At 42.3% G+C, this 144,179-nt stretch overlaps 1 protein-coding gene and 1 long non-coding RNA gene across 2 annotated transcripts; one reads left to right on the forward strand and one right to left on the reverse strand.

Annotated features, from left to right (window-relative positions):
• Nucleotides 1-12,330: 12,330 nt before the first annotated feature.
• On the reverse strand, nt 12,331-46,325 carry RPIA (ribose 5-phosphate isomerase A). Its single transcript, XM_049856818.1, has 9 exons — nt 46,008-46,325; nt 41,132-41,192; nt 39,777-39,832; nt 28,154-28,213; nt 24,844-24,908; nt 20,671-20,739; nt 19,761-19,902; nt 17,612-17,711; nt 12,331-13,203 (listed from the first exon to the last, which is right to left on the reverse strand). Exons 1-9 carry the CDS (start codon nt 46,290-46,292, stop codon nt 13,106-13,108), a joined length of 936 nt encoding a protein of 311 aa, XP_049712775.1. The 5' UTR covers nt 46,293-46,325; the 3' UTR covers nt 12,331-13,105.
• Nucleotides 46,326-46,505: 180 nt separating this feature from the next.
• Nucleotides 46,506-59,332, forward strand: LOC126060846 (uncharacterized). The gene is made up of 3 exons (XR_007513659.1): nt 46,506-46,879; nt 57,216-57,927; nt 58,259-59,332. It is a non-coding gene; the product is annotated as an uncharacterized LOC126060846 (long non-coding RNA).
• Nucleotides 59,333-144,179: the final 84,847 nt, after the last annotated feature.

The following is a 144,179-nucleotide window of genomic DNA, read 5'->3' on the forward strand; positions in this document are numbered from 1 at the left end:
GGGTTTATTTAAATGCCCTTTATTATGTTGAGGATTTTCCCTTCTATTCCTAGTTGGCTGAGATTTTTTTTATCATGAATGGGTGTTGGACTTTGTCAAATGCCTTTTCTGCATCAGTTGATAAGATTGTGTGGTTCTTGTCTTTTGTTTTATTTAGATGATGGATTACATTGATTGTTTTTCTAAAGTTAAACCATCCCTGCATAACTGGTATGAATTCCACTTTGTCATGGTGATTTTTTTTTTTTTTTTGATATGCTGTTGAATTCTATTGGCTAGAATTTGGTTGAGGATTTTTGTAAGTTCAAGAGGGATATTGGTCTGTAATTTTCTTTTTTTGTGGTATCTTTACCTGGTTTTGGTATCAGGGTTATGCTGGCTTCATAGAATGAGTTTGGGAATATTCCATCCTCTTCTATGCTCTGAAATACCTTTAGTAGTAGTGGTGTTAACTCTTCTCTGAACATTTGGTAGAATTCTCCAGTGAAGCTGTCAGGGTCAGGGCTTTTTTGTTGTTGTTGTTGGGAGTTTTTTAATTACCTTTCAATCTTTTGTTTTGTTATGGTTTTATTTAGTTGTTCTACCTCTGTGTTAGTTTAAGTAAGTAGTGAGTTTCTAGAAATTTGTCCATTTCTTCTAGGTTTTCAAATTGTTAGAGTACAATTTATCATAGTATTCTGTTATGATTCTTTTAATTTCGGTTGGGTCTGTTGTGATATCACGCATCTTATTTTTTATTCAGGTTATTTACTTTGTCTCCTGTTTTCCTTTTGTCAGTTTAGCCAATGGTTTATCAAATTTGTTGATCTTTTCAGAGAACCAGCTTTTGTTCTTGTTAACTCTTTCAATTGTTTTTCTGTTCTCTAATTCCTTTCAATCTGCTCTAATTTTTATTACTTGCTTTCTTCTGGTGCCTGAGGACTTCTTTTGTTGCTCTCTATTGGTTTGAGCTGTAGGGATAATTTTTTGATTTTGTCCCTTTCTTTTTCTTGGATGTGTGCATTTATTGCTATAAATTGTCCTCTGAACCCTGCTTTTGCTGTGTCCCAAAGGTTCTGGTAGGAAGTGTTTTCATTCTCATTTGATTCTATGAATTTCTTTATTCCATCCTTAATTTCTTCTATATCTCTTGCTTTTTCTCTTATCCATTTCTACTTTTATGGCTTAATGGTCACAAAAGATCCTTTGTAATATTTCGATGTTCTGAATTCTGTTAAGGGTTGCTATATGGCCTAATATGTGGTCTATGCTGGAGAGTGTTCCATGTGCACTGGAAAAGTATACTTGGCTGCTGTTGGGTGGAGTGTGCTGTATGTCTATGAGGTCACGTTGGTTGATTGTGGCATTTAGAACTTCTGTGTCTTCATTGAGCTTCTTTCTGGATGTTCTTTCCGGATGTTCTTTCCCTCGCCGAAAGTGGCGTGTTGAAGTCTCCTACTATTATTGTGGAGCTGTCTATCCCTTTTCAATGCTGTTACAGTTTGTTTCATATATTTTGGAGCCCTGTCTTTGGGTGCATAAATATTTATTATGGTTATATCCTCCTGGCATATTGGCCCTTTAATCATTATATAGTATCCTTCCTTATCCTTTGTGATGGATTATACTTTAAAGTATATTTTGTCAGAAATTAATATTGCCATACCTGCTTTTTTTTTATTGTTGTTTGCTTGATTTATTTTTTCCATCCTTTGAGTTTTTGTCTGTGTCTTTAAGTCTAAGGTGTCTCTTATAGGCAGAATATAGATGGATCGAGTTTTTTAATCCATTCTGCCACTCTCTGTCTCTTTATTGGTGCATTTAGTCCATTTACATTCATGTAATTATTGATAGGTTGAGTTTAGCGCTGTCGCTTTGATGTCTTTTTTTGTGTGGTGTTGAGAATTTCTTTGTTCCACTTAATTTTCTGTGCTAGTTTTTCTTTATATATTTTCATTTTTTTCACCGTTGTTGCTCTTGTATTTGCTGATTGTTTGTTTTTCTTGTTTTTTATTTTGATGTGCAGGATTGTTAGTTTCCTTTGTATTTACCTTAATATTTACCCCTATTTCTCCAAGTTTAAGCCAATCTCTTATTTCTTTATATTGCCTTGACTTCCTCTCCATATGAAAGATCTATGGCTACATTTTTTAGGCGCTCTTTTTTGTTTTAATGTTGTCTTCTTTTGCATAATGACATCTCCGTTTCCTTGTTTTGAGCATTTTAGCTTTGATTTATTTTTGTTATTTCCCTATCAGGGTTGATATCTAGTTGCTCTGTCCCATGTTCTAGTCTTGGGTTGTTATCAGATGTTATTGATCTTCTAACCGGGGGACTCCCTTCAGTATTTCTTGTAATTTTGGTTTGGTTTTTACAAATTCCCTGAGACTTCTGTTTATCTGGAAATGTCCTAAGTTCTCTTCATGTCTGAGACACAGTTTTGCTGGATATATAATTCTTGGCTGGCAATTTTTTTCCTTCAAGGCTTTATATATGTCATCCCATTGCCTTCTTGCCTGCATGGTTTCTGCTGAGCAGCCCGAACTTAGTCTTATTGACTGTGCTTTGTAGGTGACTTTTCATTTGTCCCTAGCTGCTCTTAAAATTCTCTTTATCTTTGGTTTTGCCAAGTTTGATTATGTCTTGGTGACTTTCTTTTGGGATCTACCTTGTGTGGGGTTCAATGAGCATCTTAGATAGACATCTCATCTTTCACTATACCAGGAAGTTTTCTGCCAGCAAATCTTCAACAACTCTCTGTATTTTCTGTTATCCTCCCCTGTTTTGGTAAGCAAATTTTTAGGGTTTCTTCATTTTTTTTTTACATTCCTTTAACTGATTTTTCCTCAAGTATGTTGGTGTCAAGTGCTTTATCTTCAATTTCACTAATTCTCACTTCCATCTCCTCAATTCTACTCCTATGACTTTCTATTGAGTTGTCTAATTCTGAAATTTTATTGTTAATCTTCTTGATTTCAGTTTGCTGTCTCTGTAGGAATTCTTGCAGCCTAGTAAATTCCTTATTATGCTCTTCTCTAATCTTCTCAAGTTCTTCTAATGCTTTGCCTGTGTGCTGCTTGGCTTGTTCTGCATTTTGCCTGATCTCCTTCCTGATCTCTTGAAGAGTTCCGTATATTAATCTTTTGTATTCTACCTCTGGTAGTTCCAGGAATATATCTTATTCAGGAAGATTCCTTGATTCTTTGTTTGGGAGCTTGTTGAAGCAGTCATGGTCTACTTCTTTATGTGAGTTGATATCAATTGCTGTCTTCAAGCTATCTATAAGTTATTGTATTAATTTATTTTATGTTTGCTTACTGTGTCCTATCTTCTTGTTTTGTTTTCATATGCTTGAGTGAGCTAGTTTGATTATTGGTGCCTTTGAGGCTCTAACTTCCTGTCACCAGAGGTGTTACTAGGTATATGAGCCCAGGACTCCATTTACTTTTCATGTATGGATTCAGCTCAGGTGTCCAGGTAGTCAGTAACCAAGTGTGTGGTGTAGGCTCTCACCTACAATCTTAGATGAGCAAGGGTGATTGGTGTAGGCACAGGTATCTGGCCGCAGTAAAGGGTCATGCGCTGATCAAGGCAGGCAGATGACAACCACTCCTGAGTGTCTGTGAGGAAAGCATCTCCCTGTTCCCTAGAGCGCCTAGGTGGATGGGTTTTGCAGCCAGACTATGGGCACCCAATGCTGCTGGCTGTAAGGACTGGGAGGCTCCATTTATCCTTGGACCCCTGTCATAGGTGGCTAGGTGGCATAGATGGAACCACCAGTCCTCAGGCCCCTGATGTGAGTAGGTGAGGAGCCTGCTTAATAGGCAGAGTGGTATCAAATGTCAGGAACCTGCCTCTCCACCATACAGCTGAAACAGTTGAAATTAGACTTCACGTGTATACCCTGTTGTACTGTGCTAATGAGGCCCTACACTGTTGAAATGGGCCCACACAGGTCTATGCAGGGGTGAAAGGCATTAAAAGCCCGTGGACCCCCTATGCCTGTGCCTAGGCAAAGGAGCTGTTTCTGCCTTGAGTTCCCAGCTTAGGGGAGCCAGCAGACTATTTTTTCCCTGTTTCTTAATTTGTTCCTTCTCCAAGGCCAGCAAAATGGCTCAGGATGTGTGACACAGGTCCTACTTCCAGCCCAGGGAAAGTGTCTATCACTGAAGCTGACTCAGGACGAGTGCAGACCAGTAAGGAGTCAAGTAAATGGGGGAGAGTTTTCTCTCAAAAGCATGTTTTTTGCTCCAGGTGGTAGATTAGACACAAGTACTTATCTTTTGCCAATTGTGTGCCACTTTTCACTGATTCTGGAGGTGTGAGTGGACTCTCTGCTGCTTGGTCTCTCCTGATGTGAAAAATGCCTCCTGAATGCCACTGCTTACCTCACCATGCTCACGCCAGTGGATCCGGCCTCCGGGGTGCCAGTTCCAGGCAGATCAGGTCTGGCAACTCCTCACTGCTTCTGAATCATCTCTCCCTGCCCCGCCGCTCAGTCCAATTCCTCAACTTTGCGTTTGATATGCGGGCTCCTAGATTGTCATATATAATCAATTCGCTTGTTTTCTCAGGTCTTTGTTTTAATAGGGACCACAGGAAGCATCTGACTGCTCTGCCATCTTAGCCCTGCCTCCTGTGTGTGATATTAATATTGTTTGATAATTTCCTCATTCTGTTGGATCACTTTTCTTTGAAATAGGCATAAATATGGATCTCTTCCAGTCAGTTGGAAGAAGCAGGCAGCTGTCTTCCAAATTTCTTGGCATAGATGAGTGAGCACCTCCAGCACTGCATCTGTTGAAACATCTCAATTGGTATTCCATCAGTTCCTAGAACCTTGTTTTTTGCCAATGTCTTCAGTGCAGCTTGGACTTCTTCCTTCAGTACCATCATTCTTGATCATATGCTACCTCCTGAAATGATTGAATGCCCACCAATTCTTTTTGGTACAGGGACTCTGTGTATTCCTCCCATCTTCTTTTGATGCTTCCTATGTTGTTCATTATTTTGTCCATAGAATCCTTCGATGTTGCAACTCGAGGCTTGAATTTTTTCTTCAGTTGTTTCAGCTTGAAAAATGCCAAATGTGTTCTTCCCTTTTGGTTTTCTAACTTCAGGTCTTTGCACATGTCATTATAATACTTTACTTTGTCTTCTCAACCCACCCTTTGAAATCTTCTGTTCGGCTCTTTTATTTCATCATTTCTTCCATTCGTTTTAGCTATGCAATGTTCAAGAACAAGTTTCAGACTCTCTTCTGATATCCATTTTGGTCTTTCTTTCTTTCCTATCTTTTTAACGACCTTTTGCTTTCTTCATGTATGATGTCCTTGATCTCATTTCACAACTCGTCTGGTCTTCGGTCATTCGTGTTCAATGCATCAAATCTCTAAATTCAGGTGAGATATACTCAAGATCATAATTTGGCTCTCATAGTCTTGTTCTAATTTTCTTCAGGTTCAACTTGAACTTGCCTATGAGAAATTTATGGTCTGTTCCACAGTTGGCCCCTGGCCTTGTTCTGACTGATGATGTTGAGCTTTTCGATCATCTCTTTCCACAGATGTAGTCAATTTGATTCCTGTGTATTCTGTCTGGTCAGGTACATATGTATAGTCGCCATTTTTGTTGTTGAAAAAAGGTATTTGCAATGAAGAAGTCAGTGGTCTTGCAAAATTCTATCATGCGATCTGGCGTCATTTCTATACCAAGGCCATAGTTTCCTACTACCAATCCTTCTTTGTTTCCAACTTTCGAATTCCAATTGTCAGTAATTATCAATGCATCTTGACCGAATATTCAATCAATTTCAGACTGCAGAATTTGGTAAAAATCTTCAATTTCTTCATTTTTGGCCTTAGGGGTTGGCATGTAAATTTGAATAATGGTCATATTAGTTGATCTTCTTTGTGTGCATATGGAAATTATCTTATCACTGACAGCATTGTACTTCAGGATAAACCTTGAAGTATTCCTTTTGATGATGAATGCAACACTTTTCCTCTTCAATTTGTCCTTCCCAGCAGAGACCATAAGATTTTCTGATGCAAAATGGCCAAAACCAGCCCATATCAAGCTCATTAATGACTAGTATATAGATGTTTGTGTTCCACTTCATTTTTGACAATTCCCAGCTTTCCTAGATTCATACTTCATACATTTCACATTCCTATTATTAATAGATGTTTCTTCTCATGTTGAGCCATGCCACATGAGCAAATGAGGTCCCAAAAGCTTCAAGCCATCCACATCCTTAAGGTCAACTCTACTTTGAGGAGGCAGCTCTTCCCCAGTCATATTTTGAGTGACTTCTGAGCTGAGAAGGCTCATCTTCCAGCACTATATCAGACAATGTTCCACTGCTATTCATAAAGTTTTCATTGGCTAATTTTTTTCAAAAGTAGGTCACTAGGTCCTTCTTCCTAGTCTTAGTCTGGAAGCTCAGCTGAAACCTGTCCACCATGGGTGACCCTGCTCTTATTTGAATACTGGTGGCATAGCTTCCAGTATCACAGCAACGTGCAGGCCACCATGGTATGACAAACTGGCAGATATTTTGGGGCTAAAAACCTAGAACAACAAAGGAAAGAGAATGTAAAATACTGATTACATGTTGGAATGGTAATAATTTTTGATATTTTGGGTTAAATAAAATTACTTTTATTAAAATTAATCTCACATTTCTTTTTACCTTTTTTAAGTGGCTACTGGAACATTTAAAATTATGTATGTGGCTCCTGTTTCTATTGGGCAGTACTGTTCTTGACCACATCCCTGCTGCCCTGTGTGCCAATGCCCTTCCTATTGAATTCTGTTGTCATATTTTTTACTCCTATGTATATTTTGCCCTGCAGAACATATTATTTTGTTTTATACAACTGACTGCTATTGTTGCTGTGTGCCATCAAGTCCATTTTGACTCATAGCAATCCCATGTGACAGAGTCATAGCTATAATCTTTATGGAAGCAGATCACCAGGTCTTTTTCCTACAGAGCTGCTGGGTGGGTTCAAACCACCAATTTTTCAGTTAACAGCTCACCACTCAATCATTTGCAGCACCAGGGCTCCTTATACAACTGATCGATATTTATATTTATTCCTATACTTCACTTCCTTTCTTACCACAACTCTGTATTAGCCATCCACTGCTGTGAAAAAATTGCTCCAAAATTCAGTTACTTAAAACTATAAACATTTATGCTCTCATACTGTTTATGTGAGTCAGGAATTTGGGAATGGCTTAGCTGATTGGTTCTGGCTCAAGATTTCTCATGAGGTTGCTATCAAGATGTCCTCCAGAGCTGCTGTCATCTGAAGGGTGAACTGGAAGATTTCAAGGTGACCCACTTGTATGTTGGCAAGTTAAAGTTGGCCATTGGCAAGGGACCTCAGATTGTCACCATGTGAACCTGTCCATAGGGTTGCTTGAATGTTCTCATAACATGGCATTTCCCTTCCCTTAAATTATCCAAGGGAAAGTAGGCAGAAATCACAAAGTATTTAATGACCTAGCCACAGAAGTCACACACTATTATTTCCTCAATATTGTATTGGTTATATAGGATACCAAAATCAAACCTGTTGCCATCGAGTCGCTTCATAGCGATCCTATAGGACAGAGTAGAACTGCCCCATAGGGTTTCCAAGGAATAGCTGGTGGATTCAAACTGCCAGCCTTTTGGTTAGCAGCCATAGCTCTTAACCACTGCACCTCCAGGTTCCATAATAAAATAAGGATGAGCACAACTTTCCTGGTTTGAAACTCAGGTTGGGATACCCCTGAACCTGAACCTGCTTCAACATGTAGTTTTCTCTTTGTCACCAGGGAGACATTGAGAAAATTTACCTCCACTGGCTTGAGGCTGATAGAACTGTAGCCAGCCAGGCCTTCAGTTCCCTGAGATGGAGCTTCATCCTCTCCCACCTCAGAGCTGATCCAACATAACACAATGAGGTTTCAACACTGACTTTTATTCATCAGTCTGCATAATGCATTCATTGTCCACAATGGACGGGGGTTTCCTTTCCAGGGAAGACTTTTCCGTCTCTCTCTGAACTCTGTCTCCACCCCACTACCCATGTTAAACACCACACTTTCATACCTTTGATGTTTACTTGCTAAGGCCAACTTGGGCACGTTTGATTCTAGGCTATATCAGAGTGTTTTGCTGCCCTGTGACACACCCAGTTACTAAAAAAGTAAAGGCACTGAACCTGTGTCAAAAACATCATTTGATTACTGGGTTAGTGGAGAGTGAAGGCTGATGCAATCCTAAAATCGGCTGCATCAGCTGCTAGGTGACAGGAAGTGAGCAAATCAAACATGAGAAGAAAGTCACAAGAAGCAACTGTCATGGTACCAGTGAAGTCTGTGAGAGCTGGAACCACATCGCAGAGCCACAGATATGTGGTCTGATTCCCTTTCTCCAGTGTCAGCAAGTGCTCAATATCTGCTGATTGAACGGAGGGAAAAAGTTGATTATAAAACCTTCAAGTCCTCCTGATCCTGGGGTCAGCCATATCCTGAGAAAGAAAACCAGCCCATGACAGCTGGGAGCTGGCCTGGCTCTATCAATTAGGCCTCGAAGTTCTCCATGTTGAAGGTAATTTCACAGAACATCTGCATCAGACAAGGCCACTCTGCGATCATGATGGATCAAGGCAAAAATAAGACCACTCATAAATCAAGTCTGATCATAGATACACAGGAACATTGTCCAAGCCACAAAAAGGACCAAGTATTACACTATCCTGGCTACTGCCTGCTGCTCTTTACCAAGGGAGCTATAGGCTCATTCCATTCTTCTTCCTTCTAGGTGAGAATTATTAAGATACCAAATCATAGAATGAGCCTGCTTCCTGACAGCATCCAATCCACAGCAATGCCCCACTTCCTTGAACCCTCCCCAAAGCACCAAATAAGTCCAAATTCTCTAAGACTTAACACCCTCTGATGGAAACACCCCAAAGCTTCCCATGGTAAAATTTTCCTCATGGTCTTTGGCTAAGAGGAATTAACAATTCTTAGCCATCGACACCCCTTCCCAGGCTAGCGATGGCTATGGTTGCCGCTGTACCTGTATCATAGGGAGAAGAGAAACAAGCACAGGAGAGAGGGAGGAGAAAATTCAACAGTTGTCAAGGTTCATTACAGTGACAGATAAAGGTGATTTCTACACACATCCTTGGTGCAAGGTCAATCTTCCCAGGACCTACTCTAGGTCATGTGCAATGCTCTACTCCTTTCTCCCACTAAAGAAAGCTCACTGGAATACAGAAACTGATTGACCTTGAACCTATAAAAAAAATATGAACCTATACATACACATAAAGTAAACCACTCAAACTTCTGTAATAAACTTAATAATTACTTGTAGGTCGAGTTACAACTAATCAGCACAACAATTAAGGAACACCAACTATTAAGAGCCCAGCTCTATAACCAGCTTCAAGCAGGAGCAAGGTCTGGAAACAGAGAAGCCTGGCCTGCTTTTCCAGTGTGTGACCTGAGCAGGTTACTCAAACTGAGACTGCTTCTCACAGTGCATAAGAAAACTAATGCCATAAAGTTATTGCAAAATGTCACGAATTGAATTGTGCCCCCCCCCCCAAAATGTGTCAACTTGGCTAGGTCATGATTCCCTTATATGATTGTATGATTGTCTACCGTTTTATCCTCTGACATCATTTCCCTGTGTTGTAAATTCCATCAGTATGATGGAATAAAATGGATTAGTGGCAGTTATACTGATGAGGTCTATAAGATTAAATAGTGTCTTAAGCCAATCTCTTTTGAGATATAAAAGAGAGAAGTGAGCAGAGAGACATGGGAACCTCATACCACCAAGAAAGCAGTGCTGGGAGCAGAGCGCATCCTTTGGACCTGATGTTCCTTCTGGGGAGCTCCCAGACCAAGGACCTTCCTCCAGAGCTGACAGAGAGATAAAGCCTTCCCCTGGAGCTGGTGCCCTGAATTCGGGCTTCTAGCCTACTGGACTACGAGAAAATAAACTTCTGTTTGTTAAAGCCATTCACTTGTGGTATTTGTTATAGCAGCACTAGATGACTAAGACACAACAGAGGAAAGCCCCAGAACAACGCCAAGCATGCAGTAAGTGTTCAAGAAGTGATAGTGTCCTCCTTTCTCATCCTCACCACCTTCATATAAAGGTTGGAAACAAAACAGCACTTTAAAGCAAAGCCCCCCTCCTCAAGTTAGTTACCCACTTGAAAAGATTCGCCTCTACCCACTGTTATTTTCCTATAAAAAGTCACAACGTAGCACCCCTGGCACTTCTTATGGCCTACCTAAGAGTACCCTCCCAGAGACTGCAAAAGTAGGGGTTCCAGGCTGGCTTGGGCACTAACCGGCTTTGAGACTGTGACCAAGTAACTTGTCCTATTCAGGCTGTTTCCCCACCATAAGCTGGTACATTTAAAGTGCTTTCATAGAGTCAAAGCCAGAGAGATGACTTGTAGGCAGCTGGCACCAGTCACCTGATGACCACTGTCCCCATCTCATCACTCCCCCTTCCCCCTACATTCATTCACAGTCTTGCAACATTCGCGCACCTTGCCCCTCCGTGATGCCATTTCTCTGTCAGCGTGCCTGCCTCGCTCACCAGGCTGGAAGCATCTGGAGACAGGAGGTAGCTTATCATCTGTGTCCCATTCTCTCCCTCCCCTAATACCCAGCAGGGATCGGCACATGACGGGAGCTCAGAAAAATTTGATGAAGAGGATCAAAACTTTGAGAAGCTCTAGCTGAAACCAAAATGGAACCAATTTTATTCACATCCAAGTGATTCTCTCCTCCGTTGCCTTCCAGAAGCGTGGCAGTCGATCTCGGTTATAACCCTTTCCCAAACACCAAACTTGCAGTTTGCCTGTGTCCCTCAGCTTTATCCCATGTACCTGCAAACTATTTTCCATTCAACTTATTTCCAAGCAAGACCACATTTAATAACAACTTTACTTAAGAATCTAATCATAATTGGCCCCCAGGGCAAACTTCTGCATGTGTGCCTAAAAAAGAGGTGTTTTGTTTTCTACAAGTTATGAGAAGAAAAACCTCACGTAAACACTGAGAAGCTGCAGTTCCCCCGGTGCGAACGCCTGTGAAACCCGCTGAAAATTTACATGTAGACCATGCAGGTGTGTTTCAGAAGCTCCGTTTGTTGTTTACCTTTATCCCTAAATTTAATACACATCGAATTAAATCCACTTCAACCATAGCATTAAAAACACATGCCACGAGAGCTTTAAAGGGCATTTAAAAAACTAATTGTACCAAGTTTTGTTAGCTAACATCTAGTGGCCATTTTGTGCACAAAGCCTCTTGAATGCTCTGTGCTGATTAACTTTTATTCTGCAACATGATTTGGCGGGACTTGAGATGCCAAAATCCTGGCAGCTATAATCCAAGCTTCAGAACCGAGAGCAAGAGAGAAATGACCATTCAAGTAACATGCCAAGTTAGCATGGGGAGAAGGGGGCTCCCACCATAGACACCTTTAACCACAGGACAGAGTCCTTCGAGTCCTGACTCCAGTTATTACTGAGCTGATCATGGCCTTTCTTTTCCCTGTCTACAAGGCTGTTTTCTGGGCACTTCATCGCTTACTGGAGCCCTGGTGGCACAGTGGTTAAGAGCTTAGCTACTAACCAAAAGATTGACAGTTGAAATCTACCAGCTACTCCTTGGAAATTCTACGGGGTAGTTCTACTTTGTCCTATAGGGTCACTATGAGTCGGAGTCAACTCCACAGCAATCAGTTTGGTTTTTTTGGCCACTGCTTATTAGGCAAATTGCCTGAAGGTATACAGAGATGTAAAAATTCAGGTTACCCATTTTATTGCTTATCAGTTTCCAGGACGAGAGATGGCCTGACTAATACTAACCTGGGGATACTCTGTGACCTTGTTCAACTGTTATCCTCCATTACCAAATTAATACCTTGAAAAAAAGGTCTCTAGAAAAAAAATACTTCCTTAGGAAATCAAGCTCTCCCAAAGATAAAGAAAAAAAATTAACTATTCTGGCTCAAGATTTCTTGAGCGAATTCCATCCCTTATAAAAGGTCCTGGAAACCCTGCTGGCGTAGTGGTTAAGTGCCATGGCTGCTCACCAAAAGCTCGGCAGTTCGAATCTGCCAGGCGTTCCTTGGAAACTCTACAGGGCAGTTCTACTTTGTCCTATAGGGTCACTATGACTTGGAATCAACTCGACGGCAGTGGGTTTTTTTGGTTATAAAAGGTCATACACAAAGTAGGTGAGCAAAATTATCTGCATTTTACTGCAAAACTACAGCAAATCTTATAATGAAGACAGAGTCAAAATGGCACCACCATACTGTTTTATTTCAACCTTCAAACAATACAAAGAGGTGATAATGTCTGATGCCAAACCACGCAAATAATAAGGAACAGAAAAAATATACACAACAAAAGAAAATTATTTTTTAAAAAGTACTTCACATTTCACAGAAGTGCTCTGGTGGTGTTGGCAGTTAGCTCTGGTGACTGCTTCCAGCAGCAGGGGCCTGACGAAGCCCCACCTGACCTTGGCAGACGCACAGCCACCTTTCCCTGCAGTTTACACTCCATGTCACCACACACCGCACTGCAGACTTCTGTAAACCTGATCTTAAGGTATAAATGAGTATTACACAGAATCACAACAAAAACCGAACACAACAGAGCAGCAGAACAGTAAACAAACTCCGAGTTTCCAGTAAGGCATCAGGAAATCACTGGTGGTTGGGCCCTTCATCTGTCCAGCTTAGAGCAAAGATTTTTAATTCTCACCAAACCCAATTCAGAAGCTTAACCAGCAGTCCCCCTTTCTCTTTTTTTGGTAAATGTTTCATACAAAACATGAAATCAAGTGCTACTTTATTAAAAAAAAAAAAAACCAGTGTTTTTAATAGTAAAAATATATATGTTTATATTTCTCTTTTTAAAAAGACATTAATAACAATACTTCAGAAGACTGGGTTTGGGCCCCACCCCCCGCCAGTGGTCCACCTGGCATAGTACATTAAGGCAAAGGCTCCTGGGGAGGCAGGTCCACCTCAGCGGTGCGTGGGGATGCAAGGTGAACACAGTCTGCTCCTGCAGGATCAGCGGAAAGGCTTCTCCCTCATGCTCACCGAGCCATCCTGCATACCGAAGTAGACCCTCTCGGCCATGTTGATGAACAAGCCTGTGTCCACCACGCCTGCAGGACAAAGGACAGAAAGAAGCCGTTAAGTTTCAGCTCCCCAGGATCCCAGGATCAACGGAAGCAACTACTACAAGTGGCAGTGGACAAATGACAAATCTAAAGTCTTCCCCCCAACATCGCAATGAAGAGAGATTCTGATTCTCTACTACTTCTGGCAACCTTCTTCTTCCCCTCCATTTTGGTTTGGTTTTCTTTCTGTACCCAAACATGCCACAGGCCTCAGGGCCTTTTCTGATGCTGTTCCTTTTCCCTGGACTGGTCATTTCAAACACTGAAGAGCCTGGCTCTTTCTCCACCTTTCAGCTATCAGATGACAAGCCATCTTCTCTGAGAGACCCGTCAAAACTAAGTGGTCCCCGGACCCTGCCAGTTGTTTTCAATCATATAACCAGCCTTGGAAGATTTCTTCCGAATGGGTGAAGATATCTGTAATACATATACTAGACAAAGGACTCAGAACAAAATACATAAATTCTTCCTCAGGTCAGTAAGAAAAAAGACAGACAACCCAATAGAAAAATGGCAAAAGGCTTGAACAGGTATTTTACAGAAGAGGCCATCCAAAATAGCCAATAAACATTTTATAGGTGCTCAAATTCATCAGTGGATAGGGAATGCAAATTAAAACAAGGTAACATCACAAACCCACCAGAATGAGTGTGATGAAATACGGCTAGGATGCAGAGACATACCCATACACAGGTGGGAGTATAACCACTTTAGACAACGTTTGTTCATATCTTCTAAAAGTAAATATATTCATATCTAATGGCCCAGCAGTTCTACTCCTAGGCATATATGCGACCGTTGGGCATACATATGGTCGTAAACAGACAACTACATGTACAATAACACTCACAGTAGCGTTTTTCCTGTAGCGAAAAACTGAAGACACCCAGATGATCATCAAGAGTAGAATGGAGATACGTATTTTTCACACACATGCGTATGATGGAATACTAGTCACCAATGAGAATTAACTGTTACTACACACAACCTCTACTGAAAACATTTACATACTCATGCATACACTACAATGAAATAACTCCGCTCAGCTCTCAGAGGGAAGTCTGAGGGTGTATGGCGGACAAGTACTCAGTGTGCAGGGAAACCGGTACCTACACAAGTTGCTGCTGGTTAAAGGGTAAACTGGTGCGATCTATGGAGGGCAATTTAGCACCGCCCAGCAAAATTACAGATACACTTATCCTCTGATCCAGCAACTCCCTTTTAGGATAGGACTGGAGATGCAGGGATCTGGTTAAACTATGTTACAGCCGTAAAATGGAATACTATGCAGTTATTTAAAAAGAAAAAAAAATGAGTACACTCATAACACGATTACATATTGCACATCACCATGTAATAACTTCCAAAATGGGCAAAAGCAAGAAGCAGACACATATACAGAATGCTGCCACTTGTGTAAAAACGGGGGAAGGGTGGAGGCTGGGGAGCTTTGATTTGTGTGTTTATGAACGTCACCTGAAGGAGAACACAATTTTGGTAACACTGCCTCCATAGCCAAAGGCTGGGCAGTGGGGTGAAGCTTCACTCTTTTGCAGTTTTGAACTACATAAATTCAAAAGGATAAATAAAATCAAAACTTCTAAAGTAGGTAGGTAGATAGGTAGGGAAGCGGGTAGGCAGGAAAGGGCAGTGATTTCTCTACTGGGGACGAAAAGGCAGGGAACAAAGCCTCTGAAACATATAAAGGTCCCTGCACCAAGCTGTGCCAACATGACCGGAGCCTCCCAGAGGTGAGCAAAGGGGCCGCCCAAGACCCAGCTTTTTCAAAAACTCTAACCAAGGTGGCACCTTCCACCTGATCCAAGAGAAGTCAAACCAGCTTCAGAAAAGGCTTTAAAGAAACAGCAGATGAATGGGCAGCAGTCTGAGGTCTGATCTTGCAGCACCCTCCCCTCAGGTTCCTGAGATGCAGGAGTGACTGACCTCCCTGCCCTCACCCTCCACCGCCACCAAACACGGCGGAAAGGGCAGAGGATGCCAAATGTGAACATGAGGAAGGAACCCCAGTAGCTCTGGCCCTTCTATAAAGAGCTGCTCTGTATTCTGGGTGTGACCAGTGAGACAGCCAAGCGAGTGGGCAGCCACGCAGTTCAGCTGTATCTCTGTGCATCCTCCCAGGTGCCAGTGGATACACTGGGAACAGGGCAGAGAGGCAGGGGTAGGGAAACTCGCCCTGCTTCTCCTCCCTTGGTCTTGGTCCAGCCACGAGTCTCATGGACCAAATCAGGAAAAGAACGAGAAAAGAGAGAACCAACCACTCTGATGATCCTAATGGACCATTATTTAATAGGCAGCCTTTCTTTTTTCATTCTCCTCACTTTATGTTTCTAATAAAAACCTGAACTTCTCTAAGATGTAACTTCTACTTACTTAAGTGGAGAGTTAAGTATGGGCAAAATTACTCACCAAAGACATCTCAGCGTCTTAGTAAGCAAATGAAGGTCTGGGAAGGAGGAACAGCGCCACCTAGTGGGCACTACAAGAAACCCATTTACAGGGGAACAGCAGGGACACTGGTGAGCCTTAGGGGCAAATGCTCCAATTTAACAACAGTGACCTCTGTATCTTCCTTCTCTTCCTCCTGCTTTCTTGGTTCTTTAGTTCTTCCATTAAGAAGATAAACACTAAGTGAGAGAAGGATAATTGAACTAATCTTTTTTTACTTAACACACCGTCAATAGAAGACTGGTAAAATAGCAGACCGAAGCATGGTTGGAAGAATTAGCTCTTTACATACATTCACACAAATTTAATCCCCAACTAGCATGGGTAACTTTAAAAAACTTAGAAGCTAGTATATATTTAATCAATAGTGAAGACGGTATCCTTTCTTCCTAGAGATTTATTCATTCAACAAACATTTCCTCAGGTGCTGGGCACTATTTTAACTCATTTAACTCTTCCCAGCAACCCTACCAGGTTAGCCCTTTTTACAGAGAAGTAAACTGAGGCACAGAGTTAGCAACCCTGCAGTTCACGACCTGCTCAAAGGTCACAGAGCTAGAGCGTGGCTGGGTAAGACCCTTTCCCAGGCAGTCTGCTCCAGAATATACTCTTAGCCATTGCACTCTGCTAAGCTAACCTTGTCTGCCTCAGTGGTGACACAGTGGTTAAGAGCTCGGCTGCTAACCAAAAGGTCGGCAGTTCAAATCCACCAGCCACTCCTTGGAAACTCTATGGGGCAGTTCTCCTCTGTCCTATAGTGTCGCTATGAGTCGGAATCGACTTGACAGCAACGGGTTTGGTTTTTTGGATTTTGCCTCACTAGCCAGTTATGCCCCAAGAATTTTTCATCACGTGGAATATTCCCAGTTAGACAGTCTCTCAATACCATAAGAGAGTGCTACCTCCTTTCAAATCTGTCTCCTTTCAGTCCCCTCAAACAAGCTCCCGATACCTCCTCCTAATTGTCTCTGCACCACCCATCCAGCCTTCACCTCAGCTCCTACGCCCTATTCCATCATCCTCTGGCACAAGATGTATTAGAGGCTCTCTAGGCTCAGAAAATTCAAGTCACACAATCCCTCCTGGGCCTGGCACTCGAGGAAGTGAGAATTAAAAATCAGGGTCTGGAAGCAGACAGCATAGGACACCCACTTGGGTGACGGCACTCATGAGCTGTGGACCTTGGGCAAACTGCTTAACCTTCCTCAGCCTGTTTCCTCTTCTATCTTATAAAAGTGGAATCAAATGAGACATTTTTAACACTCAGCACAGAGCCTAGATTATGCTATGCTAAGGCATAGGTGAGAAGCCACCTCTTCTCCGTGAAACGACTCCAAACTCCCCAAAACAACCAACCTTTGTGTACTCTAGACTCTCGGTATTTCCCTAGCAGAATTTACCACATCCTATTTAGTTTTTTTTTTTTTTATTTAGTTTGCAGGCATGGCTCCTACACAGCCACACTCTGCTTTCCCTAGATTTACATCAGTTCCTTGAGAACAGATCCCATGTTCTATAGATCACAGAATCCCCTATAACACATGGTACAGCACCTTGCCTGCGGCATGTGTCCAGTGAGTGCACGTGGACTGAATTATTTGTTCCCACCAGAAATGGTGGGCTTATTTTGAAGCAAGTCCCCTGCCTGTCCATCATCTCCAAGCCTATCCCAAAGAAAATGGCTATGAAATGCAACCCAACAAAGCTGGCAGGTAAGCAACAACTATTTCTCAGTGCAGGGAGGCAACGGTCAAAGGCAAAAACTTCAAGCATCATTAGGTTAGAAATCACAAACATGGTATAAAAGAAGCACTTCTTACCAACCAAGTCTTACAAAGTCCATGTCCGTTGGGCCTTCTGCGGCCAGAAGCGGAGAGTGATTAGGAAGGGCCTGGGTGTCTCTGCCCAGTGAATGCCACTCACATACCTGGGATCATTTTGATAGCTGTGTTCACTTCACTCCATTTGTGCACCTGGTCAAACTTCCAGTCCAGGATAAAATTCCCATTATCCGTCACCACAGGACCCTAGAATAGATTTTCCATGTTGACCAACAATGTGATTACAGGCAGGCAGAGAGAGACAGGAAAGAGGAGATGACAAGCAAAAACAAATATCCTTACAAGTAACCCAGCTTCAACCGGCACTTGGTCTTGTGCTTTTTACAGGGCAGAGCCATGAAACAATAATGAGCAGACGCTCTGGAGTCAGAAAGATCTGAATTTGAGTCTTGAGGCCACAGAACTGTGGATCTCAGAAGAGGCATCAACCTCTGCGAGCCTCAGGTTCCTCAAAGGCAAAAGGGGTAATGATACCTACTTCCTACGGTAGCTGCAAAGGTGAAATGAAATTGCATGTGTAAGCTCTGCCACAGTGAGTTCTCACTGTAAGGGCTCAACAAGTCTTAGCTACTACAGGAGTCCCCCCTTACCCACAGGGGACACATTCCAAGACCCCTTGTGGATGCCTGAAACAGCAGATGGTACCAAACCCTATATATACTATGTTCTGTTCTATACATACATGCCTATGATAACGCTTAACTTATAAATTAGGTACAGTAAGAGATTAGCAACAACAACTAATGATAAAATAGAACAATTACAACAATATACTGTAACATGTGTATGTGGTCCCGAGGCGGGACAACAAGAGTTTCATCACGCTACTCATTTAGCATTTTTGGACCATGATTGACCATGGGTAACGAAAACTGCAGATAAGTGGCCAGCGGCAGCAGGGGGAGGTTTCCGTATGATGCTTTGAGTTGTTAGAGACTCAACAGCACTCAACAACATTACAGTGAAAAACTACAGCCACAGAACAGATGCCCAACACTGCACAACAGTCTCACATCTTCAGACAAAGTATCTTCATCGTGTGAAATAAGCCAGTGCTACTGTCCCCATCACAACATCCCCTTGACCAGGCCATGCCATCAAAAAGACAGGGAGCAGGAGGGTTCCTGGGGTCAATCAGGGAGGGGTAGTTTAGTTAATCCAGAATTCTACAACAGCTCGGGACAAACTGTCCACCCTGTGGAAAAGCAGGCTGAGAATTTAGGAACAAGTGCTGATGGCTCAGGAGGGAGGATGGGAGCTCTAGGAAGGAGGCGTACTGGGGCTCTTACTGGACCGCCCCCAGCTATGAGAGAACCTCAGTCAAGGACGGGAGCTCAGTTAAGACCTCTATGAAGGAAGGGTACTGCCCCAGCTATTAGGGAACCTCAATCAAGGATGGGAGCTCAGTTATGACCCCTATGAAGGAAGGATACCGGGGTCCTTACTGGACTGCCCCCAGCTATGAGGGAACCTCAGTCATCTCCTCCCCACCTTTCAGCCGCAAACTGAGCACAAGAGTCAGAGCTCTGTACAACCACTATGACTGGGACTGCCTTTTAAAAGTCACAAAAAAAACTGGGAAGAAAACGCCAAAATACAAATGCATCAGGGCAGAATCATAGCTAATCTATTTTCTGTATCTTTCAAAATACTTATACGGTTATCTCTATTACAGTTAGTTTTGGGATTATTACTTTTGCTTATTTGTTTATTTGATATAAGAAAAAATTCTGTACAGCCAACTCTAGAAGTTGAAGAGAAACATCAAGGACTAAGAACGTGGAGTGTATTCCTGGGGAGGGGCTCACATCTCCCATAAAATCTTACCTCTTTTCACATTTAACCACAGAATGAGTGAAAAATTACACTACATCCTGGAACCTAAAAAAATGTTCTGCCCTGGAGGCTTCCCAGAGCCTGTGTTTAGTGCTATAAACAAGGGCAGTCCAGGCCACCTGGAGGTCTGAGGTTTGAAGGTCAGATCACCCTGGGGTTTCTGAGGGACAGAAAGAATGTCTCTCCTGTCTGTAAAGGGGATATGCACTGTATTAAATATGGTCTTACCCATGTGAGTGAATACAGAAACTAAAAAGCCAGCTCTCTAAAACAAATTAACCAATTTAAAAAATTAAAAAACCAACCTTCTGGTCTAGGCTCAGTGGACCTAACGGGAGCAAAAAGGAGGACACCACGCTGAGAACGAGATGCCCTCCAGAAACCTCCCTGGCCACTTACTGCCTTGTTGATGGCCATTCGTAGTTCCACCACACCCCCAAACTTCTGGGTCACGGCTCGGCTCACGGGGACGTAGGCCATCGGGATGACCTCAATGGGGATTCCCTTATGCCACTGATCCCCAAGGTTCTTTGAATCCTTCCTGAAAAGAACAAGTCAAAAAGCACAGTGAAAAAAGATATACTTAATGGGACAGATAAACATCAAGTTGAAGAATGCAGTTAATTATATGGTGGGAGGGGACAGGGAGTAATCAGGGACAAATATACAAGGAAGGTGTTGGCTGTTATACTACTTAAGACAAGATATCTGAAGTAAACATTACAAAAATACTAAAATGTAACATGGCTGGCTTGTGGGTATGCAGGTATCTGTTATGTTATTTTCAGCCATTCGACAGCTATAACATTTCATAATAAATAAATACATACACTTATGTATGTTTTTTAATTAACATGCTCAACACAAGTGTCATCTACCAGATGCCTGGTCAAAGAGTGCCCACAAGACAAGTCCATGTGGCAAACCCTGACCTCAGAGGAAGCCAGGCTAAGTCACTGCTCCTGAGTTCGGCTTGCCCTGCTTTTTCTCAGGATCCCTGTGAGGATCAAACAAGTGACATGAAGGCATGCTGCTAACAGGAGCAGCAGCTGTCTCCATCCCCTTCTAAAGTGCATATGAAAGAGTTGAGGTTCCAGAGTGATGTGATCAATTAGCAATATCTACCTTCAGCATAAAAGCAGTACGTAAATCATCCTAGACGCTGCCCCAAGTCCAGCCACCAGTCCTCAAGATCTCAAAAAGTCAGGTAGTTCCTCCATTTCTTTATTTCCTCCTCTCTAAAATGGGGATGGGGCCTGGGGCCCAGTCTATCTCCTCTGTAGGCAGTTCAGAACACCGGACGCCGTACCTGAAATCGGCGATCACGATGAAGCAGCTGGCGTAGCCAGCCACAATCTTCTCCTGGGTCAAGCAGCCTCTGAGAATGGGAAGAAGCAAATGAACACAGGATTAAGAAAAAAACTCAATTTGGAAACTAAGGTCAGATACAGGAGATCCAAATCAGCTCAATTCTGGCACTTAAAGAGAAATTTAACTTTTTACATTTAAAGGGATATCCCCAGCCCCATCATGCTGCTTCTATTAAATGGACTACAGCAAGGTTGGCCTGTACCCAGGAGACCTAGAAACTGGACAACGGTTCCCAGTCAGGCCAGCCATAAACCCATCCGTGACACATCCAAGAGGAAGCCCTGTGTGTAGGGAGCGGTCATCTGGACATGGCAAGAATGGAAGCGTCTATCACTTGGGGAGTCAAGAGAAGTTTGTCCTATCAGCTATCTGATAGTCAAGGTGATGAGGTGGAGCGTGCTGGACCCTGAGTCAGGAGATCCGGGCCCAGGCCTAACCCTGCTACTTACTGGCTGAGTTATTTAACAACTGCCATCTGGAAGATTAATAATAAATATGAAAATATCCTATAAACAATAAAGGGACTGGAAAAAAAAAATTCAAGTCACTCAGAGGTCTGCTTGATTATAAGAACCAACAGGACTTCACCTTTTCAATTCACCAATCCCCCCAAATCCAGCAATTAAGAAACACTCAACAGAGGTGAAGCCAAGATGGCAGACTAGTCAGATGCACTAAGCCATCCTGCTGCAACAAAGACCTGAAAAACCAAGTAAAGCAAATATCGCCGTCAATCCTGGAACCCTGAACCTTAAATGAAGAGATGAAGTATTAGATTGGAATTCACTAAGGAAAAGAAGAAACTGATAGAAAACAGGGAAGGAACAGAGATATGGAGTGGGGGTTCCTGACCAAACGGCATGACTCAGTGTTGCCATTTTGGAAAAAAGTCAACAACCCCACATGCAGAAAGGCACCTCCAGGGAATTCCCAAGAGGAGATAGAGGTAGGGTGCAGACATACCCAGGGCTAGTTAACACCACGTTTGCTGGCTGCAACTCAAGGAGAAGCCCAGACTCTCTCACCCCATAAACACAGGAGCATGCTCCTGCAGCCCCCACCCCTCTGGTGAACAACAGCTGTAACCGTCCCATCCCGGCAACCTGACTGCCGGGAACCAGAGTACCAACCCACCCTACTGCCCTCCTTCATCTAGCCCCTTCTGCCACTGCCTTCCACCCCTCTCCCACCCTCTCTTCCGCACGGCAATTCCGACCCGAATAACAACAGCATTCTTAAACAAGATGGAAAAACTCATTATTAACTTTATATGAAAGGAAAGAGGCCCCAAGACGTAAAGCACTACTGAAGAAAGAGAACAAAGTAGGAGGCCTTGCATTACCTGACCTCAGACTCCACAGCTATAGCAGCCAAAACAGCCTGGTACTGGTACAGCAACAGATACACTGACCAATGGAACAGAATCGAGAACCCTGACATAAATCTATCCACGTAAGGTCACCTGATCTTTGACGAAGGCCCAAAGTCCATAAAATGGGGAAAAGACAGTCTTTTTAAAAAATGGTGCTGGCAAAACTGGATGTCCATCTGTAAAAAAATCAGTCAGGACCCATACCTGACATCACACACAAAAAACTAACTCAAAATGGATCAAAGACCTAAATATAAAACCAAAAACTATAAACATCATGGAAGAAAGAATAGGGTCAACACTAGAGGCCCTAACACACAGTATAAACAGCATACAAACCATAATTAACAATACAGAAGCACCAGAAGATAAGTTAGATAAATGGGATCTTTTAAAAATTAAATACTTACACTCATCAAAAGACTTCATCAAAGGAGTAAAAAGACAACCTACAGACTGGAAAAAAATTCCTGGCTGTGACATATTCGACAAAGATCTAATTTCTAAAATCTACAGGAAAATCCAACACCTCTACAACAAAAAGACAAATGAGCCAATTAAAATATGGGCAAAGGATATGAATAGACACTTCATCAAAGAAGGCATTCAGGCCGCTAACAGATACAGGGGAAATGCTCGCTATCATTAGCCATTAGAAAAATGCAAATCAAAACTACAATGAGATACCATCTCACCTAACATTACTGGCACAAATCACAAAAACAGAAAATAAACATTGTGGAGGTTGCTGGGATACTGGAACTCTTACACATTGCTGGTGGGAATGCAAAATGGTACCATCATTCTGGAAAACGACATGGCACTTCCTTAAAAGGCTAGACATAGAAATACCACATGATCCAGCAATCTTACTCCTAGGAACACATCGTAGAGAAATAAGAGCCGTCACACGAACAGACACATGCACACCCATATTCACTGCAGCATTAGTCACAATAGCAAAAAGATGGAAACAACCTAAAGGCCTATCAACAGATGAATGGGTAAACAAACTATGGTACATACACGCAATGGAATACTACACAATGATGAAGAATAATCTGTGAAACCCCTCACAGCATGGATGAATCTGGAGGGCATTATGCTGTGTAATAAGTCAACCACAAAAGGACAAATACTGTATGAGACCACTATTATAAAAACAGATGAAAATGTTTCCACACAGAAAGGAACCATCTTCAGTGGTTAAGAGGGAGGGGAGAGGTGGGGGAGGAAAAAACACTAACTAGGTAGTGGATAAGTGGTAACTTTGGTGAAAGGTAAGACAGCACACAATATTGGGGAAGTCAGCACAACTTGCTTAGGGAAAGTCATAGCTTCAGAGATACATCCAAACGCCCTGACAGATCAAGCTACTGGGCTGAGGGCTGGGGAACGTGGTCTCAGGGGATATCTAGCTTGATTGGCATAACATAGCCTATAAAGAAAATGTTTTATATCCAACTGTGGTGAATAGCAACTGGGGTCTTAAAATCCTCTGACCTGTGGTGAATAGCAACTGGGGTCTTAAAATCCTCTAACCTGTGGTGAGTAGCAACTGGGGTCTTAAAATCCTCTGACCGGCCATCTAAGACGTATCTACTGGTTCCAATACAGCTGGAGCAAAGGAGAATAAAGAAGACCAAAGACACAAGGAAAAGATTAGTCCAAAGGACTAATGGAGCACAACTATCACACCCTCCACCAGACTGAGGCCAGAACAAATAGATGGTGCCTGGTTACCACCACCAGCTGCTCTGGTAGGGATCACAATAAAGGGCCCCAGACAGAGCGAAAGAAAAACGTAGAACAAAATTCAAATTCACACACACACACCAAAAAAGACCAGGCTTGATGGTCTGACAGAGACTGAAGAAACTCCAAGAGTATAGCCCCTGGATACCCTTTTAATTCAGTAATGAAGTCATTCCTGAGGTTCACCCTTCAGCTAAAGGTTAGACAGGTCTACAGGGCCAACGATAACACACGAGGCACGTGCTTCATAGTTCCATCGTGTATAAGGGACTAGTGGGCATACCAGCCCACAAGCAAAGATGAGAAGTCAGGGACAGGAAAACTGGACAAATGGAACCACGGAACTTGGGGTGAAGGGGAGAGTTTGAGACATTGCAGGGTTGGCAACCAATGCCACAAAACAATTTGTGTATTAACTGTTTATTGAGAAACTAATCTGCTCTGTAAACTCTCACCTAAATCACAATAAATGTTTTCCATATGAATAAACGTTTACCATATGAATAAATAAATGCATTCCTAACTGCATGCAGCTTTAAAGCAACGACCACACACTAGTGCCCACAGATCTAATCCAGCCCAGTGATATGTCTGGTTTAGTCTGTACAGTTCTTAAAGTGTGAATCAGCTGGAGCAGAACAGTGACTTTCCCTCACACAGGTGGCATGTTCCACTTTAGCACAGTCTCCCCCACTTCCTGGGTGACACCTTGCCTGCTTCACTGACTGAGACTGAAGTACAAGTAAATAGAAGACTGTGGAGATAGACAAAGAACCCATTAAGAGCTCCAGGCTTCTAGTCACCAGGTCACTGCTAACGACCAGAAGTGCCACCCTGGCTCTAAGGCCAGATGCTAACAATGTTCTAGTAGAAGACAAGCTCACAAACAACATCACAGTAATGTGTTTATTCTATACTCCAGTTTTCTTTCCTAAGGATTGACTGGCAGACATCCTTTAGCAAGAAAGTCCTCACAACACTCACCCACCACCCTTGATAAGATTGAGGTCAGCATCTACTTCATCAGCACCATCGATGGCAAGGTCAATCTGTGTTGGGGGGAAGGAAAGACAGAAAAGTCACTAAGGGCCTCTCGAGGGGAGGCTCTGTGCTAAGCTTTGACATGCAGTAACTCAAGAGATCCTCAAGAGCCTTACTAGTTAGTAGGTAGGTATGGTTATCCTGTTTAACTGATCGGGAAACTGAGGCTCCAAGAGGTTAAGCAGCTCCACTAGGGAGCCAGGAAAGCAAGGGCAGGACCTGGGATTCAGAGCTAGCAGCAGCTCTACCCACAACACTGCACTCCCTTATCTCACTGACGTCCACTATAGGGAAGCTGGAATTATGTCGCGTATGCATTCTCAACGTGGGTGATATCATCTCCGACGGGCACAAAAAGTGGGTCTCGGAGGAGTAAAAAAAACTTCGATATTTCAATGATTTCTGGCCACAAGTACATAAATAGACACACAGTATGTCTGTGATAACAGAATTTCATGGGGGAGGGGGACCACTTAAAAAAAAAACAAAACAATGGCTGCGAAACACTGATTCGGGAGTCTCTGAACGAACGTGGTCAAAAACATAGCTAACTTAAAGTGGACCCAACCCTAGCAAAAAGATATGTAAAGAAGTTGACACACATTTGAGGTGATCCTGAGCTGGAAATCACCTGAGCCATCCCCAGTATGATCCCACCAAAACACCTGTCTGGCCTCCCCCACTCCCTGTTGGAAAGCTCCACTGCCAGCCCAAAAGCGATCCCAGGGGAAACGGGTTCATTTATCTTAAAGTCAAGGAAGTTATGTACTTCTCATCACTCCCGGTACTCTGCACGGGTGGGCGAAGCAGGAGCCACAAGCACAGTTTTTTAAAACAGCATAAAAAACCTCCGTGCAAATTCCCGTCTAAGCTGCAGTTACTCAGAAGCTGCTGAGTGGCTGGAGTGGCACAGGTATGAAATCTACAAGTTTTCACAGCGACAACCTTGTTTCCATCCTTCCCTGGATTCTGCGCTTTGTGTGAAGTCACAGCCCTCTTTGCTCCTCCCCCTCCTGCACGAAGCCCAGGGCCAGGATGAGCTGTGGCAACTCTCCAGGGCCTGGAAGGCAAGGGGCACCTTTTCCGTCTGGGCTTCAGGCCAAACCATTCTCCTAACAGTCACTGAACAACTGATTCAACCTACAGCCGGCTCTGTCTTTCCAGGTGGCTCTGTCTCTCCAGGTTTCCTAGAAACCCTTTCTTAGCCATAGCAACATGGTTAACTCTTTCCTGGCTCAAATCCAGACCCTCTAGCCTGGTTTTCCAGCTGCCATACTGAGCCCCCACTTCCAATCCAACCTTGCACCCCCCTGAACCTGCGCACCAATGAATCCCACCCCAGTCTGTCCTTATCGCCCCCGGCAGTCTGGGCTCTGTCCACAAATGCCCACCTGCCTGCCTGGAACCGCTCCAATAACTCCCATCCGCCTCCCCCCCGGCATGTTCTCCCCTGGCCTTCAGAGCTCAGCTTAAACTTTACTTCTTCCTTCTAACTACTAACAGTCCAGAATGGGATGTTCAGATCCAGCTCTGCCACTTACAAACAGCGTGGCCTCAGGCAAATGTGCCTTTTTCAAATCTGTAAAACAGAATAATAATGGCACCCACCTGAAGATTGCTGGAGATTCAATAGGTTAATACAGGTACCGTGCTTAGCACAGACCTGGTGCACAGGAAAGGCTCAGTAAATGTTGGCTATGACCATGAGAGACACTGCTCACCCTCATCAACTTCATCGCCTCTGGACTGCCCATGTGTTTAACAGCTTTTACCACAAACTTAATTTTAGTTTTTCAAATATCTCTGGCTACCTCTTCAATTTCTTATTTCCACTTAGTGGGAAGCTCCATGGGCCAGCTCTCAGGAAACCCTGGGTGCAGCCTTAATCTCGTCCAGTTCCCTTCACTGTGCTCATACTGGGTGCTCGGGGCATGTACTGGGACTAGGCACCTCTCCCTCTGTGACCTCAGCCACAGTTAGTACTCAGGGCCCAAGGGAAGTGCTAGTATGACTCAAGGACCTTTTACCTAGACCAAGTGAGACACCTAATATGCAAGTGACAGCCATAAAAAGAGTCAGTTCAGCCAGTAGGAGAAATGAAGTCTTGATACATGCTACAATATGGATGGAGCTTGAAGACATTATGTGAGTAAAATACGTTAATCACAAAAGGACAAATATTGTATGACCTCACTTATATAAAAAGACAAGAAAAGGCAAAGTACAAAGACCAAAGTTTATCAGTGGTTGCCAAGGGCAGGAGGGAGGGGGAAAGGGAGGATTACTGGTGAGGGAAAAATCACATTAAGGGTAGGGTTACACAGCTGATTATTTCATTTGCTGTCAATAAGTTGTACACCTGTAAGAAGCTGAATCAGGAAAAGCTGTATGATGGATATATTTACAACGACAAAAGAAAAAAAAAAAAAAGCAACTGGTGAGGCTGCTTATGTACTACCAAAATCCTCATGGTGGTATCTGGTTTGGAGGTTTAGGATCATGGTTTCATGGGACACCCCAGTAACTGAGCTAATAATGTGCTTAGTGCTTCTATTCTTCCTCCTAGTTCGTTGCATAGTGCCTGGGGTCTTAAAAGCTTGCAAGCTGCCATCGATGGCATAACAACTGGTTTCTATTCACCTGGAGCAACAGAGGAAGGGGGAGAGTCAGGAATTGGAGGAGGATACGAAAATGTGACTAACTGCCTCCATGAACAACTGCCTCCTTTGCTATGAGACCAGAAGAACTAGATGGTGCCCGGCTACCATTACTGAACATTTTGATCAAAGATTCCATAGAAGAATCCTGATCAAAAGGGGGAAGATGCAGAATAGAATATTAAAATCTCATGGACTCTAGACTTTCTGGAGCCATGGAGGTTGGATGAACCCCTGAAACTACTGTCCTGAGATAATCTTTAAACCTTAAGCCAAAAATATCCCCTGAAATCATCTTAAAACTATAGTTTAGCTTAACTAGTAAAAAAAGGTCTGCCTTGAACATCATGCTCTTTTAAGATCTATATGGGATCAAATGGACAACAGCAACTTAAAAGATTAGATAGGAACCTTAGAGGGGAGTGAGTTGATATTGATGGAGGATCAACTCAGAAAAGGAGGGTAAGAAAGGTTGCACAACTCGAAGAATGTAATCAGTGTGACTAAACTGCACATGTAGAAACTGCTTAATCGGTGTACGTTTTGCTGTATATATTCTCAAGAGCCAGAAGGACACAGCAGCCTAACTCTCTTACCTCTGGGTGTCGGTCCAGGTCACTAAGGGTTAAGCCATATTGCAAGATGAGCTGACGGGCCTGCAGGGGACACAAAAGAAAGCACCCATAATCACTTACTCTGAGCACATGCTGAGAACAATCAGAATTCTTTGGGGTTTATGTTTCAAGAACTGAGTCCTGAGTCGGGCTCCCTCCCAAATCTGGCCCACCAAAACGTAGGAGAGCGAGCCCCATGAATGCCAACTGCTAATGAAGCCTGGGAGCTGCAAGGAGGCAAACACCACATGGTGAAGGCTCCGTTTCAATGCTAAGAGCTCCTCCTCAGTGACCTCCTACTCAAGTCAGTGCCATGGGCCTCTAGAGTGGTAATACAAGTATTAAAAAAAAAAAGAGTACAAAATTCACAAAAGATTAGCAAAGCTTTTTTAAAACTCCAATGATATGAGAAAAGGCTGAGGAAAATCTCTATACATTGATATGAAGTGATTTCCAGATTATACTGTTAAGTAAAAATTCACAAAGAATATATACAGTCAAAAAAAAGACGGAGGCTGGACTTCCGGAATGGCAAAGTGAGGAATTCAGCAAATCTTCTCCCAAAAAGGCAATGATAAAACTGAACAAAAGTTCTGAGCAAGGTTAGGGCGGAAGAGAGTGCCAGACCAGGATGCTTGTGAAAAAAGTCAGCCCCACTTACTTTACAGACACATCTCGAAGTTAACCTTTTAAACAGGCTGACAAACCATTACAGGGCCCCAGGCGGGAGTCTTAGCTAGAATAAAGGCACCATGAACTTTCACGTTTGACCAGCCAAGTCAAATTGGTGAGGTTTGGTGTTCATGTCATTGCTTATGATGTGCAGGAGAGTCCAGAGATGAAAAGTATGACCCTTGGCAAGTTTTCTCGTCTGTATAACAGTGCAGAAGGGTGAAATGACAGATGCCAACCTCCTAATCCCAAAGCCGAGAACTCTAGGAATAAAACACAAGGACCCTGAAATTTACAATGTATGGGCCTTACTTGGATCCTGACTCAAACAAATCGGAAAAAATATTTTTAAAAGATAATACGATAGGATAAATGTGAACACTGGGTATTTGATGCTGTTAAGGAATAGCGTTCATTTCTTTAGTACTGTTACGACGTTTAAATTGTTGCCGGTGCCTCTATGCCTTTAATTGAATAAGGTTCTTGCCTCTCACTGGTCAAGAATGAACAGGTAAGGCACGGAAAATTTTCCACATGAGCAAAGCTTTATTAAAAGGGCTTGCAAGCTGAAACGAGGACAGCCTAAGCAGAGGACAGCCCAGGCAATGCTTACCCGTCTCCCAGAACAAAGGATTTGCACGGGTTTTTAAAGGTTTTTGAGCAGGAAAAGATCTACGCTTACTCATGGGCACAGGCGGGGTTTTCCAGGAAGCGGCCTGTGCAGGCGGGGATTTGTTCACTACAGTGCATGCGCAGCAGCTTTCTAAGATTGCTTTAAGACAGCTCCTGTCCCAGAGGCTCCTGGGATTCGTAGCAGGACATATTATGGGATGTCGCACCTGCGCAGTCCCTCCCGTGGTGCCGGTTCAATTCCTGTCTCGAGTCACCTTGCGGATATCTACACATGCTCCAGGGACCAGATCTGGCTAGTCCTTCTGAAAAGAACATCTTACAACAGAGAACACTGTTTGTTCTTATCACACATTCCAGGATGGGGGTTTTGTATTAGCCAAACACATAGGATTGTAAGTAAGTCGCAAGTTGCCAGGCTCCCTGCCTATTTCTTTCCTATCTCAAAACGATTTCCTATTTTTCAGAGAAACACAATGAAATACATACAATGAAATGAAATTATGCCTGGGATTTGTTTCAAAATAACAAACGTGGAAGGAAACAGGGAACAGATGAAACAAGATCAGCCATGAATCGGTAACTGATGAAGATGGGTGATGGATACATGGAAGTTCATTATACTGTTCTTTATCCTCTTCTGAATTTGAAATTTCCTAATAAAATGCTAAAACAAAATGGTGACAAAAAAACATGTTCAAATTAAAAATAATGACATTAAAGATTTTGATTCTTACTTAAGAAAAATATATAATGAAATGGAGAAACAATAAAAATGGTATTACTGGAATACTTTTCAGAGCCTAGATTGCTCAGAAGTAGTACTAGAGAAGCCATCCTCTACCTCCGGATGCTGAGGAAGGCATGGTAGCAGCCTCCAGGATGGCCCCTAGTGACCCCTACCCTCCTGGTCTTTGCAACCTTGTGCAACCCCCTCACTCGGGCTGGCTGTGCGACCAGACACCTCTGAGATGCAAATGTGGCATCGGCCTGGTGAGGGGAGAGAGACAGTCCTGCTGCGTGCATGACCAATCTCTGGGAAAGACCAGCAGCCAAGTCCTTAGGCCACTGAGACAGCCTGGGAAAAGGTCCATGTGGTGACTGAGTGAGGCTCTTACCCACCAGCCTGTGCAGAGCTGAGGCCTGCAAACAGCCACATGAGTGGGTTTGGAAGTAGATCCTTCAACCACAGCTGTCTTGGATGACTGCGGCCTTGGCCAACAGCTTAACTGCAACCTCATGGGAGGCCCAAAGCGGAACCACCCAGCTAAATTTCTCCAGATTCCTGGCCTCCAGAAACTACGTGAGCTAATATGCGTGTTGTTTTAAGCTGCTAACTTTTGGGATAATCTGTTCTATAGAAACAGATATCTATACAGAAAGTGTTATATAAATTCATATAGTTTCGTGTGATATCGTATGATGGTGAATAAAACTTTGAAATGCACTACAATTTCCTATTAACTTTGTACCTGTTAGGAACAATACTGAACTGTGTACACACTTATGTAAAAACTGGAAGTCAAGAAACTGTTCTAACGTGACTTCTATGAAAAATCCTGTGCAAATATATCCTTTTAGGTTAAGATAACGTTTATTAAGTTCAGGACTGCTTGCGCCACTTGGTGGTAGGTATTACTGTTTTACAAAGATGTCCTATTAGCCCATTTACACTGTAATCAAAGTGAGAGAACAGATTTTATATTCTCCAGTAATCCTCTACCCCCGTACAAACCAAACCTGTTGCCATCAAGTCAATTCCAACTCATAGTGATCCCATGTACTACAGAGTAAATGGTTCCATTGGGTTTGTTGGCTGTGGTCATTTACAGCAGAGTGCCAGGCCTTTCTTCCGTGATGCCACTGGGTGGGTTTGAGCCACCAACCTTTAGGTTAGCAGAGGAGCGCTTCGCGCCACCCAGGGACACCCCTCTGCAGTTATCATCATATTGAGCCAACAGCTGGGTAAATAATCAATCCTGAGTTAGATCTGGAAGGAGCCCCAGCACAGACTGGTTACAAGGAAGGAACGGATGCCCAGGGAATTTGCAGGGAGGAATTAACAGCAAGGACCAGAAGCACAGTCTTCTGCTTTCCTGTCCTGTCTAAGGACCAGGGAAAGAACTAGAAGAAAAGGAAGAGAGAGGAAATGGTAGAAGAAAAAGAAAACGGGGGTGGCCTTTGCTTATAAATGGAATTAAATCACCTTAAATAATAATGCTATTAATAATAACGATTGTAAAAACACTTCTTTGAGATCTTGGCATTCCCTCCCCCACCTGAAATGCCCTGCCTCCTCCTGAGCTCTGGAGCCTGGTGCCCACCTCAAATGCCATCCTCTCCAGGAAGCCTTCCCCACCCCCCAGGACAAGAAGGCGGCTCTCCTTCTAAAAGGTACATTAGCTCACCTTCTCCTCTACCAAGCACTTCTAAAACAAAGAAAGAAATATGCACATAAATGCAGCATTAATTCACTCAATGAACACTTACAGAATATTTACTAAGAGCCATGCACCACGCTGGACACTAACATGTTGCCTCGAGTCAATTCTGACTCATAGCAACCCTAGAGGACAGAAGAGAACTGCCCCAACCCAAGTCTGTAGTCTTTACAGAAGCCAACTGCCACATCTTTCTCCCACAGAGCGGCTGATGGGTTCGAATGCCAACCTTTCAGTTGGCAGCTGAGCACTTAACCACTGGGCCACCAGGGCTCCTTTGTTGGACACTACAGACAGTGATACACACACTTCCCATGCACAAAAAATCTCTATCCCTATAAAAATATACATACCTTAAGTAAACACCCAACCACTCGTCCGTCAGTTTGTTAAACTGTGCTCATGTGGAGCCTGTACACAGACTAAGAGGTAGTTGTTCAAACAGAACAAGGGGATACTGCAGTTTAAAGTCAGGAATGGTGTGCATCAGGGCTGTATTCTTTCACCATATTTATTCAATCTGTATGTTGAGCAAACGAACTGAGAAGCTGGGCTATATGAAGAAAAACGGGGCATCAGAATTCGAGGAAGACTCATTAACAACCTCCATATTCAGACAACACAGCCTTGCTTGCTGAAAGCGAAGAGGGCTTAAAGCACTTACTGATGAATATCAGTAGAGATCACCTTAACATAAAGAAGACAAAAATTGTCACAACTGGACCAATAAGCAACATCATGATAAGCTGAGAAAAGACTGAAGTTGTCAAGGATTTCCTTTTACTTGGATCCACAATTAACACCCATGGAAGCACCAGTCAAGAAATCAAAGGACGTGTTGCACTGGGCAAATCTGCTGCAAAGGACTTCTTTAAAGTGTTAAAAATCTAAGACGTCACCTTGAGGACTAAGGTAAGCCTGACCCAAGCCATTGTGTTTTCAATCACCTCATATGCATGAGAGTTAACCAATGCCTTTGAATTATGATGCTGGCGAAGAATATTGAATATACCACAGACTGCCAGAAGAACACACAAATCTGTCTTGGAAGAAGTACATTCACAATGCTTCTTAGAAGCAAGAATGGCAAGACTTCATCTCACATATTTTGGACATGTTATCAGTAGGGGCCAGTCTCTGGAGAAGGACATCATGCTTGGTAAAGCAGAGGTCAGTGAAAAAGAGGAAGACCCTCAAAGAGATGGACTGACAAAGGAGCTGCAACAATGGGCTCGAGCATGACGATTCTGAGGTTGGTGCAGGACCGGGCAGTGTTTTGTTCTGTTGTACACAGGGCCGCTATGAGTTGGAACCAACTCGACAGCACCTAACAACAACAAATGAACACTATGTCTGACTAAACTTTGTCTTCCCACCACCACCACCAGCTGCCTGTTCCAGTGCCTAGCCTAGAGCCTGGCACTGAGAGAGGCCTGGAAGGTAAGAGTTGTGTTCTGCAGCTGGGGGGCCTGCTGTGACACGCTCCTGCCACACTCCTCATTTCTACAAGCTCCGGGACCCTCCCATCTCCCCAGACAGACAATATGCAATGACACAAGGACAGGGTCTGTACATCCCCATCCACAATGTGGGGGTGCTCAGTAAGTCGCCACTGTGAGGATGGACAACCAAACATTGGACCCCCTCAAGATCCCACTCAGTGGTGGAATAATTTGGAAAAGGATAACGAGAATGGCTGTGTAATTTGAAGAATATAATCAATGTCCCTGAATTACAAATGCAAAAGTTTTTTAATTGGCCTATGTTTTGTTGTGTATATGTTTACCCGCCCCCCCCCCACACACACTAAAATCCCACTGGGGTGGGTCCCTTTAACCTGTTCCCATCAACAATTCCCAACTGTCCCATCCCCCTCCTTTGACCGGACTCCCCCACTCCACACCTCCTCACCCAGCACACCAGGGCTCTCCTCTCCACTGGCTTCTGTCTGTCTAAATGCTTCCCGTAATTATCATTTATAACTTGTATGAAAATACACAAAAACAAACATTTATTAAGCACTGAGCAGGTTCAGAAGTCTGTGCTGAGACCTGAGGGGATTCTGCCCTAGACCTTGAGTAGTTGAAGTTTTAGCAGGAGAGAAGACGAGGTTCTAAGCCAAGATCACTCTTCCATTTTCCAGGCAAATCTCAACGTTGCCTCCTTCATGCCTTCTTTACTATCTCCAATAAGAATCGATTACTTGTTTTTTATACCATATAATTAGGACTCACCCCATACTCCCTAACAATGGCCCTAGTCCCTACTTCCAGATGCTCCAGAGGGACTGGTGACCAGAGATAAGGTCTGGACTTTCTCACACGGCCCATGAAGGAGACATATCCATGAATGGCTTGTGCCTCATTTGCCCTCCCTGGGGCCCCTCACTGGCTGGGTCAGCACCAACCCAGCCCCAGGTGCCCGACCCTGACTAAACTCAGTACCTGCTGGACACCAGACCCCCAGATCTCAAGCTAAGAGGCTTCCTGAGGGTGTGAATCAAACCACCTCCCTGTCTCCTCCAGTCAGAGCACTTAAAAAGGCGGGGAACAGGGCAACTGATTAGCTTGTGCTTCTGAAAAGACAGGAAGCAATGCCTCCTCACAGCAACCTCTCAACCCAAGCCCATTGCCACTGAGTCGATTCTGACTCACAGCAACCTTACAGGGCAGAGTAGAACTGCCCCACAGGGTTCCCAAGGAGCGCCTGGTGGACTCGAACTGCCAACCTTTATGGTTAGCAGCCCTAGCTCTTAACCACTACACCACCGGAATTTCCTGCTGGCGCCCCCAAATGTCTCTTGTAATTAGGGATGGTGGCATGTGGCCAATGCTTCCATTTGTCATAAATTTCCCAATAAAACTTGAAAACTCTTCGCATTTTCCCTCTGACCACCTAACTGAGGTGGGACTAAAGGCCAGAGTGAACAATGAACACTGTGTTTGGCTTACATCAGGTCTGGCTTTCTTTCTTTTTTTTTTTTTTTTCTTTTCCTCTTCCAAAGGCCTTTATCTACAAAGAGAAATCTACAAAAAAAAAAAAAATTAAATTAAATCCAATAAGTATATTTTAAAAGTAGGACAATTGCTGTATGTTTTCAACAACAAAAATAAATTATTAAAAGAAAAAAGCAGGGTAAGAAATATTTTGATTTCCTTTTCATCATTTCAGCAGATTGCCTTCTGACTAAACCTGACACAAGACTTTGGGTCTGAAGGTTAAAAAACAAACAAACAAACAAACAATAACCCCGAATAAGTGAATCTTAAAAAGCCCTGTGAACTTGCAGTGACTCCTCCACCTAATTAACTGGAACTGGCCAGCATTTCTAATTTGGGTACACTGTTATCAGTTACCACCATAAAAACATAGGTGGGTTAGGAAAATGCCCTCTTAAAAACAAAGAATCAAACTTCAGTTAAAGATCACAATTTGAACACCTGTATTTAGCTCAGCTGTCTCCCAAAACTTCTCTAAAACTTTCTTCTTAGTCTTTCTTAAGAATTTCTTTTCTTAAAGGTATAAATCTTACAGCGAACAGACGAGGACAAAACAGCAGCAACTTCTAACAGCTGGATGCTGGTTGGCAGTTGGTGAATGGCAGAACTAAGAAAGCCAAAGCCTAACCCAGAACTGAAGAAAGCTGAGAAGCAACCAAACCCAAACCACAGAACCTCCCCCAAAGACGCAGGAAATCAGCGGCCCCGTGAGCTTCTGGAAGCAGATGTGACAACGGGAGTGAAAAAGGGAAGGTCAGTTGAAAGGCTATTTAAAAACTGTTACACCTCCAGTCTTCTCCCCTGCTCCCAGAGGAGCAGCTTTACTCTCTGAAGAAGGGAAAACCCGTCTCTGGACTGGGTTGCCAGGCACAGCTGAGGACATGGTTACTGTACCTGTGAGCTACAGTTGCAGAGCATCTAACCCAAAACTCAGTGGCTTAAAACTGCAAATATTTATTATTTCTGATGATTCCATGGGCTGACTGGGAAGTCCTCTGGGCTAGCTGGTCTGGGATGGCCTCACTCACAAGGCTGGAACGGCTCTCCGTGGGGACTCTCAGCCTCTGGGAGACCAGTGCAGGATGCCCCACATGGTGCCGAACGGTTCCCAGCAGCAAGGGGGCCAAGCCCCAGTGCACAAGCCATTTTCAAGCCTCTGCTTGAATGACTCACTGGAAAAAAAACAAGTCAAATGGCCAAGCCCAGATTCAAGAAGACACTGCAAACTGTTGTGGACGTTTTTCCCAACTACGACAAACATATTAGTGAAAAATAAGAGAGTTCAGTGCAAATTTCCATCCAGTACATTGATTGGCACCTTCAAGCCTTCTTCACCCACTTGGCTCCCAGGACATGGGTAGACATGTACGCTTATACCAAAAAGGAGCTCGGCCATCATCTCTGAGAAATCTGACTAGCCAGAGGACAGACAAAGGAGCTGATACCAGTTCACCAAGGTAATGGCTTAGCAGACAAGCCTCGAGTGAAGAGCACCCTTTTCCTGAGAAGCTTCAATTAGCGTCTTAGCAGACCGCTCTTCAAAAGAACACAGCTCAGGAGTGCCAGAATACAAAAAGCATAAATATAACAAAGTAAGATAAAAACAGGTCAACAATATTTTAACTGTGTTGGCTGTTACATGTACTGTATGTGTTTGTCAAAACTCACAACTACACACTAAAAAGGGTAAATTTTTACTCTATGTAAATTATACCTCCAAAAAGCAAAGAAAAGCAACTTTGAGGAAACAAAGCCCACAGAGTCTTTAAAAAAAAACTATCATTAATATTTTCAGGAAGACAAAAGAAAAATTTTTTAATCTTAAACCTATAAAACAAGAATGAGATTCTACTTTAAAAAAGAAAAAAAAGTTCTTAGAAATTAAACAAAAGGGTTAGAAAAAGAAAAAGCTTAAGCTCTATCAGAAAGCACAGTGTAAGGACAAAGTAGGCTGGTCCACAAACACACACCAAAGGCAGACCTAGAATGAGAGACCTGAGAAAGTAGGGGAGAAAAGCAAAGAAATAATAATTTTTTAAAAATCCCCCAAATTGAAGAGTGTTGTGGTGGATTACATTCGTGCGTGGCATTTCTAAGCATGGTCTTGTAACTCCCACCAGGGTGATGGGTCGGGACTGTGTGATAGGGTAATTGTGGCCTACCAAGGGGATTGATCAGCTTTGCCTTCAAACAGAGCCAATTCCAGAGCAGAGAGAAGGACTCTACCACCACTGGGGAAGAACAGCCAGGAGCAGAGAGCTGTAGGGAGAAAGCTGAGTGCCTCTGGGGAGAGGCCTAGGGCCAGGAAGAGGCAGGCCTGCAAGCACCGCTGGGAAGAAGCTGTCCTGATGAGAGAACTGTATCCCAAGTGTTCCTGAGCCTGAATTGTACCTGTTATTTCCCTAATAAACTCCATAACCCTCAGTATGGTCTGTGAGTTCTAGGTGGCCACTACAGTGAATTATCAAACTCAGCAGAGAAGTAGAGAGTGCTGTATGAGGGATGGTTGGAGTCAGAATTAGTAAAGGTGGCAGAGAGGAGGCTTATCCAGCTCTGCCTCATGGCAATCAGCCTTGCACTGTTATCTTGGTTCTCCTTCCCCCTTCTGGGGTTAGAGCAGGTCAGACACTGCCCCTAAGCCATTTTTACAAGTATGAATTCACAGAATGAAATACCCTAGCAAGCGCCCAGCACGATGAATGAATCAATGAAAACAAACCCACACCAAGATATATCATGGTGAAATTTTGGAACATTGGAGACAAAAAATATATAACACTATAAAGATTCAGAGAATAAAAAATAGGTTTCTTACAAAGGATCAAGAACCAAAATGGCATCAAGCTCAACAGAAAAACTGAAAATCAGAAGACAGCAGAGAAGTGCCTTCAAAATTCCAAAGAAATTATTTAACACAGAATTCCCTACCAAGCCAAATGACTACAAAGGAGGGTAGAATGAAGACATTTTCAGACATACAAAGTGTCGACAAATTTCCATCCCATGCACTTGGGAAACTACCTAGAGAACGTGTTTCACCAAAACAAGGAAGGAAACAAAACAAAAGGGTAACTGATGGGCGGAGCTGAGGGTCATGGAGGAACAGGATAAAGAAACAGGGTGATTCAAAACATCAGAGGAGGATACTTCTGGCCTGGGAAGGGAGACCTCATGACAACAGCTGAGTGCAGCAGCCTACACCACTGCCAATCTCAGTGCTCCACAGAGATTCCTCCAAGAAGGTGGAACTGATGGGATAGAACACCACTGTGTCTGAGAGAACTGAGACTTCTCCAACTGGCTAAAAGTGTGGGGTTGAATCAGTAAGAAGTATACACCAAGCAAATGAAAAAACGAGGCAACAGATACTTAACTTTGGGGGAAAACAAAATACCGGACAGGTAAGCGAGAATAACCATAATACACTGACGTGGTTCACCTGTAATCTGCCATCATGGTTCTGCAAACACTGAGTAATGGCCTATCAAAATGTAACTATACTGTGAGAGCAAGGAGGTAAAGGGTAACCACATGCTCACCTTCCACAGTTCAGGGTGAGAAATACTACCTGAAGTTGAAAAAACAAACGGCAAGAAAACCACATAGTTCCGAGACATTGGAGCAAATATCCAATCAACTAGGAGAGTTAAAAGTATGTCCCTCTTAAGAGCAAGAAATAGTAGTGGGGAAAGTGCTTTAATTTTTTTTTTAAAAAGAACTGAATTGTTTGATTCTTTAATCCATGTGTATGTATACCTTTGATTCAAAATAAAAACCAGTACCAAAAAATTTATTAAGAAGTAAAATACTAGATGATCAAATCACTTGGACAAACTGGACACTTAGCTTTCCAAAAAGCCAAGAAAGCCCACCACAAGCCACTCTGACTTAGGACAGCAGGATTTCCAATGCAAAATCACAGATTTTCTACTGCGTGCAGCAGGAATTACCGTATTGTCTTCAGCCCCCCGGATGTTCACCTACCCCACTCAAGGTCCCCCAGAGACTTAACACCAAATAAGCTCTGTGAGCACACACTATTCTAACTCCCTGTCTACCTGGAGTCCCCGCCCCCATGCCCTAGTCAGAGGTTGGGCCATACGCCTGGCTTAGAAGGAAACTCATGGCCCCTTAACCCATTTCTTTCACCAGAGTTGGCTGCAAGCTGCCAGCCCTCTGCTCCTCCAGCCTCCACAACAGCAGGGTTTCCTAAGGCCTGACCTGGCTCTCCAAAAGGGAGTCCACAAAGTCCTAGAAGCAGGACGGTCTACAAGTCCAACCTGCTTTCCCAGTTCAGGTCACCTTGATTAGTCTGATGCAAGACTGGATTATACAAGCCCCTCCCAGAATGGCCATACTTGGGAAGGGGGGACAACTCTAACTGCGCTGAGCACCTCTTTTTCCTTCCATTTCCCTGAGTCTCCTCTTTCCTCATCTTTCCCTATATTTAACTGGCTCCACTGCTTTCCCCCACCAGCCTCTACTACTTTACGGTGAAAGAGCATTAGACATGGCATCGAAATACTGTATTCGCATTACTGACAGATCACTGAATTCCTTTCGGCCTCAGTTTTTTCACCTCTAAATGGGGATAATATTCCTTGAGGATAGAAACCATGTGGTCATGTCTACATAGTCCATGGTACCTAATACAAGACACACTAAAAAAACTTCTCTGAGTGAATCAATGAATCTGAAACCAGATCTCCAAGGAGCAATCCTCAATCAGTAAACTCCTCTCCCGCCTCTGGCTCGTTCACCTGCAATCCTGGTGCACAAGCCTAAGCCACACATCCTCGTCTTCAGGGAACCAGGAGGCTAAGCAGCAGATGTCACAAGTGCAGAAAAGAAAGCGGGACATACCTGGAAGGAGGTGGGAATACAGACGAGGTTCAAATTCTCTTGCTTCACTCTTTCAGCTGTGGAGACAAAAGCCACGTTGCTGGTTTTCCACTCTCCTCACTTTACTTTTCTGATCACGTGTAAGGTTTATTTGATACCAACAGTCAGAAAAAGGTATCTCTCCCACTGACAGGTAGCTGCCTTTCATCTGTGTCCCATCCTGGTGAAAAGCTGGTGACCATACTTCCCTCACATCACAAAAAGCCTAAGGAGGTGAAGATTCATCACAGGAAAAGCGGAGTGTTTGCTACCATCATGTGCCTGGCTACAGCCGCAGAACTCTGCACATATGAACTCATTCAATCCTAACCACCCAAAAGGCTAGTTATGACTACTGTCCCCATTTTACAAACGAGGAAACTGAGGCAGAGAAGTGAATTAACTTGCTAGTCACACGGCTGTTAAGGGCAGAGCTAGAATAATCCCAGGCAGTCTAGCTCCACAGTCTTAGCTACTACCTTATTTTGCCTTTTCTAGGGAATAACTAGAACTTTACTTTTGCATTTTGTGAAAAACAATAAACCATCTGTAAGCCCCCTGAAAGTGTTCAAGAGGGGATTTATTTACTCATTTTGGATTTGTACTTTTCAAGGAAGCTTTATTAAAACAACTTAAGGAAAAAACCATCTTATCATGCCAGCATCAGGTCTACACCACAAGGACAAAGTGTTCCTGGACTTTGCCTCCCAGGACCTGCCCTTTGGCATCTAGAAACTGAGATTAGCATTCAGACAAGCCTCTCCTCTGGGCTTTGTTCTTACCAACAGGAGTAGGGCAGTAAGACCTGTTGAGCAGCCACAGGGGTGGTAATTCCTAAGCACTGAGACACCCTAATTGGAATGAAGGTAGCATCTGCTAGAACCAGCCACCAGTCACAGGAGCCTCACCTCACCTCCACTCCAAGGTCACCGACAGGCCAACGCCCACTCTGACCTCAATCTGTTTGCCTAAGATTGCCTGAAAAACCCACAGGCTCTGAAGGGCCTGGCCCAGGACCCAACACAGAACAGACACATGACACCCCGATGATTAATTCTGTTGAGACCTCACCTATGTCAGCTCCTCCCCTCCAGCTACACAGAGTCCACAAAGCCAAGGGCATCCCGCAAAGCAGGTTAAAGAGGCCCAGGGATTCCTCTCTTCAGAGAAGAGCAGATACACTCAGCTGACCTCATGGCAGGCAGGCAGCCCCTTTCCCACTCTGCACTGCAGAGCCAAGCTGGCCAGGTGCCGGCCCTGTGCCCCACTTCCTCCCCCTCCTCCACCTCCCAGCCCCCATCATCCCACAGTGTCCAGCAGACAGAGCAAGAACATACCTATTCGCTGCACTGCATGGACAATTGTAGAACCACTTCCAATTCCCAGCACTTGGTTATTCTGCCAAAGAGGAGGAAAAACAAAATGTATTAATGTCATATTAACACTCCCTCTTCAGCTCACTTCCTAGAGTTATAAAATTATTCTACGAACTGTAATTCATGAACACAGGACAAGGTAGGTATGTGCTCAACTTACTGGAACGTAACTCTGAACCTCAACACCGTACATTATCCTAGTACCCAGTGAGCAATTTAGCAGCAGAGTCCTCCCCCTTCACCTCTAACACTAACACTGCCAATGCCACCACTTCTCACATTCCAACCAAGAAAACAACTGATTTAACCACTCACAGCACACGCCTCACAGACATGGGGTGCCTCACAGACATGGGGTGCATATGAATGCTGAAAGATTCGTGGCCAACCCCAGGCAGCACTCAGAAAGGAAAAGCCTGAGGAAAAGGCAATAGAACCTGGGTGCGCCCTAACAGCAGAAACCTGGGGTTTCCTGCTCCAGTGCCTTTTCCAAAAGCTTAGCCTCTAGAAGACAGGAGACTGACCACATGTACCTTCAAGGTGGTAGCACCACAGGGAACCTCAGGGACACATCAGGCCTGATATCTAGAGCTCTCTCAAAGGGAGCAGGGAAGAAGGGAGGTCCGATGTCACCTCAAAATAGTGAAGCACAGCAGTATCTGTCCAGCTGACACCAAGGGGTCTTGGCTTTCCCAGAGAATATTGAAAGAGGACAAAGGCTTAGTTAGGAACAAGAGAAACGGCCTTTATCTGCAACAGGAAGGATTAGTAATAGGTGGAGAGAGCACCTCCTGAGTACAGAAGACAAGAAGTGGGTGTCACAACACCGAGCCTGCCATCAACTGACCAGGGGCATGGCATGGGCCCTGCTGAAGTCAGTTAGACCACAAACAGCAAGCTAAGGTTGGTATTAACTAGCAATCTAACAATCAGGAATAAGCAGAGCTTGGGCGAGGTCAGGGTTCCATCTACCACCGATGTCCTCAGGAAGGCATTATTTAGGCAAACCCAAAAGGCAAGAGTTCCAATCTACCAAGGAGAAAGGACTCCAAGTAAAAGGTGCATCACAACACAAAAACATTCAAAATGCCTGAATATCTGAAGGGCAAAAATCTTTAAGTAACTGAGAAAATGTCTTGACTTATATAAATGCCTAGACTTAACCTGAACTTCACACCTAACCCGAAGCTGCAAGCTCCAGCTATACAGCAATCAACCGTCAGGCTCCTCACTGCCATGCCCAGCAATACACACATCTCACCAACAGACTCCCAGCAGGCAGGTGGCACACAGATGAACTTGGATGAGTCATACAAGCTCCTGTGCACAGCTCCTCTCTTGGCTGTGGAAGGAGGCCAGCAATTATAGGGGCTTGCTAGGCCCAAGCTCTTCAGCCATGTGTTCCTTCTACCTTGAACTCAAATGACTGGCCATGCAATCAGTGCCCTAGCCAAAGCCAACCAGAAGTGACCAAATGCTGCCTGTGAGGTGGCCCAACAGCTGAAAGCTGTCAAGCAGGCCCTGCTGGAGGAGCAAGCCCCTTCTGATGGGCAGTACTAAACCTGTCATGTGTACATCTGAACTCGCCTTGTCCACGGCAGTAACCTTGGAGATACTGCTGCTGACCAAATGAAACTACTGCCAACCAACTGAGCCAGTCAAAGAACAAAACCTAGGCTCCATCCTGGCTAGCTACACAGACGATTCAGCTGAGAACCCTCCAAAGGCCCATCCACCCAGATGTGGAAGTGATTAGCACACTGAAACACCAATCGACTAGGGAACCAGAAATCCTACATCCTAGAGGTTCTAAGCGATAACCCCAAGACCTCCATATTTGTGTCCACACTCTGTGCCAATTCAACAAACATTTATGGCGCAAGCCCTACTATGGTCAATACTGAATGAAGATAAGGTAACTATCCTCCAAAAGATCACCCTTTAGGGACATAAGAGAGACAAACACACAGATGACTAGAACATAAGAGGTATATAAAGTGCTACAAAACTGCAGAGGAGAAACCATCCTCCTCTTAGGAGGCTAAGGAAAAGTGAAAGGAGGAGATAGCCTTTGAAGCAAGCCCTGAAGGACACATCTGAATTTAACAGGTAAAGACAAAAGACAAGATTAGACATTCTAGCTGATGATAGTGACATTAAACAGACAATACATGCCAATCATCTGTTTCAATTCTCTGGTATGTGGGGGAGAAGACAAAGAAGGAAACAAGACTGTGAGCTCAAGGACAAGAACCAGGGTTATCAACTTCCACCTGGCTCAGTATCTGGCACACAGCAGATGCTCCAGAGTGTTACATGAAGGCTACTTGGGGCCATTGTGACACAGATGACAGCTTCAGAAGAAAACACATCACTTGGGAGGGCGTCACTCAGGAAGTTGGCAGAGGGGACAAGATAAGAGCAACTGCAGTTCTCTGGCCATGGCAGAGCCCAAACTGGGACAGTTGGCTGGTGTCTTAGTTTGCTAGTGCTGTTTTAACAGAAACACCACAAGTGGGTGTGTTTAATGAACAGAAATTTATTTTCTCACAGTTCAGGAGGCTAAAACTATGAATTCAGGGCACCAGCTCTAGGGGAAAGCTCCTCTCTCTCTGTGTCAGCTCTGGGAGAAAATCCTAGCCTCAGATTCCTTGAAGATCCCCATAAAAAACAAAAACCAAAAACCAAACCCACTGCCATTGAGTCGATTCCGACTCATAGTGACCCTACAGGACAGAGTAGAACTACGCAATAGACTTTCCAAGGAGCGCCTGGCAGATCTGAACTACCGGCCTCTTGGTTAGCAGCCTCAGCACTTAACCACTACACCACCAGGGTTTCCAAAGATCCCCACAGGGCATCTGTTTCCCATTTGTGCTAACTTGTCTCCAAGCCTAATCTGTTCTTTTTCCATCTTAGAAGTCGTTAAGTTTAAAACACACCCAGACTGATATGATCTCGATAATATAACAAAGGAAGCCCCACTGCCAAATGGAATTACACAATTCAGTCCACAACAGCTGGCCAAAGGGAAGAAGCAACTCTAAAAACATTCCAAAGGCGTAACTAACAGGGCTTGGCACATAACCTACTTCAATAAACTCAGACACGTGATTAAACAATTGCAAGATGCAAAGTACTACAGAAAAAGGTGGCCTTCGATAAAGCAGAGGATAATCCCTGGAAGAAGCAGCTAAACCTTGACAATTAGGCACAAGGCTGCCTCAATAAATGTGCGGCCTTGAATCAGTTATCTTGTCTGCAAATTACCCAGGACCTGACTCTCCGCCTCCTCCCTTTAGCCACATTTCTGGCTATCCCACTGCCTGACATCAATGGGCGCTCAATAAATACTCAAAAAACGAATGAAACGAATAAATCAATGTTAAAGAGCAGAAATACATAATTCAAATAGTGTTGGCATCTCAGGAAAAAATTTTGACAAGGTAAGTGGGTATAACTGAGGCTGAGGTGAGGTGCCCTCTGGGTGGCCTGGTAACCTCACAGACTGATGTGGCTGGAATCCAGGGTTTAGAGTCTATACCCTGAGATGAGGGTGTGCAGGTTTTTATTTAACTGAATATATAACAATCAGACAAAGATCTGGCAGGCATATGCTACCAAGTGTTAATGTAAATAGGTTATTGGAACAATTTCAGTTCGGAGCTTTTATATTTCTATAGATTTCATTTATCTGTCTACTGTCCACTGTATCCAGGTACTCAGAGCAGAGGCACTGAATCCCAAACACAGGGCTGATTACAAATCTTACGTTATTACCTCTGTGTGTTCCCAGACAGGGTCTAAAAGACTAACTAGATGTGCATCACACTACACCAGAAGTGGGTGGCAAAAAAGAGTGGAAACGCACTGAAACGGGGGTCACTCAGCTGGGTCCTGGAACCCTCCACTCAACAGACACAAAGCCACAGGTTATCACACCAGCTCCACCCACTTAATCAGGCTATTGTGAAGCTCAAACGACATCATTTATGCAAAATAACTTTATAAAGTATATCATTAACAAATGTAAAAAATGATGATTAGCGGAGAAAAGGAATCTGATACCACTTTCCAAGAAGCAGAAAAAGGAGACAAAAAGCCAACAAGGCCAAGGAAACTCCACTGCAGGGCAGAAATATCCCATTTGGCTTCCGTCGAGATACTATAATTAAAATAATTAACTTGATTGGTTACAGGAAATCCACTCAGGTTAAAAGACTCCTCCACTAAAAGCTCCACACCCGCCCCTTAAATAAACAAGTGAGGCCATGACCTCGCCAAGTAACAGCTAAACATCCACACCCACATCTTAAGGAGCAGCATCCTCCGGACCTAGAGTCCACTCCTCTTCGGTTCTGTCTCCCATTCTCTCTGGCGAGTACACTCAGGAACAGGCGCGCGACAAACTAAGAACCTCCCTGGAGAGAAACTTCAAAGCATTCTGCAAACGAACTTTGCGCTGTGAAAACCAGACAGACCCCTCGGGAGCCCCAGAACTCGACCACTTCCCATTTGTTCATAAGGCTGCCACAGGGAAAGTCCTTTCCAGCCCAGGCCTGAAACAGAAACCACTAGGCTCCACTTTGCAAACTTATCGACCCATCATGGAATCTTGACAAAGCTCAACTTTTGGGGGGGCTCGCCCCCACCCGACACATCTAGAAAGCCTTTAAGGAGCGAGAAAAGAAGGGGGTCTAACCACGGACACCGCGCGCCCCCCTTCCCGCTCACACAGCCCCCACCCGCCAGGAACCAGGCGCGCCGGCAGTGTCCAGAGGGCGCAACACGAGCCCATTAGGCCACCGGCAGGCGCCCCATGCCCGGAGCTGCTCACCCTCACGTGGTTCTCCACGGCCGCGCGGCCCGCCAGTTTCTTGGCCTCCTCGGCCTTGGACATCGCGGAGGGGGCCGGGAAGACGCGGCTGGCACCCCCGCCACTGGTGCTTGCGCTGCCGGTGCGGCTGTAGGACCCAGACTGCGCGCACCCGGGAGGCTGCACGTGGGAACCCGGGGCGGCCCAACTGTTGCCGCCTCCACCGGAGGCCGCGCCCCCGGCCCGCCCGGGGAGCGGGGCCAGGACCCGCCCGTAGAGGGTGCTGAAGGGCCCGGGGCGCTGCATCCTGCCGCCGCGCTCCAGCCTCCACCACGGTCCCGCCCCCGGGCCGCCCGGAAGTCTGGTCGCTTACGCACATAGCGTCCGCCCGCTGCTGCGCGGGTCTCTCTGGGAAATGTAGTTCCATGGCTCCGGCGGTCCGAAGCCGCGCCCCAGCTTGGACTACCTGCCCCACAATGCTTCGCGACTGGCGGTGCAAATCTTCGGCGACAACCTCGCGCGTCAGCAAGTGCGGCGCGAGTAGCCTGCAACCGAGTTCGAAAACGTCTGTATACCTTGGGGAGGTGGATGAATCCCAGGGGTTTTTCTGTCAGCCCACATATCCTAGAAAGAGGTATTGGTCCCGGCCCTGTTGTTTTTCCCAGCAGTAAAAGAACCTGGCGGTGGACCAGACCTCAGGGTGGTGGCTCTTTTGGAGACGTCACGACAAGTACGCGACGGTACCCCCCCCCCGCAAAAAAAGACAAATCCAGTGTCGTCGAATCCTTTCGACTCACAGTGACCCCATAGAGTTTCCCAGGCTGTAAATCTCTAGGGAAGCAAGACTGTCATATCTTTCTTCTCCGGAGCCGCTAGTGGCTTGGTACTTGGGGGTAAGTAGACTCACTTTCCATGGAAACTTACTTCAGAGCTCCCGTGCGCTGAAGTCCATCCTTAGACTCCGGGACCACAAATTTTAAACCCCATACCTTAGACGTTGTTCCCCACTTGGTGATGTTGGATGGCGTGCTTTGTCCAGATCGAGCCTGGCCCCACATATAGCGGTCCCTGCATTTCTTGATGATTAACAAGGGCTTTCACTGAACTTAGGAGCTCTGGTGGCGCAGTGGTTAAGCACTGGACTGTTTACCTAAAGATTGGTTTCCCTGCAGGAGAAACATGTGCCAGTCTTGGCAGTTCTACTCTGCCCTATAGGGTCGCTTTGAGTAAGAACTGAATACACGGCATTGGGTTTCACTGAACTTAACAGCTTTCTCTCTTATTTTCTCCCTTTTGGGTTTCTGGCTGTAGAAAATAATAGGGTCCCAATTTTACAGACAAAAATAATGCCACAGCCGTACCGAGACCAGTTGGAAGTTCTTAAAATTACTTGGCCTTTGTGCTTCTCCAAACTGGTTGACTCCCGCTAAGACAAGGCTAGTCATAGAGCCATTTTTCTTAGCCTCAAGACAGCCCCTCTCCCAGCCCAATTCCTAGAGTTCTTTCTTTTCCTCCTCATAACGTCTTTAAAGAGACACAGCCACTGGCTAACTGGAATGGGCTGAAACAGTTCCTGCCCTCCATCCTGGCATTCCAGATGACCTTTAGCTCATTAACTGCCTCATGCACGGTCATTCTCACCCATGGGTGGAAAGCTGACATGCTAATGACATGCAGGAATTGAACCTGTAACTTAAAAATGCTTACTCATTCTAAAAGGCTCAGCGCCTGCGCCTGCACCTACATATATAAACCAGCCTCAACAAGCTGCCTTCGAGGCAGTCTTGGATGGCACGTAGCTCTGTCTCCTCTTTTGCCCAAGCGATGAAGTTGCCTTTCGTTCTCCTCAAGTCGGTCTGTTTTTTTGGCCCTGGAGGGAGTTGGCGCCAAGCAGTACCCAGCGTTCTCGGCAGTAACCGTCAGGCCATTCCCTTCAAACTCACTCCACCTCCCACCTCTCTTGCAAGGTCCCCAACATGGGCTGCTGTTAAAGCCATCATCACCTGGATTCTCTTTACTGCGCTGCAGCCCCCTGAGGCTATTAGTTTCTGGACCCCCACCTTGGTATGCAAGAGGACAAGTTACTTGAGGGGATAGTTGAATCCTAGGTTTTAGGAACATTCAGAAATTAGCACAAGGTTCTAGCTAAGATGTAGGATGTGGTATCTGGACTCCACTATTTTTGGTCTCTGCACAGTTGAAGGTCACCCTAACCAAACCTGAAACCTTTTGCACATCACTATGGGAGCACTCTTTTTCTGTTCAGATTCCCTAGACCCTCAGCACCCACTACTAAAAGGTTAATGTATCAAGTGTTAGTGGCCAACGTCTGCTTTACTCCTCCAGCCCCAAGGGCTTTGCACTTAAATGCTGTGCCTGTACCCTCTCCTCCCATCTTTCTATTGCTATCTTCTTGTTGTTCAGACTCAGCTGAAATGCCATTTCCTCAGAAATCTTCCTGACTACCCCATCTCATTTACAGATCTTACTCACTAAGCCTGTGTCACTTAAAAAAAAAAACCAACCCCATTGCTGTCCGGTGGATTCCAACTCTGTCACTTTACCCATTCTTTATTTCCACTATAGAACTTTCCTTGATTTCTTTACTTGCTTGTGTACTTGTTTATCATCTGTCCCCCTCTCTAGAAAACATTTCTAGTTCAGTGAGTAGTGACGAAGGTCTTAAAAGCTTGTGAGCAACTGTTTGGTATCTACCTGGAGCAACTAGGCATCTGAGAAGGAAGTGGACTGCAGGTCCTCTGTCATGCGACCAAAAGAAATGGATGGTGCCTAGTTATCATAACTGAACATTTTGATCAAGGACTCAATAGTTGGATCTTGATCAAAAAGAGGAAAAATGTGAAACAATTTCACACTCTTATTGGAAACCAGACTCACTGGGTGCATTGAGACTGGAAGAACCCCTGAATCTATTGCCTGGAAACAGCTTACACCTTGAACCAAAACTATTCTACAAAGTCATCTTTAAACAGTAATTTAGTTCATTTAATAAAGAATATTTGCCTTGAGCATTGTTCTCTTTTAAAGAAATACCTATATGAGATTCATGGGCAGCAGTAACTCTCAGACACAGACAAGAACTTTAAGAGGCAGAGAGCCTAAGTTAACAGTGGTGAGACAATATGGACAGACATTGTGACAATGTGAAGTATGTAACCATTGTCAATGAACTATACATGTAAAAATTGAATGGGTGTATGTTTTATCGTGTATATTTTCAGAAATTTTTTTTTTAAAAAGTCTCTCTGAGAAGAGGGACTTTGCTTTTTCCCTACAGCATTCTTCATTCCTAGAACAGTGTCCAACATGTAGGTGATCCTCAATGAATCCCGAGGCATGATTGAATAATGAATAGATTTCATGCCTTTAAACCCACAGTCTGCCTTCAGCCATACAGAATTTCAGTCTCTGCACACACACTCTTGCCTTCATGGCTTTGCACACACTGTACTGTACCCTTCTAACTCCTAGACGTTCAGTACTCCACACAATAACTTCTTACTCTGCAAATTTGAACCCCTCTCCTAGTTGGGTTGGCTGCCATTCAGAACCTTGTACCCCCTTCTATTATAATCCATCTTGATCTATTTAATTGACTGTCTTATTCAAAAGACTATAAGCCCCTTGATGGTAGAGACTATCTTCCCCATAAAATGCACATACCTAGCTTAATACTTTGGGTGTGATCAGTGATCTACAAAGATCTACCTGCCCGTGCCTCTTGTTCTTTCTTGTCTCATTTCTCTCCATCCCGTGTTCATTTTCCCATCTTTGCCCCCTTTTAATCCTTCTACTCCTTAGGTCTGCCGGTGATGCCCAGTGTCTCTGAAGGCCATTCTGAAATCCCATTGTTGACTTCGGGGGCTGACAAATACTGATACTTAGAAAAATATGAGTGCTTGGCTTTGGGAGCTAATGAATGCTGATTCTTAGAAAAATATAAGTGCCTTGTTTCTAGAATGCTTCATTTTCATATTTATTGGTAACAGTGTTAGGCACCGTGCTAAATACTTTGCAGATATTATCACATTTAATCTTAACAAAGAAGTGGGTACTCATCCCATTGTACAGATGAGGCACAAGAAGTCCTGACCTACCCAAGCTCTTGCTGCTGAAAGGCAAGTGAAGCTGGAATGCAAACTATCAGTGACTTGAGGACCAAACTTTGATCTAAGAGAATCACTTAGATGGAGATTTATTAATTGCTCCGACCCCAGTTAAGCCCTAAACTTGGCACAACCCACACAAGTAGTGCCTTTTCTCTTTAAAGGCACAATAATAGCAATGAATAGGTTACTGATCTTGCAAAATTCTATCATGCTATCTCCAGCGTGGTTTCTATTATCAAGGCCATGTTTTCCAACTACTGTTCCTTCTTTGTTTCTAACTTTAGCATTCAAATCACCAATATTTATCAATGCATCTTGATTACATGTTTAATCAATTTTAGACTGCAGATATTGATTAAAATCTTCAATTTTTTCATCTTTTGCCTTAGTGGTTGCTGCATAAATTTGCGTGATAGTCATATTAACTGGTTTTCCTTATAGACGTATGGATATCATCCCATCGCTGACAGTGTTATACTTCAGATCTTGACATGTTCTCTTTGACAATAAATGCAACACCATTCCTCTTCAAGATGTCATTCCCTGCATAGTATACCATATGAGTGTAAGATTCTAAATGGTCAATACCAGCCCGTTGCAGCTCACTAATGCCTAGGATATCAATGTTTATGCATTCCATTTTATTTTTGACAACTTCCTGAATTTCCTAGATTCATACTTTGTACATTCCATGCACTAATTATTAATGGATATTTGCAGCTGTTTCTTCTCGTTTTGAGTCATGCCATATCAGAAAATGAAGGTCCCAAAAGCATGACTCCATCCACATCATTAAAGTGAACACAACTTTGAGGAGGCAGGTCTTCTCCAATCATATTTTGAGTGCCTTCCAACCTGAGGGGCTCATCTTCTGGCACTGTGTTAGACAATGTTCCGCTGCTATTCACAGGGTCTTCACTAGCTAATTTTTTTCAGAAGTAGACTGCCAGGTCCTTCTTCCTAGACTGTCTCAGTGTGTAAGCTCAGCTGAAACCTGGGTGACCCTGCTGGTATTTGAAACACCAGTGGCATAGCATCCAGCATCACAGCAACATGTATGCCACCACGGTATGACAAACTGATAGACACGTGGGTGAATATACATGTGAACCTTTCCAGATAGAATACACAGGAATCAAATCGACTACATCTGTGGAAAGAGATGAGGGAAGAATTCAATATCACCAGTCAGAACAAAGCCAAGGGCCGACTGGAGAACAGACCATCAATTGCTCATATGCAAGTTTGAAGTTAAAGCTAAGGAAAATTAAAACAAGTCCACAAGAACCAAAAGACAACCTTGAGTATATCCCACCTGAATTTAGAGACCATTTCAAGAACAGATTTGACACATTGAACACCAATGACTGAAGACCAGACCAGCTGTGGAACGACATCAAGGACATCGTACATGAAGAAAGCAAGAGGTCATTAAAAAAACATGAAAGAAAGAAAAGACCAAAATGGATGTCAGAAGAGACACTGAAACTTGCTCTTGAACGTAGAGTAGCTAAAGCGAACAGAAGAAATGATGAAGTAAAAGAGCTGAACAGAAGATTTCAAAGGCTGGCTTGAAAAGACAAAGGCAAGTATTATAATGAAATGTGCAAAGACCTGGAGTTAGAAAACAAAAAGGGAAGAACATGCTAGGCATTTCTCAAGCTAAAAGAACCAAAGAAAACATTCAAGCCTCAAATTGCTATGTTGAAGGATTCTACAGGGAAAATATTAATGCAGGAAGCATCGAAAGAAGATGGAAGGAATACAGCGTCACTGTACCAAAAACATTCCTCCATTTCAAGAGGTAGCATGTGATCAGGAACCAAGAGTACTGAAGGAAGAAGTCCAAAAACTGCACTGAAGGGAATGACAGAAAACAAGGCTGGGGGAATTGATGGAATACCAATTGAAACGTTTCAACAAACAGAGGTAGCACTGGAGATGGTCAATCGTCTATGCCAAGGAATTTGGAAGAGAGCTACCTGGCCAATTGACTGGAAGAGATCCATATTTGTGCCCATTCCAAAGAAAGGTGATTCAACAAAATGTGGAAATTATTCAACAATATCATTAATATCACATGCGAGTTAAAATTTTGCTGAAGGTCATTCAAAAGCAATTGCAGCAGTACATAGACAGGGAACTGCCAGAAATTCAAGCTGGATTCAGAAGCGACATAGAATGAGGGATATTATTGCTGATGTCAGGTGGATCTTGGCTGAAAGCAGAGAATATCAAAAATGTGTTTATCTGTGTTCTATTGACTATGTAAAGACATTTGACTGTGTGGATCACAACAAATTATGGATTACACTGCAAAGGATGGAAATTCCAGAACACTATTTTGCTCGTGAGGAACCTGTACGTAGACCAAGAGGCAGTTGTTCGAACAGAACAAGGGGATACTGTGGGGTTTAAAGTTAGGAAAGGTGTGCGTCAGGGTTGTATCCTTTCACCATACTTATTCAATCTGTATGCTGAGCAAATAATAATCCAAGAAGCTGGACTATATGAAGAAGAATGCAAAATCAGGATTGGGGGAAGACTCATTAACAACCTGCCTTTTGCAGATGACACAACCTTGCTGGCAGGAAGTGAAGAGGACTTCAAGCACTTACTGATGAAGAAAAAAATCCTCACAACTGGGCCAACATGATAAACGGAGAAAAGATTGGAGTTGTCAAGAATGTCATTTTTCTTGGATCTACAATCAACATCCATGGAAGCAGCAGTCAAGAAATCAAATGTCATATTGCATTGGGCAGATCTGCTGCAAAAGACTTCTTTAAAGTGTTAAAAAGTAAAAATGTCACCTTGAGAACTAAGGCATGCCTGACCCAACCCATGGTATTTTCAGTCACCTCATATGCATGCCAAAGCTGGACAATGAATAAGGAAGACTGGAGAAAAATTGATGCCTTTGAATTATGATGTTGACGAAGAATATAGAATATATTGCACGCTGCCAGAGTGAGCAAATCTGTCTTGGAAGAAGTACAGCCAGAATGCTCCTTAAAAGCAAGGTTGGTGAGACTTCGTCTCATATAGTTTGGACATGTTATCAAGAGAGAGCAGTCCCTGGAGAAGGACATCACGCTTGGTAAAGTAAAGGGTCAGCAAAAGAGAGGAAGACCCTCAATGAGATGGATTGACACAGTGGCTGCAACAATGGGCTCAAGCATAACAATGATTGTGAGGATGGCACAGGACCAGGCAGTGTTTCTTTCTGTTGTACACAGGGTCGCTATGAGTCAGAACCAACTGGACAGCATCTAAGAACAACAACAAATAGTAATGAACCATAAAGAAAATGATTAACAAGGGGAAAAAAAGGAAACATATAAATGAAGGGAAATGCACATTTTTGGATACTAGACGAAGAATCTCAACAAGGACGAAATCAATTTGCTTTATAATATCTAAAATGAGTTGGAGTCAACCTGAGGCAACAGGTTTGGTTTGAAGAAGCCTAAGGAGCCCTAGTAGCACAACAGTTAAGAGCTCATTGGTAACCAAAATGTCAGCAGTTCGAATCCACCAGCTGCTCCTTGGAAACCCTATGGAGCAGTTCTACTTTGTCCTGTAGAGTTGCTATGAGTCTAAATCAGCTTGACGGTAACAGGTTTTGGTTTTTTGTTTTGAAAAGCTCAATCTTGATTACTCGCACTGGAAAGAACAACATGGGGTCCTGGTGCTGTTGGAAACGTTTTCAGGGCCAAAATAAAGGCTCCTGGGGGGCAGAGCTACCATCCTACGCTATTTCTGGTGGTAATCAGAAGGGCTTGGGCCTTCAAGTTTCCCCTTCCCTAATCCATAACTCCGGTGTGATCTGGTCTGAGAGAAAATGAAGGCAATAAGGTACCACATCACTTTCCTTGTGGATATGATAGGCTTCCCCAGGGAGAGATACACAGCCACCATTGTATGGCTGCCGAGGCTTCAGTGAAGTGAAAAAACTTGATGAAAGATGCTGGTCCTGTCCCACCAGTGCATACAGCAAATTCAGTCAACAGAGCAGGTGCTAGCTGCAGCTTCCTCAGGAACCCAGACATCTCCCAGAATGCTCCACACGAGCCATCTCAAAGACATTCAACTTTATTCCACAACTTATGTTCACTTATTTGAAATAAGTTTGATGGGCACATGATAACAGAATAAAACAGCAGAAAAAGGTATTTAGTGAAAAGTAAATTGCCCTAGATAAGCTGGAGGCACTATGTGCCATAAATTAAGAAGATGGTTTTAAAAACAGTATGTTGCCTTCCTCCTCCTGTCAGATTGTCTCACAGTTCGCCCCAGAGCTAGCCAATGTCGTCGGTCTCTCGTGTATGTATATGTGCATGTGTGTGTGTACCCTTTATGCGCACTGTTTTGAACCTTACTTTTTCACTTAATGACATAAGATAGACTTATTTTAAAGTTAGACTGAGCTGCATTCAAACCCTGGCTCCACCACTTAGTTTGTAACACTGGACAGGTCACTTGTCAGATAGTCACACCTATCTAGTGGAGTGAGGGAAGGATAGTGAGTAATGTACTGTTACTGTCTGACACACAGCAGCGCCATTAAGCTCATGTTCACATGTACTGAGGATGTGCCATGTGCAAGACTCGGAACATAAATACTCTTAGTTAATCCCCACAACACTATGAGATAGGAATTTTATTCTGTTTTTAAAGACCCAATTGCAAAACCCATTTTCTTTTCTGTCTGCCATCCTCTCACCAGCCTTGCATTCTCGCTAGATTCTCACTGTGCCTACTGTGACAGGGACGTGCAGCTAAGTGTGTATTAGTGAAAGGCTGTTCTCTTTGTCAAGTGGTCCTTAATCACGGTTGCATAACAGTGGAACACCTAGACGCCCTCTCAAAAATTCTGCCACTCAGGGCTCCAGGTTTCATCCCCAAAGATTCTGATTCAGTTGTTCTGGGGTGTTTAAAAACATTTGTAAGTTTTTAAAGACTATCCAGAGATTTTAATATGCAACCAGAGTTCAGAAGTACGATGCTAGAGTAACCCTCTTATTCTGCAAATGAGGAAACAGATCTAGAGAAGTTACTTGAGTTCCCCAAGTCCTAAACAGCAGCCAGAGCAGAAGAATAGAACCCAATTTCCTGGCTCCTTAGTCAGAGGTCTTCCCAATGTAGATGCCTGTCCTTAGCTTCTGTATCAAATCAGAAACCTCACCCCACCTCCTGGGAGAAGATGTGAGGAGGAAAGCCTGTAGTACTGTGGCACAGAACAAATTGCTTAAACTCATTCCCTATGCCTCTCCCTCCTCCCCCTCCCCTGCTTTTCCACTTCCCTTTTCTCTCCCTTCTCCCTCTCTTTCTTTTCAAAGGGTGTCCATTTTGAAGGGGATTCCCAAGTAAGACAGTGCAGCACTACAAAGCAGATACAGGGATGAATTTGAGGATGGCGCCAGAGACTGGAATGATGCTGGCTCAAATACACCTCAGGCAAGAGCTTGGATGACCGTACTTCTATTTAGAAACAGGAACTCTAGCTAAATTCCCCCTCCACTCTCATACCCTTAGAACCTTCCTTTGGAGCCTCAACTTGTGGCCTGTGTTGCCTAATCCCCTGTCTTTGTAGATGGCTGGTTTATTGCCTACTCATAATTTTGACAAACAGAGAAAACCTTAGAATAAGATGGGACCTTAATATTGTTGGTGATCAAAACGAGCCATCACGTTTCTGTGCACTTAACATTGGAAGGCATCATAGTGCAGCGTTGTTACTGCTCTTGTCTTTCACTAGTCAAGAATGAGCAGGTAAGGCATGTGGAATTTTCCACATGAGCAAAGCTTTATTGAAGAGGTTTGGAAGCAGAGACAAGGAGGGCCTAAGCAATACTTACCCTGTCTCACAGAACAAAGGACTTGCCTGGGTTTTTAAAAGTTCTTGCGTGGGAAAAGATTCGTGTTTATTCTTAAGCATAGATGGGGATATGTTACCTATGGTGCACGTGCAGCAGCTTTCCAAGATGGCTCCTGTCCCGGAGGCCTCTGGGATTCATACCAGAACTTATTATGGGGTGTCACACCTGTGCAGTCTCACTCCCTGGGTTCGATTCCCTGTTTGTGACTGCAGCCCCTCACTGCCCTTGGTGGAAGGTCACATAGCTGTCACAGGTGGTTGTTCTGCACATGTCCCTGGGGCTGGTTTTCTCCAGCTGCTTCTGAAAGAAAACCCTAGTGGCATAGTGGTTAAATGCTACAGCTGCTAACCAAAGGGTCCACAGTTCAAATCCACCAGGCACTCCTTGGAACCTCTATGGGGCAGTTCTACTTTGTCCTATAGGGTCACTATGAGTCAGAATCGACTCAATGGCACTGGGTTTGGTTTTTGTTTTGGCTTCTGAAAGACAACTTTAAAGAAGTTTGTGGGCTTTTTTTGATACCCCGCCCCATCGTTATGGGGGAATGGCTTTGTTTCTGCACCCTGGCCCATTTCTTGTTACTTTGCAGATTTGGGGGGCCCTCCATTCCCTGTCTTAGTCTGTTTAACAAAACCAAGCAGGGCTAAACACCAGTTCCTTTTAGTTCGAACCCCTGCTGGAATTTGCTTTTCTAACAAGTCCCCAGGCGATGCTAATGCTGTTGGTTAGGGACCAATTTTTACAACTGTTAATAGAGCTGTGGCTCTCAAAATTTATTACACATAAGAATCACCTGGGAATCTTATTAAACTGTAGATTCTGAATGCAAACTCTCAGCAGGGGTTTGAACCGGAACAAAGCCCTGAAACCAAGTCTTCCTGCTAGTTAAGTCCACAGGGCCCTGAAGAAAATGTATACCATAGGACCTTTTTCTGGTAACAAAACCATTCCTTGCATAAGAATCAAGCTGCCTTTTGAAATCTTTACAGCAATGGTTGACAACTGGGACTGATTTTGTACCCCAGGAGACGACGGGTGTCAGAAATTGGATTGTGTCCCCCCTAAAATGTGTAATAACTTGGTTAGGCCATGATTCCCAGTATTTTGTGATTGTAATTTTGTTCAAGAGGATTAGAGTGGGATTGTAACACCCTTACTAGGTCACATCCCTGATCCAATATAAAGGGAGTTTCCCTGTACCACCTTTTATCTCTAAGAGATGAAAGGAAAGCAAGCAGAGAGATGGGGACCACATACCACCAAGAAAGCAGCACCAGGAGCACAGCGCGTCCTTTGGACACGGAGTTCCTGCACTTGAGAAGCTCCTTGACCAGGGGAAGATTGAGGCCAAGGACCTTCCTCCAGAGCCAACAGAGAGAGAATGCCTTCCCCTGGATCTGACGCCTTGAATTTGGACTTGTAACCTATTAGACTGTGAGAAAATAAATTTCTCTTTGTTAAAGCCATCCACTTGTGGTATTTCTGTTATAGCAGCACTAGATGACTAACACAGAATTTGGTACCGAGAGAGTGGGGTACTGCTCTAACAGATACCTAAAATGTGGAAGCGGTTTTGAAACTGAAAGGATAGAGTTGCGACAGCAGCAGAGGACCAGTGCAGCAGAGAACCTGCAGTGGCAGAGAAGCACCAACGGCAGAGAACCAGCAGCAGCAGAACCGGGAGACCAGCGCCAGACAGCGATGGAGCCCACCCACGGAGTGAAAGAGCTGAGTGCCTGTACGCAGGAGGCTTCGTGGCGGAGTGGGGTGCCTCCAGGCACTTATCGGTGGCGCTACAAATTTTGGAACACTTGCCCCAGCAGGAGAGATGCAGGCAGGTAGCCTGAGGAGCCAAGAGGCCAAGAAACCAGGAAGCAGAAGCTGAAGAGAAGAACAACACAAGAAGCCAAGCTGCCTCAGTCTCAAGAGGTATGGCCATAACCTCAGGGGTTTCAAAGGGTGGAGACTTGGCCTCTGGTGTTTCTAAGGGTGGAGTTACCACTCAGATGGACCAGGAGAATGATATGTCTAAAGCCGAGGGAGCACAGTTGCTGTCCCAGTGGGCCTGGAAGGTGGAGCTGAAGCCCAGGGCTGAGGGGTGTCGGCTCAGAGTCCAGAGAGTGTGGCTAATACCTAGAGTCTAGAGGGCAGGGCCATTGTGTAAACTGAGAGAACAGAGGATTATTTTCAAAGCCTTGAGGGCTAATGTAATGTGTTCTGCTGACTTGCTTGGTGCCTGTTATGCCTTCTTTCCCTCCAGTTTCTCCCATTTGTAATGGAAATGTCTAGCTTGTGCCTGTTCTGCCATTGTACCTTTGGAAGCAGATAAACTTGTATTCCAGATTTCACAGATGAAGAAGAATTTTTGGATTTTGGACTTGGAGTTAAGACTTTTGCTATGATATGATGGGATGAATATGTTGTACATGTTGCAAGAATGTGATTTTTGGGGGGCCAAAGGGTGGAATGTCATGGATTGGATTGTGTCCCCCTCAAAATGTGTATATTAAGCTGATTTAAGTCATGATTCCCTGTATTCTGTGGTTGTCCTCCATTTTGTGATTGTAATTTTGTTAAAGAGGATTAGGGTTGGATTGTAACACCCTTACCAGGTTACATCCCCGATCCAATGTAAAGGGCGTTTCCCTGGGACATGGCCTTCACCACCTTTTATCTCTCAAGACATAAAAGGAAAGGGAAGCAAGCAGAGAGTTGGGAACCTCATACCACCAAGAAAGCAGTACCAGGAGAAAAGTGCATCCTTTCGACATGGGGTCCCCGCGCCTGAGAAGTGCCTTGACCAGGGGAAGATTGAGGACAAGGACCTTCCTCCAGAGCCAACAGAGAGAGAAAACCTTCCCCTGGAACCGACACCCTGAATTTGGACTTGTAACCTACTAGACTGTGAGAAAATAAATTTCTCTTTGTTAAACTTGTGGTATTTCTCTTGTAGCAGTACTAGATGACTAAGACAATGGAGTACACAGTAACATCCAGTAGGTAGAGGCCAGGGATGTTGCTAAACATCCACAGGGTATCCAACACATACAAATGTCGATAGTGACCAAATGTCAACGGTGCCGAGGTTGAGAAACCTCCCCTTAGAGAATCCTCAGGTGGAAGATGATGGGGGGCTCATCTACCCCATACAGCTTGTTTCACCTGCTTCATCTATACCCAGAACCCCATGGGATCAGTCTCCTCTAAACCTATGTTGTCACCAAGGAACATTTCCCTCCACCCACTCCTGTTAGTCTCTCTTCCCCACAGCACCCCCAGGAGCTTAGCTCTTCTCTTTGGTCAAGAATGTCACTCAGTCCCATCCATTTTTTCTCTGGATAGAACCGAAAGATGCTTCAGATCCATGTGGTAGGGGAAGAAGAGGATGAAGGAAACCAACCTGTCCCAGTCTGGCCCCAGGGAGCAGTCCTTTCCCCACTGTCAAACTGACACCTCTGGCCCTGGCACCTGCGCTATTACCCCCAGGAGCCTCTGTCTCAGCTCAGCTTGCATGGCATCAGTGAAAGGATGGACTTGTGTCCCACCCCACAAAGGCAAGGGAGGAAGAAAATAACCTGTCCTGCTACTTCAGTATGTAAATGACTTCTCCAGAGGCCCCAGAGGGGCACTTTCTAAGACTGGACCATACGTTTTAGCAGTGGACCTTCACACGACTGTCTCCCTTGCCTCACCCTGGTCTCTGCCCCCTCAGAGGTCTTCTATGATGGATTAATATAGTACCACTGCCCCAATCCTCAATAGCCCAAACCTCCCTCATCCCTTCTCATCACCCTACTGTACTCTTACTTCACCTTGGAAAGTGAGCTTTTTCTTGACTTATTGCCTGTACCCCCTCCTAGAATATAAGCACAGCAGTTACAGTTCCGGGGTCAAGTTTTCTCCTTCCACGTGGGAGACCTAGCTTCGATTTCCAGGCAGTGCACCTCAAACACAGCCACCATGTGTCTGTCGTTGGAGGCTTGTGTGTTGCTATGATGCTGAACAGATTTCAGAGGAACTTCCAGACTAAAATGAGGTAGGGAGAGAGGCCTGGGGATCTACATCCAAAAATCAGCCAATGAAAACCGTAAGGGTCACAATGGTTTGATCCCGTTGTGCACGAGATCACACGCGTCAGGGGCTGACTCTGCGCAGCTAACAACACAGTCTTAAACAGAAACCTTGCTTCTGCTGTTCATTGCTGGATCCCAGCACCTAGCAGTTATTTGCAGAAGGAGTGACTACTGAGCACTAGTCCTTGGCTTATCCTTCCCCTCATCCTCCCTCCCGCTTTCATCCCATTTTACCTCAGGCGTGGTATAGAGTAGCCTTCCTCCACATTAACCCACAAACAGTTTAAGTGCTTAAGAATAATTTTACCAAGAACTGTGATACAACAGTGGGCCAAGATTAACACCATCCAAACATCTCTCCTGCATCTCTAAAGCTACTTCCTATGTAGGAGGCCTGCTGTGGGCTCCATTGGGTGCTCTGTACAGGGTTCCTGAAGTTTTTTACAGCAACTGTACCTTGCTGGTTTCCCTGACACCAGGCCCTGTCAGAGCTTAGGGGGGCAGGGCTCCTGGGGAGGCTGCTAAGCCTGGGGTGCTGAGCACAGAGGGGCAGCGTTCAAGCAGGAGGGGAGCAGACCCGTGGTTGTACAATGAGAAAATACTGCTGGAACATCCAGAAGGTAGAATAGTGAATTTTTATGGGACCTGACAAAACCCCTGTGAGCTGCAGCATACCTTGCGATTCTTTTCTGATTGTTCTCTCATGACGTTGTGAAGGTTTAAGATTAATCTATGTTTTCTCTCTAAAGATGAAGAACAAGTGATAGGATCTGAGAATCCAGGAGTCAGGAGACGGTGACATAAGAAGACCAAACTTCAATGATGCCGGAAGGGACCCTAAAAATACCTTGAAAAAATCATCACGTCTAGCAGGCGGTTTGCAAGACCACCTCAAAGGGAATTAAAAATTCTCCAGATTCCTCTGACTTAGCCTTTCTTTCGCTATAAAACTCTCCAGCTGGCCCTTTTAGGGCAGACAGAATTTGGGAGGAACCTATCCGCTTTGCAGCAGGCGGCTCGAATCCGCGATTTGCAGTAACAGTTGTTCTCCTCACTAGAAAGCAGGACAAATCGTGGACACCGTTTAGATAGAGTGGGCTGACCTAAAGTAACATCGATGGGAAACAGACGATGCCGGACATGCATTATTATTGCAGGGAAAATAAAAGCTAAACAAGATGCTAGCTTCCTCAGGGTGTTTTTTAACTGGTTTAGAAAGCCCAGGCTCTCTCAGCCTTCAGTTTTGATATCTGCCTCTCCACCACTATGCAGATTTTTTTCATGATCAATGAATGATAAACAACATTACTAAAGACAAGTCTAAGGGTTCAATGCTATTTCCCCTTTGAGTCTATTTTTGACTCTCAGAAAATATAAGGAAGGATAAACAAGAGGGGCTGAGGAACTTTGTATTAACCATTTCATCATATCAGTAGAGTACTCTTTAGTAAGAAAGGACACAGAACCTGGTGAGGTACTTTAGTTTTGGTGGTGAAAGGGGCAATATAGATTAAACTGTGTCTCCCCAAAATATGTGTGGAATGCTAACACCTATACCTGCGGATGTAACCTCTTTGGAAATAGGGTTTCTTTGCTGTATTAATTGGATAATACCTGAGTAGGTTGTTCTAAATCTAAGCACAAGTAATACACCCACCGTCAGTGTAGGGGACCCCAAATTTGCTGACACCCTACAAAATTTGACACAAATTTCTTTCTATCATTAAGGCAACCATTCCTTTTCAAGAAATTTCTTCCTTTTTATTTCCAGGGAGAATAAATGTCTGTCTCCCTTTTTCTTCTCAGCCTACTCAACACAAGCAGAAGGTTTTCATTTAGATGCCTCATATATTCAACTGAGACTAGAAGGACCCCAGTGGTCATGGTGCCCAGACCTTCTGTTAGCCCAAGACAGGAACCATTTCCAAAGCCAACTCTGCAGACGGGTTGGACAGGACAATGGGATAGTAAATGCTTCTGGTGAAGAATGAGCTTCTTGGATCAACTAGACACATGAGACTATGTTGGCATCTCCTGTCTGGAGGGGAGATGAGAGGGCAGAGGGGGCCAGAAGCTGGCCAAATGGACCTGAAAATAGTGGAGGGAAGGAGCGTGCTATCTCATTAGGGGGAGAGCAATTAGGAGTAGATAGCAAGGTGTGTATAAATTTTTGTATGAGAGACTGACTTGATTTGTAAACTTTCACTTAAAGCAGAATAAAAATTAAAAAAAAAAAAAAGGCCTAAGAAACCACCTGGACTTGCCAGCCAGCCAGAGATTTGAAACTCCAACTGAAGCAGTGTTTCAGCAATTTGAAACAAGCTGCTTCAAAGCCAGCCACTGACACCAAAGCCGCAGCTCAAGGTCACACAGGAACTGCTGAAAATGTATCAACTCTGGTTCTTAACTGTTGGTATTTCAATAGTCTTGATTATTTTTGTTTACTTGTAGAATTATTATATTTTTTGCTCTAGTAATCATTGAATATCTTTAGCCTAGAAGTTCAACCTTTTTATTTCTTACACCAATTATTAAAGTAGTTTAATACCTATAAACTGTTTAAAATAGTTTTTGTTATCTACTTGTATTCATTTCTTGGTGAATTACTAGAAAAGAAAATGTGTTTTATGCTCAAGTTCCTTTTTACTATATTGTTTATTTAACCTTTTTATTACAGAGTTTATAATAAGTTTTCTTTTTTTGTTATAACCATCACAGATGCTTGGAAAGAAATTGGTTTTTTCAGGTTAGCTCAATCAGTTTTCAGCACCAACACTGTAACAAAATGTTGGCTATGTCTCTCTGTCCCACAGTCCACACAGGACAAAACTGATTCTCTTGCTATGCCAGTTTTAGCTTATAAGCTCACAGCTAACTTTACTATCAATTATAAAAAAACATTTAAACAAGCCATCTGTGTTAAACTGTGGCTGCCTCCAGAATTGTCAACTTATCCATCAACCCCCTGTTTCAGCGTTTCCCATGTATGGACAGGATGTCCTACTCTGATCACAAGATGTGAAGTTTTGGTTAATAGTGCTGGATACTATCCCTTAATTATCGATGGCTGTATTGAATTTAATCCAAATCACTCTGTTTGTACTCACCTCCGGGAACCCCTAAATTTTGGAGAATTGCCCATCTGTGATGACCTACTAACTGCAATCTGGCTTAAAAGAGCCAATCAGTCCATTGCATTTCCTAATATCCAAACCGGAAAAAGCATGTTATGTGCCCCATCTGGATATGTCTTTTTATGTGGAGAATCACCTTATACAACAAAAAAGTCCAAGAATTCATCTTATACTGGCTGGTGTTTGATAGACCAATGTACTTTAGGAATTCATAGGAGTTCCCATGAGTATCCATTCACACAGTGACAGCTTAGTATGGAACAGTGATTCAGAATTACTATCTAGACAAAAGAGAGACCTCATCCTTTCAGGAAATCCCATAGCTGATTACTCAGGATGGCGATGGTCTTTCTTAGGTGCTACTATACTTTGGTTTGAAATTGTACAATTAAAATGTTCATTCGTAATCTGTCTTCCTCTATGGCCCAAATTGCTGATAGTGTTACTGATAGAATGGCTGCACAACGAAAATCTTTAGAGTCTTTGGTAAAGGTAGTATTGGACGGTGAAATTGCTTCAAACTGTATTTTACCCCAGCAAGGAGGGGTTTGTGCTATCTCCAATAGTTCTTGCTGTTCGTGGATAAATACCTCTGGAGAAGTAGAACAAACCAGATAAACCCATTGCTGTTGAGTTGATTCCAACTCATAGCAACTCTATACGACATAGTAGAACTGCCCCATAGGGTTTCCAAGGAGTAGCTACTGGATTTGGACTGCCAGCCTTTTGGTTAGCAACCGAGCTCTTAACCACTGCTGCACCAGAGCTACAGTGAAGTAGAGTAAGACATTTCTAAAAAAACACCAAAAGTCCTCTTGGTTGCATAGTATTCCACCACCCTCCCCCCACCCCCGAGACAGCCTCTTCCTTCCTTGACATTTTTAGCTGGTTGCCCCAAAACACCAGATATGGGATACACTCCTTTCTATTAATCTGTCTTTTTCTTCTAATCAATGTAATTATTATCATAAAAAAATTATTCTAGGACTTGTTAAATGTATAATGCATTGTGTTTCTCATTTCCACAGCCAGTCTTCAAGGCATGTGACAAATTACGTATTTAGGAGAAGCTGATTTTTCTAAGGAAGGTGAAGTTTAGCTCTGAAGTCAAAATCTGTTTAGAATGCTGGTTATTCCTTTTAATGTAGTAGCCCTGTTTCCTATGTTCTCCCTACTTAGAATCTGTCCACCCTGAAGATAAAACCCAAAGCTATAGCAAGGCGAAGTCAGATACTACCCAGCTACTAAAAAACCAAATGGTGTCTAGTTGCTAAGGAACAGAATCCAAAACCTAAGAATACAATAAGGAGAAAAGACTTTTACATCTGGATTTAGGAGAGAAATATGGTGAGATCCTATTCCCTGCAGAAAGCAGATGTTACCAGATTAGGGTCTGTGCCCTGAAGCAGTCGAGCCAATGAAATATACTCCAAGTCAGAAAGAGTGAGAGCGTTTATTAAGGAGTTGTATACATCACCGGGGACCCGGCAGCAACACAGCCTGTCTATATGGAGTCCCAAAGAGCAATTTTAAATTAGAGCTTATATGGAATTTTACAAGGGTTTGAAGTGTCTTTGTAGTCTGCAGATGGCATGGCTGGAGGAATTATTCATTACAAGATAGTGACAAAAGACTCTTTATCAGACTAAAGACACATATTGGACACCTGGGTTCTGATTTCCCTGTGGGAGGTTGTAAGTCACAGGAAAAAAAACAAAATTATTTGCATCAGATTAAACAACAAAGTCATTAAAATAAGGTCAAAACTAAGTCATTAAAGGTATGCAGAGGAAGGAGAAAAACTTATAGGTTCATTATGGCGTTAGTTATGTCAAGCTCTCAGTCACCCATTTTGAAAAAGGAGAAAGGGTGCTAGGGAGTATTGTGTGACACAGACACCTGGAAACAGCAGCTTAAAACTCACACGGAACAATCATTTCCAGAGATTCCAAGGCCTTGCAGAAGACGGGTAAATTCTTCGTGGATGATCTGCCGCCCCCTAGTGGTGGCTTGATCAAAAGAGGGATATGTGTGAGGAACTAACGATTTTTAGGTGCTGTAGGTCTAACTGGGGAGATTTCAGAACTAAAATTAAGCACTCCATTCAGAAATTAAACTGAAGGTTTTGCTTCCACACTCCTGATAACCATTAGGCTTCTGTTAAAATTTGCTATTTGAAAAACAAAGCTCAGCCGTGCTTGTTATGTTGAGAATTCCCACAACTGGCCTTAGAAAAAGCTTTGATGAGTTCTTAAAATAAATTAGAGCCTATAGATAAACATGTTGTTTTAACTACCTTAAGAAGTTTCCCAGCAAATGCCTAGGCATTATCTCTTTTCTCTCAGCTAAATAAGCAGAGTTTATTTATACTTTCCTAACTAAGGGTCAGTTCTGTATCCAAAGATTCCAATTAAGTTGGCCCACTAACTTTCATATCAAAATTGTTCATACTTTTCATTCTAGAAATAATGCCTTCGTTAAAATGTATGAAGTATGAGATATTTGTGTTAGACCAGAAAGTGCCATAAAGAAAGTTGCATGGTTAACTGCCACCCTTGTAAATTTCACCTCCTCTCCCGCCATTATTTTGATGTAAAACTGTTATCTGTACTCACTCTACTCGTTAAATATGTCTTTGTTTTGCCTGAAGGCAGAGCATATTATTAAGCCAAGCTGAAGGCATGGTCTCCTGCAGTTCATTCCTTCAATACATTTTGTTTGCTTAAGTATCATATTAGAGTGTTGATCCAGTGACTTACCGAGGACATATTAAGAGTAAGTACTGTTTTTGTGAATAGTTTTTCAGAGTGGCTGTGTAGAACATGGTCCTTTCTGGAGGCTCTAGGTCAAAGTTTGACTTGGTGTGGCTGAGACTCATCACAGAGGACTTAAGGTGGGAGGCAAGGGTAGGGTGGAGGGAGGGGAAAGAGGCTGGAGAAAATCAAGCTGCTAATTACAGCAGTTTTTGTGTTTCTTTTTGTGGGCTGGGGGAGAGGGCAAGTCCGTGGCTACTTCAATGTTAAATATGATTCCCAAGATATTTGTATTGGGTACAAGGACCATAGCTATTCCTTTAGACGTGCAACTGTGTAAGGAAATTGCTGCTTAAATGAGAAGTTTCTTCAGTGGAAGGAGGACTGTCATGGATTGAACTGTGTCCCCAAAAATAATCTGTACCAATTTGGCTGGACAATGATCCCCAGTAGTGTGTGATTGTCCACCATTTTGTCATCTGATGTGACTTTCCTGCGTGTTGTAAATCCTACCTCTTTGGTGTTAGTGAGGTGGGATGCATGGCAGTTATGTTAATGAGGCAGCACTCAATCCACAAGATTGGATTGTGTCTTGAGCCAATCTCTTTTGGGATATAAAAGAAGTGAGCAGAGAGACAAGAGAACCTCATATCAGCAAGAAAGCAGTGCTGGGAGCAGAACTCGTCCTTTGGGCCCAGGGTTCCTTCACAAAGAAGCTCCTAATGAGTTTACCCATCTAGAAGCTGGGTCAACAGGAACCACACCCTATCAACATGAGATAAGGTTGAAACGACCCATGAATTACTATCACCTTCTTAGTGTTTTTCTAGTCCCTTCCCCCTTTACAGGCTCCTGCATGCGCAGAAGAACAAAATGTGAACCTCTGTTTAACCTTCCTTAGTCCTCCGAAGATGGCGATGTAGTGCCAAAGATCAATGTGTTTGTGCTATATCCCATAATAAGTGATGCCAAGGGCTGCCGAGAGGACTCCATCTTGAATATCGGCAGGCTCCATCTTGGATTCCAGATGCACACATGATCTAATTAACAGGCACTTGCATTCTGAGAAGTACCTGCTCTTTGAAAGAAGCCCACTAAATATTCATTACTATATTGTCTCCACGGAACCCATATAAGCCCTAGCCTTGCTTCCCTTTTTGAGTCAGCCTTTTGGAGAGGCTTAGTTCCCCACTGACTCCTTTTGCTTGACTCAAGCAAAATAAAGCTTCCTGAAGGTAAAGTTTGTCTTTTGAGTGTATTCTTAGTAGGGAAAAGACAAGGACCCTGTGCGTCAGATTGGTGATTGGTAACACTAGTCCAGGGTAGGATTAATGAGAAGGACCTTTCTCCACAGCTGACAGAGAGAAAGCCTTCCCCTGGAGCTGACACCCAGAATTTGGACTTCTAGCCTACTTTACTGTGAGGAAATAAATTTCTCTTTGTTAAAGCCATCCGCTTGTGGTATTTCTGTTATAGCAGCACTAGGTGACTAAGACAAGGACCAAAACAGTTGTTCTGGGATTTAGTTGTGTTTTCTAAAGTTTGTGGGGTTGGGGTTAGTGCTGTAATATTCATGTGGGCCTGTACCTATACCTCTAGTTCAATGGTTCTCAATCAGGGGATATCTTGCCTCCAGGGGATATTTGGCAATTTCTGGGTCCCCAGGTGGTACAAACAGCTAAGCAGTTCAAAATCATTCAGGCACATCAGAAGAAAGGCCTGGCAGTCTACTTCTCAAAGATCACAGCCATTAAAAACCCTATGGAGCACAGTTCTACTCTGACACACATGGGGTCAACATGATTTGGAGTCTACCCAATGGCAACTTTTTTTTTTTTTTTGGCATTTTTTGGTTGTCACAACTGGAAGTAGGGGTGTGGGTAGGGGGTGCTACTGGCATCTAGTGGGTGGAGGCCAGGGATGCAGCAGCCCCTCCATAATAAGGAATTAGTTAATTGACTCAAAATGTCAATAGGCTGAGTTTGAGGAATCCTATGCTGGTTCTCTGTCACTTAGATTGGGTGCATGGGAGCCTTGAAGTGGCCGTTGTCGAGGAAATCTGTGCTACACTGCTTTGTCTGGACTCTCAAGGCCACCAACCGTATGAAAACGATTTTACAAATCTGTAAATTATAGATAACCAACAGCAATGCAAAACAATTCTTGTCTATGTTGTCGTGTTGTTGTTGTTAGTTGCTGTCAGTTCTGACTCTTGGTGACCCTATGTGTGCAGAGTAGAACTGTTCCACAGAGTTTTCGAGGCTGTGACCTTTCAGAAGCAGTTAACCAGGCCTCTCTTCTGAAGTGCCTCTGGGTGGGTTCAAACTGCCATCCGACCCAAAAACCCACTGCCTTCAAGTCGATTCCGACTCATAGTGACCATAAAGATAGGCAAAATCTGTCCTGTCTGGTAGAAGTTCAGTAGACTTGCCTGCCTCACTGTGGAAGAAACTTGTTTTCCCTCCATTTGAACATTTATTTCAACATTCCTTTGCTCCATATAAATTAGTGCTTTTTTTTTTTTTTGACTTATCCTTTAAACCTGAGGTAACACCTTACCAGCTTCCTCATTAGTACGTTAAATAAAATCTTTAAAGTATTAATTTTTATACCTGTGTTAGAGTCATAGTTTACCTTTATTTGAAATTATCTTTTAACAGCACCATCCAGCTTTCAGGAGCTGAGGGAACTGAGCCATTTCCATTGGAAAACACCCTTGCCATGGCCACTGAGGTAGGAACCTGGACTTCAATGTGAGCTTCAAAATGGCAGGGTTGTGTCTGTGTGGGCCGTTGCTGTATTCCTGGTGCCAAGAGCAGCGCTCAGCAGTAAAAACTTTTTCCCAGTCTGTAGGTAATCTTTTTACCCTTTTGATGAAGCCTTTGGGTGAGCATAGGTGTTTGATTTTCAGGAGCTCCCAGTTACCTAGTTTCTCTTCTGCATTGTTGGTGATGTTTCGAATACTGTTTATGCCATGTATTAGGGATCCTAACATTGCCCCTATTTTTTCTTCCATGATCTTTATTGCTTTAGATTTTATATTTAGGTCTTTGATCCATTTTGAGTTCGTTTCTGTGCATGGTGTGAGGTATGGGTCTTGTTTCTTTTTTTTTTGCTGATGGATACCCAGTTATGCCAGCACCATTTGTTAAAAAGACTGTCTTTTCCCTCATTGAACTGACTTTGGGCCTTTGTCAAATATCAACTGCTCATATGTGGATGGATTTATGTCTGGATTCTCAATTCTGTTCCATTGGTCTATGTATCTGTTGTTGTACCAGTACCAGATTGTTTTGACTACTGTGGCAGTATAATAGGTTCTAAAATCAGGTAGAGTAAGGCCTCCCACTTTGTTCTTCTTTTTCAGTAATTCTTTACTTATATGGGGCCTCTTCCCATTCCATATGAAGTTGGTATTTGTCTCTCCAACTCATTAAAAAATGTTGTTGGAATTTGGATCAAAATCGCTTTTTATCTATAGATGGCTTTTGGTAGAATAGACATTTTTACAATGCTGAGTCTTCCTATCCATGAGCAAGGCATGTTTTTCCACTTATGTAGGTCTCTTCTGGTTTCTTGCCGTAGTGTCTTGTAGTTCTCTTTGTATAGGCCTTTTACATCTCTGGTAAGATTTATTCCTAAGCACCTTATCTTTTGGGGAGCTACTGTAAGTGGTATTGATTTGGTGATTTCGTCTTTGATGTTCTTTTTTGTTGGTATAGAGGAATCTAATTTCTGTATGTTTATCTTGTATCCTGATACTCTGCTGAACTCTTCTATTAGTTTCAATAGTTTTCTTGAGGATTCTTTAGGGTTTTCTGTGTATAAGATCATGTCACCAGCAAATAGAGATGATTTTACTTCTTCCTTGCCAGTCTGGATGCCCTTTATTTTTTTATCTAGCCTAATATCTCTGGCCAGGACCTCCAGCACAATGTTGAATAAGAGCGGTGATAAAGGGCATCCTTGTCTGGTCCCCGATCTCAAGGGGAGTGCTTTCAGACTCTCTCCATTTAGGATGATTTTGGCTATTGGCTTTGTATAAATGCCCTTTATTATGCTGAGGGATTTTCCTTCTATTCCTATTTTGCTGAGCGTTTTTATCACGAATGGGTGTTGAACTTTGTCAAATGCCTTTTCTGCATCCATTGATAAAATCATGTGATTCTTGTCTTTTGTTTTATTTATGTGGTGGATTACATTCCTTGTTTTTCTAATGTTGAACCATCCCTGCATACCTGGTATGAATCCCACTTGGCCATGGTGAATTATTATTTTTTTTTTTTGATATGTTGTTGAATTCTATTGGCTAGAATTTTGTTGAGAATTTTGCATCTAAGTTCATGAGGGATATAGGTCTTTAATTTTCTTTTTTTGTGGTGTCTTTTTTTTTACCTGGTTTTTGTATCAGGGATATGCTGGCTAATTGTCCTTTAGATAAAGGTTTACAGAACAAACTAGCTTCTCATTAAATAGTTAGTACACACATTGTTTTGTGACATTGGCTACCAACCCCACAGCATGTCAATACTCTTCCTTCAAACTTGGGTTCCCTATTATCAGTTTTTCTGTCTCTCTTGCCTTCTAGTCCTTGCCGCTGGGCTGGTGTGACCCTTTAGTCTCATTTTGTTTTATGGGTCTGTCTAATCTTTGTCTGAAGGGTGAACCTCAGGAGTGACTTCATTACTGAGCTAAAAGTGTGCCTGGGGGCCATACTCTCAGGGTTTCTCCAGCCTCTGTCAGGCCAGTAAGTCTGGTCTTTTGTGAATAAGAATTTTGTTCTATATTTTCCTCCAACTCTGTCTGGAACCCTCTATTGTGATCCCTGTCAGAGCTGTTGGTGGTGATGGCTGGGCACCATCTAGTTGTGCTGGATTCAGTATGGTGGAGGCTGTGGTAGATGTGATCTGTTAGTCCTTTGGACTAATCTTTCCCTTGTGTCTTTGGTTTTCTTCATTCTCCTTTGCTCCTGGCAGGGTTGAGGCCAGTGGAGTATCTTAGATGGCTTCTCACAAGCTTCTAAGACCCCAGACACCACTCACCAAAGTAGAATGTAGAACATTTTCTTTGTAAACGATGTCATGTCAATTGTGCTAGATGTTTCTTGAGACCATGGTCCCTACAGCTCTCAGCCCAGTAATTCGGTACCTCAGGGAGTTTGGATGTGTCTATGGAGATTCCATGACCTCGTTTTGGGATTTAACTCTGATAAATGAATTTAAGGGTTGATTTCTTCTAGTTTAGTTGCACAAGGATTAGTTAGAAGGATAAGATAGGGTCCCCTCCAAAGACGTTCTAATAAGTCTCTCAGCTGATATCTTTTCCAATAAACATAATCTCCTGGTTTAATAATAATTAATGAAGGAGAGTCAGGTTTCTGCTTCTCAAATGCCTCTTTAACTTGCAAAAGATATTTCTTAGGGTAGCACATTAAAGATTGAAAATATTTTAATAATTCTGGTTGTAATAAATTAGGATCAGTAGAGGCCACGTAGGGAATGATCGTGAGCCTTCCAGTGATTATTTCATAAGAAGTAAGTTTATGAGACTGTTGTAGTCATCTAGTGCTGCTATAACAGAAATACCACAAGTAGATGGCTTTAACAAAGAAATTTATTTTCTCACGGGCTATTAGTAGGCTACAAGTAAAAATTCAGGGTATCAAATCCAGGGGAAGGTTTTTCTCTCTCTGTGGGCTCTGGAGGAAAGTCCTTTTCCTCAATCTTCCCCTGGTTAAGGAGCTTCTCAGCACAGGGACCCCAGCTTCAACGGATGTACAGTCCTCTCTCTTGATAGTATGAGGTCCCCATGTCTCTCTGCTCACTTCTATCTTTTACATCTCAAAAAAGATTGGCTTAAGACACTATCTAATCTTACAGATCTCATCAATATAACTGCCACTAATTCATCTTGTTAACCTCATAGTGATAATAGTGATAGGATTTACAACACACAGGAAAATCTCATCAAATGACAAAATGGTAGACAATCATACAATACTGGGAATCAGGACCTAACCAAGTTGATACATATTTTGGGGGGACACAATCCATTTCATGACAGAGATCCAAAAGGAGTGATTCTTAAATTTAGAAGGACTAAAGGGAGAACTTTAGTCCAGGCAACCCTAAGGGTCAGAAAGTTGAGCAAGAAGAGTTTTTATTACATTATTATAAGGATTGTGGATAGTAAGGGCAATGCAATCTCTGCTATATGTGGAAAACTCGGCACAATTCTTGAATAACCTTTCCAGTAAAATGAGTTTCCCAATCACTGCGAAGAATCTTGGGTATTCCCCAAGTTGGTATTATGTTTTCAAGAAGCTTCTTTGCCACAAAAGAGGCAGTAGCCCATTGGCAAATAAAAGTTCTTACTTAGTGTGAAAATCTACAAATCATCACTAAGACACACTTGCAATCACTCGAAGGTGGAAGCTGGATAAAGTCCAACTGTTATGCCAGGGAGTGTAGGCCTAGAAACAAAGGATGTTGGCCAGGGGGAGTCTTAAGAAGTTTCCTAGGATTTTAACGAGGGCAGGTGGAGCAGTCATATATGCTGGGCTGCTTCAGAAAAACTTTCTCCACTGGTATTTCCTGAAAACTTCTGTTATTTTATCTCTCCCTAGACGAGTATTCTCATGTAGAGTCCTCATCATACGGACATGCAAAAATTTAGGAAGAACAATTTTGGCTTTCGGCCCTATACATGGCTTAGTCTCGGGGTCTTGATAACAGCCTGATTTTTTCATGCTTCAGCTTCTTCGGACTGAGCCAGCTGCTGAGGTTTGAAAAGCTGTTCTTTGGTGGGTGCAAATATCAGTGGTTTCACATGAACAGCCCCCTATAGATTTTCCCAAAAGCCACTCTGTGCCTTCTTTTGCTATTATAGAGGCAACAATAATTTTGGAAAGAGTCCTTTTTGCAGCTGCATCTGCCAAATAATTTCCTCTAATTTCTTCACTTTGGGGCACTCCCTTTGGCTGGTATGATTGTATTTAACAACGGTAATTTTAAAAGGGAGCAGTAAGGCATCCAGTAGGTTTGTTACTAAAGCCTTATTTTAATAATTTTACCGGAGGAGGCTAAAAACTTCTTTGTTTTCATAACATTCCAAAATCATGCATAATTTTATGTTCATATTTCAAATCTTTAAACATTGTTTTGGATTTCTCTTTAGCTAATTTACATACTCAGTTAAGAGCAATACGTTCAGTTTGTTGAGTCAACTTAGCTTTGGAGAACGGCTGGCTTTCAAGGACTTCGGTAGAAGTTGTAATGGTGTAGCCAGCCTGATAGTGAGAACTGGGAGTTGGTCATATTTTATTAAAAATATCATACTAGGGTTTGCCAAAAGAGTCATTTTGTTTTGTTTTGTTTTTATCACTCTGGGAAGTCAGAAGCTGCTCAGTCAAGTTTAGACAGTAATGGGAAAGACAGTCATCTTTATCAACTACAGGAAGAAGGGTAAGCCCGAACCAAACCCACTGCTGTCAAGTCAACTCTGACTCACCCTATAGGTCAGAGTAGAACTTCTCCATAAGGTTTTCAAGGAGGGCCTGGTGGAGTCGAACTGCCAACTTTTTGGCTAGCAGCTGTAGCTTTTAAGCACTATGCCACCAGGGTTTCCAGGGAGAAGAGTAGCTGGGTTTAAAGTGGCCACCATATGTAACCTAATATTAGTGGCTGCCAGGAGGAGCACTTCATAAGAAGTAGGCCAGCTAGCAGATATATGTTGGGTTAAAGCAGAATTAAGCAATGCAGATACAGCATGGGATACGTATACATTTAAAAGGTTTCTCAAGACTATACCCACAGTGTTTTCTACTGACTTTGCTGTCGTGGCCACTGACCTAAGACAAGGCTCTGGCTACAGGGTCCAGCTGAAGGCTATAGTAACCCACAGGTCTATTTTTTCCCCGGTGTTTCTGGTTCAGAACACCTAATGCATTACCAGAAACTTCATGGACAAAAAGTGTGAAGTTTAGATAATAGAGAATCCTAAAGCAGGCGTTTTAACCAAAGCTTTTTTAAATTTAGTTGTCACCCCTTGATCCTTCGGGGTAAGATAGAATGGATCAGGCTCAGAGACTTTTAAATATTTACATAAAGTTTGTGTCATTAAAGAATAATTAGGAATCCAAGCTGGAAAATAACCTCAAAGACCCAGAAATTCTCTTGTTTCTTTGTCTTAGGCAAGGGAAAAGTGGCAATAGTCTCTTTTTTCTTGGGGTCAAAAGAAATACTTTCTGTACAGATTAAATGACCTAGGTATTTGATAGAAGGCTGAGCTAATTGCAATTTTTCTTTTGAAACTTTATGTCCACAAAGGGCTACATGTTTTAACAATTCAAAACTATCCTAACAGAGTAGATTTATTTGGAAATTGTAAAAGCTGTAAATCTGCATGCAAAATTTGAGAAAAATAACTGGGAACCTCTGTAGATCCCTGGGGCACGACATTCTGAGTTAACTGTTGATTTTCCCAAGTAAAAGCAAACACAACTACTTTGGGGGTCAACAGGAATGTTGAAACAAGTACTACGAAGGCCTATACAGCAAAGCACACTGCTTCAGAGCGAACATTAGAAAGTAGCAGGTGTGAATTAGGAACAATGGGGCATTTAGGAGTAACAATGTGGTTCATTGCACAGAAGGCTTGAACAAATCTACAACTCCTTCCGTAAGGTTTTTTTTAACTGGAAGCATAGGAGGGTTGCAAGGGCTAGTGCAAAAACCAAAAGAAAAACAAACAAACCCATTACCATCAAGTCAATTTCAACTCCTAGTGACCCTATAGGACAGAGTAGAACTGCCCCACAGAGTTTCCAAGGGGTGGCTAGTGGAAGGGACAAGTAATCCTTTAGAAAGGATTGAATAATAGGAGTTATTCTTTCTTTTGCTTTCCTTTTAAGTAGATATAGTGGGACCTTAGGCAAAGGATTTTAATAGGTTCAACAGACAAAACTTTACCAACATCTATATGATTTATGGCCCACAAAGTTTTGAGGACTTGATAAATAAATTCAGGGGTGAGAGGATCTATTGGAACAGAACTTTGAGGAGGCGTCTTAAGGGCTTGCATATGGCAAATAACCTCTTCTTTTTGTGAGTTGTCTGTTGTCTTGATTATTAGGCAAGATTAATAATATTTCCCCCTTTTCATTAAATTGTAGATGGCAATTCCATTTAGATAAAATACGTCTTCTTGATAAGTTAACAGGTGTTTCAGGGCTTGGCAAGAAGGTATGAAAATATTCCATGGAGCCAAGAGAGACTGGTACAGGCTGAGAATGAAAGAGTATTTGCTCTTTATTTGTAACTCCGACTATAATTGAAGTCTTTTTATTCTGGGGCATGGGCTTTTTTAAGTAAATGGGCTTTATCGCAGATAAGGTAGTCCCCAAATCAAAAACTACAAGGTTCTCCATTAATATCCATAGGTCTTTGTCCTTGAGAGTTTAGAGCTACCAAAGGAAAAGCCCCTGTTTAGTCTCCGGGGCCTCTTCAAGCAGCTACAGCTCTTAACCACTAGGCCACCAGGGTTTCTGTTTTCCTGAGTAGACCTGTGTGTAACTGTAAATGGAGGGCCATTGACTTATTCATTAGTCTGAGTAGCCTGTTTTGTTTCTAAAGTCTTGGCAAGCTCATGAGCTAAAGTAGTTAATTCCTCAATGGAAGCTGCTTTCCAATCCAAATGATGTTTCTTGACTAAGGCTGAAATTTCAGGCTTGAGGCCAGAAATAAATGCTCCATTAAAAGCTCCTTTCTTCCTCTCATCTGATGGGTTCAACCTGAAATGTTCTGAAATAATCTGGATTGATAATCATAAACACTTTCATCTCTGTGTTGTATAAAGAATGGACTTTTGTCCAGTCTTTTTTTTTTTTTGAGAGGGGGAGCCTTAAGAATTGTTTCATGCAGCTCATTGGGTTTGTCTTTAGCTTCTTTGAGAAGGACATTGGCCATTTTGCCTGTATCTAAAGCTAAATCATTTTGGGGATCTTTCTGTTTAGCCATTCTAACCTAGTGGTGCAGTGGTTAAGAGCTATGGCTGCTAACCAAAAGATCAGCATTTTGAATCCACCAGCTGCTCCTTGGAAACCCTATGGGGCAGTTCTACTCTGTCCTATAGGGTCACTATGAGTTGGAATTGACTCAATTGGAGTTTTTTTGTTTTTCTCTTTTTTTGGTAAATATACTTTTGCTTCCCGAGGGCCAACTACCATATGGATTAATTGATATGAATCACCCATACAGGCTAATAAACATTAATAAGAGCCCTGAATTCCTTGGGAAATTTATGAGGGTCGTCACATAAATTCGAGAAATGTTTGGCAATACTGTGTAGTGCAGTATGAGTCTGAGGAACGAAAGTAATAACAGGACTCTGGATTTTCTGTAGTGCTCACTGCAGGTTCTTCAGGGTGAATTTTAAGACACCTTACTTTTTTTTTTTTTTAATCGTACTTTAGATGTTAAAAGACATTTTAATGACTTTATGACCTTGACCTGGCTAGCTTAGGGCTCTTTGATACCACACATTCTCTGAATTAGAAACTCCATGAATAGAATCCTCTGTCTTCGAACCTGCAGTAGATTCTATTGAAAAGAAAGGAAGTTCAGGCGGAGAATTCTCAGCAGGACAGGGAGGAAGAGGAGGATACAGAGAAGATTGCTGGCAGGGGGAGCAGCAGCAACAGGTGTAAATAAAGCAGAGCTCTGGCTTTCCAGTTTCTTTGTTAATTCAGAAACTGAATTGTGCAATTCTTCTGTTCGATTTAGATACAGAATTTTGCAAAGATGATTCTATACTTTGTTAGTGGGTGGCTTTTTTTTTTTTTTTTTTTTTGCTTTAAATTGCTAGTCAGAAAAAATGTCCCGTTGCCATTTTTTTTTTTTTTAATTCGGGCCCTCTTTTTTTTTTTTTTTTTTTTATTCGGGCCCTCTGTTTTTTTTTTTTTTTTTTTAATTCGGGCCCTCTGTTTTAATTCACTGCAGATGGTTCAATCTAGTAAATTGAAAAGTTCCATAATTTTGGCCATTCATCCAAACTGCCTTTAGTAAAATCATGCCAAGGAAACAAAAATAAGCAAGAGGAAGAACCATAGTGCTTATTTATATAATGAGCAGGGTTTTTCCAGGGAAACTCCTTCTTGTTCTTTGAGTTGGCATTTTCCATATTTCCCGAGGCAGTGTAAATTGGCTTTGTAAACTTTTCAAACAAAAGGTCAGAGCTCTCAGATTCTCAGAACCAGCTAATTTTTTTAATGAAAGAATGCTACAGGCTTTGGGAGTGTGGTTTCTCAAGGTTCCAACATCCTTAAGCAATGATTTTGAGGTACCTGAAACAAAAGGAATTTATGTTCTGTTCCAAAGACAGAGAGAAGAGAAAACAAATCCTTCAATAAAAGTCAGGGAGCCTGTACGCAAAGGAGTAGGCTTCGGACCCAAGAGGGGTTTACCTGCCACAGGCCACAGGATCCCGTGAAAAGAGGACAGGCCCAAGAGGCCTTGCTGGTGCCAGAAGCTGATATTCCACCGTCCTGGATGCTGCAGAGGTAAAATCCTTTGGATCCCTTCGTGGTCACCAAGTAATGTTCTCGTGAATTCACTGGACCAACACTCTAAGTGGATATTTAAACAAATAAAATTTATTGAAGGAATGAACCGAGGGGGAGCATGCGTTCAGTTTGGCTGTGAAGGTATACTCCACCCTGTAGGCAAGCCAAAGAGATATTTAATATGTAGAGTGAGTACAGATAACAGTTTTACATAAAGCAATGGCAGGAGAGGAAGTGAGATTTACAAGGATGACAATTAACTGTGAAACTTTCTTTACCTCGGTTTCTAATCTAATACAAATCTCTCATTCTTGATAAATTTTAACTAAGGGGAAGTTTTTTAAATGAAAAGTATAAATGGTTTCAACATGAAAGTTGAGTGATATGGCTGCTAGTGATATAAATGCAGCTGAGCCAGCTTAACTGGAATCTTTGAATACAGAAATGACCATTAGTTAGGAAACTATAAATAAACTCTGCTTATTTAGCTGAGAGAAAAGCAATGCTTAGGTGTTTGCTGGGGAGCTTCTTCAGGTAGTTAAAACAACATGTTTATCTATAGGCTCTCATTTATTTTAGCAACTCATTGAAGCTTTTTCTAAGGCCAGTTGTCGGAACATTCAGTATAACAAACATGACTGAGCTTGGTTTTTCAAACAGCAACTTTAACAGAAGCCTAATGGTTATCAGGAGTGTAGAAGTAAAACCCTCGGTTTAATTTCTGGAGTGCTTAAATTTAGTTCTGAAATCTTCCCAATTAAACCCATTGGCATCTCAAAATTTACACAGAATGAAGAACACCAAAGACACAAGGTAAATATGAGCCCAAGAGACAGAAAGAACCACATAAACCAGCCTGAGGCCAGAAGAACTAGATGGTGCCCAGCTACTGCCGATGGCTACCCTGACAGGGAACACAGCAGAGAACCCCTGTCAAAGCAGGAGAACAGTGGGATGCAGACCTCAAATTCTCATATAAAGACCAGACTTAATGGTCTGACTGAGACTAGAGGGTCCCCAGCGATCCTAGTCCCCAGACCCTCTGTTAGCCCAAGACTGGAACCACTCCCGAAGCCAACTCTTCAAACAGGGATTACACTGGAGTATAAGACAGAAAATGATACTGGTTAGGAGTGAGCTTCTTGGCTCAAGAAGACACATGAGACTATGTGGGCAGCTCCTTCTGGAGGTGAGACGAGAAGGCAGAGGGGGACAGGAGCTGGTTGAATAGTCACGGGGAATACAGGGTGGAGAAGAGGAGTGTGCTGTCTCATTAGAGGCAGAACAGTTAGGAGTACATAGCAAGGTGTGTATAAGTTTTTGTGTTGTTACCGGAATAAGGCTCTTCCCTCTCACTGGTTAAGAATGAACAGGTAAGGCATGCAGAATTTTCCACACGAACAAAGGTTTATTGAAGAGGCTTGCAAGTAGACACGAGAAGGGCAGAGCAACGCTTACTCCCATCTCACAGAACAAAAGACAGGCCTGGCTTTTTAAAAGTTCTTGGGCGGGAAAAGATTCATGTTTTTTCATAGGCACAGGTGGGGATATGTTAACTATGGTGTGTGCGCAGCAGCTTTCCAGGATGGCTCCTGTCCCAGAGGCCTCTGGGATTTGTAGCAGGACTTTGGGGTGTAGTGCCTGTGCAGTCTCTCGGCTGCTACTGCGGCCCCTCACTGCCCCTGGTGAAAGGTCACACAGCAGTCACAGGTGGATGTTCTACACATATCCCTAGGGCTGGTGTTCTCAAGCTGCTTCTGAAGGACAACCTTAAAGAAGTTTGTGGGCTATTTTCTAATACCCTGCCACATTGTTCTGGGGAATGGCTTTGTTTCTGTGCCCTGGCCCATTTCCTGTTACTTTGTTTCAGATTTGGTGGGCCCTCTGTTCCCTGTCTTGGTGTGAGAGACTGACTTGATTTGTAAACTTTCACTTAAAGCACAATAAATAAAAAAAAGTTCCTCACACAACTGATTTTTTTTTTTTTTTTTTTAACGTTGGTTGACACCTATTAAATTGATTTCACTGCCCCATCTTGCTGTTAACCAAAAGGTTGGCAGTCCTCGGGAGAAAGATTACAGCCTCGGAAACCTTATGGGGCAGTTCTACTCTGTCCTATGGGGTCACTATAAGTTGCAAACAATCTGACGGCAGTGGGTTTGTTCTGATTAATGAGTGAAGCACACCCTGCCTGTCAGTCTGTTGTACTATGGTGGCTTGCATGTTGCTCTGATGCTGGAAGTTGGGCCACTGATATTTCAAATACCAGCAGGGTCACCCACAGTGCACAAGTTTCAATGGTGTTTCCAGACTAAGACAGACTAGGAGGAAAGGCCAGGCTATCTATTTCTAAAAATTAGCCAGTGAAAACACTGTGGATCACAACAGAATATTTTCTGAGATAGTGCTGGAAGATGAGCCTCTTAGGTTACAAATCACTCAAAATACACAGTGGTTACAGCAACAGACTCAGACATACCGACAATCATGAAGATGGCCCAGGACTGGGCAACATTTTTTTCTGTTGTACATGAGGTCACCTTGAGCTGCAACCAACTAGATGGCAACTAACAACAACAATGGGTAGAGACCGGCAGTTTGAAATACTTAACTTTAGAGCCTCTGTAATGCAGGATCTAAGAAGGGCAGAGTCCTGGCAGTGAAGTGAATAATGTATATGTTAAAGATCAGAGAGTAGAGTTGGAAGGAAAAAGCCGTGCGGGCTTTGGATGGAAGCAAGTCTGGAGGAGTGTCTTTCAAGAGACAGCCCCACCCTGGTAACCCCTAAACAGGCAGCATCTCTGAGACTTCTTGTTGGGGCTGAGTCTACTCATAGCAGAAGCCCATGGGGAGAAAGTCCACCCTTTCCTTAAGGAACCCAGGCCTTCTACCCGGGGTCCTTCTCTCCCTAAGGTATACATAAAAAAAATTTTTTAAATACATGCCTTTCCTTATTACTCTTGGGGTTTTGCCTCCTGGGAGAGGGGTTTCCCCACCCCCTCCTTATGGAGTAGCAGGGGAGTCTGCTGTCTGAAAAGCACTCTTGCCCTGATCAGGCTGCACATCTGTCCTTAATGGCTTTGACTTCCTCGCAAGAAGTCGTTCCCAGGGGGCATCCTCAGGTTAAGAAATCAGTCACATCTGAGTTACAGAAAGCCCCAGCCACCAAGGAATTGATTAGTTCCCCAGACCGAATAGTCCGTAGGGAAAACAGACAGGCATGCTGCCACAGCCAAGTCTGCCCGAGTCCAAGGACTGTTAGAGTCATCGGCATATATTAATATCACAAAATGGGTAAAACCATGGAAAGCTTCACCTTTTCACAGATTGGCTAGAAACTGATCCTACATTTTGAATTGTCTTAACAATCATTGGTACAGGTTTCAGTAAGGACAGTCAGGACGGTCTTCGCTGGTCCAACAAACTTTCTATTCTCTAAATGCTAATAGAAAGAGTGGAAAGTCTTTTGTGTTCTGTTTGATTGACTTAGTGAAAAGCTCCCTAAAAGATATTTTTCAAGATTGTCCTAGCTATTGCCTTTATGGCTCAGGCCCACTTGATATGTCCTTGTGAGTCCAGCTCCAGCTGGTCTCATTCTCTATGCTCAAGGACAGGGAATAATGACTCCAATATTATTTCCTGAACCAAAGAGTGTGACTCACTGTGTGATTATAATCCATTCCTCAGCCTGGCCTCCTCTAGGTTGGTTCCAGCCTCAGATGGACTTGCTCCATATGGTCCCAAGATGGCTGTCAGGAGCTTCAGGCCTGTGTCTCTCAACACTGAACAAAAGGCCTCAGCTTTACTTTAATCAGGCCACTTTAGGAAGAGTCCCACTCATTTACTCAGTTACTAGGCTGCAGGGTGGGGAGACTTTGCTTAGCCCCAGAATCTTCAGGAGCTGCAGTTAGCTTCCTTGGAAGCCCATGGGCTGTGAAGAGGAGGGATGACATAAAAATTAGGGTGCTGTTACTGGGGAGGAAGAAAATGGAAGATGGAAAGTTGAAAATAACATATGGCCCTTTGTGCATGGGAGCACCGAGAGTATCAATGTGTTGCTTTGTACCCATGGTATTTAGCCTTATTGCATTTGTGCTTTCGGAAACAGGTGGAGTCGTAAATATGAAGCCTCTACCAAGACTTCTCCCTGCTCCACCGCCGTGCTCCCACCCCCTCAGCCCGTCAAGCCACAGCTTCTAACAGTGGTTTGGCCCAGCCATGCTGCGGCCCTAACTGAAGCCTCCTGCAGAGGTTTCCCCACCCCGCTCACAGCCTGTAAGCCACACGTTCTAACTGTGGTTTGGCGGGACTATGCTGGACCCTAACCAGAGTATGAATTTGGTACCAGAATCCCGTGCGTGCAGGAACCAGGATTTTGGTGTATGTGAGGACCTGGAGAGCTGTGTCCTCAGTCTGTCCCTGGACCTGAACATCACCGACATGTTTCAACATTCAGACCTCCAAATGTGGACAGGGGAGGGCTAAGGGTGGACAATTCCAGGCACCAAACCCAACTCCCAGATACCATTGGAAATAAAAACTCCCCAACCCACTTAGACAAGGAGCACGTGGTCTTTGGGTTTCTAAACCCCATGTTGCTCCTTGTTTGCACAAGCAATAAATTTCCACTTTCTCTTTCCTTTGCACCTTGTGGTATGGTGTCTGTCTTATTTTCATTGACTAATAGGACCGGACAAAAACCCTCGTTTGGTTACAGATTGTAGTGACTGTGCTGGGACTTGCAGATGCTGAAACCTGGGCAGTGAGTATCTGGACCTCTACAACCCCTTAAGGTGTGCCCTGACTCTGTTTGGTTGGTAAGGAGTTTTGGGTAGCCACCATGATCCACGCCCTGGGACGAGGTGCCCTGGGTCCCCACCTCAGCTCGGAAACAGAAACTGGAAACTGGATGGGAAAGGCCTCTGAATTAAGGTAAGGGCACAGGACCAGGTTGTTCCACTGGTCATCTGAGGGGGGTTAAAGTCCCACCTGAGTGGGTGACACGCCCCCCGGGGGGCTAGGCAAAGAAGAGGGTGGCAACAGTGCAGTCCTAAGACCTGACTCCAAGGGTTGTAAAATGAGGGAAGTAGGGATCATGGCCCCTGGGACCCATCCTCAGCCTAGCTGGGGTCCCTCACCCCAACTGAAACCAAGGGTATCAGTTTGCCGCACCATGGGTGATGATCGAGAAGGTTGAGGCAGGACTAAGCCATTTCAAGATTGTCCTCATCACTCCAGAGGTCACCCTGCCATCAGCAATGATCTTTCTTTCTGAACTCTTTCCTTTTCATTTTTTCTTTCTCTCTTTCTACCTCTGCTCTCTGACAGCAGAACACGGTCAACTTACTTTTTGGTTGTTGATTTTGGTTAAACTCAGGTTTTGGTTCTCTTTATGGTTTTGGTTCAGGGAATGTCCTTTTTGTATTGGTGTTCTTTGTCTTTCTGGTGGACACTCCTCTAGGTTGGGGAGGACGTCCTTTTGTTTGAGTATGACTGGAACCAGTGTTCTTTGTCTGTCTTCGTGTGAGTGTATAATACCAAAAGCATTCCAGAGTGTTCACCCTTATGGTGTACTTTAAAGAAGTGGGATAAATTTGGCTGTGATCCTAGTGAAAAAGAAAAAGTCCACCACAACACTTTTGATCCCAGTGGCACATGCAACGCTCCTCCCAGACCTGTGCCAGGAGGGAAGGGACAGAGGATCAAACAGGAAGGGCTGCCCAAATGTCCTGGGGATCTTCCCTTGCTGTCACCCTATACGAGGGGGGGACACCCCATCAAGGGACTAATGTGGCCCAGGGTGCTGCAAAGCCAGAGCAGAGCCAACAGGGAGGGCCAGCCTCCGGCCAGTATCCCCTCTGCCACGTAACTCCAGTGGAGGACAGGGGCCTGGTTTGGGTTCAGGTTCGCTTTAGTACAGTGAACCTGATTAACTGGAAGACCAACACCTCAGGATGTCGAGAGAAGCCAAACAAAATGTATGAACTGTTTACTACCATCTTTAACTCTTTTGATCCAATGTGGGCAGACTGTCAATCTCTCTTAAGCACCTTCCTGTCCCTGGAAGAGAGGCAGATGGTCCTAGACAAGGCCTGAGAAGAAGCCCAGAGGAAACACGACGCTCACCCAACCAGAGATGCAGTTGATGACATCTTCCCCCCCAAGACCCCCTGCTAGGAACACAATCACACGGCACAGTACGGTAGGCTCACCTGGTATCAGGACTGTCTTTTAGTGGGCCTTAAAGGTAGAGTTTTGTTTTTGTTTTAAAGGTAGAGTGCCTAGGCACTTAAATTGGAACAAGGTATATAAAATTAAACAGCATAAAGATGAGAATCCTTTGGCATTTCTCAAAAGGATTTATAGAGCCTTTAGACAATATACCAATCAGGATCCAGAGGACCCAGCAAATGCTCAAGTGGTCAATAGTATTTTTATAAGATAATGTGCCCTGGACATGGGGGAAAAACTTTGTAAGATAGAGAGGGGAGTAACTATGAGTATCAGACACGTGGTTGAGATGGCATTCAAGGCCTATAACAACAGGGAAGACAAAGGCAGAAAACGCCAGGTTACCTTACCTCCAACAGCAGTACAGAATGGGCCCCCTGAGAAGAGAAGATCTGCGGGCCCTAGCAGGGCCAGACCCCGGGTCCTGCTGGGAAATAACCAGTGTGTGTATTGTAAGCAGGAGGGCCACTGGAAAAGAGAGTGTCCCAAGAGAAAGAGCGAATACCAAACAATTCAACACCAGGCCTCTCTGGTTGATGATAATTCCAGTGTGTTGGCCCAATCTGTTGTCGCTCCAAATTCAGCCACTCCTCTCCTCACTCCACCCCTAGGAGATTCCATCCACCAGGACTGTGTCCAGGCAGTGTGCCTGATCCATGCTAGCCGCCCAGCCCCACAAGGTCAACCTCTAGCGAATGATGGTTTAGTAATCTTCGCAGGAGAGAGTAGTTTCATTGAGGGTGACCAACAGAGAGGCGGCTACACAGTTGTCAGCCACACCGAGGTTCTCGAGGCAAATGCTCTCCCAAATGGAGCCTCGGCCCAAAGAGTCAAACTGATTGCAATGATCCAGGCCTTATGGCTGGCCAAGTCTAAACAAGTGACCATTTATACAGGTTCCGGGACACGCTGTCAGTTTTACACATACACGGGACTTTGTGGAAGTGAAGGGAACTCCTGAATTGGGCCAGGAAAGAAATCAGACACGGCCACCAAATTTTACAACTCATTGAGGCAGTGTCACTCCCCACCGCTCTGGCTGTGGTACACTGCAAAGGACATCAGCGGGAAGATACGGTAGGGGCCCAGGGCCACCAAAGGGCCAACTTAGGGTCCAACCGGGTGGCGAGAACCATGACTCCAGTAGTAGTGGATGATTCTAGCTTGCCACGAGTTACACAAGACCTTTATATGGGCCATTCGTGATAATTGCAGAAATAGGGGCCAGACAGGGGAAAAACAGCTAATGAGACTTGGAGGGGTAAAAGGGAAGAAAGCAGGAAGAATGAAGAGAAAATGGAAAGGGAAAAGAAGGAAAAAAGGTAATATTTCAAGAGAAAGAAAAATAGGAGGAAAGAAGGTAAACAAGAAGTGAAAGAAGGTGAGAAGGCAGTAGGAAGAGAGGGAAGAAGTCTCCCTCAGTATTAAAGGCCACTATTTGAAAGAAAGAAAGAAAAAAAAAAGACCTCCTCAGCAGCGTCAGAGGAGAACAAGTACCAGGAATATGTTCCAGGAGAAGATTGCAAGGGGAAAAAGGTGAATCGAACTATTGAAGCCCACCTGGCCAAACATTGCCAAAAGACCTATTTTTTTTTAAGGCCCTTCCCTCGGCTGTGTTCAGGACTAGGGTTGCACTTTGAACCAAACTTAAGGTAAGCCTTTTTAAGCTTATGTATGGCGTCCCCTGCCCTGTAATTTGTGGGAGGGCTTGATTACTCTGGGTCCTGAGAATGCCTTGGAAGCTAAAGACACGCACAAAGCTAGCTCGGTATTAAACAATATTTGTATTCTGTGGCAGGAGTGCTTGACTCTTTGCAGGTACAAGAGGGACTCTTCACAACCAGAAGCCTCTCTCGTTATCAAGACCTGGAGCACTACAGACCCAGCAGGAGAACAAACCCCCAACACTGCGATCAAGATCACCAGAAAGGGATCTCGCATCAAGCCAGCTCCTACTCATCACAGCTACCAACAGGCCCTGCAGAGCAGTAAGAACTGGCCGGACAGTAATAACTGAGAAACTCAGGCTTCAGAGAGTTTAAAGTGATAGTTGTGTCAGCCGATTGTCGTCCCCTGGTGATTGTGCAGTTGCTATTCATGACTCTGTTCACGTTTACCACCTATATGCGGCCTCATATCCTGCTTGTTTGTTTCCTGTGTCTCTCTGGAGGGAAACAGGGCCCCCAGAATGGCAGGATAATTATCTCATAAGCACCTCAATGCTCTCCACTTAAAAGATCACTGAGTCTGCTTCACCCCCCACCCCCCACCAGTTCAACCAAGGCTCAGCTTCACAGGATATGTGGGATATAGTAAAGGCTTAACATGGTGTCTTCTCCTTCTAAGATCCTTGGCCGTGGTCGTGCTGCTGCTTGTATTTGGGCCTCGTTTGTTTCACCTTTTAGCAAAGTTTGTGTCTTCCGGAAGTTCCACCTGCAGACGATGCTGGGACGGGCATATCACCCCATCTCCCCTAACAGGTTCCAGCTAGAGCCCTGTTCTGTGCCAGCACCCCTGGCCAGCAGGAAGAAGTTGTAGAAGATGAGACCTTCAGCCCCAACCCCTTTTAAGATTAAAAGGAACCTGTTAGAGAGAGGATTGAAGCCTCTGCTGAGACATCCCCCCTCTACTCCACCACAGTGCCACCATCCCCCCGACCCCCCCGCCTCGACCCCGCAGCCCGCCAAGCCACGGCTTCTAACTGCGGTTTGGCCTGATCACGCAGCCCGAACCACAGTTTGAATTTGGTGCCGGAACCTCGCACAGGCAAAAACCAGGAGTTTGGTGCATGTGAGGACTTGGAGAGCTGTGTCCTCAATCTGTCCTTGGACCTGAACATCACTGACACGATTCAACGTCCAGACCTCCAAATGTGGACATGGGAGGGCTAAGGGTGGAGAATTCCCGGCACCAAACCCAACCCCCAGATGCCATTGAAAATAAAAAGCTCCCCAAGCCCCTCAGACAGGGAGCACATGGCCTTTGGGCTGCTAAATCCCATATTGTTCCTTGTTTGTACAAACAGTAAGTTTCCACTTTCTGTTTCCCTTGCAGCTGGTGGTATGGCGTCTGTCTTATTTTGATCAGCTAATGGGACAGGACAAGAGCCCTCGTTAGGTTACAAATACATTAAACAATAAAATATTAACACAGGTAGTCATCTCCCATACACAAAGTCACCATCTGCTAGTGTCAGGGACACAGTCTATGGGTGAGCCACGTGGCAAAGGAAAAAAGAAAAAAGTTGGAATTAAAATATTTTTGTAGACAATTTTCATTCTGGATATTTTACCCAAAACAAATGAAAGTTGGCTATTCCAGTCAAATACTATGTTAATAAACAGCAAAAAAAAGAAAAGAAAAGAAAAAACCAAACCTGCTGTTATCCAGTCGATGCTGACTTATAGTGACCCTATAGGACAGAGTAGAACTGCCCCACTGGGTTTCCAAGGAGCAGCAGGTGGACTCTACTTGCTGACCTTCTGGTTAGCAGCCAAGCTCTTAACCACTGCACCACCAGGGCCCCTAACAAACAAACAGCAGTTTATTGGAAATATCTGTACTTCCCTGCAGATAGATTTAAGCCACCAAGAAGCAAGGACATTCTACCTCCTTTATGTCCCATTTCTTTATGTCAAACACCACCTCCTCAGTTTAGACTTTTATCAATCCTCAAATGCCGCAACAGCTTCATAACTTCTCTTCATTTTAAGACAGGGCTAAAGCTGTAGAGCCATTTTTCTCAGCCTCAAGACAGCCCCTCACCCATCCCATTTCCTGGAGTTGTTTCTTTTCCTACTGAGAACTTCCTTGAAGACAAACAGCCATGGGCTGGCCAAAACCAACTGAAACTGGTCCTGCCCCCCATCTTAGCATTCCAGGTAACCTTTAGGTCTTTAACAGCTTCATGAATGGTAAATTCTCCACCCATGGGTGGAGAGCGGACATGGTAATGAACAAAAATGACTAACTTCCTCTTGCAGGGGGAATTGAAATCAGGCCTTGGAAATGTTTACTCATTCCAGAAAACCCTGTATTTGAGCATGCGCCATTTTGTATTTTGTAACTGATCTTGCCTATATAAACAAGCCTCAGCAAGCTACCTGCGAGCAGTCTTGAAAGGCACTTAGCCCCAACTGTCTCCTTGCCTGGCCAACAAATAAAGTTGCCTTTTGTTCTCCCCAACTCAGTCTCTGTGTTCTTGGCCCTGGACAGAGTTGAGCTGAGCAGAACCCAGAGTTCCCAGCAACATTTTCCTTAGTTTCAGTTCCCTGTCACAGCCATCAGAGCAATTAAAAAACAAAACAACAGCAAATCTGATCATGTCATCTCTGTTTAAGTTTTACAATGGCACCCTATCACTTTCAGGATAAATTCCACGCTTCTTAACAAGACATGTAAGATGGGGGGTGGTTTTCACTGAGGTGACCACTGCCTAGTCCATCCCATCGTCCTCTCCCAAAAGCACCCTCATTAACTAAATACCAGTCAGCCAGCCACCCAGCGTGTCCCTAGCACATGTTCTGTCATGTCTTCATGCCTTTGTAAGCACTGGTGCCTCAGCCTAAAAAGTTCTCTCTCTACAACCACCTACCCCATCCCCAGCTTTCATCAGGCTAACTCCTACTCATCCTCGAAAGCCCAACTCAAGCCTCATCTCCTGAATAAACTTATCACAATACTACTTTTCACACTGCAACGCATACTGTATTTTTACCTAAATAACTCATGTCTTCTACATTTATTTGCCAGCTGTGCCTTCCCCCCATGAGGTATTTTTTTAAGTGCTACTATGCCAATTTTTTATACATGTTGCTGTAAGCAAAGATTGGCATAGTGGTGCTTACTAAAATACCTTGTGGGGGGATGCGGTTGGCAAACAAATGCAGAAGGTGCACATTATTTTTGTAAAATATGGTATACCTTTACCTATTTTTGCCCACTAGAGGGCAAACTCCTTGAGGTCAGAGGCTAAACCGAAACCAAACCCACACTGCCTTTGAGTTCATTGAAACTCATAGCGACCCTACAGGGCAGTGTAGAACTGTCCCATAGGGATTCTAAAGCTGTAAATCCTTGCGGAAACAGACTGCCACATCTTTCTCCCATGGAGCAGCTACTGGGTTTGAACCACTGACCTTTTGGTTAGCAACCAAGTGCTTTAACTAAAGCCTGCATACTTTATATCTGTAGCCTTGGGGCTTTCCAGTGGCGTGTGATAGGTACTCAGTATATGAGTATTGGATGGGTGGATGGATGGATGAATGGCAAATGGTTAAAATCAGCATGATAAAAATCCAGTGCAACCCAGAAATACTATAATTGCTTACAGTTTATCAAAATGTGATCTAACATATATATAAACTATTATATGGTATAATGGAAAGAATACTGAATTAATAATGAACTGAGAACTGATTTTTTATTTTGTTGTCATTGTTGCGAATATACACAGCAAAATATACACCAATTCAGCAGTTCTTACATGTACCATTTAGTGACATTAAGTACATTCTCTGAGAAGTGTAATCATTCTCAACCTCCTTTTCTGAGTTGTTCTTCCTCCACTGACATAAATTCACTATGCTCTAAGGTTCCTGTCTAATCTTTCAAACTGCTGTTGTCACTTCGATCCAATATAGGTAGCTCTAAAAAGAGCATAATGCTCAAGACAGACCTTTTTTTACTAGTTAAGCTAAACTATTGTTTGGTTTAAGGTTTAAAGATTATCTCAGCCAGGAGGTGGGACCAAGATGGCAGAGTAGCCAGATGCTTCTGATGATCCCTGTTACAACAACAAAGACCCCCCAAAACAAGTGAAACAATTATATTTATGACAATCTAGGAGCCCTGAACATAAAAGGCAAAGTTAGAAAATGGACCGAGCAGCAGGGAGAGGGAGAGACGGTTTAGAAGCAGAGAGGAATTACCAGACCTGAATTGCTGGGAGCCCTCAGGCACCATTCCCGGGAGTGACTGTGGTGGGTTGGTAGTAGTGTTTGGTAGAAGTTTCCTCAGGGAGAAACAGCCAACTGCACAGCCTACTCACACCTCCAGAACCAGAGAAGAATGGTACTCTCAGCAAAAACAAAGTACTTGTGTATATTTTACCGTGTCCCCAGCCCTCAGCTGGCTTCAGTGGCTGTTGATTTCCCTGGGCCTGAGATAGGTCCTGTTAAGCATTCTGAGCAATTCTCTTGGCCTTGGAGAAGGAATAAATTCACAACTGGAGGAAAAGATAATTTGCCAGCTCCACTAACCTGGGGAGCTCAGGGCAGAAGCAGCTTCTGTCCAGGCATAAATGGTCCGTAGACTTTGAGTACCTTTCTCCCCTGTATGAACTTGTGTGGCCTATTTGAGGAGAATAGGTGCTATTGGCAGACTGCAACTGTTTCAGCTGTGCAGTAGATAGGTGGGTGTTTGAAGTTTGACACTGCTTTGCCTATTAAACAGGGTCCTCACCTTTCTTTTTTTTTTTCACCTACCCACATCAGGGGCCTAAGGACTGGTGGCTCCACTCAGGTCACACAGCCACCTGCAACAGGGGTGCAAGGATAACTGGTACCTCCTGGTCCTTACAACCAAAAGGATTGGGTGCCCGCAATCCATCTGCAGAACACACGCACCTGTGTGCTCTAGGGAACAAGGACGTGCTTTCTCACAGGCACTCGGGGGATGGTTGTGAGCCCCCTGCCTTGTTCAGTGTGTGACCCCCTGCTACAACCAGATACGGGTACCTACACCAAACACCCCTGCACCTCTAAGACTGTAGGACAGATCCTGTGCCACACACTTGATAAGCAGCTACCTGGACACCAGCTGAATCCATACAAGAAAAGTGAATGTACTTCTATGCTGATATACCTGATAACAGCTCCAGCCATCTGATGACAGGACATGAGAGCTTCAAAGGCGAAAGTAATCAAGCTAGCTCACTCAAGCAACCCATTTAGGCATATCAAAACAAAACAAAGCAAGAACCTAGGCTACAGTAAGCAAACATAAAATAAACTAATACAGTAACTTATAGATGGCTTTGCGACAACAGCCAATATTAAATTCCATAAAGAAGCAGACCATGATCACTTCAACAAGCTTGCAAAGAATCAAGGGATCTTCTGGATGAAGACACCTTCTTGGAATTACGAGATGCAGAATTCAAAAGATTAATATACAGAACTCTTCAAGACATCAGGAACGAGATTAGGAAGGAGATCAGCCAATACACAGAACAAGCCAAGGAACACACAGATAAAGCAGTTGAAGAAATTAAAAAGTTTACTCAAGAACATAATGAAAAACTTAACAAGCTGCAAGAATCCATAGAGAGACAGCAATCAGAAATTCAGAAGACTAACAATAAAATTACAGAATTAGACAACTCAATAGAACATCAGAGGAGCAGAATTGAGCAAGTGGAAGGCAGAATTTGTGAACTTGAAGACAAAGGACATGACACCAATATATTTGAAGAAAATCTAAATAAAAGAATTTTAAAAAATGAAGAAACATTAAGAATTATGTGGGACTCTATCAAGACAAATAACCTATGAGTGATTGGAGTACCAGAAAAGAGAGGGATAAAAGAAAATACAGAGAGAATTGTTGAAGATTTGTTGGCAGAAAACTTCCATGATATTGTGAAAGATGAGAAGATATCTATCCAAGGTGCTCATCGAACTCCACATAAGGTAGATCTGAAAAGAAAGTTACCAAGATATATTACGATGAAACTTGCTGAAACCAAAGATGATGAGAGAATTTTAAGAGCAGCTAGGGATAAATGAAAAGTCACCTACAAAGGAGAGTCAATAAGAGTAAACTCAGACTACTCGGCAGAAACCATGCAGGTAAGAAGGCAATGGGATGACTTCTACAAAGCACTGAAGGAAAAAATTGCCAGCCAAGAATCACATATCCAGCAAAACTGTCTCTCATATATGAAGGTGATATTAGGGCATTTCCAGATAAACAGAAATTTAGGGAGTTTGGAAAAACCAAACCAAACCTGCAAGAAATACTAAAGAGAGTTTTTGGTTAGAAAATCAATAATATCAGGTATCAACCCAAGGCCAGAACACTGGGCAGAGCAATCAGAAGTTAACCCAGACAGGGAAATCACGAAAATAAATCAAGATTAAAAAAACGCTCAAAACGGGAACAACGATGTTATTATGTAAAAGAAGACAAGAATAAAACAATAAAGGACGAAGAAATGTAGTCACTAATCTTTCATATGGAGAGGAAGACAAGGTGATATAAAGAAAAAAAGTGAGGTTTAAACTTAGAAAATAGGGGTAAATATTAAGGTAACCACAAAGGAGACTAACTATCCGACTCATCAAAATAAAATACAAGAAAAAAGTAGACTCAGCAGAAACGAAATCAACACCAACGAATAAGAAGCAAAGAACAATATATAATGATAAACTACTCAGCACACAAAATTATGTGGGGAAAAGAAATGGTCAACAACACACAAAAAAGACATCAAAATGACAACACTAAATTCATACCTACCCATAATTATGCTGAATGTAAATGGACTAAATGCACCAATAAAGAGACAGAGAGTGGTTGAATGGATAAAAAAAACACGATCTGTCTATATGCTGCCTACAAGAGACACACCTTAGACTTAGAGACACAAACTAAAACTCAAAGGATGGAAAAAAATATATCAAGCAAACAATCAAAAAGGAGCAGGAGAGACAATATTAATTTCTGACTTTAAAGTTAAATCCACCACAAAGGATAAGGAAGGACACAATATAATGATTAAAGGGTCAATATACCAGGAGGATATAACCATATTAAATATTTATGCACCCAATGACAGGGCTGCAACATGCATAAAACAAACTCTAACAGCACTGAAAAGTGAGATAGACAACTCCACAATTATAGTAGGAGATTTTGACACACCACTTTCAGTGAAAGACAGGACGTCCAGAAAGAAGCTCAATAAAGGCATGGAAGATCTAAATGCCACAATCAACCAATTTGACCTTATGGATATATACAGAACACTCCACCCAACAGCAACCAAGTATACTTTCTTGTCTAGTGCACATGGAACATTTTCTAGAATAGACAACATATTAGGTCATAAAGCAAGCATTAGCAGAATCCAAAGCATTGAAATATTACAAAGCATCTTCTCTGACCATAAGGCCATAAAAGTGGAAATCAATAATAGAAAAAGCAGGGAAAAGAAATCAAACACCTGGAAACTGAACAATACCCTGCTCAAAAATGACTGGGTTATAGAGGACATTAAGGATGAAATAAAGAAATTCATAGAATCCAATGAGAATGAAAACACTTAATTAATATCAGAACCTTTGGGACAAAGTGAAAGAAGTACTCAGTGGTCAATTTATATCAATAAATGCACACATCCAAAAAGAAGAAAGGGCCAAAATCAAAGAATTATCCCTACAACTTGAACAAATAGAAAGAGAGCAACAAAAGAAATCCTCAGGCACCAGAACAAAGCAAATAATAAAAATTTGAGCAGAATTAAATGAAACAGAAAACAGAAAAACAATTGAAGACCTAACAAGACCAAAAGCTGGTTCTTTGAAAAAATTAACAAAATTGATAAACCATTGGCCAAACTGACAAAAGAAAAACAGGAGTGGAAGCAAATAATGCAAATAAGAAATGAGATGGGCGATATTACAACAGACCCAACTGAAATTAAAGAATCATATCAGATTATTACGAAAAATTGTACTCTAACAAATTTGATGACCTAGAAGAAATGGATGAATTTCTAGAAACACACTACCTACCTAAACTAACACAGAGGTAGAACAATTAAATAAACCCATAACAAAAGAAGAGATTGAAAAAGTAATCAAAAAACTCCCAACCAAAAAAAAAGCCCTGGCCCGGATGACTTCTCTGCAGAGTTCTACCAAACTTTCAGAGAAGAGTTAACATCACTACTACTAAAGGTATTTCAGAGCATAGAAAAGGACGGAATAACTCCAAACTCATTCTATGAAGCCAGCATATCCCTGATACCAAAACCAGGTAAAGACATCACAAAAAAATAAAATTACGGACCTATATCCCTCATGAACTTAGATGCAAAAATTCTCAACAAAATTCTAGCCAATAGAATTCAACAACATATCAAAAAAAATATAATTCACCAAGACGAACTGGGATTCATACCAGGTATGCAGGATGGTTCAACATTTAGAAAAACAATTAACGTAATCCATTTTTTTATCGTATAAATAAAACAAAAAACAAGAACCACATTATCTTATCAATTGATGTAGAAAAGCATTTGACAAAGTTCAACACCCATGTATGATAAAAACTCTCAGCAAAATAGGAATAGAAGGGAAATTCCTCAGTAGAATAAAGGGCATTTATACAAAGCCAGCAGCCAAAATCATTCTAAACGGAGAGAGTCTGAAAGCATTCCCCTCGAGATCAGGAACCAGAGGATGCCTTTTATTACCACTTTTATTCAACACTGTGCTGGAGGTCCTGGCCAGAGCAATTAGGCTAGATAAAGAAATAAAGCACATCCAGATTGGCAAGGAAGAAGTAAAAGTATCTCTATTTGCAGATGACATGATCTTATACACAGAAAACCCTAAGGAATCCTCAGGAAAACTACTGAAACTAATAGAAGAGTTCAACAGAGTATCAGGATACAAGATAAACATAAAAAATCAGTTGGATTCCTTTACACCAACAAAAAGAACATCGAAGAGGAAATCACAAAATCAATACCATTTGCAGTAGCTCCCAAGAAGATAAAATACTTAGGAACAAATCTTACCAGAGATGTAAAAAAAAAAACCCAGACAAAGGGCCTATACAAAGAAAACTACTAGACACTACTTCAGAAACCAAAAGAGACCTACATAAGTGGAAAAACATACCTTGCTCACGGATAAGAAAACTCAACACTGTAAAAATGTCTACTGTACCAAAAGCCATCTATAGATACAATGTAATTCCAATCCAAATTCCAACGACATTTTTAATGAGATGGGAAAACAAACTACCAACTTTAAATGGAAGGGAAAGAGGCTCCGGATGAGTAACGCATAACTGAAGAAGAAGAACAAAGTGGGAGGCCTTACTCTACCTGATTTTAAAACCTATTATACTTCCACTGTGCTCAAAATAATCTTGTACTGGTACAACAGATACACAGACCAGTGGAACAGAATAGAGAATCCAGACATAAATCCATCCACATATGAGCAGTTGATATTTGACAAAGGCCCAGAATCAGTTAAATGGGGGAAAAGACAGTCTTTTTAACAAATGGTGCTGGTATAACTGGGTATCTATCTGCAACAAAATGACACAAGACCCATACCTCACACCATGCACAAAAACAAACTCAAAATGGATCAAAGGCCTAAATATAAAATCTAAAGCAATAAAGATCATGGAAGAAAAAATAGGGGCAATGCTAGGAGCCCTAATACATGGCATAAACAGTACACAAAACATTACTAACAATGCAGGAGAGAAACTAGATAACTGGGAGCCCCCTAAAAATCAAACACCTATGCTCATCCAAAGACTTCACCAAAAGAGTAAAAAGATTACCTACAGACTGGGAAAAAGTTTTTAGCTATGACATTTCCGAGCGGTTTCTGGTCTCTAAAGTCTACATGATACTGCAAAAACTCAACTACAAAAAGACAAATAGCCCAATCAAAAAATGGGCAAAGGATAAGAACAGGCATTTCACTAAAGAAGACATTCAGGTAGCTAACAGATACATGAGGAAATGCTCACGATCATTAGCCATTAGAGAAACGCAAATCAAAACTACAATGAGATTCCATCTCACTCCAACAAGGCTGGCATTAATCCAAAAAACATAACATAATCAATGTTGGAGAGGTTGTAGAGAGGCTGGAACACTTCTACACTGCTGGTGGGAATGTAAAATGGTACAACCAGTTTGGAAATCGATTGGTGCTTCCTTAAAAGGCTAGAAATAGAACTACCATAGGATCCAGCAATCCCACTCCTTGGAATACATCCTAGAGAAATGAGAGCTTTTACACGAACAGATATATGCACACCCATGTTTACTGCAGTACTGTTTACAATATCAAAAAGATGAAAGCAACCAAGGTGGCCATCAAGGGATGAATGGTTAAATAAATTATGGTATATTCAGACAATGGAATACTACTCATCGATACAGAACAAGGATAAATCTGGGGAACATTTCATAACATGAAAGAATCTGGAAGGCATTATGCTGAGTGAAATTAGTCAGTTGCAAAAGGACAAATATTGTATGAGACCACTATTATAAGAACTCGAGAAATAGTTTAAACAAAGAAGAAAATATTCTTTGATGGTTAAGAGAGTGGGGAGGGAGGGAGGGAGGGAGAGTGGTTTTCCCTAATTAGATAAGAACTGTTTTAGATGAAGGGATAGACAACACACAATACAGGAGAGGTCAGCACAACTGGTCTAAACCAAAAGCAAAGAAGTTTGATGAATAAACAGAATGCTTTGAAGGCCAGCGTAGCAGGGTCGGAGGTTTGGGGACAATGGTTTCAGGGGACATCTAAGTCAATTGGCATAATAAAATCTATTAAGAAAACATTCTGCATCCCACTTTGGAGAGTGGCATCTGGGGTCTTAAACGCTAGCAAGCGGCCATTTAAGATGCATCAATTGGTCTCAACTCACCGGAGCAAAGGAGGATTAAGAACACCAAGGAGACAAGGTAATTATGAGCCCAAGAGACAGCGCGACGTAAACCAGAGACTACATCAGCCTGAGACCAGAGGAACTAGATGGTGCCCAGCTACGACCAATGACTGCCCTGACAGGGAACACAACAGAGGGAGCAGGAGGGCAGTGGGATGCAGGCCCCAAATTCTCATAAAAAGACCAGACTTAATGACCTGACTGAGACTTGAAGGACCCCAGAAGTCATAGTCCCCAGAGCTTCTCTTAGTCCCAGAAAGGAACCATTCCCAAAGCCAACTCTTCAGACAGGGACTGGACTGGACTATGGGATAGAAAACGATACTTGTGAAGAGTGAGCTTCTTGGATCAAGTAGACACATGAGACTATGCTGGCATCTCCTGTCTGGAGAGGATATGAGAGGGCAGAGGGGATCAGAACCTTGTCAAATGGACACGAAAAGAGAGAGCGGAGGGAAGGAGTGTGCTGTCTCATTAGTGGGAGAGCAACCAGGAGTATATAGCATGGTGTATGTAAATTTTCTGTATGAAAGACTGACTTGATTTGTAAACTTTCACTTAAAGCACAATAAAAATTAAAAAAAAGGACTATCTCAGGCAATAGTTTCAGAGGTTACAATACAATAACAGTCCTTATGTGCTGAAAACTGTAATTCACTGAGAAAAAAATTTTTTAAAAAATCTAAATTAATGGAAGACTCACTGTATTAAAGGCGCCCAAACCAAAAAAACCAAACCCACTGCCGTTGAGTCAATTCTGACTCATAGCTACTGTATAGAACAGGGTAGAACTGCCTCACAGAGTTTTCAAGGAGCGCCTGGAGGATTCAAACTGCTGACCTTTTGGTTAACAGCTGTAGCACTTATGCACTATGCCCATTAAAGATATCAGTTCTCTTAAATTGATATACAGCTTCAATGCAATTCTCATCAAAATTTCACAATAGATTTTATGTAGACATAGAGAAGATTACTATAAAAGTCATATTGAAAAGGATCTAAAATAGCTAAAACAATTTTGAAAAAGAAAAATAAAGTGGGTATAATCAATCTACCTGACTTCGTGCCTTATTGCATAGCCCCAATAATCAAGACTGTGTGGTACTGGCAGAGGGATTGACACATACGTCAATGGAACAGAATATAGAAACCAGAAGTTCGCCCACACAAATAGAGTTCACTTATTTTTAACAAAACTGCAAAGCAGTTCAATGGAAGAGGGGTGCCTTTAAACAAATGGTGCTGGAGCAGTAGGATACTATGTTGATTCCTATTTTAGCTGTAACAAACTACCACAAACACAGTGGCTTAGACCAACATGAATTTATTGCATTACATTCTGAACGTCAGAAGTCTAAAATCAAGGCATTGGTAGGACCGAATTGTTTCTGGAGGCTTCAGGGGTTGTGATGCAGTGAATTACCTAATATTGCCCTTCTAGCATTTTTTTTTTTTAACCATAGTCTTTTTAACTTCCACCAAATAACATGCAGGTAAGGTGCTTTCGGCCTACCCAGGGGATTGGACAGCTTGCTAATAATGCAAATGAAGTTTATAGCATCGATGTAGGGGTGGAAGCATGCAAATAAGGTGTACAGAACCCTGACCAAGGGACTGGTCAGTTTTGCCATCCCACTAGGCTTAAAATGAGCCACCCCAGAAGCAGAAGGAGGAACTCCCTACCACCAAGAAGAAGAGACAGGAGCAGAGCGTGTCTTTTGGACCCAGTGTCCTTGTGCTGAGAACCTCTTAAACCCAGGAGACAGAGAGGAAGAGAGCTTTAACATGGAACACAGCGAAAGATGATGGTGAGAGGCAGCAGTAGAATAACAGTGGCAGTAGAGGCAGCAGAAGCAGGAGACCAGCAGGAGACAGTGTGGTGGCCTCCTGGGCCACAGAGTGAAAAAGCTGAGCACTTTTGGGCAGGAGGCTTGTTGGTGGAGTGGAGTGCCTCTGGGCACTCGGAAGAGCTAGGTTAGCCAACCCATAGAGCTAACAGCTGTAACATTTGCCCGAGGAGGCCCGGAGCAGGGCCCAGTGACAGAAGGTGAGGAGTTATCCCAATTGAGAGCTGTATTCTGAGTTGTTCCTGTACTTCTAAATTGATCCTGATCCTGAGTTGTATCCTGTCACTTCCTTAATAAACCCCATAATCTTGAGTATGGTCTGTGAGTTCTGTGTGGCCATTGCAACTAATTATCAAACCCAGCGAAGAAGTAGAGAGTGCTGTGGGAGGGATGATTGGTGTCAGAATTGGTAAAAAGTTTGGAGAGAGGAGGTATGTCTGACCTCCACCTGATAGGAATCAGCCTTGGGCAGCTGATGCTGATCCTGATTCTCCTTCCCTCTTTTGAAGTTAGAGGAGGTCACACGTCTCTGCCGCCATGTCACTTTTATAGGGGAGAATCCCTTTCCTTGTCTTTTTTAGCTTCTAGAGGCTGTGTGCACTTCTTGGCTCATAGCTCCTTCCTCGCCTCACTCCAACCTCTTGCTTCTGTGGCCACATCTACTACTCGCTCTGATCTCCTCCTGCCATCTTACACAGATCCTTGTGATAACATCAGATCCACATGGATAATCCAGAGTAATCTCCCCATCTCAAGATCCTTAACTTAATCATACGTACGAAGTCCCTTTTGCATGTAAGATAACATTCACAAGTTCCGGATATTAGGATGTGGACATCTTTGGGGAGTCATTATTCAGCTTACCACAGATATTCATAGGCAACCCCCTCCCGCTTCGAGAAAAAAAAAAAAAAACCTCAACCTAAGCTTCGCACGTTATTAACTCAAAACGGATCATAGACTTAAATGTAACATGTGCAACTAAAAAAGTTTAAAAGATTACACAAGAGAAAAACTTCAGGACCTAGGGTTTGGTAGAGTTCTTAAACACAATTTTTCATAAAAAGAAACTCAATAAATTTGACCTCATCTAAATTAAAAACATTTGTTTTCCAAATGCAGTGCAGTGAGTTTCTCTTTTTATGTGGCCTTCTGGCCTTGGGTTTATAATTCTGCCAAAATGATTGCCTGGGCCATAATCTTACAAGGGATTGGTTAGTATACTATTCAAATATGGTGTGTAAAACCACTCAATAGGATTAAGTGACCTTGCAGGGAGTTGGTCGATTACTATGCAAATTAAGTGATTGTGGTCTACCAAGGGGATTAGTCAGTTTTGCCATGCTGCTGGCTTATAAGGGCGAATCCCACAGAGGTTGAGGGGGCCCTCACTACCATCCAGATGAAGAGTTTGGAATGGAGTGCACCCTTTGGACCTGGGGTCCCTGCACTGAGAATCTCCTACACTCGGGAAAGAGAGAGTTGTAATTCTGGAGACAGCACCAGATGGCAGAGAAACAGTGGAAACAGAACCAGAGACTGGAACCAGGAGCCTGGAGCAAGGCGGCTGCAGTGGGCTTGCTGACCCACAGAGCAAGAAGGACCTGAGCAGCTTCAGGCAAGAGACTTGCTGATGGAGTGGAGTGCCTCTGGGCACTTGTCAACAGAGCTAAAAAGTTGCCTAAGCAGGGCAGAGGGTAGGCCTGAAAAGGGCCCAGTGACAGAGGCCAGGCCAAGAAGCACTGCCTGCCTATAGGCACGGTCAAGAGAAAACTGAAAGCTGTCCTGGTTGGAAGCTGCCCTGACTGAAGAACTGTATCCTGTCTCCTGAGTTGTTCTTGTTAGCTTCAAGTTGATCCTAATCCTAAATCGTAGCCTGTTACTTCCATAATAAACCACATAATTGTGAGTATGGTCTGTGAGTTCTGTGTGGCCATTACAACTAATTATCCAGCCCAGCAGAGAAGCAGAAATTGTCATGGGGGGGATGGCTGGCGTCAAAAATGGTAAAAATGTTGGAGAGTGGAGGTGCGTCTGACCTTCACTTCATAGGAATCAGCTTTATGCACATCTTGATTCTCATCCCTCCTCCTCAATGTAGATGAGGTCTGATGCTACTGGGTTATAGCAAAAGGCCCTTTTATCAAGATGAAAAGACAAACTACAGACTGCAAGAAAATATTTGCAAACCACAAATCTGACAAAGCTCTCATATCTAGAATATATAACGAAATCTCAAAACTCAACAGGAGAAAAAAAAACCCATCCAAGTAAAAAATGATCAAAAGACATGAAAAGGCATTTTGCCAAAAGGGACATACTATGGCAAATAAGCACATGAAAAGATGTTCAAGATATCACTAACGATTGGGGTAGTTGTTAGGTGCCGTCAGGTTGGTTCCTCCTCACAGCAACCCTACGTACAATAGAACAAAACACTGCCCAGTTCTGCACCATCCTCACAATCGTTATGCTTGAGCGCATTGTTGCAGCCACTATGTCAATCCATTTCATTGAAGGTTTTCCTCTTTTTCGCTGACCCTCTCCTTTACCAGCATGAACTCTTTCTGCAGTGGTTTCTGGTTTCTCCTGATAACATGTTCAAAGTACGTGAGACTGGCTGTACTTTATCTTCTTTTGATGCTTCCCACATCTTCAATATTTTCCACGTAGAATCCTTCATTACTGGAACTTGAACCTTGAATTTTCTCTTCAATTCTTTCAGCTTGAGAAATGCTGAGTGTGTTCTCTTTTGGTTTTCTAACTCCAGGTCTTTGCAGATTTTGTTATAATACTTTTATTTGTCTTCTCAAGCCACTCTTTAAAATCGTTTGTTCAGCTCTTTTGCTTCATCATTTCTTCCATTTGCTTTAGCTACTCAACGTTCAAGAGCAAGTTTCAGAATCTCCTCTGACATCCATTTTGGTCTTTTCTTTCTTTCCTGTCTTTTTAATGACCTTTTGCTTTCTTCATGTATGATGTCCTTGATGTCATTCCACAATTCATCTGGTCTTCAGTCATTAGCGTTTAATGCGTGAAATCTATTCTTGAGATTGATGGTCTCTACGTTCAGGTGGGATATACTCAAGATTGTACTTTGGCTCTAGTGGACTTGTTCTAATTTTCTTCAGCTTCAACTTGAACTTGCATATGAGCAATTGATGGTCTGTTCCACAGTCGGACACTGTCCTTGTTCTGACTGATGATATTGAGCTTTCTCATTGTCTCTTTCCACAGATGTAGTCAATCTGATTCCTCTGTATTCCATCTGGTGAGGTCCATATAACCGTTCATGTTGATGAAAAAAGGTATTTGCAATGAAGAAGTCATTGGTGTTGCAAAATTCTATCATGCTGTCTCCGGCATCATTTCTATCATCAACACCATCTTTTTCAGCTACTGATTCTTGTTTTTTATTTCCAACTTTTGCATTCCAATCACCAGTAATTATCAATGCATCCTGACTATATGTTTGATCAATTTCAGTCTTCAGGAGTTGGTAAAAATCTTCAATTTCTTTATCTTCGGCCCTAGCGGGTTGTAGCATAAATTTGAATAATAGTCTTATTAACTGATCTTTCTTGTAGGCATATGGATATTATCCTATCATTGACAGCGTTGTACTTCAGGATAGATCTTGAAATTTTCTTTTTGATGATGAGTGCATTGCAATTCCTCTTCAAGTTGTCATTCCCGGCATAGTAGAGCACATGAATGTCCAATTCAAAATGGCCAATACCAGTCCATTTCAGCTCACAAATGCCTGGGATATTGATGTTTATGCATTCCATTTCATTTTTGATGATTTCCAATTTTCCTAAATTCATACTTTGTACATCCATGTTCCAATTATTAATAGATGCTTGCAGCTGTTTCTTCTCATTTTGAGTCATGCCACATCAGCAAATGAAGGTCCTGAAAGCTTGACTCCATCCACATCATTAACTCTACTTTGAGGAGGCAGCTCTTCCTCAGTTGTATTTTGAGTGCCTTCCAACCTGAGGGGCTCATCTTCAGGCACTATATCAGTCCATCTTATGCTGCTGTTCATAAGGTTTTCACTGGCTAATTCTTTTCAGAAGTAGACTGTGGGTCCTTCTTCCTACTCTTTCTTAGTCTGGAAGCTCAGCTGAAACCTGTCCGCCATGGGTGACCCTGCTGGTATTTGAATACTGGTGCCATAACTTTCAGCATCACAGCAACACGCGAGCCCCCACAGTACGACAAACTGACAGATGTGTGGGGAGTGTTCCTTGTAGTGTTCCATGTGTGTCCATATGGATTGACAGTGCTGTACTTCAGGAGAGATCTTGAAGTGTTCTTTTTGATAATGAATGCAACACCACTCCTCTTCAGTTTTTCATTCCTGGCATAGTAGACCATATGATTGTCTATTTCAAACACCCGTTAATAATCAAAACATGGGATGTATGAAGCATGAATGTAGGAAAATTGGAAGGCGTTAAAAATGAAATGGACTGCATAAAGATCAATACCCTAGGCATTAATGAGCTGAAGTGGACTCATATTTGCCATTTTGAATTGGACAGTCATCAGTAGCCGTTAGGGAAATGCAAGTAAAATAAAAATGGCGACAATATCAAATGCCGACTAGGATGTGGCGAAAGTGGATTTATCTTACATTGCTGGTGGAAATGGTATACCACCCTGGAAAATAATCTGGCAGTTTCTTAAAAAACTAAACATGCAACTACCATATGGCCCAGAAATTGCACTCCTGGGCATTTATCTCAGAGAAATGAAAACTTAAACTAGATATTGTCAAGTCCATTCCAATTCATGACAACCTCATGTGTGTCAGAGTATAACCGTGCTCCATAGGGTTTTCAGAGGCTGATTTTTTGGAAGTAGATTTCCAGGCTTTTCTTCTGAGGTCTCTGTACTCAAACTTCTAACCTTTCAATTAGCAGCAGAGTGCATTAACTGTTTGCACCCCACAGGGACGCCAATGAAGACTTAGGTCTACACAAAAGCCTATACACTCATGTTGACAGAAGCGTTATTTGTAATCACCTAAAGGTGGAAACCCTGGTGGCGTAGTGGCTAAGTGCTATGGCTGCTAACCAAGAGGCTGGCAGTTCAAATCCGCCAGGTACTCCTTGGAAACTCTATGGGGCAGTTCTACTCTGTCCTATAGGGTTGCTACGAGTCAGAATCCACTCGATGGCACTGGGTTTTTATTTTTTAAAGCTGGAAACAGCCAAAATGTTCTTCAATGATAGGTGAATGGTTAAACAAACTGCTGTACGTCCATTCCATGGAACTCTGCTCATCAACAGAAAGCAACAAGCTATTGATACATATACGACTGGCATGAATCTCAAGGGGATTATGCTAAATGAAAAAATCAATCTTCCTGAAATAACATTAGATGGTCATGATTTAAAAAAAACATCAGCATCAGAAAATAACAGATCTTAGCAAGGATGTGGAGAAAATGGAACCCTCACGTCAGTGGGGATGAAAAACGGTATAACTACCACGGAAAACAGTTTGGAGGTTCCTCAAAAAGTTAAATTTAAAATTACCATGCAACCAGGCAGTTCCAATTCTAGGTATATACCCAAGAGAATTGAAAGTAGGAACGCAAACAGAAACTTGTATACCAATGTTCATTGCAGCACTATCCACAATAGCCAAAACATGGAAACAACCTAAACGTTCATCAATGTGTGAAATGATAAACAAAATGTGATACATACATACAACGAAGTATTACTAATTGCCAATTGTCATTGAGTTGATTCCGATGACTCTTTTTAGGACAGAGTAGAATTGCCCTATAGAGTTTCCAAGGCTGTTAATCTTTATGGAAGCAGACTGTCACATCTGTCTCCTAAGGAGTGGCTTTTTGATTCAAACCTCTGACTTTTCAGTTAGGAGCCAAGTGCTTATCCATTGTACCACCAGGGCTCTTGTGAAATATTACTCAGCCATAAAAAGAAATGAAGTCCTGATGCATGCTACAACTTGGGTGAATCTTGAGAACACTATGCTGAGTGAAATAAGTCAGTCACAAAAGGACAAATATTGTATGATCCCACCTATATGAAACAGGCAAATGTATAGAGAACAAAGTTTATTAGAGGTTATCAGGGGTGGGAAACCTGGAGTCTTAGTTTAAAGTGGCACAGAATTTATATTAATAATGGTGGAATAATTTGGAAAAGGATAGCGGTGATGGTTGCACAACATGATAAATGTAACCAATGCTACCTGTAAATTGTACATGTAAAAAATTTGGAATTGGCAAAGGTTTTGTAATATGTATTTTTTACCACAGTAAAAGAATTTTTAAAAGAAGAAATAACAGAGCTGGAGACCAGATTAGTGGTTGCCAGAATTTAGGAATGGTAAAGGTGTGGGTATAACTATAAAATGGTGGCGCGAGGGAAATATTTGTGGTGATGTGTGCCATCTGTATTTTATTGCTGTAGTGATTACTTGAACTTACACGTATAATAAAATAGTGTATATTATATACACATTGTACCAATGTCAATTTTCTGGTCTTGATATTACACTCTAATTATGCAAGATGTAACCACTTTTATACTTTTCTGAGGGTGTATAATTATTTCAACATAAAAAGTTAAAACTATACAGTTGTGTTGTAGAGAAAATATACTGCAATAAGCTGATTTTTTTTTTAAAAGGGGGATCTGTTAAATGTATCACAAAATTCAGTGTAGCAGCCTGAGCTCAAAGCCAGAGAGAGCTAAGACTGAATCCTTGCTGTGCCCCTTACTTTGTTGTTTAATCTTGCAGATTTTGTGTGTGTGGGGGGGGGGTGCTTTGGGTGAAAGTTTATAGTTTCTTATCAAACAGTTTTTTTTTTAATTTTTATTGTACTTTAAGTGAAAGTTTACAAATCAAGTCAGTCTCTTACCCAAAAACCTATGTACACCTTGCTACATACTCCCAATTGTTCTCCCCGCAATGAGACATCATTAAACAGTTAATACACAAATTGTTTTGTGACATTGGTTGTCAACCCCTCGATGTGTCAGCACTCTCTCCTTCACGACCTTGGTTCCCCTTTCCATTCATCCAGTTTTCCTGTCCCTTCCTGCTTTCTCACATCTTTGCTTTTGGGTTGGTGTGCCTATTTATTCTCATATACATGGTCGAGCTATGTGTGTTATTGTTTGTTTTATACGCCTGTTTAATCTTTGGCTGAAGGGTGAACTTCAGGAGTGAATTCAGTACTGAGTTAAAAGGGCGTTTGGGGACCATACTCTTGGAGTTACTCCATCCAGTCTCTATCAGATCAGTAAGTCTGTTCTTTTCTTTTTTGTGAGTTTGAATTTATTCTACATTTTTCTCCTGCTCGGTCCAAGACCCTCTGTTGTGACCTCTGTCAGAGCAGACAGTGGTGGCAGCCAAGCACCATCTAGTTGTGCTGAACTCAGATTTGGCAGAGGGAATAATCTTTCCCTTGTGTCTTTGGTTTTCTTCATTCTCCCTTGCTCCAGGAGGAGTGGGACCAGTTGGTGATGACCGTTCACATGTTTTTAAGACCCCAGACACTACTACCACAGAAGGATGTAGAACATTTTATTTATGAACCATGTTATGCCAACTGAGCTAGATGTCCGCCAAGACCATGGTTCAAAGCTTCCAGCCCTGTAACTCGGTTCCTCAGTGAGTCTGGATGTGTCTATGAAGCTTCTATGATTTTGCCTTGGTTAAGTTGTGCTGACTTTCCCATTATTATGTACTGTCTTAGCCTTCTTCAAAGTTACCACTTATCTATTGCTTAGTTAGTGATTTTCCCTCTTCACCCCTCCATTCCCTCATAACCATCAAAGATTGCTTCTTTCTGTGTGCAATTCTTTTCAAGAGTTTTTATAATAGTGGTCTCATACAATATTTGTTCTTTTGTGATTGACTTATTTCACTCAGCATAATACCCTCCAGATTCATCCATGTTGTGAGATGTTTGACAGATTCATCATTGTTCTTTATCATTTCGTAGTATTCCACTATGTGTATGTACCATAGTTTGTTTATCCATTCATCTGTTGATGGGCACTTAGGCTGTTCCTATTTTTTTGCCATTGTGAATAATACTGCAATGAACATGGGTGTGTATATGTCTATTTGGGTGATGGCTCTTATCTTTCTAGGATATATTCCTAGGAGTGGGATTGCTGGATCATATAGTATTTCTACTTCTAGATTTTTAAGGAAGCATCATATCATTTTCCAAAATAGTTTTACCATTTTGCATTCCCACCAACACTGCGTGAGAGTTCCAGTCTTCCTGCAGCCTCTCCAACATTTGTTATTTTCTGGTTTTTTGACTCATACCAGTAATGTCAGGGTGAGATGGTATCTCATGGTAGTTTTGATTTGCATTTCTCTAATGGCTAATGACTGTGAGCATTACAGCCTCCTTGGAGGGGATCCTATCTTGTCCTTTTAACTAATCCTTGTGCAACTAAACTAGAAGAAATCGACACTTAGATTCATTTATCACAGTTAAAGAAAGCCAAAGACAAGGTCCACAGACACGTCCAAACTCCCTGAGGGACCAAATTACTGGGTTGAGGGCTGTAGGGACCATGGTCTCGAGGAACATCTAGTTCAATTGGCATAACATAGGTTATAGAAAACATAGTTTATAGTCTATAGAAAATGTTCTACATTCTACATTGGTGAGTAGTGTCTGGGGTTTTAAAACTTGTGAGCAGCCATCTAAGATACTTCACTGGTCTCATCCCATCAGGAGCAAGGGAGAATGAAGAAAACCAAAGGTTTACTCCTAAATATTTTATTTTCGGAGGGGCTATTATAAATGGTATTGCTGTCCCGTTTTCCTTTTTGTAGTTCTCTTTATTGGTGTATAGGAATCCAACTGTTTATTGTGCGTTGATCTTGTATCCTGTTGCTCTGCTAAATCTATTAGTTCCAATAGTTTTCTTGAAGAGTCTTTAGGGTTCTTTATATATAGTGTCATATTCATCTCTGAATAGGTATGGCTTTACTTCTCCCTTACCAATTTGGATGCTCTTTATTTCTTTTTCTTGCCTTATTGCTCTAGCTAGGACTTCCAGCACAATATTAAATAGGAGTGGTGATAAAGGGCATCTTTGTCTCTTCCCATTCTTAGGGGGAATATTTTCAGCCTCTGTCCATTGAGAATGATGTTGGCTGTTGGTTTTGTATAGGTACCTTTATTATGTTGAGGAATTTCCCTTCTTTTCTTATTTTACTCAGAGTTTTTATTAGGAATAGGTATTAGACTTTATTGAATGTGTTTTCTGCATCAATTGATATGATCATGTGATTCTTTTCTTTTATTTAAGTGGTAGATTATATTGGTTGATTTTCTAATGAGTCATCCTTGCATACCTGGTATGAAAATATCGGGTATGCAAGGATCATGGTATATATTAAAAAAAAAAAAAATTTTTTTTATATATATATATATTTTAATGATTCTGAATCCTATTGGCTAGAATTTTATTGACACTTTTTGTATCTGTATTCATGAAAGACATTGGTCTGTAATTTTCTTTTTTGTGGTGTCTTTGCCTGATTTTGCTCTCAGGGTTAGGCTGGCTTCACAGATTGAATTCAGAAGTATCCCTTCCTTTTCTGTGTTCTGAAATAGTATGAGTAGTACTGGTCTCAACTCTTCTCTGAATGTTTTGTAGAATTTTCCAGTGAAGCCATCTAGGGCAGGAAATTTTTTGTTCGGTAGTTTTTTTTTTTTTTTTTAATTACTGTTTCAATCTCTTCTCTTTTTATGAGTCTGTTCTGATTTTCTACCTCAGTTTGTGTTAATTTAGTAGGTAGTGTGTTTCTAGAAATTTGTCCATTCCCTCTACGTTTTCAGATTTGTTGAAGTATAGTTTTTCATAATACTCTGTTATGATCTTTTTTATTTGGATTATTTGCATCCTCTCCTATTTTCCTTTTGTCAATTTGGCAGTGGTTTGCCAATTTTGTTGATTCTTTCAAAGAACCAACTTTTGGTTTTGTTGATTCTTTCTATTGTTTTTCTATTCTCTATTTCATTTGTTTATGCTCTGACCTTTATTATTTCCTTTCTTCAGGTGGCTGTGCATTTGTGTGGCTGTTCACATTCTGTTTGTTCAAAGTGTAAAGCTAACATTTTGTTTTTATTCCTTTCTTCTTTTTTGGATGTGTGTATCTATTGTTGTAAATTGAGCTCTGAACACTGCCTTTTTTGTGTCCCAAAGATTTTGGTATGATGTTTTCATTCTAGGAATTTTTTGATTCCATCTTTGATTTCTTGTATTACTCCATGGTTTTTAAGCAGGACGTTATTCAGTTTCCATGCAGCTGATTTTTTTCCTTGTTTTTCCTGTTACTAATTTCTACTTTCATGGAGTTGTGATCAGAGAAGATTGTATTATCTCAGTGTTTTGGATTTTGTGGAAGGTTGTTTTGTGGCCTAAGATGTGGTCATTTCTGGAGAATGTTCCATGCGTATTGGAAAAGAATGTATACTTTGCTACTTTTGCGTGAAGTGTTCTATATATTTCTATGAAGTTGAGTTGGTTGATTGTGGCCTTTAGGTCTTCTGTATCTTTGTTGAGTTTCTTCCTAGATGTTCTGCCCTTTACTGAGAGTGGAGTGTTGAAGTCTCCTACTATTATTGTGGAACTGTCAATTTCTCTTTTCAGTGATGTTAGAGTTTACTTTATGTATTTTGGAGCCCTGTTGCTGGGTGTGCAGATATTTATTAAGGTTATGTTCTTACGGTGGATTGTCCCTTTAATCTTTATATGATGGCTTTCCTTGAGTTTTATGGTAGACTTTGCCTTAAAGTCTATTTTGTCTGATATTAGTACTGCCACTTCTGCTCTTTTTTGGTTGCTGTTTACTTGATATATTTTTTTCTATCCTTTGATTTTTAACATATTTATGTCTTTGTTTCTAAGGTGTGTCTCTTGTAGAACAGCATATTGGTGGGTCTTTTTTTTTTTTAATCCATTTTGTCACTGTCTCTTTATGGGTACATTTAAGCCATTTATGTTCAGTGTGATTATCTATAGGTGTGAGATTATTCTTGTCATTTAGTAGTTTTTGTGTGTGTGTGTGTGTGTGTGTGTGTGGTGCTGACGTTTTGTTTGTTCCACTTATTCTCCTATGCTGAGTTCCTTTTGTTTGTGGAATTGCTTTTCATTTCTTTCATTTTTGTAGATTTTGTGTTTACTGAGACTTTTATGTTTTTCTTCCTTATATTGATGAACAGGTTTGTTAACTTTCTTTGTGGTTACCTTGAAATTTACCCATATATTCCTAAGTTTGACCCAATCTTTTATTACTTGATATGGCCTTGACTTCCTCTCTTTTTGGAAGTTCTGCAACTACACCATTCATTTCTATTTTTATTGTTCTGACTTTGTTATTATTTACAGATTGACATCTCTCATTCCCTGTTGTAAATCTTTTATTTTTGTTTTACCCTGAAGAGTTCATTACTTAGGATAGTGTCTTAGTCATCTAGTGCTACCATAACAAAAATACCACAAGTGGAGACTTTAACAAATTTTTTTAACAATAATTTTAAGAAAATTTATTTTCTCACAGTCTAGTACGTTACAAGTCCAAATTCAGGGTGTTGGCTCCAGAAGAAGGCTTTCTCTCTCTGTGGAGTCTGGAGGATCTCAATCTTCCCTTGGTCGAGGAGCTTCTCAGGTGCAGGGACTCTGTGTCCAAAGGACTTTCCCTACTCCTGATGCTGCTTTCTTGGTGGTATGAGGTCCCCAACTTTCTGCTTGAAAGAAAATCCTTTTATCTCTTGAGAGATAAAAAAGAGGGAAACTCCCTTTACCTTGGATTAGGGAGGTGACCTGAGTAAGGGTGGTGTTACAAATCCCACCCTAATCCACTTAACATAAAATTACAATCACAAAATGGAGGACAACCACACAATACTGGGAATCATGGCCTAACCAAGTTGATACACACATTTCTGGGGGCATATAATTCAATCCATGACAGGTGGTATCTGGCTGATGCTGTCCTGTGTGTTAGGTTCAGGTTGTTGTCTGAAGTTGTTGGTTCTCTAATAGGAAGACTTCCTTTAATAGTTCTTTTAAGTTTGGTTTGGTTTTTACGTATTCCCTTAATTTCTGTTTATCTGATAATTATTTCGTCATCATATTTGAGCAAGAGTTTTGTAGGTTATATTATTCTTGGTTGGCAATTTTTTTTTTTATTTCAACGTTTTATATATGTCATCCCATTGTCTTCTTGCCTGCATGATTTCTGCCAAGTAATAGGAGTTTAGTCTTATTGTTTCCCCTTTGTATGTGACTGTTCCTTTTTCTCGAGTGGCTTTCAGGATTCTTTCTTTGTCTTTGGTTTTGGTGAGTCTGATTATGATGTGTCTTGGTGACTTTCTTTTGGGGTTTATACTATGTGGGATTTGTTGAGCTTCTTGGATGGTCTGGTTTTCATTTTTCATGATATTAGGGAAGTTTTCTGTTAGCAAATCTTCAATGATCCTCTCTGTGTTTTCCACTTTTCCCCTGTGAACTCTGCTCACATGCAAATTTTTGCTGTTGATAGTATCCCACAGTTTTTAGGTTTTCTTCAGTCGCCTTCATCCTTTTCTCTGATTTTTCCTCAAACAAAGTCATATTCATGGATTTGTCTTCAATTTTGCTGGCCCTGTCTTCCATTGTTCCAGATTTGCTCCTAGAACCTTCTATTGTGTTCTCCATTTCTGAAAGTTTGTTGTTTATCTTTTGGATTTCTAATTGCTGTTTTTTGTATGATTTCTAGTTGTTTATTTATTTTGACATTGTGTTCTTGTATTTTTTTCCTGAATTCTTCCATTGCTTTGTCTGTATTTCACACGATTTTGCCTATTTTTTCCTTAGTTTTTTCTGTGTTTTCCTTTATCTCTTTCCTAATCTCTTGGAGAGCCCTGAATATTAGATTTTTGAACTCCCTATCAGATAATTTCAGTGCATTTTCTTTTACCAAAATGTCATCTGGTGTTTTTATTTTGGTTGATTAATGGAGCCATCCTGTACTTTTTTTTAACATGTGTTTTGATATTGTCTGTGGTCTCCAAGACATTCATCAATTATTTTCTTCATTTATTGATTGTAAGTTTATTTGTTTCATCCTGCTTTTAAGTTTTATTTGGTTATGTCTGGGCAGGCAGGTTGGGTGTATTTTGTTTCTTGCTTGTCTGTGGGCACAACAGTTCTCACCACCTTGCCACGTGGGTAGGGCCAGTTGCTGAGCTATGGTGCAGCAAGGCAGGTCCCGCAGGGGAGGGAAGCAGTAGGGATGTGTTGTGTGTCTGCAGCATTAACCTGGGCCAGTGTGGCAGGTCTGCGGGTGGTGTAATGGGGCGGGACCAGAGGGCGACAAAGGGAGGCTTCTGGGGGTCCAGAGGTTCATGCCAGTGCTGCTTGGGTGTGCAGCATTTGACAGGGTGGGGCCAGGGGGCTGTCGCAGAAATGTTTTAATCTCTCTGAGTATCGACTTCCTCATCTGTAAAACAGAGATAATATTATCCATATTACAAGGTTGTTATGAGGAGATATAATCTTTGTAGAACGTCAAGTTCACATAGTGGTCCACAGATTTTAGTTCTCTTCTTTCTCTTATGAATGTTCTCATATATAAAGAATTTACAAATCATTTAAAAATATGCTGTGTCAGGTGTCCCTATTTTACTGGTTAGAAATATAGTCATGTTATAAGGACTCTCTTACCTTCTTAGAGTCTGTGACAAAAAATTCCCCTCTCCCGGAAATTAATTGTGGTTTAGCAGGGAGCAATGTTAAGAGTTGCCACCAGGTGGCAGACCATCCCCTCTATTGTCCAGTCAACTTAGACACTGCAGGTAATGGTAACCAGCTGTGTTTAGATTATGAAGTCTTTCTCTGTTTCCTGCTGTGAGGAATTTCTGGAATAGTCCAGTTTCTCCAGATTTTCTGGCCCTGAGGTTTTGAAAATGGTCCAGTGATATACTTAGTTAAGGTCAGTTCAGCAGTTTATCAAATATTTATCAAGCTCGTACTACGTGCCAGATACCGTGCAAATGCCTGGGTGCTAGACCCATACTAAAGGTTCAGGCTGCCTGGCTTGTTTGCTTTTAGAATGTGTGTGTGTGTGCGTTTATTGCAAAGTGTTTTCCCATGCAATCCTCCTACACTAAAATTATACAAAATGTTGCAAAAACTATTTGTTCTTTGATACCTAACTTCTATGACCTGGGCAAAGCTAAAAAGAAATAAGATTGAGTCAACAAAGGTAGTTCAGTTGGACTTCAAACTAACTGCAGCACTTCCCCAGGACACTTGGGAGCATAGAGTGACCAACTTGCCCTGGTTTACACAAGGCTTTCCCAATTTTAACACTGAGAACCCCACATCCCAAAAAACCCCTCAGTCCCAGGCAAACTGGGACAGTTGGTCATCCTTTCTAGGTGAATCGTTTCTCTGCCAGTCTGAGATTTCACAATGAAGAATGGAGTAGACTTCAGAATGAGCTTCCAGTCCACCAAGCCTGTCTTGTTATGGGGTCTGTGAGCTAGGGCAGTCAATTGGACCCAAAGCTATCCCTTAAATCCTGGGACAACTGTCCATAAGCTAATCTGAGTCATCAACAACTGGAAACACAAAGTAATGGAATAGAGAGTTACTTGGGGGACTTTAGGTTGGGAAGAAGTGGCATTGAGCTGAGCCCTGAATAAAAAGGAGGCAGCTGTCCAAAGTTCTAGGGGAAAAGTATTACAGAGAGAAGGAATAGCAAACGCGAAGACCCTGAGGTAGAAGAAATTTAAAGTGTTGGTGGAACCAAAAATTGTTCAGGGTGGCTGGAGTAGAGTGGCAAAGGGAGAAGAAGGATAGGAGATGGCAGAGTGGGCAGGGACCTTGGTAAGGAGTTTGGATTTTGTTCTTAGTAAAGAAAAACCACTGGAGAGTGTTAAGAAGAGGAATGATATGATTCAGTTAGTGCTCCAAACAGAGCGCCCTGGCTGCTCTGGGGAGAATGGACTAAAAGGGAGCTAGAGTGGAAGGAGAAAAACCATGCAGGAGGCTTCTACAGTCTGAGGAGCCATGACTCAGAAGCCAACTCATCATGTCAGACTGGTAAGAAGGCCCATGCCAGCATCTGAGGGCACAGGGCATGACGTGAATGAGGAAAGAGGACTGCCACCAAGAATGGCTCCTCAACCAGAATCTGGCTAAAGTCTGTCAAACTCCACTTTAAAGCCAAGAAGCAGATCAGTCACTGAGCCTGAGGCCTCACAGAGTCTGTGGTGTGGACCAAGAGATGACTTCCCCACGGATAGACACCTAGTGCTTAGAACACTAGTTTACCTAGAATAAGTGAAGAAGAGCAGGAGGACTAGAGAGTGAGGAAATGTGCTAGAAAAATGAGGGAAATGGGAAAAGAATCATCACTTTTTAATGCTCTTAATCCTGAAGTGCTCACTGAGCACCTGATGCCCAATCCTGCTACATTTTCCCCTTCTGTCCACTCTGATGCTGTAACAGAGTAGAGCAGAGAAGAGTAGAAAACGATTGGAAGTTTTTTCACAATCCCAGCATGCATTTGCTATGGCTCTTAAAATGAATGGGAGCGTGAATGCAGGGCAGACAGTCTCTACAAGTAGCATGGGCACCTCTCCCAAGTGCCAGGCCATTGGGGTGGTCAGGTTCTAGAGAGGAGTGGAATCTTGTGGTGCTGGCATCTGCAGATGCAAGGCAGTGGTGAGACTTCAGAGGCAAAGCCAAGAGCTCTGAGAGAGACAACGATCTTCACAGGTCCTCCAAATGGTCATGCTGCCTGCACTTCAGGGCACTCCATTTTAATTTGGAGTGGGAATAAACATATATGGACAATGATTCAGGAATGAAGTTTGGGGGAAATGGAGATGAATTGGCCAACTGATGCTAATAAAAACACTCAGCAACACATTGTTGGAGTCCCTGGGTACAGCAAACGGTTAAGTGCTCAGCTGCTAACCAAAATGTTGGAAGTTTGAGCCCATCCAAAGATGACTTGAAAGAAATGTCTGGCAATCTACTTCTGAAAAATCAGCCATGGAAAACCCTATGGAGTGAAGAGAGCACTTGTGCGGTCCCTGGCCATGCACACCACCCCTCCCCCACTGGGGAAAGCACCTGTGTGCCCCACAACTGCCTGCCCTGCCCCTCCACCACCAGAGAGAGCACCTTCATGACCCCTGGCTACCTGCCATCCCCCTACCACACCAGAGAGAGTGTCAACTGTGATATATCAAAACAAAACAAAACAAAACAAAATCAAAAATAAATAAAATAGCATCTAATCTCTCAGAAACAGCAGACAATATCAAATCATATAAAGAAATGAGACAAGATGGCTCAACCAAGTGACCAAAATAAAGGGTCAGAAAGACATGAGGAAGACATGGTAATGGAACTGCCTGATGAGGAAGTCAAAAGGTTTATATACCGGGTCCTCAAAGAGATCAAGGAAAACACAAACTACTAGAAGAATTTAGGAAAACAATACAAGAACAACATGACAAATTAAATAGACAATTAGAAATAATACAATAACAGCAAGTAGAAATCTAGAAGCTAAGCAATAAAATATCAGAACTAGATGACTCAATCGAAGGACATAGAAGTAGAATTGAAACAATGGAAGAAAGGATTAGCAAAATAGAGGACAAACCCCTTGGTACCAATTCCTTTGAGGAACAACCAGAAAAAAGAATGACAAAAAAAATTTAAGAAAGCCTAAGAGTTGTTTGGGACACTGTGAAGAGGAATAATTTATGTGTGATAGGAATCTCAGAACAAGAGGAGAAAATAAAAGCACAGAGTAAATTTTTGAAGATCTGCTGGAAGAAAATTTCCCCAATATTATGAAAGTCAAGAAAATTTCCATCCAAGAAACTCAACAAACCCCATAAAGGATAGGCCCCAAAAGAAAGTCACTAAGGCGTATCATAATCAAGCCTACACGTCCAGAGATAAAGAGAGAACTCTGAGAGCAACTTGGGAAAAATGAAATAACACCTAAAAAGGGACTCTAAAAAGACTAAGCTTTGATTTCTTGGCATTAACCATGCAGGCAAGAAAGCAAGGGGATGACATACATATAAAGCCCTGAAAGAAAAGAATTGCCAACCAAGAATTATATACCAAACCCGCTGCTGTCAAGTCGATTCCAACTCATAGTGACCCTATAGGACAGAGTAGAAATGCCCCATGGGATTTCCAAGGCTGTAATCTTTATGGAAGCAGACTGCCACATCTTTCTCCTGTGGAGCAGCTGGTGAGTTAGGACTGCTAACCTTTTGGTTAGCAGCTGAACACTTTAACCACTGTGCCACCAGGGCTCCTTAAGAATCATATACCCAGCAACAAAATTGTCTCTCAAATACAATGGTGAAATTAGGACATTCTCAGATAAACAGAAATTAAGGGAATTTATAAAAAACAGACCATCCTTACAAGAAATATTAAAGGGAGTCCTTCGGATAGAGAACAAATGACATCAGACAACAATCTAAGAGTAAGCTGCATGATGGCATCACCAAGATGCTATCCCAGATGGAGAAATCTCAAGAGTAAAATAAAGCTACAGAACCAAAACCAGGAAACCAAAGATGTCGACTTCAAAACAAAAACAGGGAATAAATGGTGTAGATACAGAACTTCCATATGGAGAGGAAATCATGGTGATATCAGGAAATAACAGACTGTTTTAAACTTAGGAAGATAAAGGTAAATGTCAAAGTAACCACAAAGAAAGTTAATAAACTTACCAAAATAAAAAAGATGAAAACCATAAAGATTCAGTAAACATAAAATCAACAACACCAAAGGAAATGAAAAGAAAACATATAAAAAGAATTTAGCACAGAAAATTAAGTAGAACAAAGAAAACAAGAACACCACAACAAAAAGCAAAACGAAATGACAACAGTTAATTCACAGTGAATGTAAATGGTTTAAATGCACCAGTTAAAAGACAGAGACATATGGATGAGAAAACATGACCTATAAACATGTTGTCTACAAGTAGATGTACCTGAGATACAAAAACGTAAATAGGTTAAAAATCAAAGAAAGGATGTAAAAAAAAAAAAAAAAAAAATCATGCAAACAGTAACCAAAAAGCAGCATGAGTGGGAAAGTCTGACAAAATAGACTTTAAATCAAAATCTATCATAAAAGACAAGGAGGGGCATCATGTAATGATTAAAGGATCAATCTACAAGAAGATATAGCCATAATAAATATTTATACACCAACGACACAGCTCCAAAATGCATAAAACAAACAGCACTGAAAAGAGAAATTGTCAGTTCCACAATAATAGTAGGAGACTTATCATACCTCGATGAAGGACAGAAAAATAGAAAGAAATTAAACAAAGATACAGAAGATTTAAATAACACAATTAACCAACTTGACTTCATAGACGTATACAGAACATTCCACCCAAGAGCAGCACGGTATACATTCTTCTCTAACGTACATGGATTATTCTCCAGAATAGACCATATTTTTGGCCACAAAGCAAGCCTCAATAAATTCAAAAACATCAAAACAATGCAAAGCATCTTCTCTGACTACAATGCTGTAAAACTAAAAATCAGTAACAGGAAGAACAGGGGGAAAACATCAAATACATGGAAACTGAATAACACCTTGACGAAAAACCACTGGGTTATAGAAGAAATTTAAAATGAAAAAAAAAAAAAATTCTTAGAATCAAATTAGATTGAAAACACAACATACCAAAACCTGTGGGACACAGCGGAAGCAGTGCTCCGGGGAGAATTCATAGCAATAAATGCACACACCGAAAAAGAAGAAAGAGCCAACATCAACACCTTAACCCTACAACTCCAACAAATAGAGAAAGAGCAGAAAAAGAAGCCCGTAGTCATCAGAAAAAAAAAAAAGAAATAACAAAGATTAGAGCAGAAATAAATGAAAAAGAAAACAGAAAAACAATAGAAAGAATCAACAAGACTAAAGTTGGTTATTTGAGAGGATCAATAAAATAGACAAACCAGTGACCAAATTAACAAAGGAAAAGAGTGAGAAGATGCAAACGCAAATAACCAAAATAACAAACAAGACGGATGGCATTACAACAGAACCAACTGAGATAAATAGGATCATTGTAGAATATTACGAAAAACTGTACTCTGACATATCTGAAAACCTGGAAGAGATGGACAAATTTCTAGAAACACACCTACCTAAACCAGCACAAACTGAAGTAGAAAATTTAAACAGACTCATGACAAAAGAAGAAACAGAAGAGCTCCTAAAAAAAAAAAAAAAAAACTCCCAACAACAACAACAAAAAGCCCTGGCCCAGGTAGATTCACTGCAGAATTCTACCAAACATTCAGAAAAAAGGTGGATTCAGTGGAGAATTCTACCAAACATTCAGAAAAAAGTTGACACCAATCCTACTCAAACTATTCCAGAATGTAGAAAAAGAAGGAATACTCCTGAATTCATTGAATGAAGCCAGCATAACCCTGACACCAAAGTCAGAGAAAGACACCACTAAAACAAAATTATAGACCAACATTCCTCAGGAATACAGATGCAAAAATTCTCAACAAAATCTTAGTCAACAGAATTCAACAGCATATCAAACAAGTAATACACCATGACAAAGTGGGATTCATATCAGGTGTGCAAGAATGGTTTAACATTAGAAAGTCAAAAATGTAATTCATCACATTAACTAAAACAAAGAAAAAGAATCACATGATCAACTCAATCGATGCAGAAAAGGCATTTGATAAAGTCCAACATCCATTCTTGATAGAAACTCTCAGCAAAACAGGAACAGAAGAGAAATTCCTAAACATAACTAAGGGCATAAAAAAAAATAAATAGAATAAATTTTTTTTTATATATATATTAAAAAAACAACAGTCAACGTTATTCTCAATGAAGAGGGATTGAAAGCATTCCCCTTGAGAATGGGAACTAGACAAGGATGCCTTTTCCATCACTTTTATTCAAGAATGTACTGGAACTCCTAGCCAGAGCAATAAGGTAAGACAGGGGTAAGAAAAAAGCATATACATTGATCAAGGTGATGGTTAAAGTTGTGTGTTAACTTGGCTGGGCCAGGATTATCAGTGGTTTGGCAGTTGTAATGTAGTTTGGCAGCTATGAAATGACGTAATCACTTCCATAGTGAGATCTGCTATAATGTAATCACCTCCATGATGCGATCTGTTATGAGCAGCAAATCAGTTGAGAGATTACTTGAGGATGTGGCCTGCATCCAATATAGGTGGATTTTCTGGCAACACTTGCTGCCCGTTGCTCACTCTGGATCCTGCAGCTGGTTCATGTTTCTCTGACCTTCAGGCTTGAGCTAGCAGCTTACTTGTCATCTTACCTGTTGATCTTCAGATTCATTGGCCTGCACAGCCTGTGAGCCAGAGGCCGGCTGTCTGATCTGCTGATCTTGGGTTCTCCAGCCCCTGCAGCTGCATGAGTCAGGAGAAGCCTCCAGCCTGACTTGCACTTGGGACTTTTCAGCTTCTACAACCACATAAACCATTTCCTTTATATAAATCTCTCTCTATATTTACATGCTTCACTAGTTTTGCTTCTCTGGAGAACCCCCCCTAAGACAGTAAGGAAGAAGTAAAACTATCCCTAACTGCAGATGACATGATCCTGTATGTAGAAAATCCCATAGATTCTACAAGAAAGCTTCTGGAACTAATAGAAGGATTGAGCAAAGTGGCAGGACACAAGATTAACATATGAAAATCAGGTGAATTCCTCTACATTAACTAAGAGAACCCTGAAAAGGAAATCAGAAAAACAATACCATTCACACACACACAAAAAAACAAACCCACTGCCGTTGAGTTGATTCCAACTCACAGCCATCCCATAGAAAGGAGTAGAATTGCCCCACAGGATTTCCAAGGAGCAGCTGGTGGATTTGAACTGCCAACCTTTTGGTTAGCAGCCATAGCTATTAACCTCTGTGCCACCAGGGCTCTGCTATTTACAACAGCCCCCCAAACATAAAATACTTGGGAATAAACCTAACTAGGAATGTAACAGACTTATACAAAGAAAACTACAAAACACTACTGCAAGAAACCAAAAGAGACCTACATAAATGGAAAAACATACCATGCTCATGGATAGGTAGATTGAACATTGTGAAAATGTCAATACTACCCAAAGCAATCTATAGATGCAATGCAATCTCGATCCAAATTCCAACAACATTCTTCAATGAGATGGAAAAACTAATCACTGACTTTATATGGAAAGGAAAGAAGCCCTGAATAAGTAAAGCATTACTGAAGAAGAAGAATAAAGTAGGAGACCTCACACTTGCTGATCTCAGAACCTACTATACAGCCATGGTAGTCAAAACAACCTGGTACTGGTACAACAACACACACATAGACCAATGAACAGAACTGCAGTCCCGGAAATAAGTTCATCCACCTATGGACAGTTAATCTTTGACAAAGGGTCGAAATTCATTAAATGAGGAAGAGATAGTCTCTTTAACAAATGTGCTGGCAATACTGAATATCCATTTTCAGAAAAATGAAACATGGTCCATGGTAGTCTATTTGTGCCAAAAATTAGTGGCAAGCCTAGGAACCTTAATTTATGGCACAAATAGACTACGAAACATAACTAAAAAAGCACAAACATAAGAAGATAAACTAGATGATCGGGACCTCCTGAAAATCGAATACTTATTCTCATCAAAATACTTTTCCAAAAGAGTAAAAAGAGAACCCATAGACAGGAAATAATTTTTGGCAATAACATATCTGACAAGGGTCTAATCTCTAAAATTTATAGAAAAGTCTAACAACTCAACAACAAAAAGATAAACAACTCAAATTAAAAAATGGGCAAATGACATGAACAGGTATTCACCAAAGAAGACATCCAGGCAGCAACAAATACACAAAGAGATGCTCATGATCATTAGTCATTTGGTGTTGTTAGGTGCCCTTGAGTCAGTTTCGACTTATAGTGACCTTATGCATAACAGAACAAAACACTGCCTGGTCCTGAGCCATCCTCACAATTGTTATGCTTGAGCCCATTGTTACAGCCACTGTGTCAATCCATGTCATCGACAGTCTTCCTCTTTTTTGCTGACCCTTACTTTACTAAGCATGATATCCTTTTCCAAGGACTGATCCCTTCTGACAACACGCCCAAAGTATGTGAGAAGTAGTCTTACCATCTTTTCCTCTAAGGAGCATTCTGGTTGTACTTCCTCCAAGACAGATTTGTTCATTTTTTTGGCAGTCCATAGTATATACAATATTCTTCACCAGCACCACAATTCAAAGGGCTCAATTTTCCTTTGGTCTTCTTTATTCATCATCCAGCTTTCACATGCATATGAAGTGACTAAAAACACTATGGCTTGGGTCAGACACACCTTAGACTTCAAGGTGACATCTTTGCTTTTCAATATTTTAAAGAGATCTTTTGCAGCAGATTTGCCCAATACAACGCGTCTTTTGATTTCTTGACTGCTGCTTCCATGGCTGTTGATTGTGGATCCAAGTCAAATGAAATCCTTGACAACTTCAATCTTTTCTCCGTTTATCATGATATTGCTCATTGGTCCAGTTGTGAGGGTTTTTGTTTTCTTTATGTTGAGGTACAATGCATACTGAAGGCTGTGGTCTTTGATCTTCATCAGTAAGTGCTTCAAGTCCTCTTCACTTTGAGCAAGCAAGCTTGTGTCAGCTGCATAATACAGGTTGTGAATAAGTCTTCCTCCAGTCCTGTTGCCCCATTCTTCCTCATATAATCCAGTTTCTCAAATTATTTGCTCAGCGTAAAGAGTGAAGGGATATGGTGAAAGTATACAACCCAGACACATACCTTTCCTGATTTTAAACCACAGAGTATCCTCCTTTTCTGTTCAAACTACTGCCTCTTGATCGATGTACACGTTCCTCATGAGCACAATTAAGTGTTCTAGAATTCCCATTCTTTGCAATCTTATCCATAATTTGTTGTGATCCACACAGTTGAAGGCCTTTGCATAGTCAATAAAACACAGGTAAACATCTTTCTGGTATTCTCTGCTTTCAGCCAGAATCCACCTGACATCAGCTATGATATCCCTGGTTCCACATTCTCTTCTGAATCTGGCTTGAATTTCTGGCAGTTCCCTGTTGATATACTACTGCAGCTGCTTTTGAATGATCTTCAGCAAAATTTTGCTTGCATGGGATATTAATGATAAAAAAAAATCCTGTTGCTGTCGAGTCGATTCTGACTCATAGCGACCCTATAGCACAGAGTAGAATTGCCTGATAGGGTTTCCAAGGAGCGCCTGGTGGATTTGAACTGCTGACCTTTTGGTTAGCAGCTGCAGCTCTGCATTCAGTTGGATCATTTTTCTTGGGAATAGGCATAAATATGGGTTTCTTCCCGTCAGTTTGCTAGGTAGCTGACTTCTAAATTTCTTGGGATAGACGAGTGAGCACTTTCAGTGCTGCATCCCGTTTGTTGAAACATCTCAATTCGCAGTCCATCAATTCCTGAAGCCTTATTTTTCGCCAATGCCTTCAGTGCAGCTTGGGCCTCTTCCTTCAGTACCATAGGTTCCTGATCACATGCTACTTCTTGAAATGGCTGAACATCAACCAATTCTTTTTGGTATAGTGATGCTGTGCATTCCTTCTATCTTCTTTTGATCCTTCCTGCATTGTTTAATATTTTCTCCATAGAATGCTGCAATATTGCAACTTGTGGCTTGAATTTTTTCTTCAGTTCTTTCGGCTTGAGAAATGCCTAATATGTTCTTCCCTTTTACTTTTCCATCTCCAGGTCTTTGCACATGTCATTATAGTACTTTTCTTTGTTTTCTTGAGTCACCCTTTGAAATCTTTTGTTCAGCTATTTTACGTCATCATTTCTTCCTTTCACTTTAGCTACTCGACCTTCAAGAGCAAGTTTCAGAGTCTCTTCTGACTTCCATTTTGGTCTTTTCTTTCTTTTCTGTCTTTTTAATGACCTCTTGATTTCTTCATGTATGATGTCCTTGATGTCATTCCACAATTCGTCTATAGTCGTCAACCATTGGTGTTCAATGCATCAAATTTATTCTTGAGATGATCTCTAAATTCAGGTGGGATATACTCAATGTTGTATTTTGGCTCTATTTTTCTTCAGTTCCAACTCGAACTTGCATATGAGCAATTGATGGTCTGTTCCACAGTCAGACCCTGGCCTTGTTCTGACTGATGATATTGAGCTTTTCCATGGTCTCTTTCGATAGATGTAGTTGATTTGATTCCTGTGTATTCCATCTGGTGAGGTCCATGAGTATATTGCCATTTATGTTGGTGAAAAAAAGTATTTGTCAATGAAGAAGTTTTTGGTGTTGCAAAATTCTATCATGCAATATCCAGCATCATTTCTATCACTAAGGCCATATTTTCCAACCACTGATCCTTCTTCTTTGTTTCCAACTTTCTCATTCCAATCACCAGTAATTATCAACGCATCCTGATTGCATGTTTGATCAATTTCAGACTGCAGAAGTTGGTAAAAGCCTTCAGTTTCCTCATCTTTGGCCTTAGTGGTTGGTGCATGAATTTGAATAATAGTCATATTAACTGGTCTTCCTTCTAGGCGTATGGGTATTATCCTATCACTGACAGCATTGTACTTTAGGATAGATCTTGAAATGTTATTTTTGATGAGGAATGCAAAGCCATTCCTCTTCAAGTTGTCATTCCCAGCATAGTATATCATATTACTGCCCGGTTCAAAATGGCCAGTACCAGTCCTTTTCAGCTCCATAATGCCTAGGATATTGATGTTTATGCATTCCATTTCATTTTTGACTATTTCCAATTTTCCTGGATTCATACTTCGTACATTCCACATTCCAATTATTAATGGATTTTTACAGCTGTTCTCATTTTGAGTCATGCCACATCAGTAAACGAAGGTCCTGAAAGCTTGACTACATCCATGTCATTAAGGATGACACTACTTTAAGGAGGCAGCTTTTCCCCAGTTGTCTTTTTGAGTGCCTCCCAACCTGAGGGGCTCATCTTCTGGCACTACATCAGACAACCTTCCACTATTATTCAAAAGGTTTTCACTGGCTAATTCTTTTCAGAACCAGGCTGCTGGATTCTCCTTCCTAGTCTATCTTAGTCTGGAAGCTGAGCTGAAACCTGTCAGCCATGGGTGATCCTGCTTGTATTTGAATACCCGTGGGCATAGCTTTCAGCATCACAGCAACATGCAAGTCCCCACAGTACAACAAACTGACAGACTCACGGGGGCCTAAGAGATACAAATCAAAACTACAATCGGCTACCATCTCACACCAGCAATAATGGCACTAATCAAAAAACAGAAAACAACAAATGCTTGAGAGGCTAGGAGGAGGTTAGCACACTTATGCACTGCTCCTGGGAATGTAAAATGTTATAACCACTATGGAAAATGATATGGCACTTCCTTAAAAAGCTAGAAATTGAAATACCATATTATCCAGCAATCCCACTGCTAAGTGTATACCCTAGAGAAATGAGAGCTGTGACACAAATAGGCATATGCACATCCATATTCATTGCAGCATTATTCCCAATGGTAAAAATATGGACACAGCCTGAATGCCCACGAATAGATGAATGGATAAACAGTGGTACATATGCACAATGAAATAGTAGGAAACGTTAAAGAATAACAATGAATCCGTGAAACATCTCACAACATGGATGAACCTGGAAGACATTATGCTGAGTGAAATAATCAATCACAAAATGACAAATATTGTATGGGGCCACTATTATAAAAAGTCAAGGAAAGGTTCTCACACAGACAGAAACATTCTTTGATGGTTACCAGGGATGGCAAAGAGGAGAGGGAAAACTACTAACTAGGTAGTTGACTCTTACTAACTTTGGTGAAGGGAGAGATAACACAGTATAGGGGAAGTCAGCACAACATAATCAAGGTAAAGGAAGACACGGAAAAGTACAGAAGAGTAAAAGGCAGCAGTGGTAAATACCAATACATATACAATCCTGCAACAACAGTAATAACTAACTATAATGTGGGAGTATATACATAGGTAGATATGTAAGCTGAGCAGGGCTGGGAGGGTGAATGAAAGTACATCCGCCTACATGTGTGTGTGTTTATGTGCTCCAAATATACCCATGTGAGCAATAGTGCACACAAGGGACACAGTCATAAAAACTTCTTAGTCATGACCATACACCTCTCAGGACTGAGATACTGGGCTTGAGGGCTAAGGACCATATATAGTCTCAGGTGACATCTAGGTCAATTGGTGTATCATAATCCATACAGACAATGTTCTACATCCTACCTTGGTAAGTTATGACTGGGGTCTTAAAAGCTTGTGAGTGACCATCTAAGATACAACAATTGGTCTCTTCCCACCTGGATGGAGCAAAGAAGAATGAAGAAAACTGAAGATTCAAGGAAACAATTAGTCCAAGGGACTAATGGACTACATGTACCACAGCCTCCACTAGCCTGAAACCGGAAGAACTAGTTGGTGCCCAGCTACTACTACTACCACAATAGTAGGTCATGGACAGAGTACGAGAGAAATGTAGAACAAAATTCAAACTCATAAATAAGTCCAGACTTACTGGTCTGATAGAGGCTGGTGGGACCCTTGAGACTATGGCCCTTAGACACCTTTCAAACTTGGAACCGATATCATTCCTAGGTATCACATTATAGCTGTGTTGTTGTTGTTATATGCCTTGGATTCTGACTCATAGTGACCCCATAGGGTTTCCAAGGCTATAAATCTCTGTGGAAGGAGACCGACACATCTTTCTCCTATGGAAACGCTGGTGGTTTCAAACTGCCAACCTTTTGGTTAGCAGTCCAGTGCCTTAACCACTGCGCCACCAGAGCTCATCAAAAAATAGACAGGCCTATAAAATGAACAATAACACCATTGAGGAATGTACACTTCAGAACGGTCAACTATACAGACCTAAAGGGCAGCGTTTGCCCTAAAGCAAAGTTCGGAAGGATGGTAGGGGCAGGAAAGCTGGGCGAACGGACATGAGGAACCCAGGGAGGAAGGGGGAGTGTGCTGACACATTCAGGGGTTTGCAACCAATGTCATAAAACAAGCTGTGTATAAACTGTTGAATGGGAAACTAATTTACCCTGTAAACTTTCACCTAAACAACAAAAAAAAAGAAAGAAAACCCTATGGAGCACAGTTCTACTCTGGCACCCATGGGGTCGCCATGAGTTCAACATTGTCCTGACAGCAACTGGTAGGTCTTCAGCAATGCCTCCTCCAGTCCCCTGTCCCCAGCAAAAGGGTGTGGATTACACAGCTCTGCATTCTGCTAGAAACCCTAGTGGTACAGTGGTTAAGCAGCTCGGCTGTTAACCCAGACCGACCAGCTGCTTAACAAGAGAAAGATGTGGCCGTCAGCTTCCGTAGAGATTTACTGCCTTCGAAACCCTGTGGGGCAGTTCTACTCTGTCCTATAGGGTTGCTATTCATCAGAATCTACTCGACAGCAATGGGTTGTGGTTTTGGCATTCTGCTAAGAAGAGCACTTGGTCAAGCATGGCTAAGGGCATCCATCAAATGAATGCATGAAATAAGTTAATGGGTTGGGGATTGAACAAAGGCAGATCACATGGGCCAAGAAGGCAAATTCCTGGATGATTCTTCTCAATGATGCTGGAAACAAAGGAGGACAGTGGGGCAGGTGAGTAGGAAAATGGGCCCCAGCATGGAGCCAGTGAGTTGTGTCTGGACACAGCTTGTAAATCAATAATGGAAATGTTACAGGAGTGTGCTGGTTTTCCAAGGTAAACAAGGCTCAAGGCTCCATGGCCAACTGCCTCTGCAATCAGCATGTTTGATCTGGCGAGAACCCAGGGTGGGAACAGACGCAGGCATCCCATGATAATGACTCATAGCTCTGCTGTTGATAGCCCCTGAGAATGGAGGCACCTGAGAATGGCAGCAGCTGGGCTGGGTGGCTGAGCTACAGTCCAAGCTCCCTTGAAAAATCAGTAGCTATTGATTCGACACCACTCACGGCAACCCCATGTGTGACAGTAGGACTGTGCTCCACAGGGTTGTCAATGGCTGACTTTTTGGAAGTATATCACTGGGCTTTCCTTCTGGGTTGACTCCAACTGCCAACTTCTCAGTTAGCAGCTGAGTGGATAACAGTTTGCACCACCAGGGACTCCTCCAACCTCCCTTGGGAAAACCTAAATCAAGTCTGTGCTGATCATAAGACATTGTAAAACAATACTACTCTCTCTCCGACCTCAGTGGGCTAGAGTCTTTTCTTGTGTATGGCTTGGGCCCTAAGCGATCCGATTTACATGTCTATAAAGATAAACTTTCCCTTGTCTACTCTTTGATTATCCTAAGATAAAATTTGTATAAGAAATGCAGGATAAATGCTTGAATCTTTCTCTGAATTAGAGGCCACTGTCACTTTCAACATAGTCCTAATTGATGCACCCATCTTGATAATTTGACCGTTGTATTTTAGTCACCAATATATTTGTCTGTTCCCATCACTCAGCTGTGAGGCCAAGGATGGTGTCATACATCCCCAGAACCTTGCCTCTAAAGTACAGGAAGGTAAACCAGAAAAAGGGTGAAATAGATGTGGAGGGAGCCAACCACCAGCATCAGCTGCACCTGGGATTGGATCCTACCTGTATTTCATCTTGATTCTACCCCTCATTTGAGGTCTTGGTATGCTACCCAGATTGTCTGGGACCTTGCTACTCGAGTTTGATTTGCAAACCAACAGCATCAGCACAGTTTAGGAGCTTTTAGAAATACAATTCTGGCAAACCAATTCCCAGAAACCCTTGCTTAGGGCTTTGTACTCTGGCCTCAGTACTAAGTGGTTATACTGCTCTTACTTTACTGTGTCACTGAGGTTGGGTGCCAGTACCCTCACCCTGAGGGTCTCAAGGATTCCCAGCATTATGTTGGCTATTCCAAGGATTTGCTGTTTAGTTAGAGAGACCATGAAAATCAGAAAGATGCTGAAAATTAGAATTTCCAAATTACCACTAGAAATAAATTCCTAGACAAGGAAGCTGCAAACTGGACTATACTCTTTTCTTAAAGTCTACTTCTTGGATATTTAGCACAATACCTAGAACATTACATATGTCCATTAAATGGCCACAGAAGTAAATTTCAAATTAACAATGTACTATGTTTCATAACAATTTACTATGTTTTATATGCATGCAATAGCTGGACAGTGAATAAGGAAGACCAAAGAAGAATTGAGGCATTTGAATTAGAGTGTTGGTGAAGATTATTGAATATGCCATGGACTCTCAGAACAAACAAATCTGTCTTGGATGAAGTACAGCCAGAATGCTCCTTAGAAGCAAGGATGGCGAGACTTCGTCTCATATACTTTGGACATGTTATCAGTAGGGACCAGTCCCTGGAGAAGGGCATCATGCTTGGTAAAGTAGAGCGCCAATGAAAAAGAGGAAGACCCTCAATGAGATGCACTGACACAGTGGCTGCAGTAACGGGATCAAACATAGCAACGATCATGAGGACAGCTCAAGACCAGGCAGTGTTTTGTTCTGTTGTACCAGGGTTGCTATGAGTCAGAGCAGACTCAATGGCACCTAATAACAACACCAGTAATGTTTCATAATCAGTACAAACATTTTCAGTGGTCATGTTCATAAGATGTACTGCACAATCAAGGCTTTTTGGATTAGAGCAATCTCCATTATGATGATAGTCTCAGGCTCCAGTCATGGACCCAGGGAAGGTGTGGTTAATTAAAGCTTTGGTTTAGCTCTCAGGGTCCCTGGCTGGTGCCAATGGTTTGTGCTCCACTATTAACTGAAATGTTGGCGGTTTGAACCCACCCAGCAGGCTGCAGAAGAAAGGTCTGGTGATCTGCTTTAGTAAGATTATAGCCGAGAAAACCCTGCAAAGCTCAGTTCTACTCTGTAACACCCTTGGGGTCGCCATGAGTCAGAACTGACTTGACAGCAGTGGGTTTGGTATTTTGGTTTTTAGTTCTAAGATAGACCCATGTTATAACAATTTTTTTTTTTTAACATAGTGGTTTTCCAGAAATGTTTGCTGAGTTGGATGTGTGTGTTATATGTTATAAGGCATGTACATCAACAAATTGCATTATCTAAGATAAACATTCAAAAACATTTGCAGGTTTTGAATACACCTGGATCCTCATTCAAAGCTGGTCAGATCCCACCTGCAAAGACTGGAAGGTAAAGGGTGTTGTTCAGTTCCCATGTGACATGCATGTCCTATCTGCCTCCGGCTTTTACATTACCGTAATGGGACCATTTTCAATCAGTGACTTAAGATTTAGGTGATCCCACCCCTCCAATCCTGGCATAATGCATTGTTAGCAGCCAGAATTAGAAAAGAAATGTTAATATTTCACAAATGACTAAGATACCCGAGCTAGTATATTGTGTAAAAAGAACAAGAAGTATTGAAAGTGGTTTGGGCGGCTGGTCATCAGACACTATTTACTGACAGGGGTCTGGCTTCCAAAAAGGATCTAGCATTGGCATCTCTGAAAAGGAAACACTGAAAGAAAAAAAAAAAAAGATAGGATATCAGAATAGGGAGAGAGGAAATGAGTGAAATTTGGGGAATATTTAGTAGATGAAACCATAAGATACAAAAAAATAGTCTTAATTAGAGATTGAGAGTTAACCAAATCACTTATTCTCTCTCCCTATCTGGACCCACAGAGTATGACACAGGTTGCCCTCACTTTTCGTACCACCCATCTTTTTCCTATTACACATTGACACCCCCAAACCTTCTTCTGTGCTCTGAATTCAGGCTTTTAGGCATCAAGCTACCGGATCATGTGGCGGCCTTCCTGCTGCTGACTAGTGGCCAGCAACTCACCTCCCATTTCCGTGTTGGCATTCTATTAAGTTTATAATAATTCAACTTGAAGTGTCTAGTCTTTCAAGAATGAAGACACTCTTTGGAGAAGGGACTTTAGAGATAGAAGTACAAAATTTCATGTAGCAAAGGGTTGGTTGGATGGTTTTGAGGGAAGGGCTCTGTCCACTTCACATTTCACTCTGCTGTGGCTGAGTTAAGTCCGCAATTAGGGCCTGAGCCCAGTGAAAGTCAGATTGCAGGGAGGGTCCAGCTGCCTGAGAGGAAAGTCACTGCAAGGACCCAGAACCCTGGCAGAGTGTGCCCAGCTCCATACCACACCTGAGAAAGGACATTTGGATGTAAACCTTTAAATCTTATAGTAAAGTCAATAAAGTCAAGGAACAAAAGATGGTCAGGGGCTCGCTGGGTCCCAGGAATGGTGGGTTTGGCAGAAACACACCCATGAGCAGAGACTGTGGGAGATTCAGCTGTAGAGGAAGGAGGAAGATTGCAAAGAGCCTCTCACGTCAGACTAGGGGGTTTATTCTGCAAGCAAAAGGACCAGAAAGGTTTGCACTGGGGAGTAATAGGAAAAGTATCTTTAAAGGAAGATCACTTTACAACTATTTCCTGTGTTCCAAGAAACTCTAGTCCCTAGGCTTTACTGACTTTGTTATAAACCTTAAAGGTTTACATCCAAAGGTCCTGTCCTGGTACTTGTGTGCAAAGGGTTTTCTGGGTTTAAAAAAGAAGTAATAGTGCTCTCAGATTCTGTGACATCCTTACAGCTCTGAAGCAGGATCTGAACTTACCCTGAACTAGGATACAGTTGTAGGATCTGGGGTTGACAGCTAGAGGACTTTTTCTAAATCTTCCCTCTTTACAATTTTGGTTCTTTGTGTGGTTTTGCTTTGGAGAGGACCGATATAGATTCCTCCTTTAGCCAACATTAAAAAACAAAACAAAGCAAAAAACAAAAAAACAAACCCATTGCCATCGAGTTGATTCTGGGAACCATCTGCTAACCTAAAGATTAGTGGTTTGAGCCCACCCAGCAACTCCACAGAAGAAAGGCCTGGCAAACTGCATCTGTAAAGATTACAGCCAAGAAAACCCTATGGAACAGTTCCATTGTATAACACATGAGGTCGCCATGAGAGCCAACATGGCAAACCAAAAAGAAAAAAAGTTTCTAGTGCCTCTACAAGCTGAGAAACACACCAAACACCTGCGTAGAGCTGTCTGTGTGGTCGGGGCTGGCTGAGAGTTAAGTAGCTGCCTATACTACCAGAAGCTCTTCCGTTCCTGACCTGTTGTCTGTTGCTGTATTCAAAGGTTTCCTTTCAGAAACACAGTTCTCTCTCTCCTATCCTCAGAGAATCCTTACCAGTTGTACTAGTTGCTGTGGACTCGACTCCAACTCGTGGCAACCTTGTATGTGTCAGAGTAGAACTGTGATCCATAGGGTTTTCAATGGCTTGTTTTTCACGAAGGCTTTCTTCAAAGGTGCATCTGGGTAGACTGGAGCCTCCACCCTTTCAGTTAGCAGCCTGGAAAGTTAACTGGTTGCACTCTCCAGGGACAGACAAACCCTTTGTTGGGCTTCTCTCTGTCTTGGCCTTTCTCCTGCTCCTCCTTGCTGAGCTGCTTAAGGCTATACTGAACACATTCAAGCTAATAGGGTGCTAAGGTTTTTAAGTTAAAAAACAAAACAATTTTGATGAACGTGGAAGGGCAGAGCCTATTTCTGCCTTTTTTCAGCACTTAAGGTCAAGGTTTTATTAAACAGCGTCCCGTTGCCCACTTTAGCAAAGAGAAAAGTGGCCATCAGGCCAAGGGCAGAAGGTAGAGGAAACTCAACTCATGGCCTCTCTGTCATCTCACTTTGCCAGCTTCCGCCAGTCCTCCCAGGATACGCTGGTAAAGGCGCCCATTCTCTGGGTCCCACCTCCAGCAGCCAGACCACAGTCACATCTGCCCCAGGGGTGTCAGGAAAACAGACGTCAGAGTCACTATTGGCTCCTCTGAGTGAAACTGGGGCTCCAGGGTTCTGTGATTGTCCCCCTACCAAGAACACATTGACCAGACCCTGTAGCTTCCTGCTTTGGGGATTCAGGAGCTGCAAGGAAGCAGCTTTCAAAGTGAAAGGAAGAATTCAGAAACTATGTTCAGGAAGCTGCACACTGCTTGGAAAAGAATAGTAGGGAAGCATCTTACCTGGAAGAACGCAGACAGTGCAACATTAAAGAGAGGAAGCCCGAGTTCCTAAATACACACCAGAGGGACAAATTAAGCTGGTCGACACCTACCATCTGCTGGGCCCTCTGTTAATCATTTCACTAAGGTTTGGGCCGGTGGAGGACAGGGATAAAGAGTGGAATATAGCTAATCTTTACTGAACAACTCCTTTTCCGGACACTCATTAAACCCAGCGCTAAGGGTGGAAGTCCCCATGTTCTCAGTTCCAGAACAGTCCGGGCAACACCATTTATTCTATTGATTTACTTATTCATTTGTCATTTACAAATATTTGCTGAGTGCCTACTATATGCCAGGTGGTGCTCAGGAGCTGAGGACATTGCAGTTAACGAGAGAGAGCTAGAACCACCGTGTCATCTGGGCCCTTATCTCCCTGGTACAGAAAATGGGCCATACCTGGCTAGGTACAGGATCTGGCCCGTGTGCTTCTGGAGTGTTGGTGGTGTTAGCCAGTCACCATAAAGACGAGGAGCCATGGTGGCGCAGTGGTTAAGTGTCCAGTCGTTACCCAAAAGGTTGGCAGTTTGAATCCACCCCAGCTCCTTGGAAACCCTATGGGGCAGTTCTACTCTGTCCTGTAAGATTGTTATGAGTTGGAATCAACTTGACAGCAATGGAGAAGAAGACAAGAAGAAACCAATGTGCAGGGGTTAGACGTGCAGACAGATAAAAATGTAGAGCCATATGACATTTGAGTTGGAAGCAGCTGTCAAGATTATATCTCATTTTCTGACTCCCAGTCCAATGCTACTTTTATTATACATGTGAAAATGACATTACTGACTCATGATTAACAGCAGGCACACTTTGAATTATTTTCCTACTTCTGAATCAGCACTTGTCATGGGTTGAATTGAGTCCCCTAGAAATATCTGTCAACTTGGCTGGTCCATGAGTCCCAGTGTTGTGTGACTGTCCACCATTGTATGTGATTTCCCTGTGTTGTAAATCCTGTCACGGTGATGAAATGAGATGGATTAGTGGCAGTTACATTGGTAAGATATACAACAATAGATAGTGCCTTAAGCCAATCTCTTTGAGATATAAAAGAAGTGAGCAAAGAGACAGGGGGACCTCATACCACCAGGAAAGCAGCGCTGGGAGCAGAGTGCTGAGGACCTGAGGTTCCTGCGCTGAGATGTTCCCAGACCACAGGAAGACTGATGACAAGGACCTTTCTCCAGAGCCAACAGAGAGAGAAAGATTTTCCTGGAGCTGGCGCCCTGAATTCAGACTTGTAGCCTCTGAAACTGTGAGAGAATAAACGTTTCTTTGTTAAAGCCCTCCACTTGTGGTATCTCTCCTATAGCAGCACTAGATAACTAAGAGCGCTGATTCAAATTCTTTCCACCAACCTTCTTTATGACCAACTGCATTGTTTTTTCAGATAACTATAGGGTCTCTATGAATCTAAATCGACTTGATGGCAACGAGTATTTTTTTTTTATGAGAATTAATCTATAACCATAGAATGGTGGTGGAGATAGGGGTAAATATTTACTTTTCCTACTGTGCCTAGTCAAAGCTAACTGAGACTGAAAATATGTCCCCGACACCATTAATGCCGTGGTCTAATGAAAATAAATGTACATGTGATAGGAAAAGAAGAGGTAGGAAAGAAAAGAAAGGGGAAAAAATGGAACTGAAGGAAGAAGTCAGGAGATTGCCGGAAGCCAGGAAACATGACTCAGTATGTTTGTGCGTAAAGCAACGTTGGAATTTAATAAGGCCGTCTCCTGGGCTTCTCTTCACCGTTGTGTAAAGGCTTTAAGTCTTTCTGGACATTCATGACTAATAGTAATACCTGTTCTCCAAATCTCAGCAGCCAAGCTTCAGAATGTGAAAGCCAGAAATTATGTCATATACCCAAAGTGACATCAAAGCTATAATTGAAAGGCACATTGTATTTTCTGTTTTCACTGCTTGACTCTTGAGAAAATAAAAAGCGTTAGGACTGGAGACATCTGAAAAGCCATCCTGAAAGTTCAATATTTAGCTAGAAAACATTTTATTGTGTATTTGAATATGTCTACAGAAAGAAATCCCTAGCTGCCTGGGTAAATCACTCCAGAGTTTAACGACTTCCTTGGCTCTCACCTTAATCTGCCCTTCCGAGTTTATCTCATATGTTCTTGTTTACGATCAGAAGTGAAGGGCACTATTTTACATTTTCACCAGTCAGCATCACAGTGCAACAACTCTCCATAGGCAGCACGAGCCTCTCAAATAGTGGGATTTATGCAAGTTGGTGGTGCAGGTGAACTGAAACGGACAAAAAACCCACAGCCTCTGTAACTGGGCCAAGAGATAACTTGTCATGAGTGAGCTATTGTAAGTCACTATGTGTCCTCCTGTCCAGAAACCTTTCATCTTCCTTATCCTCTCTAATTAATGTAAAACATACGTTTCAATGTCCAAGGAGTTTTCAGACCTTCATTAAACAGGAAAAGCCGTTGGCAGTAATAAGTCCTTGTCATAGTTTCTTAGCTCTGTTGTGACAGAAATACCACAAGTAGGTAGCTTTAAAGAACAAAAATCCATTTTCTCACAGTTCAGGAGGCTAGAAGTCTGAATTCAGCGAATGGCTCTAGGGAGAAGTCCTTTGTCAATTTCAGCTTCTAGGAGCTGGTGACCTTTGGAGTTCCCGGACTTGTAGACTCATCTGCCTCTGTGGTCATCAGATAGCAACTGCCTTCCCCTGGTGTTTCCTTGCTCCTGTGTCTATGCTGCTCCTTATAACTCAGAAAGGAGCCCTTGTGGCACAATGATTAAGCATTTGCCTGCTTACCAGAATGTTGGTGGTTCAGACCCACCCACAACTCTACAAAGAAAGACCTAGCGATCTACTTCCAAAAGGCCACAGCTTTGCAAACCCTAAGGAGTGCAATTCTACTCTGCACACTTGGGGTCACCATGAGTCGAAAATGACTCACCAGCTCCCAACAACAACAATATAACTCAGAAGTGATTAGGTTTAGGACACACCCCACACTGTCACAGCCTCATTAACATAACAAAAACCAAATTCCAAAACAGGATTATAACCACAAGTATGTTGTTGTTGTTGTTAGTTGCCTTTGAGTAGATTCTGACTCATGGTGACCCCAAGTAGGCAGAGTAGAATTGTACTCCTTAGAGTTTGCAATGTGGTGACCTTTTGGAAGCACACCAGGCCTACCTTCCAAGGTGCCTCTGGTGTAGAGGTTAGGTTTCCAGCTCATATTTTGGGAAGAACAATTCAATCCATAACAGTCCTCTATTTCTCTTGGTAGCCCTTGTTTCTCAAGCGTCACCACCTAAGACAAAATCAAGGGCCCAGGCTGTAGGCCAAGAAGTTTACCCTTCAGCTCCACAGGTGGAGCTGAGGTCCCACCCCAGAGTTCTTTCTCTCCTCAGTAGGGGACATCTGTTGTTTTGTCCACCCAGCATCTGTTCCCCATCAGCTGAGAGTGGAATCCTGATTTCCCTGTGGAATCACTCGCCTCCCCACCCACTGTGTGAATCATGAGGGGACTGTTGATCAAGATGCCCTACCCTCCCAACTGAGGACCCATAATCCAAGATAGGTCAACTGACTGTCTCTCCAGGGAATGTGAACTTTGACAGAATGACTCCAGGAGAAAAGATGATTGGGGTGATTCACTCCCAACAATTTATCTCAGAAGAGATGGTCCGTTGAGTCCTACTTCCTAGATCCTCCAAATGGTACCTTGGTTCTTGTACTTTCAGACGCTTGGCAGTTCAGCTTTTCCTTTAACTCTGTGTGCTGTCCCACAGCCTTCCAACAATAATATATATATATATATACATTTTTAAAAAATTTATCTTAAAATGGTCAGAGTTGGTTTCTGCAGCTCATCAAGGAAGAATCCTGTCTGGCAGATTTCCCTAAAGTCTTAGTGTCAGTTTCTTAAAACAGTGCAAGAACAACAAACCACAGACTCAGGTTACCCTGGAAAGGCAGACCTGCTGTCCCCTGGCCACAGAGTTCACCACTGGTTTCCCAAAGACCTGGAGCTCCTGGCAAGGTGGTGTTCTGATTTCACGCTCATTCAACTCCAGCCTCTGACCCAGCTCTAACCCCTGGGTCTCCTGTGCCAACAACTCTCTGTCTCTATTCCACTGTTTGTCCCAGCTCATTTTGCCCCCAGTAGGATAACTTCTAGGAGAAAACTGCATTTTTCACCTGATCTGGAATGGCTGAAACTACAGATCTTTTAGGCTAATAGTTTTTTCTTTTGGGGATTTGGAAGAAGCCTTCAGGAGCTAAGCTGAAAGCAGTTTTAAGTGGAGTTACATGTGACATGAGGGTCAGGGTCTAGAGACAGTGTGTAAGCAAATCCACATAGGATTGAAACCCCCCATACGGTAGAATACTCTGCAGCAGTGAAAAACAATGAGGAAACTTTCTATGAACTGAAATTAAAAGATCTCTAAGACACATTAAAAAAAAATTAAAAAAAACTTTTTATTATGGAAAATTTCATACATGGACAAAGGAAGAGAAAATAGTACAACAAAGCCCTATAGACACACCTCCCAGCCTCAACAGCCGATCTTTTCCATCTATACTCTTACCCATTTCCAACCCTTCCCTCTTGATTATTTTGAAACAAATCTCAGAAATCACCTTTCCATCCATAAATATTTCCATATGTATCTCTAAAAGATAAAGACTTAATTTTAAGCATACCTAAAATACTATTGTCACATCTAAAAAATTAATAATAATTCCTTGGTATTATCAATATTGAGTTCAAATTTTCCTGATTATCTCACATTTCTCCCCAAAGTGTTTTGTTTTGTTTTTAAATCAAGATCTAAATAAGGTGCTATTTCTGGGGACCTTTAGGCCACCCCCAGATTTGGTGATTTGTCAGGAGGACTCATAGGACTCAGCATGTAGTCGTACACAGAGCTATGATTTATTACAGAGAAAGCATATAGAGCACAATCAGCAAAGGGAAAAGGTGCATGGAGCAAAGTCAGGAGGAAACCAGGAGCAAGCTTCCAAGAGTCTTCTCCCAGTGGCATCACGTAGGACACAATTAATTCCTCCAGCATCAAATTGTGACAACACATGTGAAATGCTGTGTACCAGAGAAGTTCATTAGAGACCCTCTGCTCTTTTATTGGGCCTGGTCACAAAGGCCCCTCAGCCTAGCACCTGCCAAAATTCCAGACTCCCAGAAGGAAAACAGAAATTCAGTGTAAACCATATTATTGACACCAAGAGTTTAGGCACATTGAGCCACTCTGAATCAGTTAGGGTGAAATTCAAGTTCCCAGATGCCAGCCCAGGGCCCACCTTCAAGCAGAACTTTCTAAGGATAGCAGTCTCAGGCTTGCTATATGAACTCCTTTCTCATAGTTGTATATATAGAAGCTGGTTAGTACCTCTTAAGTCTCTTTTAATTTATAGACCCCCGTCTTCCTTCTTCTCCCCCCAACCTTTGTCATTTATTTGTGAAGTTTCTCATAGTCTGAATTTTCTTATTGCATTCCTGTGGAGTCATTCAAAACGTACTTCTGTCCCCTGTCTCCCCTGTGAACTGGTAGTTATATATCTACAGGCTTGATCGATGTTTTGTTTTGGTAGCTAGATGACTTCATAAGCTGTGTTGTGTACTTCTGTCAGGAGATATATTACATTTGGTTGTCTCTCTATTGTGATGTCATTGTCTCAGCTCTAGGACTGAGATCTATTAATTCTTGAGGGATACAGAATGGTGATTTTCCAACTCTATCATTCCTTCTTCATTGGTCAGCTAGAATATTTCTATAAAGAGTAAACTTCCTCATCATATTTGGCTACTCAGTGATATAGCCTGTATAGAAATGCTTGATATGCACCCCCCCCACCCCCGATACACACTAACACACTTTTTCTGGTCATAAAACTAATGAGATTCCCTAGAATTCTCCAAAAGTGACATATTTTGGGAGTGCCATTTTGAGATTATGGATTTAAACATATTTGATAGTTTTCAGTTGTTGGTGGTCACAATGTCCTATCTTTTTCCAGGGGAGGAGCCTCTGCAATTTGGAACTCCAATCATTTACACATGACTCTACCCACCATTGATACCTTTCTTGCTTTCTTGTAATGCAAGTTATCCCAGGGTCATTTTTGTACATTTCTGTGCAAACCTAGAATGAGATATTTCTAGTTCCAGTCCTAATCTCCCTTGCCACTGGTCCCTATTTTACCTTTCATTCCAGTGGGATATAGCTCTTCTCTAAATAATATTCCTGAGGAGCTGCCTTGGCTTCTAGCATTCCTGAGATGGATACTGTCTTAGTCATCTAGTGCTGCCATAACAGAAATACCACAAATGGATGGCTTTAACAGAAAGTTTATTTTCTCACAGTAAAGTAGGCTAATAGTCCAAATTCAGGGTGTCAGCTCCAGGTGAAGGCTTTCTCTCTCTATCGGCCTTCTCATCAATCTTTTCCCTGGACTAGGAGTTTCTTCGTACAGGAACCCCGGGTCCAAAGGACATGCTTTGCTCGTGGCACTGCTTTCTTGGCGGTATGAGGTACCCTTCTCCTTCCCCTGCCTCCCGCCCCCACCTCTCTGCTTGCTTCTACATTTTATATCTAAAGAGATTGCCTCAAGACACAGTCCAGTCCTGTAGCTGAGTCCTGCCTCACTAACACAACTGCCACCTATCCTCCCTCATTAACATCTTAGAAGCAGAATTAACAACATACAGGAAAATCACACAATACTGGGAATCAGGGCCGAATCCAGTTGATACACACATTTTTGGGGAGACATAATTCAATCCATGACAGATATGAAAATCAAATCCTTCTGGAACTCTCATTTTCTCATAATTTATTGCACGCTGTTGTCTTTGTTTTTTGACGTCTAGTCGATCCTGACTCATGGCAACCCCATGTGTGTCAGAGTAGAACCACGCTCCATATAGTTTTCAATGGCTGATTTTTCAGAAGTAGATCTTCAGGCCTTTCTTCCAAGGGGAGCCCTGGTGGCACAGTGGTTAAGTGTTCAGCTGCTAATCTGAAGGTTGGCAGTTTGAACCCACCAACCGCTTCTTGGAAGCCCTATGAAGCAGTTCTTCTCTGTCCTACGGGGTCACTATAAATCAGAATCAACTCAACGGCAACAGGTTTTTGTTTGTTTTCTTCCAAGGCACCTCTGGGTGGACTAGAACCTCCAGCCTTTTGGTTAGCAGCCAAGTGTGCTAACCATTTGTACCACCCAGGGACTCCCACAGTGTCGGGTAGTCAGGGCTTAGCAAGTGCATGTTGGTTGATTGAAGGGAAGAGCTGTCTTCAGGTTCTCTGAGAATAGGTGTTGTGGGGATAGAGTTGGCTGCAGTGGGTATTAATAGGCAGAAAACTTAGGGGAGATGAAAGATAAAATCTCCTGCTGTGCACCAGGCCCTGTGCTAGGCCCTAGGGACTAGTTATGAAAGGCACAACACCTGCCCTAAGGAAATCACAGTCAAGGGGGTGGCAGATAAACAGGTGGTTAGAATACCTTATGGTAAATGCTCTGCTAGAGGTGAGCATGGGCTTTATAGAAACTATGAGAAGGGAACCAAAACTACCATGGGGAGGTGGGGCCAAGAGTCAAGGAAGGTTTTGGTAGGAAGTAACATGAGAGCAGTGTTTTATTTTTAGCTTAAAAATACACAGGCAATAAAGGTTCATTGTAGAAAATTACAGTGAGTTGAGAAGGGACACTGAAGATAATGTAAGCACCAAGTTGGAGGAAGTTATGAGACTAAGTGTGTAATCACACTCTTGTATACAGTCTTACCCTGGGGTGCCATGTTTGACGATGAGTGGTTGGTGCTCTTGAAAATGCTGTCAGAGAGCTATGCTGAATCAGTTTCCAGCAAAGAGGCAGGGTCCCTGGGGAGGCACCAGGGGGAGAATCTAGATCCCAGGCCATGGTCTTTAGATGAGCTTCTGTCCATCCTCTGATTGTTGGCAACAAAAGTTATCCAACCAGTGAAAATCTGGAGGGAGCATTCTCTTTGGGATGTGCCTTGGGCCCTATTTTATTTTTTATCACATCTGTCACACGAGGAGTTTCCTGGGTGGTGTGATAGTTTGCTCTCGGCAACCTTTACTAACTGAAAGGTTGGCAGTTTGAACCCACCCAGTGGTGTTTCAGAAGGAAGGCCTGCCTGGTAATCTTCTTCTATATAGATTAACCCACATAAAGATTATAGCCCAGAAAATTCCATGGAGCAGCTTTACTCTGTAACACATGGGGTTTCCATGAGTCAGAATTGATTTTGTATCAATGGTTTGATTTGGCTTATTCCATGAGCACCAAATGTATGTCCATAACTACCTGAGGGGTGCAGAATACCAAAGGAAATACAGACCAGGTATCCCTCCAAGGGGCTACCAATTTTGCTGGAAACATATAAAATGAACACTACAAGGGCCCAGGACAAGGTTACTTTGTGAGTACAGAGTCCTCAGTGCCTAGCAGAGTCTGGCACTGTCCAGGTATTTAAAATATTTGTTGAAGAATTGAATGAATGCATGAAACAAATAAAAAAACACTAAATTTATTTACAAGCTACTGCTCAGTTGCATGATAGACTATAAGGGCAATAGGGACTTTTGTTTATATTGTTAACTTTACTTATTTGTTTTTTTAAGTTGCAGTAGCTGATCCACTAGCATGATTTCTAATTCAAAAGATAAAAAAAGGATGTACATTTAGTAGTAATCCTGGTGGCACAACTCTGTGACTATATTAAAAACCATGGAATTTTATGTTTTATATGGGTGAATTGTATGATATGTGAATTATATCTCAATAAAGCTGCCAAAAAAAAGGTCTCCTTCCTGTCTTCCCTCTCTTGCCCTTTGCTCACCCCATTCTCTTTTCCTGAGGCAACCATGTTATTTGTTTTCTTCTTCTCAAGAAGGGGGAAAAATATGTGTGTATATATATATACACACACACATTTTGTTTGTTTTGTTTTACTTTATTTTTGCTTTTTCCCCTTCCCTTACTTTTTAATACAATACCCTAAGGCAAATTCCTAAAAGAATTAGGAGTCATGGCCTACAGAGAGAGAGAGAAACCGATTATCAGGACAGTAGATGTAACAGTCCATGAGGGTGAAGGCAGGCAACAGAGCTATAAATTGGGTTGTCAGTGTGATTGGAGTGGGGGGTGGGTGTGTGGATGGAGAAGGTGTTAGGGTAAGTCAGACACTATAAGGAACCCTAGGACTTATTTTGACACATAGGATCCCTGGGCTATTGGCCACTATATAGGGTGACCAACTTGTCCCAATTTGGCTGAAACTTGCCTTGTTTTAAAATATAATGTACCATGTCCTGGAAAACCCCTCAGGCCTAGAAATACTAAAATATCTTGGTGTTAACTCATTTATCGTTATAAAATTTCCCTCTTTGGGGGTTAGAAGCTGGCTGAATGGACATGAAAAAAGAGAGTGGAGGGAAGGAGTGTGCTGTCTCATTAGGGAGAGAGCAATTAGGAGTATATAGCAAGGTTTATATAAATTTTTGTATGAGAGACTGACTTGATTTGTAAACTTTCACTTAAAGCACAATAGAAATTAAAAAAAAAATACAAACATGCACACACACAAAAAATCCCTCTTTATTTCTACTAGCCGTTCTTAAATTAAAATCCATTTTGCCAGCAATTACTATAGCTACATCAGCTTTCTCTTGGCTATTGTTTGCATGTACATCTTTTTCCATGTACACTTCATAGCTAAGGTGTCTTATAACCACATATAGGGTTTTGTTCTTTTATCCAGCATGACAAGCTTTGCCTTTTAAGAAGAGTACTTATCTCCTATATATCTAATATAATTATTGATATATTGGGGCCTAAACCTACTAGTTACTATTCTTTTTATCTACTTGTACCATCTCTTCTTTGTTCCCCCTCCCCTCCGCCCCACCATTGCTTGCCCACTTTGGATAAATCACATATTTTTACTATCCCTTTTTCCCTCTTCATTAGCTTGGTAGTTACACATTCTGTAAGTGATTACCCTAGGATTATAACATGCATCCTTGGCCTAATTTATATTTTTATAAATTAGTGTGTTACTTTCCCAGACAATGAAAAGATCTTTGACGAGTTTAACTGTAGTATTGCTTTATGAAACAATAAATTTTAATTTATACTTACCCCCCAATTTAGCCTTTCCAATAATCTTTAGTTCTCATAACTTTCATTTCAGATTTCCATTTTGGATCATTTTACTTCCATCTGAAGAGTTCCCTTTAGTATATAATTTACCGTAAGATTGCTGACAACAAATTCCCTCAGGGGTTGCTTTTTTTTTTACTTTTATTTTTGAAGATGAAAATACTATACATTGAGGATAGTATAAGTTGGCAGTTTCCTTCAGTACTTTGAACATGTCATTTCTTTGTCTTTTGGAAAGTTATCTGTCAGTCCTACTGCTGTTCCTTTGAAAGCAACGTGCATTTTTTTTTCTAAGGCTTCTTTTAAAAGATTGTCCCTTTTATCTTTGGTTTGCATCAGTTTCACTATGATGGGTCTAGGTGTGGTTCTCTTTGTATTTCAACTCTTGGAGTTCATAGAAATCCTTTAATCTAGGGCTTGATGTTTTCCACCAATATTTGTAAATTCTCAGTATGTCTTCAAACATTGCTTCTGTCATCTTGCTCCTTCTGTAAGACTTCAATGACATATATTTCATATATAGACCTTTTCACAATGGCCCCTACATCTCTCAGATTCTTTTCTGTTTTCCTTTTTTTTCTCTTTGTAATTCAGTTTGAATACTTTTTCCTGAGAAGTCTTCCAGTTCACTAATTCTCTCTTCCCATGTATTAAATTCTAAAATTCAATTAATTAATTTTTTTAATTTTTACTAATAGCTTTATTGAGATATAATTCATATACCATAAAATTCACCCTTTTAAAGTGTACAATTCAGTGATTTTTAGGATATTCACAGAGTTGTGCAAACACTTCCACCATCTAATTTCTTAAAATTTCCATCCCCCCAAAAAGAAATTCCATAGCCATTAACATCATTCCCCATCATCCCCTTCCCCCAGCTCCTGACAGACATTAATTTACTTTTTATCTCTATAGACTTGCCTATTACAGACAGTTCATATAAATGGAATCATAAAATATGTGGCCTTTTATGACTGGCTTCTGTACTTAACACATTTCCAAGATTCATCCATATGGTAGCATGTATCAATACTCCATTCCTTTATATGGCTGAATCATATGCCATTGTATGGCTATACCACACTGTATTTACCCATTCATCAGCTGATGGACATTTGAATTGTTTCCATTTTTTGGCTATTATGAATAATATTATAGAAGCAATCATATACAAGTTGTTGTGGGGAGACAAATGTTTTCAATTCTCTTGGATATGTACCTAGGAATGGAATTACTAGGTGCGGCAGTTTGAATCTACCAGGCACTCCCTGGAAACTCTATGGGGCAGTTCTACTCTGTGCTATAGGGTTGTTATGAGTCAGAATTGACTTGAAGGCAACAGGTTTGGTTTTTTTTTTGTTTGTTTGTTTATGGCTACTCTAAGGACCCATGGTGGTAAGGTGGTTAAGTGTTCAGGTGCTAACCTAGAGGTTGGAGGTTTGAACCCATCAACTGTTTCACAGGAGAAAGATGTGGCAATCTGCTTTCATAAAGATTATAGCCTTAGAAACCCCATGGGGCAGTTCTACTCTGTCCTATAGGACTGCTATGAGTCAGAATTGAATTGATGGCAATGGGTTATGGTGACTCTATATTTAACATTTTTAAGAAGTGTCAAACTGTTTTCCAAAGTGGCTATACTATTTTACAATCCCACCAGCAATGTATGAAGGTTTCAATTTTTCTATATCCTGGTCAACACTTGTTATTGTTTGTCTTTTTTATTTTAGCCATCCTAGGAATTGACTTGATGGCACCTAACAGCAACAACAGTGGATGTTATAATGAGCCCTGTTGGCATAACGGTTAAACACTCAGCTACTAACTGAAAGGTTGGTGGTTCAAACCCACCCAGTGGGTCCATGGGAGAAAGACTTGGTGATCTGCTCTTATAAAGACTACAGCCAAGAAAACCCTATGGGGCAATTTTACTCTGTCACATGGGGTTTCTTTAAGTCGAAACTGACTTGACGGCACCTAACAACAACAGTAGGTGTAAAGAGTTCCTACCCATAAACTCATTGCCGTCGAGTTGCTTCCGACTCATAGCGACCCTATAGAACAGAGTAGAACTGCCCTATATGGTTTCCAAGGAGTGCCTGGTAGATTTGAACGGATGACCTTTTGGTTGGCAGTCATAGCTCTTAACCACTATGCCACTAGGGTTTCCAGAGTCCCTAGGTGGTGCAAACAGTTAACACATTTGGCTGTTAACCAAAAGTTTGGAAGTTCTAGTCTATGCAGAGGTACCTTGGAAGAAAGGCCTGGAAATCTACTTCAAAAAAAAAAAAAAAAGCCATTGGAAACCATATGGAGCATAGTTCTACTCTGACACACATGGAGTTGCCATGAGTTGGAATCAATTCAAAGACAACTGGTTTAATGCCAGTACCACATTGTTTTGATTACCGTAACTTTGTAGTTAGTTCAAAATCAGGAAATGTGAGTCCTCCAACTA

Source organism: Elephas maximus, chromosome 17 (assembly GCF_024166365.1).
Source record: "Elephas maximus indicus isolate mEleMax1 chromosome 17, mEleMax1 primary haplotype, whole genome shotgun sequence".
NCBI lineage: Eukaryota > Metazoa > Chordata > Mammalia > Proboscidea > Elephantidae > Elephas > Elephas maximus.

Bases quoted from the DNA above. Each gene is read 5' to 3' on its own strand.
- RPIA (XM_049856818.1), bottom strand. From the start codon at position 46,292: ATGCAGCGCCCCGGGCCCTTCAGCACCCTCTACGGGCGGGTCCTGGCC. The intron at 28,214-39,776 runs GTATGTCCCGCT...TGTCCCCTGCAG, and splicing joins GTATTCCCACCTCCTTCCAG to GCCCGTCAGCTCATCTTGCA. The intron at 24,909-28,153 runs GTAAGAGAGTTA...CCCCCAACACAG, and splicing joins ACCTGGACCGACACCCAGAG to ATTGACCTTGCCATCGATGG.